This window comes from Callospermophilus lateralis, chromosome 9, assembly GCF_048772815.1.
Source record: "Callospermophilus lateralis isolate mCalLat2 chromosome 9, mCalLat2.hap1, whole genome shotgun sequence".
NCBI lineage: Eukaryota > Metazoa > Chordata > Mammalia > Rodentia > Sciuridae > Callospermophilus > Callospermophilus lateralis.
Genome location: NC_135313.1, coordinates 51,067,029 through 51,211,207, shown reverse-complemented (window position 1 = coordinate 51,211,207; position 144,179 = coordinate 51,067,029). Strand labels below are relative to the sequence as shown.

Sequence of the window (144,179 nt, the reverse complement as noted above, 5' to 3'; positions counted from 1 at the left end):
GACTCAAGAATTCTGCAGTTGCTTAACTAGGTGACTGGGTAGGTTTAGCCCCAAATGTTTCATGAGATTTCTGTCAAGCTGAAAGCTAAGGCTGCAGTCATCTGAACACTCAATTCGATGGGAATACACTTCAAGTTCACTCTCACAAGATTGACAAGCCTCTGTACCTTGCTGGTTTTGGCTAGAAACCTCAATTACCCCACACGTGGGCTTCCCCATAGGTGACCTAACTATTCTTATAACATGGCAGCTGGCTTCCAACACAATGAGTGATGTAAGTGAAAGAGATAAAGATAGAAACCAAGACAGACACTGTAATGTCTAGCTTTCTAGCTAAATCTCAGAAATTATGTGCAACGTTTTCTGTTGTATCCTATTGATCATTCAGCTCAATCTCTATTCAACATGGGGACATAGAACATGAAGATGGTAATACTAGTAATGGTAAATATACAAACTAATATAATGTTAAGGAGTAGAAAAAAAGTTATATTTTTCAGAAGAAGAAATATTTTGGTTCCAATATTTTGCATTCAATGGTATAAATTACAGAGAGGTACATTTGCTTCAGTATAAGCAACATAATATTTTAATGACTTGAGTTAGTAAAATGGGATGTCTTGTCAAGTTATGAATCCTGTAGTACTGGAAGAATTCAAGCAGAGATTGGATGGCAAACATCAGAGTTTTGCACAGCAAAGAAAGGCAGACCAAGTGATGATTCAGATAGCCTAGATGGGTAACTAGTTTGGGAATCTTGATCTTTGTTTTGCCTTTTTATTTCTAAAATGATAAATTAGTTCTTACACAACATACTTTGTAACATAATTCAATAATCAAATCCAAAAGAGGATATTTGGGGAAAACTTTACTTATAATTTTCAAGTAGCAAAAATAATTAGATTCTGATCTTTTGGTGACTCAGAACAATTATAGTCAATGCATTAAATAAAAACAACCTACCAGGACACACAGTTCCCTTTTCAAAAACAGAACTACTCTGAATTATACAGAGAAGAGAAATTTTCCTTGAATAAAATTTAAAACATACAATAGCAAGGAAAGAAAAACATCATATTTTTATCAGCATGCTACTCTAGATGGGTTTTTAAGCAAACATGAGCATGACAAAGAAAAAAACAAAACAAAAAAATGGTGATGGATCTCTAAACCATCAGAATTGAGCTACTAATGGAGTAAAATCCTAGGTTCTCATGAGATAAATTTTATACGTAAGTGTTTATTCTGTTAAACAATAAAAGTTTTGTTTTGATAGAAAGCTTTTTCCAAATGTATAGACACATTTGCCACTTTCTTGCCTTTTTAGAGACTACAAAAAATATGTTAAAATGCCTTGATTACTCATATAATTATAGTATGCTCAACTAAAAGCCTTGAGGACTTACACAATTACCACTATATACTCAATTTGTATCGATGTCCTCAGAGTCTGCTGAAGCATTTATCTATATATCCAATCCTACTTTAGCATGCCATTGATGTATGTTTTGACTAGTATGTCTCCTTTTTAATTTTTTTTTTTTTGGTTTTCTTTCTTACTATCAGATTCTAATCTGTCATTCTTCAATGCTGTTCATAACACTATCTCCAGAAGCCTTTTTCCTGATACTAAATTTGCTGGGTTTTATCTGCTGCTGTTTTCATCCCAGCTTTATTGAGATGTAATTGACAAACAAAAATCTCATGTCTCTAAGGTGTCCAATGTAATGTTTTAATATGCATATGCATTGTGAAATGATTAACATCAAACTAAGTAACATGTCCATCACTTCACATGGTTATCTGTGTTTGTAATAAAAACACTAAAGATCTACTCTCAGCAAATTTCAAGTATACTCTATTATTCAGTCTCTATACAGAAGAAAATCCTGCCATTTGAACATAATGCTAAGTGACATAAGCCAGACACAGACTTGCAAGTACTGGCTGATGTCACTTAGCTGTGGAGCCTAAAGAAACTAAACTCATAGAACCAGAGAGCAGAATGGTTGTTGCCCACGGTTGGTGGGGGTGAGCAGAAAATCTGGAGGAATTTGTGTCAAAAGACACAAGTTTTCAGGTAGAAGATGGATATGTTCTGAACATCTAAGATACAGCACAGTGAGTAGTCACCATTGTTTTTTAAAATGCATATCTTAATCAGAATAAGACTATATAATAACAAACAGATCAGAAGAGTGGACTGAGTTCACACCTGTGCCTCCTCTTTCTACCCCAAATCCTTAAAAATGAAAGAAATGCACTTGATTTAAGTGCAATGCAAGAATGTATGGTATTTTTATAATGAATTCATCTGAAGTTTAAAATATCTAGAAGAGGAAAAAAACTGGAATATCTTCATTCCTAATGCCCTCTCCCACCCCACAAGGACTGGAGTGGACACTAAGCATTTGTGATTTTGAAACCATCAAAACCCTGTGGATTGTGGGAGGGTGAGCTCCTAAAAGAAAGGGAAGATTGACAGAACAACAACAAAGCATGTTCAGTATGCTAGAACTTACTGTAGGAAGATCTTCTCTACCGCCATTCTTGTCATTATTTTAAGGAACTTGAATATCAAAAAAAAAGAAAAAAGAAAGAAAGAAAGAAATTGTCCCCTTTGAATTTAACTTGTACATATTTTCAAGCCAAATGTGAAGAGCTTATATGAATAGTAAAGTTTTATTTATATATAAATTATATTATTAAATCTGTAATATGCCCTTTATTAGTTTTGGAGCTAAAGTTATTAAAGACTTTTCTTCAGTTCCAGAAAATTCCAAATTATCATTGCTTCAAATATTACATCTCCACCATTTCCTCTACTATTCTCCTTCAGAACACCTGCTTGATGCATATTAGAATCTACACTCTTATCTTCTATGTATCTTAATTGCTTTTCCATATTATTTATTTATTTATTTATTATTCTATTTTTTATATATGACAGCAGAATGCATTACAATTCATATTACGCATATAGAGCATAATTTTTCATATCTCTAGTTGTAAACAAAGTATACTCACAATATTTGTGCCTTCATTCATGTACTTAGGGGTAATGATGTCCATCTCATTCCACTCTCTATTCTACCCTCATGCCCCCTCCCTTCCCCTCCTACCCCTTTGCCCTATCTAGAGTTTGTTTAATTCTCCCATGCTCCCCTCCCAACCCCACTATGAATCAGCCTCCTTATATCAGAGAATACATTCAGCATTTGGCTTTTGGGGATTGGCTAACTTCTCTTAGCATTATATTCTCTAACTCCATCCATTTACCTGTAAATGCCATGATTTTATTCTCTTTTATTGCTGAGTAATATTCCATTGTGTATATATACCACGTTTTTTTATCCATTCATCTACTGAAGGGCATCTAGTTTGGTTCCACAGTTTATCTATTGTGATTTGTGCTGCTATGAACATTGATGTGGCTGTGTCCCTGTAGAATGCTGTTTTTAAGTCCTTTGGGTATAGACCAAGGAGTGGGATAGCTGGGTAAAAAGGTCGTTCCATTCCCAATTTTCGAAGGAATCTCCATACTGCTTTCCATATTGGATGCACCAATTTGCAGTCCCACCAGTAATGTATGAGGATGACTTTTTTCCCCCACATCCTCACCAACACTGTCTGTTGTTTATATTCTTGATAGCTGACATTCTTACTGGAATGAGATGAAATCTTAGAGAAGTTTTGATTTACATTTCTCTAATTGCTAGAGATGTTGAACATTTTTTCAAATATTTGTTGATTGATTGTATATAATCTTCTGAGAAGCATCTGATCAGTTCCTTGGCCCATTTATTGATTGGGTTTGGGTTTTTTTTTATGTTTAACTTTTTGAGTTCTTTATATACCCTAGAGATTAGTGCTCTATCTGATGTGCAAGTGGTAAAAATTTTGCTCCCAAGATGTAGGCTCTCTTTTCACCTCATTGATTGTGTCTTTTTCAGAGAAGAAGCTTTTAGTTTGAAACCATCCCATGTATTCATTCCTCATTTTAATTCTTGTGCTATAGAAGTCTTATTAAGGAAATCAGAACCTAATCCAACATGATGGAGATTTGGACCTACTTTTTCTTCTATTAGATGCAGGACCTCTGGTTTAATTCCTAGGTCCTTAATCCACCTTGAGTTGAGTTTTATGCATGGTGAGAAATAGGTGTTTAATTTCATTTTGTTGCATATGGATTTCCAGTTTTCCCAGCACCATTTGTTGAAGAGGTTATCTTTTCCCCAATGCATGTTTTTGGCTCCTTTGTCTAATATAAGATAACTGTAATTATGTGAGTTAGTTTCTGTGTCCTCTATTCTGTACCATTGGTCTACCAGTCTATTTTGGTGCCAATACCATGTTGTTTTTGTTACTATTGCTCTGTAGTATAGTTTAAGTTCTTGTATAGTGATGACACCTGCTTCGCTTTTCTTACTAAAGATTGCTTTAGCTATTCTGGGTCTCTTATTTTTTCAGATAAGTTTCATGACCGCTTTTTCATTTCTATAAGGAATGTCATTGGGAGTTTGATTGGAAATACACTAAATCTGTGGTGCTTTTGGTAGTATGGTCATTTTGATAATATTAATTTTGCCTATTCAAGAACAAGGGAGATCTTTCCATCTTCTAAGGTGTTCTTTAATTTATTTCTTTAACATTCTGTAGTTTTCATTGTAGAGGCCTTTCACCTCTTTTGTTAGGTGATTCCTAAGTTTTTTGTTTGTTTGTTTGTTTTGTTTTGAGGCTATTGTAAATGGGATAGTTTTCCTCATTTCCCTTTCAGAGGATTTGTCACTGATATACAGAAATGCTTTTGATTTATGGGTATTGGTTTCATATCTTGATACTTTGCTGAATTCATTTACTAGTTCTAGAAATTTTCTGGTGGAATTTTTTGGGTCTTCTTGGTATAGAAACTTTTTGGGTCTTCTATGTATAGAATCATATTATTGGCAAATAGTGCTAATTTGAGTTCTTCTTTTCCTATCTGTATCCCTTTACTTTCTTTTGTCTGTCTAATTGCTCTGGTCAGTGTTTCAAGAATTATGTTAAATAGAAGTGGTGAAAGAGGGCATCCCTGTCTTGTTCCAGTTTTTAGAGGGAATGCTTTCAATTTTTCTCCATTTAAAATGAGAAATGGGGCTTAACATAGATAGCTTTTATGATGTTGAGATATGTTTCTGTTACCCCTAGTTTTTTCAGTGTTTTGAACTGCTCTTTTATATTTTAATCTCTTTTACTCTCTGCAGTATTTTGGATATATTCCTCAGACTATCTTCTCATTCATCAATTCTTTTACTGTGTCAGTGTATCAATTAATTAGTTGCTCCCTAACAAACCCTTCAAAATGTAGTTTAAAATAAGAGCAACTTAGGTTTTAGTCAGCTTTTCTGCTTTTCTGATCAAAGGACTGGACAAGAACAAATTGAGAAGAGGAAAAGCTTATTTTAAGGCTCATGGCTTCAAAGGTCTCAGTCTATAGATGGTCTAAACCATTCTTTGGGGTTCAAGATGAGGCAGAATCTCAGAGTATAGCAGAGGAAAGCACAGGAAGCAAAGAGCAAGCAACCTTCATTCAACAAGAACAAAATAGATACCCCAAAGGCGTATTCCCAGGGTCTACTTCCTCCAGCCATACCCAACCTGCCTATACTTACTTAATCCCTATCAAGGATAAACTCACTGATATCGTTTCACATCTAAACTTTTTTACATTGTCTCACACATGAGCTTTTGGGAGATACCTCACATGTAATCCATAACAATTTATTTCATATGATTATGGGGGGATGTCTAGGTGGTTTTCCTGCTAGCTGTGCCTGCACTTGCTCATGAAACTACATTCACCTGCCAGGTCAGCCAAGGTCTGTGCTTCTCTGGGTTGTGGATATGGCTAAAGTGCCTAAAATTCTCACCCACAGCTCCCTCCCCACACAAGAGAATAGACCAGCCTTCTCCTTCTCTCTCTCTCTCTCTCTCTCTCTCTCTCTCTCTCTCTCTCTCCCTCCCTCCCTCCCTCTCTCTCTCATGATAGTTTCAGTTCCCAGAATTAGAATCAAGAAAGATCAAGAAAGCACCACCTTTTTGTATACTTCACCAAGTTATAAGTGCAAGGGAAAATTGTGAAAGAATAATACCTGTGGTGTGTCTTGGCTAGTTCATAAATCTAGTGATCCGTATTTGTCTTTGAATAGGCTATTTTACTGTTTAGAGATAGAAATTAACTTGTGAGAAACTGATAAAAATCCAGGTAATTCTTATGTATACAAATGCTCATTGTGTCTGGTGGAATGCAACTGATTATTTCCCTGTGAACAATGACTTGTCAGTCTTCCACCCATTTATCTATTCATTTTGACATTCTTCATCTGACTGTAAGTTGTCCCTTAAAATGGGTGTAATATCTACTAGTTTCCTCATTAATTTAGTTAAAATGTTTGCATGTCTTTATTTGATGTCTGTATGAGAATCATCGTTTTATTTTTTTAAAAAAATATATCCTTTAATACATATATGTTAAATAACTTTGGTATATGTTATCTAAGAAAGAAATTCACTAAATTTAATAAACTCTTTCTAGCCCTGTCCAACAATGAAATTTCCATGTTTGTATATTCAATGATGGTGAGAACTTTAGTTCTAATATAAGGCAATGGTGAGCCCCTCTTTTTTGCACCTTAATAGGAAAATTAAGGTTTAGGAGAGCAAAGAGAATAGAGATAATATAGAAGTAGAGAAGTAAAACAGGATTTGTTTGTTCGTTTGTTGCTTTCCAATAAGGCTACTGAAATTTAAAAAGAACATGAAGAAAGGTGAATGCAGGTTTTAAAGCTGCTTTTGTGTCACCTGCAAGGAAAAAAAAGGAAAGAAGCCAAATACATGATCCTTGGCTTGAAATTTTCATGGAAAGAGCTGAGACCTCATAAAATGGAGCATTTGGAAAGAGAAAAAGAAATACTTGCTTTATGATGATGAGTGCATTAAATACAGATGACTCAAGGCTTTTCCAGTTCAAGGATCCAAGTTCTCTCTCCCTTAGTTAAGACAATGGGGAGACAAACCAGAAAGAGGAGGACACCTGACTAAGATGCAGGTCATCAGAGAATGGTATTAAATAACCTTGGACACAAAATCAGAAAAGCATTGATGGACCCACTACTGAAACAAAGACCCTGGGTTCTTTAAGACTGTATGACATAAAGGAAAATAACTTCATGAGTATCTGGTGAACTCTCAGAGGGAAATTCTAAAAGTTTTCTATTAAAAAAAAAGAATGAATAGGCATTAAATATACAGTATGTATCACAATGTGTAAGTTATATAAAATATTATTATTGGTGTCCTTTTGAATAAGTGTTTTATCTAATGTGCAACCACCTTAAGACATGAGCAAGATCTATGTGGAAGGATGCAGGGCCCAACTGGAATAAAGTCACCCCATGTTAGATTGTGTGAGACCAGCGCTCCTCAGGGGAGTAATTGGGACCACAAGGGCAAGGGTGTGGCACTTGGAAGGCTAGGGGCAGTGGCTATTTACAAATCTTATGAAAATATTTTACTATTTTAAATAAAGCACTCTCTTATAAATACTTAACACTATTCACCTACACAAAAAAGGATAAAGAGTTGATAAGAGAATTGATCACTGTATGCATTAGTAATGTGTATATCTGTAAATACTAGAAAATTATATAGTGGCTTAAATAGAACTGTTTTTCATGTCAGGAAAAAGGACACTAGATGTGAGCATTTCAGAGCTGGGACATGAACTTCATCAGGGACCCAGACTCCTCCATCTCTCTCTTCTTTCCACCATCCTAGCCATCTCCATCAAATTTTATTCTGTTTTTGTTGGTTGGTTTGCTGGTTGGCTGCTGGCTGGTTGGTTGGTTGGTTGGTTTTTGTCACACTGGGTATTGAACTCAGTGCCTCACTCATGCTAGACAAGCACTTTCCCCCTGAGCTATATTCCCAGTCACTCATGATGTTTCTTGAATCATGTTTACACTATAATTTCTGCATCCCTATGTTTCAGCAAAGAATAAGATTGAAGAGTGAAGGAGTGGTATCTGCATTAGGAAAGCTAAAAGTTTTGACTTATCCACAGCAAACTTCCAGTTGCCCCTTTTACAGCACTATGTCACATCACCCAGGTAGGTAGCATCAAGAGGTTAGTATTTTTAGTAATATACTTTTTAACTTTGAGTAAACTGAGAATTTGTTAGTAAGGATGAAGAAAAAAAATATTGATGTGTAAAAAGCAGTGATACCTGTTAGGATGGAATGTTTGTGTCTCTCTAAAATTCTTATGTTGTAACTTAATCCCAATGTGATATTATTGGAAATAGGACCTTTGGGAAATAATTAGGTCCTGTCAGATAATGAGGGTGGGTCTTTCATGAATGGAATTAATGACCTTATAAAAAGAGACCAGAGAACTAGTTTGCTATGTTTTCACCAGGTGAGGATACAGCAGAGCAGTCTGTACCTCAGAAGAGAGCCATTTCCAGAACTGTGCTGGCACCCTTATCTTGGATTTCCAGCTTCCACAATGGTGAAAAACAAATGTCTGTTGCTTACAAGCCACTCAGTCTAGGGCATTTTGTTATAGCAGCCCTAATAGACTAAGACAATACCATACTCATCTAAAACTCCTTCAAAAATTAGCATCCGCTTAGCACATGTGAGGCATTGGGTTCAATCCTCAGCACCACATAAAAATAGAAAAATAAAATAAAATAAAAATATTGTGTCCATCTAAAAAGAAATTAGAATTGGCTCTACCAATGAATTCTAATCTTTGTGAAAAAGTCTTAAAATAACAAAACACTGTTTACTCTGCAATGGGTTTTAACATAATATATTGTGTCACTCAGTAAATTTTTTATTCAAATTTTACATTTGAAAAGATGTATATAACACAATCTCGTGTTTAGTGGAATCTAATGTATTACTTAGAAGCCATTACCAAAGATGTATAAATAATCCAATTTCTAAGCAAAATTTCTTCATCCATGTTAAAAACAAAAATGAAACATTCCTCACTGGTAATCACATAAAAGCTTTTATGAATGACTGTCAGATTCATTTTAGTGGCATTTGAGAAGAGAGAAAGGGCATATTTGAAATTTTTAAAACTATCTAAGATGAAGTAATCAAATATAAGGGAATTTTTAACTTATTTTTTTTTAATTTCAGAGATAGCTTCCACTTTGAGGTAGTGACTTTTTGCTCTTCCTGACTTTTGTCTTTTCTAAAGTGATCTTTGTTTCCCTTCTGTCTCTATTTTTCTCCCATTTAATTTTTCCTCCTATTCAAAACATAATTTTTACAAGAGCTGTAGAGTGATTTTCTTCAAATTCCCCAACATTCTGTATCTCTATTCTAGAAAACAAGATATTCTTCTCTCTGCAGAGGGGCTATTCATAGGTTCTCATGCAGCAAATGCAATGCTCCCAGTTTAGAAACATCTGTGATGAAATAACATGTAAGCATTCATCGGAGAATAACCTTTGCACATAGTGTTTGAGCACTGGCTTATTTAATCTGAATTCCAGTTTTGGAACAGAAATGTTCTTAGAATACTTTCATTCAGACCACTGTTGATACTGCTGAATTTTCTCCTCCTGGAGCAGCAGAGAAAATCAAGTAGAAACAGAGATGTATAGAGGTGAAGTCTCAACAAAACACACAGAGTGCTCTAATGCCTCAATCAAAAACTAAACAATTCTTTAAAAAAAAAAAAAAAGTGAAGGATAACAAGACAATTCTAGAGTAGATGTTAGCTCTTCAAATGTGCAATTCAAATTAACTCAGTGTAAATAGACCGAAGCACTTATTACATAGGTTTATGTCCTTTTACCCTACAATTTATGTCACTAATGACAGGTGTGTGGTCATGACCTCTTTTTCTTCTTCTTTTCTCAAAGCCCAGACAAATGACTATTTGGCATTGATTGGACCCAGTGAGTCACATACATCTAATTAGGGATAGCTTTAAACCTGGCCAGAATTTGGTGACACTATAAAATGTCATATTCTGCTAATGAGAATATAAATTGGTTTAACTTTTTGGAAGATCATTTGGTAACATCTGAAGAATTTTAAAAAGGCAAAGCCATTTTACTTCATGCCCACATATGATTACCTCCTCTGGAGAAACTAACTATGAAGAGGGAAAGAGATGTTTTATCCCAGCAAATTTATATGAGAAAAAGATGGAAATATCCTGATTATTAGATTATTGGGATATAACCTAATGCCTGATTATAGTCAAAATGAAAAGAAGGAGTTTAAAATAATATATATAGTATGACCTGAAGTTTTAAGTTATTCATAAAATAAAACTCGATATAGAAAAAAAATTACTGAAAGGAAATTCAACCACATAGTTGTCATATCTACATAAAAAAATTTCATTCCTCTAAGCAAACTTTGTGCACATATATGATCAATTCCTTTGAATACATTCCAGACACAAAAGTGATCCTAAATGAGAGATACTTGGGTTTTTTTTTAAGTGTTTCATGTCACATTTTCCAAATGGCCTTCCAGCTGGGTGTGGTGATGCATACCCATAGTCCCAGTTACTTAGAAGTCTGAAGCAAAAGGAATGCTTCAGCCCATGAATTCAAGACCATTCTGGGAATCATAGCAAGACCCTATATTGAAAAAAAAAGTGTGTGTGTGTGTGTGTGTGTGTGTGTGTGTATACATACGTGCCCTTTCCTGAGGCTGGTAAGATAGGGTAAATAGATGGGTAGTCCTCTGTGGATCATGTCTTAGAGTATAGCCCTCAAACAGGAAAAATTGAAAATACTAATAGTAGTAGTTAAATAGAGTAGGCAATATTTTAAGCAAATTATTGGCTTTTTTATACACACACACAAAAACACACACACACTTTTTTCAATATATGTATTTTATATATATAAACAAATATAAATATACCATTGTAGGCAAACACACACTTTTTTCATATATATATATGTACTAAGTTATATAAATTCATTGTAGGCAAACTAATTTCTGGCTTGTCAGATTTAAAAAATTTTTTTATTGTCCAAATCATTAAATATGAATGTTGTAACAATTAAAAATATACACATATCAAAAATGGCAATATACAGTATCAGAAATAAAGACCTCATAAAGTAGAATGTCCCCTTCCTCAATAGCAAATGTTGGTAGTTCCTGGAAACAAGCCTGAGATATACACATAAACCAAAGATTTATCTTTCTTTCTTTGACAGAGTGGCAGAGGTTCCTGCTTAAGAATCTCATCATTCATCTATCTCACATTAAAAGTGCCAAAAATGGGACACCAAATCTAGTTATTCTAGTTTCCTCATTTCTATCAGGGATACTCTTTCTCCACACTTAAAACCACACTTGAAAACTTGTTCCATCTTTGATTTCTCCTTCTTTGCCCATCATATTGCATTAATGAATCCATAACATTTCTGAACCTCTCTTTTGTCTTGCCCCCCATTCCCATATCTCCCACTCTAGCACAGATTTTTTTTTACCTCCTTTATACAATAAATATGCACTGAGCACCTACTGTACACAAGGCATTATGTTGTGGTAATGAAATTAGACATGCTGTCTCCCCAACAGGAATTCAGAATCTAACAAAACAGAGAATAAATAACAGATTGTACAATTAATCATGTAACTATGACTATGGGGATGTTTCACAGAATAAGGACTAAGAGTTATAAGAGCAAATAACTTGAGAGACATTTAGTCTGGAGAGCTCAAGTGAAGATTTTTTGAAGAAGTGCCATTTACCTTGAGATCTGAAGCAGTGGCATTAACTTAAGTGAGGCAGGGAAAGAAGAATCTAGTCATAAAGAACAATGTGTTCAAAGAAACTGAGGATGAAAAGATTTGGGGCACTTAGGACACTGGGGCAAAGCCAGTTTGGACAGAGTGCAGAGGGAAGGAACGTGACCTTTCCTGAAGCTGGTAAGGTAGGGTAAACAGATGGGTAGTCTTCTGTGGATCATGTCTTAGAGTATAGCCCCCAAACAGCTGGAAATTAGCCTCTCTGCCTCTGAGGTACAGCCCTTCGATCATTATTACCCCCCGCAACCAGACAGAGTGTTGTAAAAGGCCTGTTATAACACATCAGCTAAAGATAACAAAACATAAGACAACAGCAACAAAAACTGAAAATCATCACTTCATGATTCATCACTATGAACCCAAGTAGACTCCTTCAGCCTTTAGTAGAGATTGAACTGTACTTGCCCAAAACTCAAATATTGAAGTAGTAATATCCCTAATACCTCAGAATATGACCATATTTCAAAATAGGGCTATTGTATATATAATTAGTTAAGGTGAGGTCACACTGGCGGAGGGCAGGCAGTTGATTCAGTATGATTCTTGTCCTTAAAAATGGAAAAATTTGGACAGGTGCACACAGAAAACATGCTATGTAATGATGGAAGTTTGCTGCTATAAGGTAAGAAACTACCAGAAGCTAGGAGAGAGCCCTGGAACAGATCCTTCCCGTTCAACATTCCTCTCTGTTCATCATAAAAACACTCCCTTCCCAAGAAGCTCAATCAAGGCTTTGGAAAACCAAAGATAGACCTCCATAAAAAAGGATTAGAAAACATAAGTCTGAGATGACCCAAGTCATTCATTTTTTAAATATATATATATATATATATATGTGTGTGTGTGTGTGTGTGTGTGTGTGTGTGTGTGTGTATTTTTCAATTTAGAAAGCCATCATTTCATTGTCTTAGTTCATTTAATTGTCTTAGTCTATTTTGTGTTGCTGTAGCCAAATACTTGAGTCTGAGTACTTTGTAAAGAGGGTTACAAATGACTCAGGTGACTGGGAAGTCCAAATGGAGGGTTCTGGCATCTAGGGAGGGTCCTCCTGGTCATGTTACAACATGGAGGTGAAGCAGAAAGGGAAATGGCCTAGTATACAAGGGAAAAAGCACTTGGTATGGGCTTGCTTTGCAACAACCCTCTCTTACGAAAACAAATATAGTCATACAAAACTTGCCTACTACCATGAAATGGGCAATAATCCCTTCCAAATCATGGTGGCTCCCCATAATGTAATCATCTCCCACTAGACCCTCATCTATTAAGCTTTCTAACTGCTTCAATACCATTGCATTGAGAACTGTAGTTCTAAGGTATAAACCTTTGGGGGACAAACCACATCCAAACCATAACATTAAAGAAAGGATACAACAAGCCATGCATGGTGTTGCATGACTGTAATCCCAATAACTCAGGAGGCTTGATCAGGAGGATTATAAGAGTGAGGTCAGCCTCAGTAACTTAGGGAGACCCTGTCTCAAAATAAAAACTTTTAAAAATGAATGAGGATGTAGCTCAGTAGTAGAGCACCCTTGGGTTCCATCCTCATTACCAAAAAATAAAAATAAAAAAGGAGAGGGATTACAACAAATAATAGATATGTGCCTATACAGGTCTAGTTTTACTATAAAATATGCTGACGAAGCTGGAGATAATAACATAAAATTGCTTTATACAAGTTGAGAAATTTCTTCCATCATTCAGATGCGAATATTAATCTATTTTTTGCTGGCTTTTCAAGCTATAAGATAGATTCAAAATCTTGTCTTTCTAACTAGATTAATATTTATTCATTACAGCACAATAGAATTAGAAGGTTAAATTTGCATGGTGATATTACTTAACCCACTGATTCACCTGAACCCATGTTAGTGTGTAAGTAAAATATGGTTAACACAATAATTAAAAGTAAAATTTTCTCCTTTAGTTAAGAGAAAAAATTGAAAATACTACTAGTAATAGTTAGTAATAGTTAAATAGAGTAGGCAATATTTTTAACAAATGATTGGCTTTTATTATAATTTGATGAGGCAGAATTCTCAGAATTATGTTAGAACTGGAGAATTAACCCAATGCCAATTCCAAAATAAGCATAAACCATAACAATTTTAACAACTATTAGATGAACTGTGCCCTGAATATGCAGTCTAAAATGCCACTTCTACATAACATGGATTCATTTCAAACATGAAGTCTAAACATTAGATTAGACTTTCTTCTTTGTTATCTTCTTTCATCCTCTACATGTCAGTGCAATTTTACCTACAATATGCTACTATCTTTATTTTAAATAGAGAGAATTTCTTTTGGAGTGGGGGATACCAGGGATTAAATTCAGGGGCACTTGACAACTGAGCCACATCCCCAGTCCTATTTTGCATTTATTTAGAGACAGGGTCTCACTGAGTTGCTTAGTGCCTCATTTTTGCTGAGGCTGGCTTTGTGATCCTCCTGCCTTAGGCTCCCCAGCTGCTGAGATGGCAGACACATGCTACCATGTCTGGCTGAGAGAGTATGTTTTTGATAGGCAGCTTATAAGGTATCCACCAAAGGTCCTTCCGTTTATATTCAAACCTTGTGCATCACCACCCTTTGAGTGTATGTAGACCTTGGTTACTCACTTCTATGTAATATGATAGAAGTAGTGTTTTTTCACTTTGAATATTACGTTATAAAAAGACTACTACTTTTTTCCTGATACTCTTGTTTACTCTCTCGTTCTTTCTCAAATCTCCAATTATTCTGAAGGAAGCTCACCATATTGTGAGACAGCCTTGTAAAAATGCACATGTGAACTATCCTGAAAGTGGATTTCCAGAGGCTTGCTAACAACCACACTACTAAGCTCAAAAATGAATACTTCAGGACTGGGGATATAGCTCAGTTGGTAGAGTGCTTGCCTTACATGCACAAGGCCCTGGGTTCAATCCCCAGCACCACAAAAAAAAGCGGGGGGACTTCTTCAGATGAGATTACATCCCCACATGACAGCCAGACTGCAATGTAGTGAGTGACCTTAAGTCAGAACTATCCAGCCAAGTCACCCCCAGATTCTTGATCCAAAGAAGCTGTGATAAAATAAATATCTGTTGTTTTCAATACTAAGTTTTTTAAATTAATTTTTTATTTATATATGACAGCAGAATGCATTACAATTCTTATTACACATATAAGACACAATTTTATATATATATGGTTGTATGCAAAGTATATTCACACCAATTCAAGTCTTCATACATGTACTTTGGATAATAATGTCCATCACCTTCCACCATCATTTTTAATCCCTACCCACCCCTCTGCCCTATCTAGAGTTCGTCATTTCTCCCATGCTCCGTTTACCCACCGTACTATGAATCAGCCTCCTTATATCAAAGAAAACATTTGGCATTTGGCTTTTTGGGATTGGCTAACTTCACTTGGCATTATCTTCTCTAACTCCATCCATTTACCTGCAAATGCCATGATTTTATTCTCTTTTATTGCTGAGTAATATTCCACTATGTATATATGCACATTTTTTTTAATCCATTAATCTACTGAAGGGCATCTAGGTTGGTTCTACAGTTTAGCTATTGTGTGTCGTGCTGCTATAAATATTAATGTGGCTGTGTCCCTGTAGTATGCTGTTTTAAGTCCTTTGGGTAAAGACCAAGGAGAGGGATAGCTGGGGTCAAATGGTGGTTCCATTCCCAGGTTTCCAAGGGATCTCCATACTGCTTTCTATATTGGCTGCACCAATTTGCAGTCCCACCAGCAGTGTATGAGTGTACCTTTTTCCCCACATCCTCACCAACACTTATTGTTGTTTGTCTCCATAATAGCTGCCATTCTGACTGGAGTGAGATGAAATCTTAGAGTAGTTTTGATTTGCGTTTCTCTAATTGCTATTGATGATGAACATTTTTTCATATATTTGTTAATTGATTGTATATCACCATCTGAAAAGTGTTCAGGTTCTTAGCCCATTTATTGATTGATTTATTTGTTTTATTGGTGCTTAGCTTTTTGAGTTCTTTATATATCCTATATATTAGTGCTCTATCTGATGTGTGATGGGTAAAAATTTGCTCCCAAGATGTAGGCTCTCTATTTACTTCACAGTTTGTTTCTTTTGTTGAAAAGAAAACTTTTAGTTTGAGTCCATCCCATTTATTGATTCTTAATTTTACTTCTTATGCCACAGGAGTCATAGTAAGGAAGTAGGGGCCTAATCCTTCATGATGGAGATTAGGGCTTACTTTTTCTTCTATTAGATTCAGGGTCTCTGGTTTTATTCCTAGGTCTTCAATCCACTTTGAGTTAAGTTTTGTGCATAGTTAGAGATAGGGGTTTAATTTCATTTTGTTGCATATGGATTTCCAGATTTCCCAGCATCATTTGTTGAAGAGACTATATTTTCTCCAATGCATGTTTTTGGCAACTTTATCTAATATAAGATAATTTTAATTTTGTGGGTTAGTCTCTGTGTCCTCTATTCTGTACCATTGATCTATCAGTCTATTTTGGTACCGATACCATGCTGTTTTTGTTACTATTGCTCTGTAGTATAGTTTAAGGTCTGTTATAGTGATGCCACCTGCTTTACTCTTCCTGCTAAGGATTGCTTTAGCTATTCTGGATCTCTTAATTTTCCAGATGAATTTCATGACTGCTTTTCTATTTCTATGAGGAATGTCATTGGGATTCTGATCTGAATGCATTAAATCTGTATAGTGCTTTTGGTAGTATGGTCATTTTGATAATATTAATTCTGTCTATCCAAGAGCAAGGTAGATCTTTCCATTTTCTAAGGTTTTCTTTGATTTCTTTCTTTAGGCCAACATCATTCTAAATGGAGAAAAATTGAAAGCATTCCCTCTAAAAACCGGAACAAGACAAGGATGCCTTCTTTCACCACTACTATTTAACATAGTTCTTGAAACACTGGCAAGAGCAATCAGAAAGATGAAAGAAATTAAAGGGATACACATAGGAAAAGAAGAACTCAAATTGGTACTATTTGCTGATGATATGATTCTATATCTAGGAGACCCTAAAACTTCCACCAAAAAACTTCTAGAACTAGTAAATTAATTCAACAAAGTAGAGAATATAAAATCAACACCCATAAATCAAATGCATTTCTGTATATCAGTGACAAATCCTCTGAAAGGAAAATGAGGAAAACTATCCCATTTACAATAGCCCCCCAAAAAATAAAATAAAATACTTGGGAATCAATTTAATGAAAGAGGTAAAAGATCTATATAATGAAAATCAATACTAAGATTTGGGGTAATTTGTTAGATGCAATCAATACATATTACAAATTTATATGCATCATTTTTCTTTCTGTCTTAAAGTTTGATCAATCATATTTTAGGGATAAAGAGTGGTGTTGTTAATTAAGTTAAATTTGGCCTCCTGTGGATAAATAGATAGTTTGATTTTCAGGAGAGATTTTCATAATCAACCACAATAGATTACAACAGCCCCATTGTTTTCTGTATGATGTGTGTAAATTTATTTCAGAGGTCTCAGTGAAATTCCCAACAATGTAAATAAAATAAGTAAGAAAAAGTGAAGTTTTTATTATTTACTAGGTATAATGGCCAGGCAACTTTTCTTAGATGCATATAACTTAAAATATCAAGAACTTCCAAATGTTTGGAATACATTATGTGGTTCATTCATTCCTTCACTCAATTTTTCATAAATTCATTTAGAGACTATCTTTTGAACCCCTATTATGACCAGGTATTATACTAAGAAATGGAGGTGCCAAGTGGACTATTGCTAATCCTGTCTTCCAAAATTTAAGATCTAATAGGGTAGATGAACCAGTTGCAATTAGAATACAGAATGCTAATTTACAGAAACAGCAATTGACTCTGGGTATTGTTAGAACACAGGAGGGGCAAAGGAGGATAAGAGAATGTTTCTTTTAGGAAATCATGCCTGATTTCAGAGGAAAAAATCAAATTTAGTCAAATAAAAGAAAGCATGAAGAAAGTATTTCAAGAAGAGAACTGTGCATCAAGGCACAGAGTAGAAAGAGGGTTTAGAACTTTGGAGCACTTCAAGTTGTTTATTGTGGCTGTATGGTGGTGTGGCAGTAAGAATTAACGTGGGGGGACTTGCAGGGGGGAACCTTCAAAGGATTTGTGAACAAACTTAAGAATTCAGATGTACCAATTTCTTCCCAGCAGACTAGTTACATTAGAATCACTTGGCAAATGAAAATTATAGATTGCCGTGCCCCAGTAGGGACCCATGAAATCTGAATCTGGGGACTGGAAAGCAAGCATTCCAAAAAGCTTTATCTTAGTCAGTGTTTGTAAACTTTGTATTTAAAAAAAAAAATGGGAAAAACCAATTGTAACAGACCATCACTGGTATTTCCAAACAAAATACAGACAAAAAAATGTGAAATCATTGAAATTTAAATCTAATAACATTATTTTAAAATTAGGACTGATGCTTGCTGAACTAAGTTACTGTTTCCATATTGAGTATGACTGCCAGCTGGTGCAGTGCTAGATCTTCAGAATTTAGCATGTTGATGCAACTGTGTATCATGTGGTGACTCAGCTCATCCACTAGTTTTTCTCCTTGAACTGCTACAAATTCTTATTTATATAGCCCACTTTGATGTCATTTGATCTTTACTTAAGATTTTTGGGGTATTAAGTCCATGTACTCACTGGGATTAATTTCATTTATGCATGACTAAAAATACAAACAACTACTTTGAAAGGATATATATTTATTACCCTCTCATAAAAGTCTGTGAAGGTGACACTAGTTTGGTATAGAGTCTAAACAGTGTGAGTACCTCAGATTTACTGTACAATATCTGTTTGTTCTGCCTAAATGGACCTAAATTACCCCAGTAGGAAGGCTACTTCGGCACCAGGAAGGAAGCTATCTATATTCTACAATAGAGAAAAGGGAAGAGAGAAATCATACTTTATCTTTTTAAAGACACACCCCAGAAGTTGCACATGCTCCCTTTAGTTATATCCCATGTTCACATCTAGCTGCAAGGGATGCTGGATAATGTAGCTTTCATTAGAGACAATTTACAGTTTATTACTGAGGAAAAGGGGGCAATATATTATTGACAAATTATTTCATTCTTTTCTTTTACACAGTATAAAATGTAATAATGTTTTTCATGCATGTTGTCATAAACATGAAAATAAACAAGGACTATGAAAGAAGATGGTGAGTGAGATTATTTATGATATACCTGCTGTAATTGTCTTAGATAATCAGAAAAGTGAAAATAAAAATGGGGGCTGGGGATGTGGCTCAAGCGGTAGCGTGCCCCTCTGGCATGTGCACAGCTGGGGTTCGATCCTCAGCACCACATACAAATAAAGATGTTGTGTCTGCCGAAAACTAAGAAACAAAATATTAAAATTCTCTCTCTCTCTCTCTCTCTCTCTCTCTCTCTCTCTCTCTCTCTCTCTCCTCTCACTCTCTCTTTAAAAAAAAAAAGAAAAGAAAAATGGGAAAAATTTTATTTAATCAAGGGACCTTGGCATGAGTAAAAGTGCTAAAATGAGTCTAAAATACAGCATATTTAAAAATCAATGCTTAATAATGTAGTACCTTTGAAGAATTTTAAATCAAGTTTATGCTAAGAGTATATTAATTCTCAAAGTGAGAGGAATTTATTTGGAAGTTTCACTTTTTTGTTCTACAGTATAAATCTTATTTTTGAAATATAAACAGGAGAAAGTAAACTTTGATAAGATCTTTGTGGAACTGAGCAGAACGTAAAGAAGAAAACATTTTAGAAGACATGGGTTAAAGAGTCTGACAATTAATCCTTTAGAAAGACCATACAGGACTATAAAAAGGTGTCTTAAGATGAAACCAGTAGTGTAGAGTTCAATAAAGATGCTATTGCAGATATGTAAAGGAAGAAGTAAATTTAGGAACTAAGCTAGGTTGCTAAAGTGTAACTTTAGTGAAAGAGTGAATCTGCTATATTTATATTTTAAGGATTAGACCATGTGGATATGGATGGCCTTGTTATTTATCAAGTCTTTGAATATAGGAGGAGCTACAGGTATCATTTGCTCTTTTATTCATTCATTTGCCAACTTACCAAGTGTTTGTTTTATTCTGTTTTTTAATTTAAGCTATAAGTCACACATTGTTCCATATATTGAGAATATTGTGTAAGCAAAATAAATCTGATCCCTGCCCTCCTGGTTCTAACACTTTAGTGATAGAGAAAAATGCATGAGCAAATAAATATTAGGTTATAAATTGTGGCAAACTGGATTATCAATTGTGTCAAAAGAATAAAGAAAGAAACCAGAGTGCTAAGTAAGAAACTATAAGGAGATTTATATGTAACAGTTTGTTGGAGGAAATTATTTTCATTTTAGACTTTTTAAAAATAATTATGAGATATTTCCTTTCAAAAGCCATAATACATTCTACATACACAATGGAACTTGGAGAAGTTGGCATCATAGTTAAGATTTGGGAGTCATCAGCATATTTGGGCTAGTTACACTCATGGCTCCCCTTTACAGTATCAAGAGAAAATGTGAACAGCCATCGAATTGTCATTTGTTTCAATCAGAGTGCCTATTGAGGTAGATTTTCAAAACATCTACAATGCTTAATTTTATCCTGATAATCTGTTAAATTTTTATATCACTATAGGATTTTAAAATAATTTCAAATAATTATCATTAAATCATAATATTAATAAGCATAAAAATTGTCACTAATGGGGTATAATGTGCTTTCAGAAGTTCCATTTGGTAAGTGTGTGAGACTGAGAGGCTTAATGCTTAAAGGGAACCGTGTATTATCATGGCTGCCTGGTTTCAAAGTAGGCTGTAGTGCTTATTACTGTGGAACCTCAGGTTGGTTACTTCAAATCTTCATAGTTTGTTTTTCTGTGAAATTGTAATCAAACTTGTACATGTGAAATGAGGGGGGGAATGAGAAAATGCAGGCAAAGCCCATGACACAGTAAGTGCTCAAGGAAAAAAAAAATGGCAGCTCTTCTGAATGGTGTTCTTATTCTTCTTGCTATGAGAATCAGTAGTGGTGGCAGTTAGTACTTGCTCTGTGAGAACTTTCTGATAAACAATGTTTCATGGTTAGGATAGGAGGTATCCCTCAAAAGCTCCTGTGTACACGCAAGAATATTCAGATGTGAAATGATTGTATTCTGAGAACTGGAACCTAATCAGTCCATTTTAGTTGAATGAACTGGGAGATAATTGTAGGCAAGTGGGGCATGGTGCAGGAGGTGGGTCACTGGGTGCATGCCCTGGAAGGGTTCATCTTCCTTGCAGCCTCTTCCCTTCCTGCTCTCTGTGCCTTGCTGCCAAGAAAGGAGCAGTGCTCTTCCACCATTCCCATCTGCCATGAGGTTCTGCTTCACTTGGGCCCAGAGCAATGGACTTTGACAATAAGGACTGAACCTCTGGAACCATGAGCCAAAATGAACTTTTCCTCTCCTAAATTGTTCTTATCAGGTATTTTGGTCACACTGATGCAAAGCTGACTAACACACTGTGAGACATTTTGAGTTATAAAATTATCAGTATTCTGATATTTTATGATTAATGTTGCTTTGTGTGTTTGTGTGCTAAGGATCAAACCGAGAGCCTCACACATACTAGGCAAGTGCTCTACCACTGAGCTACGTCTCCAGCCCAATATTGCTATTTTTCACATGACCACAAAAGAGAGATTTGTTTCTTTTCTGTGTTTGAGATGGGAACATAAGAAAAAGAAAAGAGAAATGTGGAGCTGGGTGGCACATACCTGTCAGGATCTCAAGTTTGAGGTCAGCCTCAGCAACATAGCCAAACCCTGTCTCAAAATAAAATAAAAAGGGTTTGGAATATAGTACAGTACTAGAGCACATGTCTTTCATGAGCAAAATTCCTGGGTCCATACTCCAGCACTACTGGGAAAAAAAAAAGAATGTGGAAACACCAACAAATATGTCAAGCAATTGAATATATACAGGATGAAAACTTAAAATTTTAGGATTCTTCAAGATCCCCATTTTCTCCTGGGACCTCCAATGTTTGTTATCACTAAGACATATCATTTTCTACTTTAAATAAATAAAATTATTTTTTATTGAAATATCACTTTATTTTAAATATAAAACGTATTATTAATTTATCTTAATTATTTGAGCTCAGGGTGGGTAAGCTGAAGAGGTACCAGGCAACTTTAATTTATATTTATCTTTACCTCTTTATTCTGTTTAAACATTTTTAACCTGAGTGGGTAGAACTTTCATCATTTAAAAATAGTTCATTAAAATTTTAACAAAGATATTTTAAGCTACACCAGAAAGTTGTGAAGCAAAAAAAAAAAAAAAAAAAAAATTAGATTGCACTAGCTAATTTATAACTTTAGTAGAATGCTGGAAATGTTCTCTGATAAAAAATACAGGAGCATGCTCCTCCCTCATTTTTATCTGGCCTATTGTTAATAATATTTGGATATGCTCACACAGCTAAGTCTGTAGACCAATTCATTTAAAAGTAGGTTGGCCTCTTCCCTCACATTCTCACCAACACTGATTGTTATTTGTATTCTTCATAACTGCCATCCTGATTGGTGTGAGATAAAATCTTAGAGTAGTTTTTATTTGCATTTCTCTAGTTACTAGAGATGTTGAACATTTTTTCAAAGGTTTGTTTATCAATTGTATTTCTTCTTCTAAGAATTGTCTGTTCAGCTTCTTAGCCCATTTATTGATTGGGTTGTTTGTTTGTTTTGGGGGAGGAGTGTTAAGTTTTTTGATTTCTTTATATATCCTGGAGATTAGTGCTCTGACATGTGTGGCAAAAATTTTCTCCCAAAATGTAGGCTCTCATATGGATGGAGTTGGAGAATATCATGCAAAGCAAAGTAAGCCAATCCCAAAACAATCAAAGGCCAAATGTTCTCTCTGATAAGTGGATGCTGATCCATTTTGAGGGTGGGGAAGATGGGGAAAATGGAGGAACTGTGATTGGGCAAAGGGGAGAGGGTGAAGGGGAGGGGGCATGGGGGCATGGGGGCAGCAAAGATGGTGGGATGAAATGGACATCATTACCCTAGGTACATGTGTGACTGCATATATGGTGTGACACTACATTGTGTACAACCAGATAAATGAAAAGTTGTGCTGCAATTGTGTACAATGAATCAAAATGCATTCTGCTATCATATATACCTAATATAATAAATAAATAAATAAATAAATAAATAAAAATTTAAAAGTAGGCTGGTGTCATGAACAGTAATTAGGGCTGGGTGACTTATCAGAACCACAGTCTTTCAATGTCTTACTTGAATAGCTCTTTTGTCTCTTCTGGAACCTCTTGCCATCCATAAGCACAGGAATGTCTGAATTTACTATAAGATACACTCACTTAAGACTGGGGCCAAGCATTAATTTAACTTTTGTTATGATATAGATGATAAATGATTTATATAGTACTTTAAAGTTTTACAATATTTTAAAATCTATTATCTTATTCTTCTAAATCACTTTGTGCAATAGGCAAAGATAGGTAAGATTGCATCTCTAAGTCCAATTTCTAACAGTGTGTTCTGTCTTTTTATAAAATGTGTTGTGTTAGTTATACAAGCCCAGGCTTCAGAGTTAATAATCTACTTTCCAGCTACATAACAAGGACATGATTATTAGTAAGATTAAAATATTTTATTGATTTCAGTGCCATCTAAATAGTATAGATATTAATCATTTTTACAGGTGTTACCAATATCTCCTATCTGTAAGTGGGTTACCTATTCCATTTTTGTGGGATTGTTTTGTTTTGGTTTGGTTTGATTTGGTTTGTTTTTGGTAGTGCTGGGGGTTGAGCTACATGCCCAGTACTTTTGATTTTATTTTGATAATAGGGTCTTGCTAACCTGCTGAGGGTCATGATAAGTTGCAGAGTCAGTTCTCAAACTTGGAATCCTCCTGCCTCTGGCATGAGCCACTGCACACAGCTTGGTAGTATCTTTTAATCAAAGAAGCTTCTCATGTTAACTGATTTTCAAAAAATTTTCATCAAATATTTAAGGTTTTTTTCACACTATGTCTTTAATCCACTCAATGATTAATTTTGTGCATTAGTTGAAGGGCCATCAAACTTTTTTTTTCCCATATGAAATATCAAAGTTGCCACTGCTACAGTGTAGCACAGGCATCTGTTTAGCTGTTGTCCTTAGGGTCTATACCTATTTACTGAGTGGAATCTGGATCTACTTACTACTACTTACTTTTTCCCCCATCTGAACAGGTAGTTTGTTCATCTTTGTTTATATCAAATAGTATTTGTTTATCCCTATGCTTCATTTGGCTTTAATATAGCTCTTAGTCTTGATATTTGATAGAGTATGTTTTCCTCAACTTGTTCATCTTCAAAATTGTCTTGGCTACTTACAGACTTTTGCTTTTTCAGACATATTTTAGAATCGGTTTCTCAAGTTTCACACCAGGATTAAAGTCAGGATTTTAATTGGAATTGCAAAGAATTTATAAGATCATTTGAAGTGAACTGCTATTTCACACTGTTGAATCTATAATCCATAAATATGGTAATCCATTCCATTTATTTAGATCTTAGTTGTTATTTCTTTTAATATCTTCCATAATCTTGCACATATTTTGTTAAATTTATATGTAATGTATTGCAACTGTAAGTAAATTATTTTTAATAATTTTTTAAATTATTTCCTACTGACCCATAGAAGTCCAACCCATTTTGTTGAGTTTTCTCACTAACTCTAATAATTTGGTTAAATGCTAATAATGTGAACCAATACTTACATGATGTTCATGCATTTGCACATATAAATTCAATCTCCATAACAATCCAATGATGATGATGTGAGTACTATTATCATTCTTAATTTACACATGTGAAAACTGAGGCATATGGAGTTTTAAAAACTTTCCCAAATCCAACAGAAAGTAAGTGGCAGAGTCAATATTTGAAGCTGTGCTAATTGGCTCCACAGTCTGTGCTGTCAATCATTAGGTTATCATATATTGAGTAGTTTTGCCATTTTATGTTGATAATTATCTGTAAATAATGACAATGTTATTTGTCCTTTTCTTATCCTTACACCTTGTATTCATTTTTCTTATGCTGCTATAATTTCCAACTCAATACTGAAAACAAGCTATAATACTATGTCACCATGTCCTATTCCTGATTTTAAAGGGATCAAGTTTTTACTGGCAATTACTATTTTCACCATTGTACAGATACAGGAAGCAGTCTGTACCTAAGAGTTGAAATAAACAGGCTCAATATCACACAACTCAAGTTTTAGAGCTGCAGTTTTCCTCCAGGTCTATTGATTCTAACCACTCTATTTCCAGCATGCCTTTGCTGCAGGCATAAGTGTGTCTGTCTACAAAACCAAAAACTAAAATAATTCATATTTCTTTAGAATTGCTTTTTATACTTTCAAAAAAAGTAGTTGATTCACTCCTAAAATTAAAAATTCACACAGACCCCAATAAGTAGACTAGATAAAAGTAATTGCTCTGGTTGAATATGGGATGGGTGACCCAGGGCTGGGTCTCTTCTATCCTTTTCACCTGTCCTGGTACCTACCTTGAGGTACCTAGGAATCCCACAGTACCTGGAACTGAATCATAAACCATTAATTTTGTCTTTCTTTCCTTTTCTAGACACACAAGAAGGTGTTTGTTTCATTTACTAGAAACTAACACAAACACACCCTTTACCCAAGTTCTTCTTTAGCATTTTGTTGTGCATTAGGTCAGAGTCACTCAGATCCTGTTTACTGCACCTCAGTGGCAATGGCCTAGACAGGACACCAGGGTCAGCCCCACAGTTGGGTTTTCCTATTTGTTTTGTATTGTTTTTTTCCCTACAGTACACCTGATCCTCCAGTTGTCTGATAGCAATTCAGTGGAAGGGAAGAAGAGGCCCTCAAAGCTCTCTTAAATTACATTTTTATATGCCTCAGCGACAGCTGATCTCAGAAATAAGCTGCTAGTTGGGGGGGGGGGTGCCTGAGCATCTGTTGAGAGATTCTCAGTTGGCTGTTCTGCACCAGCAGTCTGAGTGTCACTTCTGTACCAGAATTTTCAGAGAATGTTTCAAAATGAATGTAGAATGTTCACACATAGTTTATACTTTTCTGCCTAGGAGAAGGCTTTCTGTAAGACACTGTTATATAGTAACATATAGGTTAGTATATTCATCAAAACCATTTAATTGTGTTATAACCCTCCTTTCTTGATATTCTAAGCATGACCTTCTAAAATCTAGACATCAAAGAACATATCACCACTTTAATGGGAAACTCAGGTTTCTTACAAAGAAATCTTCCTACTTAAACTTAAAATAAATATAACAGCTATATAATGTGTATATAAAGTAAATATATGTGGTAATGGCCCCTAAACATATCTAGGTCCTAAATACTGGAATGCACAAATATTACTTATGTGTCAAAATAGATCTTGGAAGATGTGATTGAATTATGTATCTTGGAATGAGAGCATTGTTCTAAATTATCTTTGGTGGGCCCTAAATATTATTATAAATATCTTTATAAGTGGAAGATTTGACGCAGTAGAGAGAAGCCCATGAGACCATGTCAGCAGAGAGAGAGATTTGAAGATGCTGTGGTGTTGGCTTTGAAGGCAAAGCAGAAGCCACAGGCCAAGGAGCACCAGGACTGCAGCTCTGGAAGCTAGAAAAGGCAAAGGAACAGGTCTTGCCCAGGGCTCTGGAGAGGGGATCGCTCTGCCACACCTTGATTTCATCTCTGAGAATCAATTTCAGACCTTTGACCAGCACAACTGTGAGAAAATAAATTATTGTTGTTTTAAGATACAAATTTTGTGGTGATTTGTTATAGCAATTACACGAAAGTAATACCACATGTTTCAGGAACATGGCAAAAAAAAAAAAAAAATAAGAGGAATTTAAAAGTCACAGGAAAAGCAATTATAAAATAAATTATCAGCATGTAAATTTACAAAACTCTGAAAATTCTGGACTAAGGGTTTATAATCTGAAGATTTTTTTTTTTTATTGTTGTACCAATTTTCCTCTTTTTTTGGAGACTCTAAAATCAATACTCTGAAAGCAACAAAGTATGCCCAGTGTAGGGGTTCCCAAATGCTTGATCCAGGGCATGGTACTGGTATCGGATTTTTTAAAAAGTCAGTTCTTGGATGAAGTGAGAAAAAATAAAAACAATGTAATGAGTTTTCTCAAAATTAAATTTATGTAATTATTTCCTTTTGTATGTTATATATTACTGTTCCCTTATAAAATCATATTATACTATGCAGTTTAAAAAAATAATTTCAAGCAGTGAATTTGGAATAAGGCAGCAAAATTAAAAACTAATGATTGGCCCCAATTTTTTTTTTTTGTAAATTCTACTATTCTATTAAATTCTTATGCTTAGTAACCATTCACTTAAAGCAATCACAAAAATTGTTCTACCTTATTAACTATGTTAGGTTCTTATTATTGATGTATCAAATTACTATAAGTTTAGGGAAACAATTTATTATTTTCTTATTCAGTAGATTGAAGTCTGAGGTGGGTCTCCTGGAAGGAGAAGGCTCCCTTCTGGAGGATCAGGGAGAAATTTTTTCCTTGCTTTTTTCAGCTTCTGGAGGACTCTGCATTCTTTGGTTTGTAGCCCCTTCCTTCCATCTTCAAAGCCAGCCACAGCAAACTGAGTCCTTCTGATTCCTCATCTCCTTCTCTGCCCCCACTCTTCAGCCTCACTCTTTCACTTTTAATGATCCCTATGATTAACTGAGTCCACCTTGATAATCTAGGATAATCTCCCTGTTTCAAGATCAGCTGATTGATTAGCTGCCTTAATTCCCTCTGCAACCTTGATTTCTTTTCACCATTTTTTCCTAAATTTCAGGGATTAGAACAGACATCTATCTATTTATGGGAAAAGGTACATTATTCTATGTACTACTACATTAACAAACCTAGCTTTAATAGCAACTGGGACAAAAGTATTAGAGTTAATGTGCCTTAGTTTTTATTATTTCCTTAGTATGAGGGGGCTGGGGTTGTAGCTCAGTGGTAGAGCACTGGCCTAGCATGTGTGAGGCACTGGGTTCGATCCTCAGCACTATATATATTTCCTTAGGATGAATTATGGGCATTGGAATTGCGGAGCCAACATGTTTGCTTACTATAAAGGTTTTGAAATATATTGTTAAATTTACAAAAACCATGTAGCATATTTATTAAGTGTTTATTCAAATATTACTCCTCTTTAGCCTTCCTTATTCCCCGAGGCAAAATGAAAACATTTAAGTACTATGCACTCTGTTAAGAGCTGATCATACAATGAGGGGCCAACAAAATTCCTGCCTTTTGATGAACTTATAGACTGGTTAACAAGACAGACATTAATTAGAAAACTATACACAAATATGTTGTGACAAACTAACTTACATGATCCTTCTCCTTCATATCCCTTGAACTTTATATATAATTCCATTGTGACAATACCCTTGAATTTAATTGCGTGTTGTATTTTTTCTTCTTGTTAGTTACTTAAGGTCAGGGACAAACATTTGTGACTATAGTGTCTAAGTGGGATCATGGTTTCTGTAATCAGACAATCTTTACTTACATCCTGGCTCCATACTTATTATGTATCTTTTGATAATTTTTGACCTCTTGTGTCTCAATTTCTTGATCTATAAAATGAATGGGAATAGTTATAATATTTACCCTGTAGGGCTGCATGAGGATTAAATCTTAGGACATGTACAGAACTGAGAATAGTGCTTGATATATGGTAAGTACTCAAGAACTACTAGCTATAATTATCTTTCCAAATCTAGTATAGTCTAAAACATTTGTAATGTCTAACACCTAGTTTAATAGATAAATGAGTTTAACTATATTAATAATTCTGAGTTCTTAACAATCAATAACTTGAAAAATGTCTAGTCTTAAAAATTATTATGTGCTTTTTCCATATGACATGAAGTTGAAAATTTGATTCTAAAATACATCATTATTTTGCCTCTAAGAAAAATTGTCGTCAGCTAAACAGTGGCATAAACTATAATATCAAGTTAAAGAGTTAATTCAAAGATGCAACATTAGTTCATGTGACACTATCAAAGAAAAATCACTACCAATTAAACTATGATCATATTCTTTGTTATTTAGAATTTCTATTTTATATTTATTGAAATAACTTTCTTAAACTTATTTGGGCTTGGATTTTAGTCATACATCACAATATAAAGAGCAATGGACAAGTTCATGCAGTTTCAGTCAATGACAACTGCACCACGAATGCTGCCTGGCTAAGAGTGATTGTAAACGTCATTTGTTGGTTGGTACATTTTGATTTTAGAGATGATAATGTACATGTTAGAATTAATAAAATCACACATATATTTACATATTACATATAATAGGGATACACTTAGAATATGAAGATTCCTGACCCCCACACTTCCTCAGTAGCTGGGGTAGTCTGTGATGGGAGATGATTTCAGCTTTACTGAGATACGTATTGTACATGTTGTCTGACTGGAGCACAGGACATGGTTCTGCAGTGAGTGGATGAACCCGATGGGTTAAGCACTCAATTCACATAGCTATGAGTGTATCCATGCAGAAACTCACATTCTTCTTGCCACTTTATGCCTAAATATAAGAATATGCAAGATTTCCTGTAACCTTTCTAAATGACAAAAGTCTATTGTTGGGTAGCTATACACAAACAAGTAAAACTACTCAATTAAAGATAGAAAACATTTACTCAAGGCTCACTAGGTGACAGATGCTATCATAAGGGCTTTATCAACATTTCATCATTTAATTTCCCACAATTAATAACTTTACATAAAAGATATAACTATATCTGTGCCCCTTTTAGAGATGACAAATGCGAGTCCCTGGACTATGTAGGTGATGTGCTTTAGGAAACGTGGATACAAAGGGCTGTGCTAGGTTTCGAGCCCTCATTTGTTTGAGTCTAATTACTACACTACAGTGTTTATTATTAATTGCATACATTATATCTAAGCAAATAAATACTGATTTCAACTTACTAACATTAAGTTAGAGGGAATTTTTCTCTTTGTTCTATAATTCATCTTTCTCACTGGATAATTCTTATAAGACACCTCAGGAAAACATACTTTATGAAATTAACATAATTTAAGGAGTAATAATACAAAATGTAGATTTAATTTTTCCCCAAACTTAATTGCCTAAAATCAACTTCCCAAGGACACTTGCCATCTCCAACTACCATTTAAAAATTAGGTATTTTATATCATGACTAAACAGCAATGTGAATTGTATATATACAGATATAGATAAAAATATTGCACGTGTGTGAATATAAATATATGAATATCATTGAAAAAGAACACCATGAACTAAAAATAGTTATTGAAAGAACTCCACAAGTAAATTAGTTATTGTAGATTAAAACATTGGGCAACTTACTCACTAATGTATGTAAATCTTAATAAATACATAGCTCTATCATCTAAAAACATACTCTCATAGATGTAACTAAAGTCATGTTTTTTCAAATCAACAAGAAAAAATAGCTTAATAATCTCTTTCCACATACCATTGATTTGAACAATCACTAACATTCATTTTTTAATTTAGCAAATAGACATTTTCTTACCATGATTGATTCTTAGCATCCCTACCACTGAGATGAAGAAATGGATCTCAAAGTTGACCATCTATTGGAATCACTGAGAAGCTTTCAAAAAATACACTAATGGCTGGGTCTCACCTCAGAGTTTGATTTAATTGATCTCGAGTATGGCCTATGCATCAGGATTTTTAAAAGTTCCCCAACCATTCCAAGATGATGATCATGTGCAGCCAAAGTTGACAATCACTAATATAAAGAGTTAGATAATAGAAAACACATCTGTGAGTTTGAGAAAGAAGGCTGACTCAAATAGCTTTTGAATTAGCTACAGATTTTAATGTATATGTTATATCTGTTCTTCTAACACCATAGATAATGGAGACTTAGTTATGCTGCCAAATATATTAGGCATTTCATGGACCAAAAAAATAAAGCCAAATCATTATCTCATTATAACTCTGCTCCTAAATTATCTTATTTGTTTATGAAATTCTGTAACGAATTTATGTTTGGATCATTGCACCAGAAAATCCCATAGTACTACTGACTTAGAGGGGGTGATTGGGAGTGTGCAGCAATAAGGTTTGAAATTTATAACTTGCTATCTTAGGCAGTAATTCTAGCCAAGTTTCTTAAAAGACAATTTGACACACTAATAAAACTTCTGCCAAAATAAACTTTTGCAGAGCCAAAATAAGTTTAGGTATGATAAAATAGTCTCAATACATGAACTTATGAAACAAACAGGCTATCTGTAGTTCTGATGTTGCTGTTTGCTTGAAAAGTATACATGGGAGAAAGCAATATTTTTTATAGCAAGAGGTAGAAATGCAGACAGGCTTCCAAATGATGAACATTTCTATTCATATAGAATTTTATAACTTTTAAAAATTCTTCACAATAAAATTCTTTAATTGGTTTCTACAGTGATTTTAAAAAGTCACTTTACTTTTTGGTAGTGTTATTTATTTTTCTTTTTTTCTTTTTTTTTTTTTTTTTGTTTTGTTATTTTTTTGCAATGCTGGGGAATCAATCCCAGGGCCTCATGCATGCTAGGCTCTACCACAGAGCCACATCACCAGCCTGATAATACTTTCTTAAATAAATGTTTTTATAGCTCAAGCAGTGTGCGAATAAGGTAATTTGAGAGAGAATTCATGATTGGTTGATGAGAAGTGATCATCATGCTGTCAGGAAATATAAGGTAAGTCACTATGATGTTTATATCTGGCATTATTGCTGTTTCTAATTAGCATATTTACCTCTGCTTCAGATTCTACATCATTATCCTTCAATACTCCACTTTACATATCTCCTTAATGTTATGTCCTCTAAATAGACAATTGGCAACCACAATAGTAAACACTGCATAAGAGGAAAATATGACCTCTTAAGAGGAAAGAGTCATCTACTGGGACTAGATGTGAGCAAATGAATATTCATTCAAATAAACATCTGTTACTTCCACAAGCCACTGCAGTAAATCAGTTTTAAGAAGCTGTACAGAGATGAATATCATATCACCTTCCCTCACCCCAAATCAATCTCTTATAATGGGATCCTTTTGTTTGGATTTTATATAACACATACTACATTAAAATACACTGTAGTTACTTAGCTCAGGCAACACAGAGCCTGCGCATCTGTTCCTGATATCAGTCCCTGGTGACTGTTTTTAGTTATTTGATATTTGCAACACACAACTGAGGTGAGTTTATCAAGTTTTGTGGTTGTTAAAGCTGCAATGGTGATCTTCATTTGCAGTGTCTTTAGTAAGCAGGTGCATGTTCTTGAGGCAAATCCACTATCTGTGCACACATATATACATGTATGTATATGCAAACATATATGCAAACCTTACACAGATTGACATATTAATTCAAACATTATTTATACCAGACTAGGCACAGATTTCCAGGTGATGCTTAGAATTTTCCCCGGACAACAACCTTAAATGACTATTATTTTTATATATTCACATAGTTAATGCACAAATACAATTTATTAGTATTTTTTAATATTTTATATTCTTTACAGAAACTAAGAAATTTCATAATTCTATAAAATATTCTTCAACCTACATTAGGCACATATAAACTTTTTGTTCCCATTATAAAGTGAAGAGTCTAATCAATGTTAAAATGTTCCTAAATTCTAATTTGAGGATTTTTAAAATATAAACCAATGTGTTAAATTTCAATAAGAAACACTTGTTACTTAATATTTAACCATTTCTTCTAATCCTGAAATGCCAGGGTACCACAATGTACTTTTCATCATCTTTCACTTTTTAAGAGTGATTCCCCTTTGGAAGACTTTTTATTCTGTTAAGAGCTACTGACTTGTTCCACACCAAAAAGGAACAATTTTGAAATAACTTCAGCTGTTTTCTTTTAATGGAAGTGGAAAGATAGAGAGTAGGATGTTATATACATTTGATTTAACAAATACAATACTTTAAAATTTAGGTCAACATTGTAACAGGCTAAAAGGGATAGTAGAGAGAAGGGAAAAGAAATGGCATAAAGGCAGAATGAACTAGACAGAGATTGGTAGAAGAATAAATGCCCAAAAGGATCATAGTCATTTGTAATTTTTACTGGAGGTTCTTACTTTTCTCTTCTTATTGGACAGTCTCTGTTAACCCCCAAATCCAAAGACTATCCAAAAGCAACACCCTGGTCTCTAGAAACCACAGCACTTATTCATTCTTCACTGGCTGTCAACATCTCCAGCCTCTCCCAGAGGTCCCAATCTTTTCCTTGCCAACTATGCAGACAATGCTGCTATTAGCTCCTTCTCCTCCTTCCTGTCCCCTCACTTGGAATGCCACTTCTTTCTTCAGAGGTGGCACAGCATAACCGCCAAGAGCACGGGTTCCAAGGAGAAAGTCCATTATTTACTAGTCCAGCAACCTTAGGCATGTTGCTTTCTCTCTGTCTCAGTTTCCTCCTCTATAACATGAATATATAACAACATTATAATTTGAGAGCATTTCGTGAGTCAATGTATATAAAATAGAGAATAAAAGTGTTACAGAAGTGTTTGGTAAATTTATTCAACAAATATTTATTGAATTCCAGCAGAGTGTGAGGCACTGGTGATGGGATTGTGATGGCAGGGAGTGGGTGAGAGAGCCCAACATCTGAGGTAGCTCAGCTGGAAGGTTGATTTCTGAATTCTAATCTCCTTTTAAAAAAAAAAGGATAGCTTACCACAATGCGAAAAATAATTCAACTGCTGCTTTTTAACCATATAATTATCCTAAGATAGAACTGTTTTCCGTCTACTCAACCAGTGCTTACTTCTTCAGAGCCTGCTGTGTGTGTGTGCGCGCGCGCGCGCGCATACGCGTGTGTACACATATATGTGTGTTTGAGAGGACATGTCACCTATGTTCAAAAATAGTTTTTTCACTTTTGGATACTCAATTTGTTTATTGAATAAACATGTAAATCTACCTTTTACATCTTCTGGCCTTCCCCCTAATGTATTTAAGATCAGAAAAAAACAATTCTAAGGGACTGCTTATTATATAAAGAATGGGTAAATGAAATTCTGCCTTTCTTTTTTTTTTTTAAGGTGGGAAGCCTATGTTTTGGGACAGGGCCTCCCTCTTTGGCTATTCTCCCTCTTTAGCTGTTCAGAGCAGAGATGATGTATATCTTGTTGGGCATGTATCCCTTTAGCCACATGTATTGCTCCTTAAAAGACATTTGTTAGGTTTTTTAAATGAACAAATAAAGTGTGAGATATGTGAATAATTACATTTCTTAAATCAATTGTGTGTATGTGCATGTGCGTGTAAGCAAGCAACAGCCATAATGTAAGTCACAGATTTTTTAAAAATATTTTTTAAGGACAAGAAAAAAGTCAAGTTTAGAATTAATCAGATTAGGAAGTAGAAATCTTGCCTGATATAAACAACCTTATTAAAAATGAATAATGATATCAATTATTTTCTTTACAAAATTCTAAACAACTAGAATTACCGGTATTCATTTTCCCATTTAAATTGATAGCTAGTTTGGACACAGATATGTTCAATAACCAAAATAACAGAGGGAAAAGGGATGGCTGATTATGGTATCACTTACAGAAGAAAGACATTCAAAAATGTAAAGCCAAGCTGAATTTTAATAGTTAGGCGACTCGTGTGGACACATATGATCTTATATCATTGCTGGCATAAGTCTGGCCTTTAAGCACTATTAGTGTTAAAAAAAAAAGTTAAAAAAAAAAAAGCCTACCAACCATGTTACTAAATTTAGTTTCTTCATTACTGTACATTTAAACAAGAACATAAATTGTTTATGTTCAATAAAATAAACATAAAATCCCAATTTTAGAATTGGAAAGCCCTCCTACTCATTCATTTTCTGATGAAACAAGACTGAAGCATCATAACCAGAACTAGAAGCCAAGATGACAGTGGAGAAAGTTGGTTCAAATAAGTAATGGTTTTATTCTCCATCAATACTTTTAAATTCTTCTTCTGATGTGTCTGAGATAGATTGGAGTTAACTGATTTTAATCTTAACTGCCAGCATTTAGCTTATAGATCATATAACTTGGTCTCATCTGTGCAGACATTTTATTAAGTAGGTTAAGAAACTTTTGTTGCCTCATTGTAGTTTTAGAAAAGAGCATAAGCTTGTGGTCCAATATTCCTTCTCTGAGCATGGTGTATTAGAAGTGTGGAGAGAAAATGTGGTCATTGTTCTCCTGACATTTATTTCAGAGATTAGGTTAATATACCAAACACCCTTAATTTATTCAAGTGTACAAACCTATTGTTCTTTAATTTCGATAGATACTTTCAATTCCTGTATGCTTAGCCTTTAGTACCTTTCATGAAAATTGGTTCCATAAATATATTAGGCTGTAAGAAAAGACCATTTTTTTTTCTTCTTGTTGTTATTCTGAAACCTTTCCTTCTGTTAGTTTTCAATGTGAAGTAACTCAGTTATCATCAGGAATTATTTACTAAATATTTTATGCCAAGTACTGTCCTGAGTACAAAAATAAGATATGGACCCTTTCTTCATTCTGGTTAAAGGAGAAAAATATTAAAGAAATAATCACTCAAGTATTTACTTACAAATGGTGATAAATATTATCAAAAATAAATAAGGTATTATAAATAATTATGAAAGTATTACCAGATTTTACCACCATATCAGAAATGATCTGTCCACACTTTGGACAAGAGAGAGAAAAAACTGTAAAGAATTCCAAGAATTTTCTGACGTCATTCAAATTTGACAATCTTTCCAAAAAATGATGACTTGGGAGCCTGGACTGTATACCACAGTGGAGTTGACAGTATGGTGGAATGGCTTCCAAAATTCTGTCCAAAGTTCTGCTGGAGCTACTGTTAGAACTTCAGGGCAGTCTTTCAGTGTCTCAGATCCTCAGTTTCCTTGGTTAAAATAGTTTAGTTCTTCAATATTCTTTTTTGGCTTACAAGTTTCAGAACTAAATAATCATTAGATGGTGAGCCCAAGTTGGATTTTTTCCTTACCTGCAACTCACACACACTGAGTATATTCTTACTGAGAATTATTTATCACTTTTGTTTTAACCAACCTTGTGATGTTCACTTTCTCTGAGTTATTTTTGGATTATACAATTCAGGCAAATTAAGATCATATTCAAGTTGGCATTTTACTAGACAACCCTTTGAGAGCTTTTATAAATTATGATGCATCTCTAGAATGAACCTGAAAAAAAAAGTAATCCTCTTGACAAAGACACATCACCATTTTAAAAGTATTTAGGTTTTTGTTGTTGTTGTTGTTCTTAGTTATAAAGACATTCACTGAAATATAAATTTGTTTATTTTGTCAAATTTAACTACTTTATTTGCAGCCCCAAATAAAACCACATTGCTCCTTATCGAGTATTTTCCAATGAGATAACCATTTGAGCAGTATAGAAGAGGTAGCCAAGGTCACAAGTAAATGATTATTAGCATATTTATTCCAAATCTCTTTTATATTTTTTTCCAGAAAATCATTGTATTTACAATTTTGCTTTCAGAAGCAGAAGTGTACGTTAACCCAATTTTACAAATGAGTCCTTAAAGAAACTCGGAAAAATTTAAGTGACACTAAGTTAAAATATCATTTTAAAATGATGCATAACACCATTTGTTAGTCTCATTAACCAAGTAGGACATGAGCTGATCTTACAGAAAAGAATTTACCAACAAAGAGGAATTGATGAAAAATGATAGTTATGGTACTCATCATTTTATATTCATGTGTCATATTCTATCAAGTGAATGAATCATAATTTACTAAAGCACAGCCTTTATGTTGGACAGTTTGAGCGGCTTACATTTTTATACAGTATAAATGATACTGAGATAAATATTGTCAGGCATATGGCATTTTAAAATATTTTGGATTATTTCCTTAGGATAGATTCCCAGAAGTAGAATTACTAGGTTAAAGGGTATAAACATTTTTATGACATTTGAAACCCAGTGCCAAATTGCTTTCCAAAAAGGTTATATCAATTTACAGTGCCACCAGCAATATAGGAAAGTGCCCTTCTCATAATAGTCTCACAGGTATTTGGCATTTGTAAATTTTTCAATTTGTAAATTTTATGAGCAAAAATATTCTACCTCATTTTAATATATACTAATTAAAATTTAAGGCAAAGGTGAGTATTTTATATACAGTTTAATAACCTCAAATTCTAACATGTCCTTTAAGTATCTATGACGTTTTGATATTACCATAAGCCTATTTAGAACTACATGTGATATGTACTAATTATTTTTCATAGTATAAAACCTTTTCTCAAGTCTATCATTTCAACTTGGTGCATTTATGTGTATAGGAAGGTATACTGAGGATTCATTTTTTGTACCTGATCAGATACATGTTTGTTTCTTTGATAATTTTTCTATTGCTTTATAGCATAACATACCATAACTCTTTTCTATTTACATTAAGCCCTCAAATTATTCCAATTTTCCTATGAACTGATGTTTTAAAAACTTAACTCATCTGTAATTTATGTCCATATATGATAAAAGGTATAATTCTAAGTGATCTTTTTCCCACACTGGTAACTAGTTACCTCAATATCACTGATTGTATAACTTTATTTTTTCTGTGTTTTAGAGTAAATATTACTTGTCATATATTAAATTATCTTATTCTTGGTTACTTATTTTCCAGAGCTTATTATTTTAGTTAATGTGGAATATCCTCAACATTTTTTTTCAGGATTTAAAGAATGATCTTCCCTATTTTTTTTTCTTGCATCAACTTTAACATTTTGACAACTTCAAAATAGTTTGCTTGAAATTTCATCTTTTCTTTTAATTCATAAAAGAACTTAATTTTTAAAAATCCTGTTAGAACAAAACAGCATTTATTTTCACTAAATCTATACCTCTGCATTTATTCTTATTCCCCCACCCCCACTCTTTGTAAAAGTAGTACTTGTTCATTAAAGAAAACTAGAAAAATATTGAGATAGAAGAAAATAGGTTATTCATAGTCACTTTAAAATTGAAGTATATTCAATCTTTTGGAGGTTTTTTTTTTTTTTTTTTTTTTTTTTGCTTTTTGGTTTTTGTTTGTTAGTTTGTATTAAGGATTGAACCAAGAGGTACTTAACCACTGAGACACATCCCCAACCCCTTTTATTATATTCTTTTGAGACTCCTGCCTCAGCCTTCTGAGTCACTAGGATTATAGGCATGAGCCACTGTGCCTGGTTTGGTGTATTTTCAGATACTTTTCCTTTGTTGGTGCAAAAATATAATGCATATTCATTGGGCAAGATTTGTTGAATACTCACTTTGTGCTTCAGCCTTATTAGGTTCCAATTTCACAGCAACAGAAAATAGACAAAATTCTGCCCTCATTAACATTTTATCATAGTCTGCTCTTTTAAATATTTATTTTTTAGTTATAGATGGATACAATACCTTTATTTTATTTTTATGTGGTGCCGAGGATCGAACCCAGTGCCTCATGCAGGTTAAGAGAGCACTCTACCTCTGAGCCACAACCCCAGAAATTATCACTGAGTTAGTTGAAGTCAGAGAAAGGCTTTTGAATCTTTCCACCACCAAAATATAGCCTCTGATTTGACATCCAGTGGGTTTTTCACCCAGGACACATGCAGGATCACTGAGATGTTAAGCAGTGCATTGGACTTAGGGGGTACAAAGACACTGGAACTAACAATGGCAGATTTGGCTCTGTAAACTAAAGCTGGAACGAGAAATGCTTTCCTACTAAACTAGCCCAGTTTTTAGGGGTAGAAAGAGAAACTTTATAGTCAGAGGATAGAAGGATACAAGCAATTTGAGAGCATCAGCAACAGCCAGAAAAAGAAGTAAGGGGTAAAATTAAGGGGCACCGAGTAAAGTTATTGCATCGCAGGAAACAAACAAAAACCCTAGAATTAATAAAGTAATGTTTTTATTGTTCATCTATTATGTGCAAAGTATATTGCTGGCCATGGTGGGTGAGTTTTGATCTGTAAGCCTTATCCCAGCTTATACAATCACTCAATGGAGAAAATTCCTTAGCAGCTTATCATATATGATGATGTATATGATAATATATATTCATATGTGTATGTGTATATATACACACACTCATATATGCATGTATTTACACACACACACCACTATATATGTACATATATATATGTGTGTGTGTGTGTGTATTTATACACACCCTCTACCACCGCCCCCAACTATGAGCCTTTCCACAGAAATACTCTGAAAGAAGTATTTCCCAAACTAGATAGGTGTAAAATGTTCTGGGATCCACCTTGTCTATTCTTGTACTAAGGGAAGGTCTCTTTTGGTCACAACATTTGATGGAAAAAAAGAGGAGATACTTAAGGTACTATTGGTTGCAATTAGGTCCAGGGTCCTCTCAGGGTTGTAAATCAGAGGCAGACAGTATCCCATACCAACAAGGGGAAAAAATAAATAGAGAAGAAACAATTTTCTTGTGGTATCTAGGGTCCGCTTTGTGGTACTATTTTGAGGAGCCTTCTGGGACAATATTTTATTATATATTTTTATGGAATAATTTGCATTAGGTTAAATTTATATGGCCCCAGGAGTGACATAAGGACATAATCCTTGATTTCCAGGATAAACAGCAAAAATAAGAGATAAAATAAGTACAAAGCAAGGTGTCCTGTGAGGAAGAACTTCACATTAGACACAATTTATAACTTATAAGTTGCTTCTGATCAAGGTAGTATATTACTTTAAAGGAGAGCTGTGCATTAGAAAGAATTTTTTGAACAACCCCTATAGTCGGCTGAATGCAAGTAGCTGAGCAACTAATATTGTGGGGTGCAACACTATTTTCCCTAACCTTACGGGTCTATTCTTTCTCTTTATGGTAACTTTAGCAATATGGAAAATATTACTTATTGAACAAGTTCCACATATTTTGCCAAAAACATTATCTACATTATCACTGGGCCTCTTGATTCCTCCAGGTCCAGTCCAGTGTTAACTTCTTTTGATCCATAACCCTATGACAAAAGCTCCAAGCTATATTAATATTTCTATTACTAGTTATTAAATGATAGTTAATAATGCTCCACTCATTCTGTTTAGTCTTTTAATGCAGTACACATCATTCTGCAGTCTGTTTTCTGGCTGCCCCACTACAGATTGAACTTGGTAAGAGCATGGGCCATATTTCACTCCAACTTCCTAAACATTCGTAGTTTCTAAATGTCTGTTGAAGTGGAGTTTGTAACTCCAAACTCACTAGAGAATCATTCATGGAATTCTTGAGCAAGAGAAGACTTGCAACCTTTGATATGCTTTCCTTTTGCATATAAGAAAAATTAAGCTAGAACATCTAACTTTTATGAGGTCACATAAATTTGTCAGAATGAGGATTAGAATCCAGTTCCCTTACTTTTCTTCAATACTGTTTCTTCTATAAAAGATGCTACTAAAACACAACTAAATATTTTTATTTCCCAGTCTCCTGGCCCCCCTCAAATTCTACCAGCAATTGGCATTCGGGTCTTCAGGCTAAATCTGTGACAGTAAATTTCCTAAAATAACTCACCTGTTATGGTTTAGATGTGGTGTCCCCTAAAATCTCACTGGTGAGGCAATGTGAGGAGGTTTGGAGGAGAAATGATTGGGTTATAGCCTTAACCTAATCAGTGAATTAATCCCTGATGGGATTAATTGAGTGGTAACTGGAGGCATGTGGCTGGAGGAACTGTCTTACTGGGAGCATAGCTATGGGATATATATTTTGCATCTGGCAGTGGAGCTCTCTCTCTGCTTTCTGATCACCTTGTAAGCTGTTTCCCTCTACCACACACTGGGCCATGATGTTGAGCCTCATCTCCAATTCTGAGGCATGGAGCCTGCTCTCTGTGGACTGAGACTTCTGAAACCAAGAGCGCCCAAATAAACTTTTCCTCCCCTAAAATTGTTCTGGTCAGATCTTTTAGTCACAGCAGAGAAAAAGCTGACTAAAACATCACTTTTACCATAAAGAACAGTTTCCCATGCCAAACAAAGCAATGCCCAAACTCTAGATTAGCTGGCTGTTGCTGTGGTATCACATAGTGTAAAGTTGGGGGAATCCTCTACTTAGTTTTTACCACTGAAGTGGTCCCACAAAGTACTCTTTAATTCATCCAAATCAAAATGTTTGGCCACACACAGACCATATTCTTTCTTGAGACAGGAGAGGCTTTCTTCCTATTCATTCTGAGTGGAATATCCTTCCTTCTTATCAACCTGGTGAACTTTAATAATCTGTTCTAATCAGAAGTAGAGAGATCTGGCTTTAGATCATAGTAACTGAATGAACGAAGTTGGTGTGCCTACCACTTAGCAGCCTATACCCTCAGTAATTTTCACTGAATGACTTTCCCTCTGGAAAGTTACAGAAATATAACTTATTATTTAGAGTTGTGAGCAACCCTTTACCAAAACTTTTCTATTTGGAGGAAAAATAGTATGTCGGCTCACTCAGTCTTTTCTTCTTTCCCTTAACTCTGGTTCATCTATCATGACTGCCATTCTCACTTCCTCTATGTGTACTTCTCATTTTTCCAGCACCCCTGCCCCTGGATACTTGTGGGAGAGGAATCCACACATTCCTTTGAGGCTCTATCACTAGAACTAGTTCTCAGTAGCTGGAGATCAGGGAGGCAAACAGGAAGTTTTTGTACTTCCACCTACTTTGTGCCTGGGGCCAAAACTTTGGAGCCCACCTGAAGAGTCTGCAAAAAGCATGATAGAACGAAACTAACCTTCCCTCTCCACATTAAAGCTTTTCTCTGTGGACTGTGGACGTAGTGACCCAGGGTCACGCCTACCCCGATGTTGCGCGTGCAGGGCAGAACTGTCCCGTTGAAAAGTGTCAGGTTATAGCCCCCCAAACTCTCCTCCTCCACTTCTTAAAATCTTGGGCGGGACATTTTAAAAAGTGTTGTTCTGGATTCTTTAAGTTTCAAAGCATCCGAAGGGCAGTCCCCTTTGCAGTGACAGTTGCAGTCTGTGAGGTAAAGATAAGCAGAGGCCAGTCCCCAAGTCTCAAAATCCTTTTTACTTTCCTTCAAGCCCACGACCCATCCTGCCCCTTCCTCTAGCTCACACGAAGGGTCAAGGGTAGCTTTCCTCAGCTTGCGTGCCTGGCTTCGTCAACAACACCCATTAGTCCTCAGTCTCCCAGGACAGTCAGGGACTCCCAACCACACGCCCAGGGCCCTTGCCAGCTGTGCGGGCCCAGAGGTGCACGGCGCCCCACCGCAGGCAGAGGGAATGCGGCCAGCCCTCGGGGGCGGGTAGTCCAATGGGCAGCCTCGCCCCGGAGGCGGGCCCAGGCCGGAAGCCACCCCGCGGCACAGCGGCCCCGCGAGACGGCGCCCGCGCCCCCGCCTTCTTCTGCACGGGCTCCGCGGCCAAGGGCGCAGGGGCCAGCCCGCCGGGTCCCCGCCGCGCTCTTTGTCCTGGCCGCGCGCGGGCGGACGCGTGCGCCCCCCGGGTGAAAGGAGGCGCGGAGAGAGCGCGCGGGAGCGCGCGAGAGCAGCTCGCGCCCGCCGGGCGCCGGCGGCGCGCGTCCCTCCGCCAGGCAAGCAGCGAGCACGCGCGCCGCCGCCGCGCCCGCCCCTCCCCCCGCGCTCGCCTCGGAACTTGCTGACTGCGCGGCCGGGAGGAGCCGAGCCGGGCGGCGGCGGCGGGAGGCCACAGCGCGCGGGGGTCTCCCGCGTCCCCTCCGCCTCGCCGGGAGCTCGCGCCCTCGCCCAGCCGAGCTCCCACCCCCCCTTTTTTTCCGAAGGCGCTGGGCGGCGCCACCCTCCGGCCGGAGCCCGGCACTGCACAACCCCCTCCGACTTTCAATGTTCCACACTCCCCGGCCAGAGCCTCCTCGGCTTCTTTTTTTCCCTCCCCCCCCTTTCCCCCCCCCAGCTGCCTCCATTTCCTTAAGGAAGGGTTTTTTTCTCTCTCCCTCCCCCACACCGTAGCGGCGCGCGAGCGGGCCGGGCGGGCGGCCGAGGTAAGGCGGCGGGGCCGGGGGGCCGCGTGGGGGGCGGCCGGGGCGGCGGCGGCTGTGGGGGAGGGGGCGGGGGCGGCAGCTTTGTTCGCGCCGGGCGCCCGCGCCGCCGGTGTCCGCGAGCCGCGGCGGGGCCGGCCGGCTGCTCGCATCACTTGGCGGCCGGCGCGGCGAGCGCTGCCCGCGGCCCCCGCGCGGCCCTCCCCACAAAGGGCCGCGGAGCTGCGTGGCCGCCGCCGCCGGCCGCAGCTCGCCTACGCGGGCGCGGAAATTTGTTGCACTTCTTGGGGCTTTGTTTGTTTGTTTGTTTTTCCTCGGGCTTTTCCCCCCTTTTTCGTTATTTTGGACAAAATGTCGGTCCGTGATGTAAAAATTGAGCGAGGAACCTTGGTGGCATGGGGAGCTTTGCAGAAGGTGCAGTTTGGATTCTGCTTTTCCCAGGGTGGCAGCTCGGTCTTGGCCGGATGAATCTTCGCTGCTGGCCGTGGAAACGGCTAGGGCAGCTTGTTAGTTGATTTTTAAATTTCCGAGTGTTGTGTTTAAAGGTTTTACGTGCATAGAGGAGGAATCTCCACCTTAAATAAGCATATGGGCGATTAACAGGGTATGTTTTCCTCTGGGAAAGGGAATTTGGTAGCTCTGACCAATGTCAGTCTGTAAATATCGAGACGTTATTAGTGACTTTTTAACATTTTTCAGCAAGATCTGTTATTTACAGTGTGTCATATGTTATTAATGCTGGTTGCCTAAGTTCCCTGGCAAATCTGTTTCATGCCTTCTGAGAAAGTAGACAATTGATAGATTGTCCAAGGAATGGAAAAAAAATGTGAGTGGGTTTTCTAACTTGAGTTCGGTAAATCCCTGAACGCTGGCGTTGTAAGATTCATCCTCTCCCCAGTAACCTTGCCTTATGATAAGTGTGAACACTTTTGAAGTCTTTTTGTTAAGATACAATTTTAGGTTACTATTAAGACAAGAAAATGCTGTTGACTGATTTCTTACATTAACATTTCTCTCCTCTTCCCTTTTCTCTTTAAAAGTTTTCCAAGCGATAACTTCATCAAGATGTCCAGTGATAGGCAAAGGTCCGATGATGAGAGCCCCAGCACCAGCAGTGGCAGTTCAGATGCGGACCAGCGAGACCCGGCCGCTCCAGAGCCTGAAGAACAAGAAGAAAGAAAACCTTCTGCCACCCAGCAGAAGAAGAACACCAAACTCTCTAGCAAAACCACTGCTAAGTTATCCACTAGTGCTAAAAGGTAACATAGTCAGGTTGTCTTCCAAGCAGTTGGAGGCTTGTGTTTTTACATCAAGAGCAATACTGCAGAAATACTTGATGATCAGTTTCATTTGTACTTGAATGAATTGTCATCCTTTAGGGAGCATATAAACGTCCTCACTAAAATTATACTTCTAAGCAAACTTATTCTGTACTTTGGTAACTTCAGGAAGAGTCCTAGAGTAGAGATTGAACTCTCATTCTGACAGTTTAAGGAGTTGGCAAGGAAAATTTGGGGGAAACTGAATTAGATGGTACATTGAGGATACTTCCTTTCGTGAGTTATACTCTTGAGTAAAATTGACGCTTTTAGAGATCACTAGTGTCACTTTTCATGAAAGGAAATGATCAAAAAAGTTTATATTTGCTAAAAAAATTTTAAATGTCAGGCCCTGGTTGTTTTTGAAAGCGTATTTTAAATTTGCTTAGTTTCCCAAACAAGGCTTTAAATCCTACATAACACGTATAACTTTTTGTAGTTAAATTATAGTTATCCCTCCTTGTTCTTGGGAGGGCAAATAAAATTGAAAAGTAGCCATTAACAATCTCAGGTGTCACTTTGCCATTGAAAACTTTCATTGTCTTTGCACCTCTTTACTCTAAAACTTGAGGATGTTCTTGACATAGTAATAATACTCAGCAGCAGGAAAAACATTTTGTTGGGTGTAAGTGAAAGATTATTTCTTTCCTGCTGACTTTTATTTTCTATGATGAAAAAAAAAAGGATTCCATCAATGGGACTTCATCAGTGATAGTGGTTGTATTGAGCAGAATTCTTGTAATCATACATAAAATATATCTTTAGCGTTACGTAGTGTTGATATTTTGTTGATTTTCATTCATCTCAACTAAAGAAAAAAATATAAACTGATCAACTTATGCATTTTATAGTGACATATGTTCTTATTTTTCTATAGATTTTCACCATCCTATCATTAATCAAACACTAATAAACTTGAGAATATTATATTGAATAGCAGCAGTCTTTGCAATAATTTAAAATTCTTCTCAGTTTGTTGTAATGTTGTGGAGAGTAACATTAAACAAGTTTTGAAAACATTTTAAATTTCAAGAAAATCAGAGAAATGCTCTTTTTCTCCTTACCTCACGGCTATACATCTGATCCTCTTTCCTCTGAGATTATTAAATTTATGTGCTGTACCTAAGATCAGAGAAAACAAATGGTTAAATAAGATTGCCAAAATAGTCCTTGGAAGTTTTTCATTGGTAAAGATATTTGTAAATTTTAAACTTTTTTTAAACAGACAAAATATTGGCAAAACTGTTAATGTGCTCTTGTGGTAGCTTGCTAATTTTTACCACAGTAAAAGTGGCTTGAAGTCATTGTCAAATATTCTAGTGCTTTCCCTCCTCCCTTTTTGTCTCATTTGCATATAAGCTTGAAAAGAGAATTTCTTTGGTAAAAAGTGTTTTAAAATAGATTTTATATCCTTTGCTGAGTAGTAGTGGAGGACTTTCTCAAATCAGGTGTAAATGACTTACCTATTTGCAGTAGCAAGTGAGAAAAAAAGCTGCAAAGTTTCTGTTAAGGGATTTGGGTTATGCCTCTGAGAACAAAGAGGAAGCAGCCATGTTAGCATTACTGAAGGCAAAGCCAGCCTTGCATTTAACTGCATGGTGGTAGAGGGCAGTGTAATTCCCCGGTTATTCTGTAGACTATCTCAAATCCTTTTTGTCTGTTCTCATTTCACTAACAGAATTCAGAAGGAGCTAGCTGAAATAACCCTTGATCCTCCTCCTAACTGCAGGTAAGAAATAAATTTTGTTGTTTTGATTTCTAAATTGTGGAAAGATATCAGGAGATGAATGTATTGTCCTTGTATATATGTGCAGCAGAAGAGGCTAGCTAGCTATGCTTCCTTACAGCTTTGCAAGTGCATTAAACAAAAATTGCCTAGGTGAATTAAATAAAATTGGGAGAAAAATACTCTTTAGCATGTATCATACATTCTGGACTTATGAATATACTGTTTTTGTTCTTCTTGCTGAGATTAATTTGAATGGTGCTGATTTCTCTGTTTTATTTCTGTGGGATGTATTTATTCACAAGTATTTTGTAGAAACTTGTAAAATTTCAAGCTTTAAAGTTATTGCTTGTGTGCAATCTGAACTGACCTTCCAAATTTAGAAATTGCTGAATGTGATGTTACAAAATGTAAATGCAGTAAACAGGAGTATAGTTGTTTGTGTTTGATTTATTCAGTAACTTGCCTTAAGGACAAATTTTATGTGTTAAGCTAATGGTTTTAGTTGTTATTTTCTAGAAAACACATTGTTGGAATTATTTACGTTTTAAGCAAATGTCCTAATGACTTGGGAAAATTCTTAATAAGCAGTAAATGAATTGGAATTGTGGGAAGAATTACTTTCAGTGGAACTCAGAATAATTTAAGATTGATTGGCATAAGTTGTATTAAAAGTTGCTGGTTGATGATTTTTCTCATTTTTTTCATTTGCGTCTTACATAGTATTCTGTTTATGGTTTGAATGGTGACTGTATGGTTGACAGAATTCATCAGATTTAGAAAGTAGTATTATAAATAATTTGCATAGAAGTATGTGCTCAAAAATGAGAGGGGAAGGGATGCTAGAATTAAGGCAGTGTTGTGGTTTGATATAAAAATATTTTGGTGTCTAAGCTGTGTTTTTGCTACAAATTGTGATTTGCTCCTGTTGATCAGAACCATCTCCAAAGTCTGCTTGAGACAAAATAAGGCATAATCCATTTGTTTCTTATTGTGTGTGTTAACCAGATCCTCAGATAAGGTGATCTGATCCTGATTTATCCAGTGACTTAACAGTTTTGCTTATATTTGTAGTCAGAACCATTTCAGTTCAAAAAGGAGACGTGAGTGTGAACTAATTATAAACAGAATGATATGTCAGATCTCAAAATATTACTTAAGAGGTATATGACATTTAATAAATGCTTTTAAAATTGTGTTTTTCACCATTTTAGCATAGTTATTAGAAAATTCAAAGTTACTTGCATTATATTTTTGCTGAACACTATTGCTTTAGAGAAGAAGTAAATCAGTATTTCCTTCTAGCCTTCTAAATGGTGTGTCAAATCTGTAGCCATTTAAGGAGGTCAAGTTAAATTTGCTCTGTGGAAGAATCACTTAACTTGCAGAGTGTATTCTGATAATTCCCATTATGAAAGATGTAGAGATCTATCAATTTAAAACTCACATGTCTTAAAATTGCATGTAAGGTCAAACATTTTTAAAGGTTTCTGTTGATTTTCTGCAAATGGCTTAAACCAGTATATGAGCATACATCTAGAGAGCACAGTAGACATATTGAATGCCCTCAGAGCAATAATGTACTGGTGCATTTGCTGAAGAAATCTGCTTTACGAGTTTAACCCAGGACTGTTTTCACAAGGTCACAGAATTATTTTAGAAGGAATAGAATCTTTCTGTGCAATAGAAAGTTAATTTTCACTTATTGTATATTTTTCTCTTTATATACCAGATTTCATTTAAGTTCATGAAATAATGCTTAACATTTAGTGATTTAACTAGTGAAGCAGTGAAACTTGGGCTTTTTTGTGCACAATAACATAGATTACTTATCTCTATTTTCCTCTGTCACAGTCTTTGGTGACTGTTGGCTATTGCAAATGACATATATTAAGTTCTCTAGTTCTTTAATATCTGAGTTTCTTTGTGGATGTGTAAGTGATTCAGGAAAAAACAAATGTAAAATACAAGTTTCTCAGGAAATTAGAAGTTGTTTCTTACTACTTTGGGGAGAGACTTTTTTCCATATACCTCATGTGTAAAATAATCTAGATGCTTTTGTGTGTATTTGGATTCTTTTGGGTAGAAGGTTTAGTTCTTGTAATTTTGATAGAAAAGCCTAAATTTATACTGTGTTTTTCCTTTTGTGTCAGATAATCCAATAGATTGTAGTATTAGTATTACATAGCAGTGTAAATGAGAGTTTTAGCTCTATGGTAGTTGTATTATTTAGATTTGTTAATTTATGCTATAATTAAAAATGGGTTTCCACAATCATAAATACGTTTAAGATTTGTGGGTTAATATTACCTGAGACCTTTGAAACTTAATACTTTCTACTTTCATATGTAGTTATTTAATCAGATTCCCTTATGGTTTTGGGTATGTTTGTGTGTGTGTGTGTGTGTGTGTGTGTGTGTGTGTATAAACTTGTCAAAGTATGTGACGGTGTTAATTCTTCCTCAGGGAAGAAATGTAAAGTATATCTGGGTACATTCAGGAAAATGTTGAATGAAATACAGGAAAACCAAAATTATTTGTACTAGGGTTATTTTTCTTAAATCCCTTCCTTTGTTTTAATCAATAAAGTATTCTTTAGTTACATAATTAGGTCTAATATACACATCCAGGGTGGTCTTTGGGTAGATGTCATTGTCAGATTAAATGTATGACTTTAAAGATGTTTGATTATATGTCAATAGGAGTATTTCTTTTCATAAAAAAAAAGGTTGATAAAGATGTCATTTCTAATGATTTGATGGTATTTTATGTTTTAAATATCAGAGGGCTGTGTGCCAATGCATCTTAAACACAGGGATATAATATATTTTTTTTGGTTTAAATTTATACTCTACATCCTTTATTTTAGATTAAGGTATAAAAAAAAATCAATTCACCTGTGAGTGTAAAGGAAAATTGTTATGAACATTTTCCTATCTTTATTTTAGAGAAAGTTATAGACAAGAATTGTTTAGTAATGTGTTGACATTTATGTTCTATTTCTCAAAGGGTATCCTTCCTTGTCCACTTATAGTCAGCACTTGTGTAAATAGCAAAAGTTTAGAAAGGTGCTGGATTTCTAACTTAACCCTGAATTTCTTTTCCTGTATGAGAGGGTACAAATATGTACTCCTAAATATTAATGGGTTTGGACTGAATCTATTTTTAAAAAGATATTCAGGGATATTTGTAAATCATTTTTGGATGAGGGAAAGGCCTTATTGGGGGGGTGGATATTACAGTTTCAAGTATATATGAATAATATGTAGACTAGCAAAATATGAAATCAGTTACTATAATACTTGCTAATTTTGTTAACTTGATTTAAAAAAAAAAGACAAAGAAGAAGCATAAGTTCTAAAACAGAAGTTGGCAACCCTTAACTTGCACATAAGACTAATTTTCTGAGGATGAACTGTACGTGTTTCTGAGGTTGCCATGTCTCACCATTGTCCAGTTTAGATTAGAACTTTGCTACTTAAAGGGTGATCTGCAGACCAGCAGCATCTGCATCACAGGTGTGATTGTTAAAACTTAGAATGTTGCTTTCCTCTAACCTGAAGTACTGAGTCAGAAACTGAATTTAATAGGATTGCCAACTGCATTGTGTGTGTATTAAAGTTTGAAAAATCCTGCCTCTGAAGCAAGACTGTTCAGAGCCATACTGTGCCACTTCTGGCATGTCATTTTATATAAGTTATGGAATATTTTTGTCCTTCAGTTCCCCCAGTTGTAAAATGAAGATTAAAATGATCTCCCCATTGTAGAGTTGTTGTGAGGATGAAATGAATATGTTGAAAGTTTTGTTAACCGCATAAATTGGATCCCTAAAGTAGACACAGCATGATAAAAGTAGGCGAGGCAGTTTAGCAGCATGCCCTCACTCTTGCTGGTATTTGCTCCAGTGCATCAACATCCTACTGTAGGAATAATTTCATCTTAATTCATCATCTAATTATTGAGTACATATCAAGCAGTTTGTTTTTAATGTAAGCAGGTTTTTTTAAACTTGAGTTAAACCAGAAAATTGGCCTAAAAGTGTTGGTCATAGATGAACAAATACTATTTCTCTTCCAAAAAATATGCGTAAGCCCTTGATACTTAAAAAAGGGGGCTGGGGCTGTAGCTCAGTGATAGAGCGCTTGCCTAAATGCATGAGGCACTGGGTTTGATCTTAAGCATCACATAAAAATAAAACAACAAATAAAATAAATACATTCTGTCCATCTACAACTACAAAAAAATTTTTTTCAGAATACTGTGACTATGACTACCCAGTAAAGTATAATAAAAATTTTTAGATAGTGGTTTTAGTTAATGTCTCCCCCCCTTTAAATGTCCCAATTTAAGAGTTTGTGATTTTATTGAGAATGCAGTAATATCAGTATTTGTAAAATTTAAACTCATAATGGTATAGTTTGCCAGTTACTTCAACATAATGTGTAATTCCAGGCAAAACAGTGAGTTTGAATCAGAAAAATTATCAAATAACTCATATTCTTTATTTTTTTCATAATTGTGGTAGTTAATATTGTTCATTCAGAGATTATTTAGCTATCGTTTCTATTTGCTTATAAGAAATAATTGATAATTACAGGAATCCTAATTATTTCTCCCATATATACCAGTGCAGCGGTAGGACTCAGTACCGTTGAATGGCTAAAAACATTTTTCCAAAGGGGGGAGTGATTGAAAATAATATCTCCCCCACCCAAAGGTCACATTTTTATTAGATGTCTATTGTGTTCAGTGCAGATAATGTAAGGAGAAAGTGGGTGAAAACCTTGGGTTCTTTTTAAAAAGCTAAATGGCTATTTCACAGTTACATGTAGCAAATTGTTATTTTCCTTTCTGCAAGTAAATGATTGGTACCTTATTCTCTCCCTGAATGTGTTGCTGTAATAGCAAATAGATGATGTTTAGTTATAAGGAAAATCAACAAGTCTTGCTTAGAGTACAAGGGCATTCAGATTGAAATGGGAAAACTTTTTCTTTTCTCCTCTTTTCCACAAATATGATATAACAAAACTACTTGTAGAACTGCAGGCATATAAAGTGATGATTTCTTTCTTTCCATATTTCTTTCCACAAGAATCATGGTCGGGCATTTCATTAGAATTTAAACGATGAATGTCTTTAAACTTTTAATCTTTCTTTTGCATCTGGATGTTTTTTGCCTCTTCCCCAACATTCATAGTCTAGGAGATAGTTGACAATACCTGGAGACATTTTGCTTTTTAAAACTTGAGGAAAGGGATCTAGTCCATAAAGTCAGGGATGCTGTTGCATACCCTAGTACACAACAAAGAATTGTCTAAAGGAACAGCAGTAGTGCTGAGGTTGAAAAACCCTGCTTTGGAAATTTGTTCCTATACTTTGCCCTCTGAATTTTTGAATAGTTTGATTTTGACTTTTTTCCTGTTTTATTAATGTTGTCTGCTTAATACTTTAACCAATATCTTCATTTGAGCTGGTATCCCATGTTATATTTTACGTATATCATTATTGTCTGGTATGTGTTATTTTTTATGTAGAACCACAAGAATGGCTAACATGAATCCCTGCTACATTTATGGCTTTTTAAGGCCATAAATTATTATAACAACATTTTAATTGTTTTCGGGTCTTCTACCAGTTTAATAATACCTCTGGGTGATCTAGCTGTAGGCTGATTGTTTCTATTATGTTCTACTAGGAATACTGAAGTAACATCAAAGGGAAATACCATTGGAAAAATCAAAATTCAAGTCTTACATTGAATTATACACTAGTTAGAAAGCCATGCTCTTCATTTGGTTTTTATTTTCATCACTACTAGGACAATACAGAGGTTACTTGCATTCTGTATTCAAAAGTCCACAATCTTTATTTCAAACTCTTCGGGGGCCAGATGTGTTTCAGAATTGTTCTGTTGCAGAAATTTTCAGGTTTTAGAAAGGTCTTATAATGTGATTGTTTTATTTTATGTAAGATCTTCTCCTGAAGCACTTCATAATCAAACTTTAATATTTCTTCATCAAAAATTTATGAATATTCATACCAAGTGTGATAAATAGAAACTATAGATAGTTTCAGGTTAGTTTGTACTGGTGTTGCTATCAAGTTATTTTGTGCTAGCCTTAATTAAAAAAAAAAAAAAAACCTGATTTTCAGAGCTTTTGGGATTTCAACATTGTATGGATAAGTATTATAGCCCCTTCCCATTTCTGTACAGCAATCATTGATTGCAACTATGACTCATGGTGAGAGGATATTTTAGAGTCTTGCTTTGCTTCCTTTTCACCTGTTTCCTAATAGCTGATTCCAGTTTCTCAGTTGTTATTTTTAGATCATTGCTTTTTGTTTTGCTTTTTTTTTTTTTTTTTTTTATAACTTGTATGCTTAATTAAAGCAAATTTTAGACTTGGGGTTTTAGAGTTCTTTCCTGTTAAGGTGAAACTATCAGTTTTTCTATAAGTTCTGTGTATGTTGAATTACTTTTCTACTTGGCTTTTGAAATATTTGTCTTTTTTGTTCTGTTCATTCTAGATACACAAAATTAAACAGAAAGGAAGATATCCTTTAACACTTAAACATAAAACATGTCATTTTTATGTGTGTATTTTGTCAGATAGCATTTAAGTACAATTAGACTGTAAAAGGAGATGTTAAATTTTGCTAGTGTTATGATTATAAATAACCCTAGAAGGGCTAGTGGCTCAACATGTAAAGGTTCATTTCTAATTCATATGAAATCTACTGTGCATCCAGGGAGTCCTCTGGGTAACTCTACCACAAGGTAACTCAGATCCATGCTGCTTAATTTCTCTAAGCTCTGCCACTTGGAGCATGTTTCCAGGCAAGAGAGTTGGAGGGTCATATGCCAAATTCAGTGCTTTGGTCTGGAAATAGGCATGAATTAGTCACACGGCCAAGATAACTAAAAGGTGGCTAAAAATTTGTGGGAGAATATGGGTATTCAGTGAGAGATCAATTTCTGTGCCACAAAGGATATATAGTTTCATGAATAGGTGACTTTTACTCTCACTTTAAGAGTAAAAGGAAATGTTGGGACATGGTGGTGTATACCTGTAATCCCAGTGGTTCTGGAGGCTTAGGCAGGAGGATCACAAGTTCAAAGCCAACCTCAGCAATTCAGCGAGGACCTAAAAGCAACTTAGTGAGACCCTGTCTCAAAATTTAAAAAGGCTGGGAAATTGGTTCAGTGGTTAAGCACCCCTGGGTTCAATCTCTGGTACCAAAAAAAAAAAAAAAAGGGAGGGGGGTAATAGAGTACTAGTCTGGTGCTGTACTAGGTGCCACAGTACACCAACCTGTTAATATGATATTTTGTTTAATTCTGAAAGCAAATGTATGAAGTAAATATCTTTAGTTTTGTTTAGATTTCAAAACTGAATCTGAGAGTTGTTCAAAACCTTGCAAAATGTCATTATATAGTACATACATATGAGAGATGCAGGACATAAATTTAGGTTTACTTTAGATATAAAAGTAATCATTTTTGCTTTAATACAGTACTATTTAAAAAGCCTGGTAAAAGCATTCAGAATTAATTATAGGCCTGTGGTTACATGCTTAGTTTAAGTATATCCCATTGTTTGCTTATCTTGAAGCATCCAAAATACAGTTCCATGGCTTTAGCATCTGGCATGGCCCAGTGGTGAGTTGAGGAAAGAAGAAAGCATACTTATCTGGTTTTGGGGTGGTATCCCTTCTTACTTTTTTCCCCTATTCAGAAGCATTTTTTTTTTTTTTCCGGGGGCATTCCCCAAGTTGTTAGCTATTTTGTTCTCTTTCCTTATAAGGACAGAGGAAAGGGATTGAACATGATTATAGTGGAAAAAGTAAATCTTTGTTTTCTGACTTGAAGTTATTTGTGTATAGCTGTCTTGTGGGCAACAAAAGCCCACAAGAAAATTAACCTCCGTTTTTTTTTTTTTTTTCTGGGTAATTGTGAAACCTTCCATATCTATCAGTTTTGAAGATGGAAAAACTTTGCAGATAATAAATTCTGTGCTTTATGAGGGAAAGCATAAAATCACAGAATTTTAGGAGAATTTTAAAAGTTGGAATCTCAGAAACTTTGTGCATGTGTTAAATCTTTTAATACTGACCTGACTTTTTGCAGAAATTTAGTCCCTTTTAACTTTATCTTGTTTTATATAGTTTTATAGTCTAAATATTGGTGTTTGCTAATCTTGTGATTTTATAAACAGGTTATACTCAGATATTGGGATTTTTTTTTTTTTTTTCTAACAAGTCTCTTTGTGAGAGGAGCTGGATTTCTTACCAAAAGTTACCCAATGTTCTCAGGGTGATCTGTCATGTTTAGATAGCTCATTTTAGATTGTTAAAACTCATGACTTTTATGAATCAATTCTGTGCCTTGGATAGTGTTTAAATGCCGTATTAAAATTAAATTCTAAGGCCTTGAGACTTTTGTCTCTTTTTATATTTTATCAGTTTTATAAGGGTGTATGTAAACAGTATAAACTTATTTTTACCACTTCTTTTGGATTTGATAGCAAGTAGCAATTAACCTTAAGAGTAATATCATTAACTCAGGTTAGATTTCTAGGGTTATTAAAGTTTTTAAAATCCTATTCCCTTCTTTTTGGTTCTTGGCATAGATAATAACTGTTTTAATTTTATGGTTATTTGCAACAACTGAGACTTTGAAAGGAATCAGGATATTGAAGTGCTTATTTATCGTCTGAGGTTTAGTCTGCTTCTTCTGGAGGGATTCTGACCAATGTCATGTCATTCAAAGTTTCTTTGCTGTTTCAGTGTCCCAGAGCAAATATACTTTGTCATTCTGTTTAACTTCCAGCTTGTCTGGGGAAAAATAAAGACATCTCTAGTCCGAAATTGCTTTTGGGAGTATAGCTCCACATCTTTTGCTCTGAATGAAAGACCTAGGGAAACATGAATTTTGTTCCTTTTTCTTTTCTTTTCTTTTCCTTATAAATCATCATGATGATCCTCCCTTTATGTCCATGTGTCTCACTTTTTATAAACACTGTTCATTCCCTTTCTGAAGGTGATTATTTGTAGTTTCTCCATTTAAAATCTTATAGGTCCTTTACAAATGGATCATTTTTTACATCAAATTTTAGTAAGTCAAGAATCCATTTATTCAGAGTCCCCAAGAGAAGGAATCTCAGAATATTGTGGCTACATATTTTTTATGGCTTCCTATTGCTTTCTGTGGTCTTCTCAATTTAAACAATAGCAACAACAAATACAGAGGGCACCAAAAGGCATTGACTTTATTATTTTATTTTTGCTTCACACTAGTTTCTAAGGGTATTGGGTTATTTATTGTATTTTATATATATATATATACACACACACACATAACATACACACACACACACACACACACACACACACACACACACATATATGCTTGTACTTAATTTAATTTACCTGGAATCATGGTGCGGTAAACTCTGGAATTTTTTTTTTTGAGAGAGAGAGAGAGAGAGAGAGAGAGAGAATTTTTTAATATTTATTTTTCGGCGGACACAACATCTTTGTTTGTATGTGGTGCTGAGGATCCAACCCGGGCTGCGTGCATGCCAGGTGAGCGTGCTACCGCTTGAGCTACATCCCCAACCCCGAATTTGAATACTTTGAATACAAAATTAAAGGCATATGATATATGTGGAATTCGATGGCAGTTTTAACTAGTATACCTTTAGTTTTTGGGCTGGGATTGTGGCTCAGCGTAGAGCGCTTACCTAGCACATTGGAGACCCTGGGTTTGATCCTCAGCACCTAATAAAAATAAACAAAATACTTTTAGTTTTCTTCATTTTATTTACACCAGCATCTTCAAAAATTTTTTAAAGATATTTTGTTTTATCTTTCTAAATGCTTAATCTCCCTCTTTCAGTTAGAGGACTTTGCCAAGAATATTCATTTTGTTCTTTTTTAAACCCTAAAATAAACTTGTTACAAAATGATCACTTTTCCTTCCTGCTGAAATTTATTAAATTTTTCAGTTATCTTTTTATTATGGAGAAATTGGAATATATAAGAAGAAAAAAGACTAGTATGAGGAATTCCCATGTAGCCTTCACCCTGTGGTAGTTACCATTCTTTTTTTTTTTTTTTAATTAATTTTTATTGTAGGTTGTTCAAAACATTACATAGTTCTTGATATATCATATTTCACACTTTGATTCAAGTTGGATATGAGCTCCCATTTTTACCCCATATACAGATTGCAGAATCACATCAGTTGCACAACCATTGATTTACATATTGCCATTCTGGTGTCTGTTGTATTCTGCTGCCTTTCCTATCCTCTACTATCCTCCCTCCCCCCTCCCCTCCCCTCTTCTCTCTCTACCCCCTCTACTGTAATTCATTTCTCCCCCTTATATTTTTCCTCCTTTCCCCTCACTTCCTCTTGTATGTAATTTTGTATACCCCTGAGGGTCTCCTTCCATTTACATGCAATTTCCCTTCTCTTTCCCTTTCCCTCCCACCCCTCATCCCTGTTTAATGTTAATCTTCTTCTCATGCTCTTCATCCCTACTCTGTTCTTAGTTACTCTCCTTATATCAAAGAAGACATTTGGCATTTGTTTTTAAGGGATTGGCTAGCTTCACTTAGCATAATCTGCTTTAATGCCATCCATTTCCCTCCAAAATCAAGAAATGACAAAATCATAGTTACCATTCTTTGACTAATATCATTTCATTTATATCCCTATGCATTTCATCCTTCCCTATTACATTGAAGCACTTCTCATTATTTCATCTGTATTTTTAAAGATGTAGATATTTCAGTGTACATTTTCAAAAGGTAAAAAACTGCTTTTAACTTAACTACATTGTCATTAACATACTTGGAAATTTTACTGTAGTTTGTCATTGTTGAAATTTGCAGATGTCTAAGGAGTGTCTTTTCTCCTCCTAAACTTATTTGAATCAGGATCCAAATAAAGTAGATATGTTGTGATAGGTTCCTATTACTTTCATATCGTCTAATTTGTAAGCTCCTCTCAATTTCTTTTTCTTTTTTTTTTTTTTAAACTTGTATTTTGAAGAAATTGGGCTGATTCCTACAGTCTTTATTTTGCTTTTTGGATTCCTGTGGTATAATATCTTTTTTTGTCCTCAGTATTTCTTGTAAATTTGAGACCTCAAATGACTTGATCAAATTCAGGCTGAATTTTCTACTTTTTCTTTCGTATTTTGACAGAACTTCTTCATAGGTGGTACTGTGCTTTTTTGTCAGGAGACATCTAGAACTTGGCCATGTTTTAATGTTAGCAGTCATTGGATATATCTCTAAAGAGAAACTTACATTCATCTTCTCTTCAGTTACTCAAGGCTATAAGTTATACAGTAAAAGGCAGAATAAGTGTATAATTCTTTTTCTTAACACTTTTTTCTTTTTCAAAATAATTTGTTGATTTTTTTTATCCCTTTTCAGAATTAACTCATATTTGTTGTATTTCAGTCTGTTGTAGTATTTGAGCTCATTACCATTATTTCTCTTATATATTGAATACATTTTAAGTTAAATTACTTTGCTTTGGGAACCCTTAGATATAAAGAAATTGCCTGGATACATTTAGTGGTAGAATAATGCAAATGAATGCGTTCAACTTAACTATTCCCCTAAGTATTATTTTAAAAACTAAATATTTATTAAAGCTATTGTTAACATTTGACATACTCCTAACCACTTCTTTGTCATTTGTAGGGAAATAATTAAGTTCTTAGCATTAGGATACCTAAAATATTTTCACTGAACCTAGAGTTTGAATTAAACTGAAGCAGTGGGTTAAAGTAGAGGGCAAACTTTAGTAGAATCAAATTATCACAAGAATTGAATTAAAAAGTTCACCCTCTTGTTATCTATAAGGAAAGCACCTTTCTTTGTATGCTCAGTGTAGTGGGGTACCTTAGGCTTTGTAGGCTAGATTTTACTTTGCTTTGGGAGATACTGAATATCCTTGGACCTTTCTGCCTCTATGTGTTGTGGCTACCAATCCCTGTCACCCCACCAATTTCTCAATATCTGGGATGGGGAAATTTACACTTGAAAATTACATTTGAAAATTACTGATCTAGATTCCACATTGTTGTGATAAACTAAATTTGTATAGCATTGTTTTGAGAAAGCTAAGATAACTTGTAGTAGATTTTTAATGTGAAGTCTATCATGGCCAAATTTTCCTTATTTTTTTTTTTCACTATTAATGCAAAAGTACATTTCCTTCCCTCCAGCATTTTTGCCTAACTCCCTTTACTCTGAAATCTCAAAGTAGGATTGAACTTTGTGCATGAGCTTAACATGTATGTATGAATACATTCTCAAGAAAAAAAAATGTGACTTTGTGTATTCCTTTGGTCTTCTTATTATTAGTGAATATTATTTTATTTTTTATAGGAAAGTATGGGTTCTTGATAGGATTTTTCTGTTATCTCATTACCTCAACTGTGTTTTCCTTTTCTTTTATTTCTAATCTCTGATTCTTAACCTCTTCTGTGTTCTAAGAGGTATTTTTAAAGCCTGCTTAATTTTTGTCCTATCTTCTCCCCTTGTTATCCCCTATTTGGCTTTCCATTTACTTTTAGTCTGTTTAGATGTTTGCATGTATGTATCTCATCAGTTCTCCACTTTTTTGTCTTCTGTTTCTCTCATCTTTTTATAATCTGGCTTTTCTTCATCTGTTTATTCTGAAAGGTCATTTGGCAATCTTTGTTGTCAATATTTCGTTCATATGACATATCTTAATTTCTTTTGGGAACCCACCTTCTTATTTCTCTTTGGCTTCAACTTCTTTTTTGATGTTCCAGAAATGTCTTTTTTCTTCTCTTCACTTTTTAGTATTTAGTGTTTCCTCCTATAATAGGTACTACTATATATATGGTATCTGTTCCCCCCTCCCCCTCCATCCTTGTGTCTTTTATCTCTTTTTATTGCTTGGTACGCATCACCTTGCATCACAGCTGCCTTTTGATTATAGAATTTTCTCAGAATCTCAGTGGTTATCTATCAAAATATTCTGCATTTTGCTCTTAACAACCCTTATTTTTTATCTTCCATTATGTATAAAAGGACTGTGCTCTATTGAAAGTTTCCCACCCTCTGGGTATAGCTTAGGTTTTCTGGGCTGTGCATCTTTGTTTCTCTTCTCTCATTGCTTATAATAGCTTTTATCTTTCAAACCAGAGTGATCCTTTAAGGCTTATTTTATCCTATATCTGGTTGCAAAGACTTTCCTTCATATTCCTTTTGAGAGACTTGTGCATTTAATTCATGTCCTTAGGACTTCTGGTCATCTTTCCTTTTTACCCAACTGAACAAGGTGCTAGAACTGGGTAGATCTCATATTCTTTATATTTTCAGTTCTTAGTATAATGTCCTTGAATTAAATTTGAAAATACTTTAAGTCAAAACTTAGTTGAGGCTGGCACCAAGAACCCTGCTTTTATATCTGTTATCTTCATGTAAATATTAAAAGTATGTATTTCCACTTTCAAATATACCTCAGTTTGTATAATAATTATTGGATCACCTTTCTCTGATGCCAAAATGGTGGTTTTCTTATTGGTCTTGGTGAATCAAGAGATCTTTTCAATCCTCAATTATCCAAACCAGAGATTATGATTTAGTAGGCCAAGTATGGCCTGAGAATGTGCCTTAAGAAGGATATCTTAAGATTTAAGTACAAGTGCTTCTCTTATTCTTTGAAAAATAGTACTCTGAGACTTATTGTCTTGGTTGACATGGGGAGAGTGAAGAAGGTGCATGGGCAAATGAATTTACTGTTTATCCTTTAAAGCTAGATTAAGATTGTGTTTCTTTCCTGATTTTAATGGCTGTTTCTTAACCAAAGCACCCTCCTGTACTTGCTTGGATCATAACACAGAAAGCTATTGGTGGTAGTGGAGGCAGTAGTAGTAGTAGTGTGTGTAGCCTGTGCTAAACATTAAAGTTGTATAACCTTGTATGTGTGTTTAATGATTTAATGAGACCATGAAATTTTAGTGTGAACAACTGAAAATAGAAGTAAATTGAAACCTAGTATAATGCAACTTTAGAGGAAGATGAGTGAACTCAGCACCGTTTACCTCTAAATCTCACTAACATGTTTTTGACCACAAATCTCTTAACAGCTAAATAATCTGGAGATGATATATTTGAAAACATGAATCAGATTATTTGTAAAAAACACTTTTTTTTCATTTTATAGTTGATATGTTAAATAGTTTTCCTCATAGATTTAGGATGTCTTAAACTTCAAAGTGTTAGATATTTCCTATGTTTTATTTGAGAACATTAAAAAAATGGAAAATTACAAGTATCTAATCTCACTGAACAAGACTACTGAAATGGTAAAACAAATAGAATTCATTTATTCTACAAAGGGAAGTTTCGTTGTAACACTGCTAAGAATGACAGTTTATAGTATTCTGAGATAACAATATGCTGAAGAAGAGAAATTGTTGAGCATTTTAACAAATATCACAATACCATAAAGAACCATCAAATGGATATTTTATCCATTCATCATTTGTTGTCATTTGGGTTATTTTTATACTTGGGTTACTGTGAATAGTAGTGTTATGAACATTTGTTTGAGTATTCCTTTGGGGTAACCAGCATTACTGTTCCTAGCAGTGGTACTGCCATGTCAGACAGCAAATACTCAGTTTAACTTTATGAACACTGAACTTCTTTTCACAAAGGCTATATCATTTTAATTTACTGCCAACAGTGTAGGAGGGTTCCATTTTGTCTCCATCCTTAACATGTCTTTTTTGTTTTCCATGTTTTTCATTATAGTCATCCTTATGTGTGAAGTTGCATCTCATTGTGGTTTTAATTTTGCATTCCAGTATTAACTAGAGATGTTTGGCATCATTTGATATATTTTAACTGACAGTTCAAACATAGAAGGGAATTTTTTTCCTAATTATGCTTCCCTTTAACAACAACAGAAGCAACAACAAAAGCCAATGTTCTTTGTATTAAAAGTACATGTGAATAGTTCTTTTAAATTCTTGGGGGGAAAGGTGGGTATGCCCCATTATGGTTACACAATGACTGATTATAATGCAGAGTTTGAAAAAGGAAAGATAAAGACAGGTGAAGGTAGCCCCTCACCCCCTAAAATCATAATAAAAATTTCTAGAACATAAAACTGTTCTAAAATCCAGGACATCTAAATGACTCAGATAAAGGGCTTTGGAGTTGGATAAATTTGAGTTGAAGTCCAGCTTCACAATTGAATAACTGAAAACTTGAGCAAGTAATATATCTTTTCTGACACTCAGGAATGTGGGTAATAATCCTATTTCATCTTTTCTGAAGTGTATTAGATAGTACATGCCTGGTAAATGCAACACATAATGTTAAATAGTAGTTATGATATGGGAAAATAAATAGGAATGTTTATGAAAGAACATGAAAAATGAAGTATTAAAACCGAATTACAGGGTTGGGGTTGTGGCTCTGTGGCAGAGTGCTTGCCTCAAAAATGTAAGGCACTGGGTTAGATCCTCAGCACCACATAAAAATAAACAAAATAAACATTATTGTGTCCATGTATAACTAAAAAATGTTTAAAAAATAGATAAAATCAATTATAATACAAAGCTTTATTTTAAAAAGTGGTTCTGGCCCACAAATAGCAGTAATCAGTAGGACAGAATAAAAAATATCACATGATACTATAACTGTTTCTCTGGTAAAACTTAAAACCTTTGTGTTTAGTAGCTGTCTTTTGCATTTTTTATTTTCAGCATCTAGTCTAGTTTCTAGCACCTAGTGAATACATGTTAAACACCCATTAAAGTAGATTTTTAAAACATAGGGTTAAGATTATTTATTAAATAAAATTGAGATAAATGAGTAGTGATTTAAAACATTGTTTTTTTCTTTTTAATTATTTTTTAGTTGTAGTTGGACACAAGACCTTTATTTTATATTTTTTGTGGTGCTCAGGATCGAACCCAGGGCCTCACCTATACTAGGGAGTGCTCTACCACTGAGCCACAACCCCAGCCAAGACATTGTTAATTAGAACTTTTATAATGTAAACTCAGGTGGATGAAAATCTTTTGTATTATAAAAATTCAAGCTATTGGACAATGTAGAAAAAGGGAAATATCAGATACTATGCATTATTGGTTGGTTTCAAAACATTCATGTTGTACAACTCCAGGGGGTGCCATTCACCTTGCTCTGTGCTGTGTTGAGCAGAGTGCAGTGGGAATGGTGCTTGCTGGAGTTGTGCATTTTGGTAGTTGTGATTAAACCCTGAAGAATAACTGTATTTCAGAATCCCAAAGCACATTATGAAGGATATGATTGAAATTCTGTTATGTAAAGTAAGAACTTTTGTGCTTTGTAAAGAACAACATTTTAAACACAGAAAAAATGTTTACATGAACATTACAAAGAATATGTAGTATGCATAAAGAATTTAACTTATCTGTAATAAAAACATCAGGATTTACTGATTGGATGAAGGGTAATAAAGTCACAGGAACTGTTACAAAAATTATAAACAACTTTGGAAGGATTTTACTCCTTGGACTACTTAAAAAACCTTATTGAAAGCTTTGAACCAACTCTTTAGAAAAATACTTAAAAGTTGGCTACAACTTTCAAGTTGTAGAGTTTTCTAAGTATGAATTATTACATTTAACATAAATTAGTGTGAGAAAATGAAGCAAGGTAAAATATATCACTTATGTAAGAAAGGTAGGAGAGAAATGCCAGCAAAGCCTCCATGAACTTGAGAGTTTTGATTTTGAAAGTAGAATTTTAAGAATCCATATGGCTGGGGAAAATAAATATTATGGTTTGTTTTGAGTCAGAGAAGTCATCCCTCTCCCTCAATGTGAATGTGTAGGGTGGGAGAACAAATAATAGAAATCCAATGGAAGAGACAGTTTAGAGAAAGCACAAAGGGAGGAATAGGCAGAAAAGTGGAGGGGAAAATAAATAAAGAAGATTAGAAATCTGAAGTGACCTACTAAAGAGGTCTCTTAAAACTAACAGTAAGGATCCTGTCAGGAAGGGCCATAGGAAATCTTTACAAGGTATTGAAAAGAAGAATTAATTTAGAAGGTAACAAGTTATCTTATAACTTGACTTGTGGTGGTTAGAGAGACTTGGGTAACTGAAAAATGGGTGATTGAGGAAGGATGACAATCTGGATGCAGATCACCTTTCAAATCTGTTAATATAGTATTTTCAAATCTGGTTGAGGCAATTTAAAATTTTTTTCCCCTCTAATAAGAGTGCTATCCTATTAAATATTTAGTGACTATAAAAAAAAGTGTATGTCTCTTTATGTTTTAATAATGGAAATTTACTAAGCTGTACCTTTCTAGCTATTGCACATGGATCCAAAGTCTTAAATATCACAAGTGTCAGACATTATAGTATCATAGATGCTCTGTTGGGATTAGCTGGAAATGCATGTAACCTTTCATATCTAGCATGTATTTACTGGTTAGTAAAGAAAGTTTTAGGGATTAGGTTGACTTTATGCTTGGTGTCTACCAGTCACCCCTTTACTTAAAAATGAGTTTTTGTTTTAATGCAAATGCATATCATTTGTTGGTCTTCTGACCTATATTCAAGTATTACTTATATTTATAAATGTTTATATTGCCTACTGCTGTTAGCAAAACATTTTAAGAAGTTGTATGAAAATATATGAAAAGGTTAATAAATACAGAGTTTTAAAAAGGCAGGCATCTATCAATTCACAGAACTTCTTTTTTAAGACTAATTTAGGAATGATTTCAAATGATGGACATGCTCTAAGGTTGTAGATTTATATGCCATGATTTAGAAAAGTGCAAATATAATGCAAGCCACATAGGTAAATTTCAATTTTCTTTCAATTTTAATTTCCATTAAAAATTAAATAAATGTGAAATAAATTTTGATATTTTAAAGTCAGATATTCAGAATGACTGCTTTCAACAAATAATATAAAAATTAGTGACATTTTTATTTTTTGGTACAAAATATCTTTGAAATCTAATGTATATTTATAGTCAGCAACACGTTTCAGTTCAGAATAGCCAGTTTTTAAGGCTTAAAATAGAAGTAAAACAGTGGCTACTCTATTAGAATGTTTGCCCTGTGTTCTTCCACCTATCATGGTTTATTATTTCCTCTTACCTCTTTTATTGTGTAGATTTCAAGAACTGGGACACCTCAGTTTGTATAAGGAAAATTAACAATCCTTGGCTAGAGGTAAAGTTAACAGTCTAAAGATATGATTAGTTTCTGTTTTTTTTTTTTTTTGGATTGCATTTAATTTAGCATCCTAATGTCATAAATATTTTTGCTGTTTTTGAACACTAAATTTGAATATTAAAATTTTTGTAAGTTTTTTTGTTTTGTACATAATATATAACCAAACGAGACTGATTTTCAAGGCCTCAAGTGTTGTACATTTTAATTACCATATGCTTTTTTTTTTTTTTTTTTTTTGAGAGAATCTTTTTTGTAGATGGACACAACACAATGCCTTTATTTTTATGTGGTGCTGAGAATCGAACCCGGGTCTCGAGCGCACTAGGCGAGCGCTCTACCGCTGAGCCACAATCCCAGCCCAACCATATGCTTTTTTAAATGTGATTTTGACAAGTATGTTAATTGTTATCTGTTGGTATCCATTTGAATATAAATTTTAAGTACATTATTGTTGAGCATGCTAGGTACTCTTATAGGTAATTTATATTATCAGTTCTCCCAGGAAGATATTATTATCATAATTTTAGAAAGAACAATAAGTCTTTGAGAAATTATATATCTAGTCTAAAGCCACTGATAAGTGATGGAAGTAGGATTCTTGCTCAGGTCTGTCTGATTGGAAGATGGGGCTCTTCATCAAATTGCCTGAAATGTTGTGATAGAATCAGATGTAAATGTGTATGTGGAGAACTGTGTTTATGAGGTTAGGATGGAGAGTTAAGGAAAATTTAATAACTGTGAAGTTAATTATTTTAGCACAATACTTTGCTTTTCTCTGCACTTTCCTTTGTATTATACAAGAGTTTGAAATTAATTGGCTTAAAACATCTTTTAAGAACTTAAAATAATCACTTTTGAAGTTAGAGTTGAAGCCAGTAGTACTGTGTAGTAGTTGGAAAACTCAATAATATGCTAATATTTTAAATCTCTTATTTGTATACAAAAACTTTACATAATTAGCTGTAACTTAAACAATACGATTATGTTAACCCATTGAGTTGTAAGCTTTAAGCTCTGTAGATATTGCAGTGAAATGGATACAGGTGCATTAAGATAGGCTGGAATTCATAATCTAGAGTTTATATATCCGTTATTATCATTAATAATGAAAATCCAGATTGTCCTATAAATAGAGCAATTGGATAATATATGTCTCTTTTGCAAATATAAACTATATTATAAATGGGAAATTGGGAAAATTCATTATCTTTTTATACATTACACAAAAAAGTGAGTTTTGTGACTTTCAGCAATTAATTTTGGTAGCAGAGAGCAAAACACTTATAACAAAGGGTTATTTATTGTATTTTTGATGATGTGTTATTGGTTTTGTATAACATGGCTTGCTTTGACATCATTGTTCTTGCTGTTTGAGAATAATATGGCTTTTTAATGTCAAGTCTGATATAAATTTTGGACAGTAGTAGGTCCAGGAGCATTACACTTATTCCTTTGATGGGTTCTCATTCATCATTTTAGGATGCTAAACAGAGGTCTCCTTTAAAATCCAACAAATTTATGAGATCTTTCTTGTTTGTATTAACAGATTTTTAAAGTAGCCCATGCATTTACAATACACACACCAATTATTTGCGTGAATAAAGGCTAATACCATTTTTTACTTCTACTAGAAATAGAATATTTTGAAACTAACCAATTGTATTTATCCACCCCATCACTGAAGCTGCCATAGGTATCCATTATTTATGATTGAGACACATTGGCTCTACTCTATCTTTTTTCTATGGATGAACTTTGCCAAGTGGTTCCACTGTATTGTAGTTTGTTCCAAAAATGACATATTTGTTGTCTAACTATTTTACACTTAGAATCTCATTATTTGTATAGAATCTGTAATTATGGTCCTCTTGCTTGTATTTTCATCAGTGTTGTCAGTTTCAGAGTACACTTGTTTTTATCTACTAGCTCTCCTCCCTCTTAATTGACTCCATTTTTAGACATACTTTCTTCTGTGGTTAAAACTGCTATTACCTCCCAACTATATCCTTCATTTTGAGATGTAGTGTTAAACAGAGTGAGTTTTGTCCCTATTTTTTTCATCATGTCTAATTTCATCAACACTCATTGAGTTTATCCACTGAACCAATGACAGGAGGGTGAGAGCGGTGAAAGTAAAATATTATGGGCATTTGGTTCAGCTCATTGGTTTGTCCTGACATTGAGTTGACATTAACTTCACTGTAAGCATATAGGCTATAAAAAGGGGTGCACATGAGAAACGCTTTACTATACTTAAGTGTGAATGTAGCTGAGTAGCAAAATCAACATGCATTCTGTTTGACTATAGTCCTTATCTCTCCCTGTTAGAATGACTTACTTAGCTGATTTACATTACCTGCTTCATACCTTGGAGACATTGGTTTGATTACCTGGTTTATAGCTTCCTGATATTCAGAACTGTTGAAGAGTTTGTTATGGTTATATTTTTCTGTTCCATTTAACAGATATATTTTTATAGTTTTAATAATTTGGATATGTATGTCTTAAGTATTTTTATGAATTAGTTTTTTGAGTGTGTAATGGCAAAGATATTTGTGAAAGGTTTGATTAGATTTTTTCAGATGATATTACCAATAATGAGTTTACTTATTGGTTAAATTTCAGTTAGTCTTCAACTGCTTTGGAAGGGCCTGAGGCTAAGACTTGGGCTCATGTATATAGTTACAACTAAACCAAGAGAGGACCAACCTAAACATTAGTGGTTGGGCCGAGGACAAGGAGGCTGCCATAGCTGGAACAGAGAGAGAGCTGAATTTGAACACTAGTGTAGGAAAAATTACTCTGACAAGATTCTCTTTCTCTGGCATTAGATTCAAAGGCATTAGATTCTCGTAGTCATGCCCTCACTTGTTTTATAGGTGTATCTCTCTAGCCAGTGTACATTTAATCTGTCCATATTGTTTTGTGATTTCAGATTTTGTTGCCTTCCCGGTATTCCACAAGGGCTAATACTTCAAGGTGTGGGGTGGTAATATGATAAAATATAGGATTTCTAGTTAACATTGAGTAATTTGTGTGAATATGTCTTAAGTATATATGGGGGCATATTTATACACACTAAATATTAGGGGCATACTGAATATTCTCTGCTTATCTGAAGTTCAAGTTTAACTGGGTATATAGTGTTTTTTTTAATTTTTTAATGGAATTATAGATTAACATGTAGTTGTAAGAAATTTAGAGAGATTTTCCTGTGTTTTTATTTGGTAATCTTCTCTGAGTCTTTTCTTATAAGCCCACTCCCTAGACATTTGTGTTTTGCAAATAGGAAATAGTTAGAAACCTTCTGGGGTCGTCTTGATACTTCAGAGCCAATTTTTAAAACAATAATCTGAGGTAAAGTACTACTAAAATTCTTCCAATTTTTAAAAATTTAAAAATAAAATTACTTTAAAAGCCAGGTAGAATTTGTAGCATCTAACAATCTAATCTTCTTTCTAGCACAGTACTGTACTGGAAATGTTAGGAAACCATGGTCTAATTTAGCTTGAGGCATCTCTAAGTAAGTAATATTTTGAGCCAGGTTTTCTCAATCTCTTTTATCCCCTAGTCCTTCAGAGTTCTTTACAACTCCTTTAACCCAGATTTAGCAAGAGAGTTATATTTCTCTTTTCTAGTAGTTTGTGGTGATTTCATAACTGTGGAATCACAATTTGTGTATGTCAGATCCTGTATGCATACCACCCTTTTGAATAAGATGAGAAAAAGAAAAGAAGTGACCCTACATATTTTCAGAGTTTTTGAGTCAAATTAGAATAGCTTGCTTCCTTCTCCTTTTCCTCATCCAGACAGCTTGGGGGGAAGCATGACCCACTGATTTCGCACACACTTAATCAACCCTACCTAGCTCTTGCTTTCCATTGTTAATCAAACTTGTTAGTACTTTTTGTTGTTTAATAGAGTAGACAGGACTGGGGAAAAGAGGAAGTTTGGAACTAAGTAAAATTCAACTAAGTAAAAAATTCAAAATTCAATTAAAAAATTCAACTAAGTAAGCTTCAGTCTTTTTTTTTTTTTTTTTAATACTACTGCTGGAGGAGCACTGTATCAGCATATTCCTTTTGCCACCACTCAGTAGGAGTTAGGACAGTGAAGAGAGGTCAGTAGAGCAGAGAAGATACTGCTACAGGATTCTGTCTAAATCAGTGCTGTCCAAAAGAACTTTCTGCAGTATGTATTTGGCACCTGACATGTGTGGGAACTGAGCACTTCAGGTGTGGCTAGTATGAAAAAGGAACTGTCTTTATACTTTAATTTTAATTATTGTAAGTTTAAATAGCCATATGTGGCTAGTGGCTAGCATATCATATAGTCTTTAACCTTCACCAAAGTTTTTACAACAGTGAAGTAGTCAATTTATCCTTGTTCTTCAAGTATTCACTAAAACTAAGATACAGCATTTTGTATTCTGAATTATCTGTTCAGTCTGGCTTTTTAAAATATGACTTGAATGGTATTGAGATTTATTCAAATTAAACTTTGGCCCTTATGGTAAGATTATCAGTTGTGACATGGGGTTTCTGCAGTTTAGACATATGATAGGGATACTTACCAGGCAGATACTTTGCACATGTTTTTTTTTTTTTTTTTTTTTTGTGTGTGTGTGTGTGTGTCTTCTACATGTGGTGTAAAGCTTTGCAGATAATTTTGCTAATGTTAACTGAGCAGTTATGTACCAGGCATTATTGTAAGTCTCAGAGCAGCCATATGAATGTTTATCCTCACTTTTGAAAAAACTACTGAGGTACAGAAATGAACACATGAATCATGAACTTGATAAAAGTTAGAACCAAGGTTTGAAACCAGGCAGCCTGGCTCCAAAGTTCATATTCTTAACTGCTACACTGCACTGGTCTTTTTAGTTGTTCTTAAAATTATCATAGACATTTCATTTGTAGTGTAGAAGTTGACCTTTGGGAAATATGTGTTCTTATTCCAGATGAGGTCTAGCTGGATCTGTAGTGAATCCCTGATTATGTTGTAAAGGAAGGTTTCTTCTTCAAGCCATAGTAGGCAGCTTCAGGTAATAGCAGAAATGAGGGATTGGGACTGCTTATGGTGGAATATCTAGTGGTGATGAGGATGGAGGAATTCCCTCTTGGCTTTGGGTTGGGAACAAAGACTATCCAAGAACATTGGACATGCTAAAGTCAGGTCGGCTTTCTACAGGTGAACATTATTCAACAGTTATTGGATGCTCAGTTTGAAATACTTTGATAGATTCTGATCATGATTCTCCCTTGCCGTCATTGGAAAAGTCATTCAGTCTCAAAACTTTTTCTTTAAGTTTTCTTTTCAAATGGTAATGTAAAACTAGTTGAATGAAAGATGTTGGATCTTGATGTTACAATTAAATATTTGTAACAGTGCTAAAGATAATTATTCTAAAACAGCATCAATAGATGCTGTATGTATTTCTTTTCGTCAGCTACTTTTTTTTCTTGTGTCCTACTCCTTCAGACTCTTCTGCCTAGCCCCTGATTTCCCTCCACAGTTATTGTAAATGTAATGCCAGTGTAGTGTTTTTCATAAGCATATAATATTTTTGATATTAAGAGATTGAGCACATCATAAAACAAATAACTGAAAACTAAGGACTTTTTTCTCTATTTGTTTATATAACCAATTTTGAATTATTAAATTGTCTTATTGCTTTTGTTTAATGTATACAACTAGTTGGAGTCTGAACAAGTACAAGTTTATTTTCAGAATTCCTTTATCTTCTAAATTGTTGTGAACATTTCTTTTAACTACTGCACTCCAAAGCAAAGATTAATTTCTTTAGGAAATGTAAAGAGTATGGATTTAAGGTTTATTAGCATCTAGAATTATAAAGAGGTGATAAAAAGCACACTGGCACTTACTTTATAAATGCTTTTCTTGAAATTTTTATTTTTTATAATAGTAATTGCACATATTTATGAGGTACAGTAATTTCAGTATATGTGTACAGTATATAATGATCAGATCAGGTAATTCGCACATCTGTCCCCTCAGATATATATTATTTCTTTGTGGTGGGAACATTTAAAATCTTCTACTTAGCTATTTTGAAAATTTCAATTAATAATTGTCAGCCATAATTATCCTCTGTGTTATAGAACAGTGGAAGTTATTTCTCCTGTCTAGTTGCATTCCTCTTAACATCCCTCTTACCATCCTCTCTCCAACCATCCCTCTCCTACACCATTCATAGGCTCTGATAACCATTTTTCTATTCTGTGCTTCCTTGAGTTCAATTTTTTAGCTTCCACATATAAGTGAGAAAATGTAATATTTATCTTTTTGTGACTAACATATTTCATTTAACATAGTGTCTTCTGGTTCTATCCATGTTACTGCAAGTGGCAGAATTTTATTCTTTTTTATGGTTGCATAATATTCCATTGTGTATATACAGCACATTTTCCTTATCCTTTCATCATCGATCAGTGGGCACCTGAGTTGATGCCACATTTTGGACAATAAACATATTAGTGCATGTATCTCTGGACATACTAATTTCAGTTTCTTTGGATATATATTCTTTACTGGGATTGCCGGTTCATATGGTAGTTCGCTTTGTAGTCTTTTTTTTTTTTTTTTAAATGGAACCTTCATACTGTTTTCCATGTGGCTATATTAATTATATTCCCATCAATGGCATATGAGAATTCTTCTTTTTCTGCATTTTCACTAGCATTTATTGTTTTTTGTCCTATTAATAATAGTCATTCTTACTGTGTGAAATGGTATATTATTGTGATTTTGATTTGTATTTCCCTCACGATAAGTAATGTCAAGCATTTTCTCATACCCTTTTTTTGCCAGCTTTTTTAGAGAAAAGTGTATTCAGATCATTCACTCATTTTTTAATTGACTTAATTGAAAGAGTTTCTTTTTGTCTTGGTGTTGAGTTGTTTCAGTTCATTATTTGTTCTGGATATTAACCCTTGGTGGATGAATAATTTGCAGGTGTTTTGTCTCATTTTGTAGGTTGTTTCTTGTTGATTTGACTTTCTCCTTTCCTTTCATGCAGAGATGTTGAATTTTATTGAATACTATTTGAATTTTATTGAATACTATTTCTGAGAGTATATTTAAGATCATCTGATTTTTATTCTTTATTCTGTTGATGTGATGTGTTATGCTTATCAATTTGTATGTATTGAGCCATTCTCATCCCTAGGATAAATTTCACATAACATAGTATATAATTCTTTTTATGTTATTGAATTCAGTTTGTTGGTATTTTGTCTTCATCATTGATATTGGTCTGCAGTTTCCTTTTTTTGTTTTGCCCTTCTCTGGTTCTGGTATTAGGGCAATTCTGGCCTCATGGAATGGTTGGAAACTCCCTTTCAATACTGGAGAATAGTTTGAGATGAATTGGCACTAGTTCTTCTTTAAGAATGAGTTGGGAGACTTTTTAAAACTAACTCAATCTCAGTACTTGGCGTTTGGTGTATATAGATTTTCAGGGTCCACATATTGATTTTGGAAGAGTATATATGTCTAGAGATTTATTCATTTCTTCCTTTTCCAATTTCTTGACTTATAGTTCTTCATAATAGTCCCTAATGATCCTTTGTATATCTTGTATCCATTGTAATATACTTTTTTCACCTCTGATTTTTATTTGGTCTCCCCTGCCCCCATCTGTTTCTCTCTCTCTCTCTCTGTTTCTCTCTCTCTGTCTCTCTCTCTCTCTCTCTTCCTTCTTAGTTTATCTAGTGGAAGATTTGTCAGTTTTGTGTCTTTAAAAAAACCAACTCTTCATTTATTTGATTTTTGTGTTTTTTAAAGTCTCTGTTTTACTTATTTCTAATCTGATCTTTGTTTTTTTTTTTTTTTTTTTTTTTTTCCCCTCTACTAATTTTGGGTTTGGTTTGCTCTTGTTCTTCTGGTTCTGAATTGCATCATCAGGTTATTTGAAATTTTTATTTTTTGATGTAGGCGATTATTGGTGTAAGCTTCACTCGTATGGTTTCCCTGTATTCTGTATGTCTTGGTATGTTGTATTTTCATTTGTTCCAAGAAAATTTTTTTTATTTCTCTTTTAGTTTCTAACAGTGAATATTTGTTCAATAACATGTTGTTTAGTTGCCATATATTTATATAACTTTTAAATTTTCTTTTGTTGATTTCTAGTTTTATTCCGTGGTAGACAGAGAAGATACATGCTATAATTTCAAAAAAATTTTAAAATTTGTTGGGACTTTCTGGCTTAACATACAGTCTATTATGGATAGTATTTCATGTGCTGAGAAGAAAAATAATATATTCTGCAGTTCTATAAATGTCTATTAGGTTCCTTTTGTCTACAGTGTTGTTTAGTGCTATTGTTTCTTTGCTGACTTTTTTGTTTAGACATTATGTGTGAACATAGGGTATTGGAGTCCCCAACTATTACTATATTAGAGTCTGTATCTTCCTTTTATATCTAAATAATATCTACTTTGTATAATTGAGTGCTATAATATTGGATGTATATGTGTTACTTAATAACTATTTCCTCTTGTTGAATTGATTCCTTTATCATTATTGCATAGTGAGCTTCTTAACCTCCTTTTAAAAGTTTTGACTTCAGATCTTTTATTTTCTTATTTAAGTATAGCAACTTCTGCACACCGTTAGCTCTTGTTTGTTTGGTATATCTCTTTCCATCCATTCATTTTCAGTATGTTCCTCTTTACTGATAAAATGACGTTGTTTTTGAAGGTAGCATAGTGTTCAGTTTAGTTTTTAAATCCAGTCTGTATCTTTTAGTAAGGGAATTTTATCTCTTTATATTCAGGATTGTTAATGATAAGTAAAAGCATACTCCTGTTATTCTGTTGGTTTTTTTTTTTTTCTGACTGTTTTGTATATTCTTCTTCTCTTCCTATTCGTCTTTATGGTTTGGTGGTTTTCTGTAATGAATAGGGTTGATTTTCTTCTTTTTCTCTTTTATGTATTTGCTCTTCTGTTTTGTACTTTTGTTTTTTCATCCCTTTGCTTCTAATGTAAGTCTCCTTTAAGCGTGTCTTGTAGATCCAGCCTGGCAATGGTCAATTTCCTCAGTTTTTGTCTTAAAATATGTTTATTTCTTCTTCATTTCTGAAAAAAATGGCTTTTCTGGGTATATTATTCTGGGCAATTTTTTCTTTCAGGACATTGACTATATAATTCCATTCTTTCCTGGCCTATATCTGCTGACTAAGAGCTACTTTTTAAAATCATAAATGTGCATCCTCATTTTTCTTGGTAAACTGACTTCTGAAGCACATTTTTGTTTTCATAGTGTAAATACTGTTTATACTTTTTCTTTTTTTTTTTTTTAACGTGGGATTGATCTCAAGGGCACTTGACCACTGAACCACATCCTTAGCCCTATATTGTGTTTTACTTAGAGACAGGGTCTCACTGAGTTGCTTAGCACCTCACTGTCACTGAGACTGACTTTGAACTCTTAATCTTCCTGCCTCAGCCTCCAGAGCTGCTGGTATTACAGGCATGCACCACCTTACCAGGCCTGTTTATGCTTTTATTTAAAACTGTTCTATACAAATTATGGGGGCAAGTGTAATCAGGTTCCAGTTTCATCTATTTTTTTTTACCCATTCTGGATTGAAGTTTTGTTTTACCATCTAGAAACAGAGTAAGATAAATGTCTGTCTGACATCTTCAATATTGGTTGTGTTAGCTTTCTGTTGCTGTGACAGAATACCTGGTATTAATCAGCTTATAAGGAAGAAAGACTTTTCTTTTGATGCCAGGGACTGAACCTAGGGGCTCTTAACCCCTGAGCCATGTCCCCAGCCCTTTTTTAAATTTTAGTTAGACGCAGAATCTCTCCTGAGCTGCTGGGATTACAGGCCTGCATCACCATGTGCAGCTGAGTTACTGAGGATCTCGCTAAATTGCTGAGGCTGGCTTTGAACTTGCTATCTTCCTGCCTCAGCCTCCTAGCTGCTTAGATTATAGGCATTCTCCACCACACCTGACTGGAAAGACTTATTTTTGCCGACAGTTTAAAGTTTCAGTCCATGGTTGCTTGCCTCCATTGTGTTTTGACCTGTGGTATGGCAGAATAACTTGGTGGGGAGTATTTGGTAGAGACTAGGAAAGAGAGAAAGCAAGGGGCTGGATTCTCCATAATACCTTCAGTGGTACACTATCAAGTTATAGCATGGTATGCCCATGCTATAACTTCCTTCCCCTTTCTCCTCCTCAAAAGTTCTATCAATTCCCAGTAGCGTCTTGGACTACTAATGACCAAACTTTTAACACACAGCAATGTATATTTTGTGTTCTCTTTCATTATTAATTGTGCTTTTCTGTATAGCTCTCATTTCTTTATACAGTTCTGATTTTCATTCAAGAGAAATAAATTTGATGAGTGACAGAGTTGATTATAAGGCTAATAACATGTTACTATAATACTATTTCTTTTGGGGGGGGATTATAGGGAGAGTGAACAAATCCAGGAGTGTTTCATCACTGCGCTGCCTCCTCAGTCATTTTTACTTTTCATTTTGAGATAGGGTCTTGCTAAATTGCTAGAGGGTCTTTCTGTTGCTGAGGATAGCCTTGAACTAGTGATCTTCCTATTGCTGGGGAATTTGTGACCTGGTTATGATACTATTTCATATTTGTTTCATCCTGTATTGAAGATTATTTTTCGACATGTTTACTTTTAGTTTCCTTTTCCTTTCTGTTCCATTCAGTTCTTTCTCTTATAGTGGTTGGTATTCTGAGCTTTAGAAGTACAAGGGATATTATTATATTTCTGGGTTATGCCTATCTGCCCTAATCTGCTTGTGTGCTCTCCAGTAAGGAACAAGATCTGCAGAAAATATGCAGAGTGTGTGTTTTGTTTTGTTTTTTGGTTCCAGAGATTGAATCCAGGAGCCCTTAACCACTGAGTCACGTCCGCAACCCTTTTGATATTTTGAGATAGGGTCTTGCTAAATTGCTAAGTCTTACTTTGAACTCATGATACTCTGAGCCTCCTGAGCTACTGGGATCACAGGCCTGCACCACCATGCCTGGCTGCAGGATTTTAATACTTCTACCAGGCTGAAAATTTTCCTTGCTATAATGTAATATTTCTAGTAGAATTTAAGATTTTGGTGATTGTTTTGTAGCTGACAAAAATGGATTTAGAAGTTGCATGTGAACTTGTTTTTATAGTTAAACTTAAAAGGAAATAAGTAGCTGGTTTATTTTCATCTTATACTTTTCCTTTTTTTTGACATTTGCATAACAGTTTTCTAGTGAGTTTTCTAGTGAGATTTCAAAGTAACTGAGACTGTGACTGCTAAAACCAGTTTTGGGGGATTTTTTTTTTTTAATTAAAAAGAGGTCTAATGCTATAGAATATTAAATAATTTACTTCCTGCTGGTTGTTTTTACTATATTCTCTTCCTTTTCTTCCTTTTTACACTTATGTGGATGTGCTTATTGGCAGCATTCAAATCTACCTTGGATTTGTTTATATGTACTTTGAGTATCTCTTTGCAAAACAGAACCTACTGATTTCTTTATTGATGAGTGCCTGTAGTTAAAACTTCATACTGATGACTTTTTAGCTTCAACTTTATTTACATCATACCACTGACATGATCTTTACAGATTTACAAACCTATTTTTTTTTTGTAGGCTCCAATTCTGTATTACTCCTTTTGTTGATATTTATTGAATGCTTGAAATTGTGTAATTTACAATGAACAGAATTTTTTGGGTCACAGTTATAGAAACTGGAAAGCCCAGTATCAAGGTGCTGGCACCTGGTAAGTGCCTTCTTGCAGGGTCATCTCTTGGAGTGGAGATTGAATGGAAGGAGGAGGGAGAGGAAGAAAGATAGCACCTATAGAGCAGAAGGGTAGAACTCATTCTTTTAAAATCACCCATGTCTATGATAAGGGCTATCCATTCATGAGGTGGAGTCCTCACAGTCCAGTCACTTCTCAAAGGTCCCACCTCTGTCATGAGGGCATTCAAATTTCAGCCTGAGTTTTGGAGGGGACAAATATTCAAACAATAGCCATGCCCACTGCTCTTTCTAGGACACCTTAGTCAAAAATAAGGAAGATTTTCTTTCAGAATGATAACCCAGTGATTTCATAGGAACCATGGTTTAGAAGTGTCATTTCTATTAGTTGCTAGGTATTGGTTTTCCATTCTTCAGCTTTCTTCCAAATGCCAGCCTTCAGTAAACTATAACAAAATATAATCACTGAGTTCCTCTGGCAAGTAGTATTATAAAAATTGGATTACTGTTTTTATTTTGTTTTTTAAAATGAGTGAACCATGAGTCCTAGAGGGAGTTTAGAAGGAGCAAATGCTAAGGATTGACTGTAACTTTTTCAGTAGTTTCACATTATAAACAATGATTTTTATTTATTTGATTTTAAATTACCTGAATGAGTGTTATTGGCAAAAGGATTCCATAGAATATGTCATATTTTCCTATCACTTTAGTGTTAAAATTTTATGTGGAAAGGCATCTTTACTTTGCTCAGCTATGGAGAATACTTGGTTACTATGTTGGAAGGGAAAAATTTTTCTTGTTGGAGGGAAAGCAAAGATAGATCACTAGCTCCATATTTTTGTCCTTCACAAAGAATGTTGTTTTTAAATAGTATTCATGTTTCTTGCAACAGCACTAAGTAGATTATCAACACTGATTACATTAGATATAATAAGCCTATTAAAAGCAATAGTGTCTATTGTAAATTTTCATATATAACTCAAACAGTTTTTGTATTCTTTTGACAGTCAAGGTATTTGTGAGTTATTTGTCATTTGATTCAGTAATGTTTTATTGGCAATATTTCTCAGGTAGTTTTGCTGGGTACTTATATCTCTTTAAGTAAAAGACAGACATAGTCAGGATGGGTGGGTGTACACATGTACGTGTGTGGGTGTACACGTGCACATATGTGAGTGTACTTGTGGAATCAAGTTTGTGAGTGTAATTGATTTTTAATCTGTCAACCGCACCTTGTCAATAAGGATAAGGTCACAAAATGTTTAACATGTAATAATCACAAAGTAATCTCTTTATGTTTCAAGCCAGTTTGGAAGGTCTGACTAGTAAAATGAGGGCACTGTACTCTGCGTATGCCAATAGTTTGAGAAATGGACACACATATGCTAGTATGTGTTTGTTTTTCTCTCTCTCTGTTTGGACTGAGCATGGTGGTGCAGGCCTGTAATCCCAGAAATTTTCAGTGACAGAAGCAGGAGGATCAAAAGGTTGGTTAGTTTGGCATCTACAGAGACACTGTCTCAAAGTGGAGCTGGGGATATTGTTTAGTGCATAGAGTATCCCTAGGTTAAGTTCCTTGTACTGCTAACTACAAATACATACATACATTCCCAAATAAATAAATAAATAAAATCTAGGTTTTGAATTCAGGTATTAAACCATTTGATGGCATTATACATTAGACTAAATTTTATTATCTAACACATTTATAATAATGAATTTAAAGATACTAACAATTGTTTTTTTCTCATTCATGTTTTAGACAGGGCTAGGGCTGTAACTCAGTGGTAGAATGCTTAGAGTAGTATAAACACACACACACACACAAAAAAAAAAAAAAAAAAAAAAAAAACAACCGTAAACAAGTGATGCTTTTGTCCTTCCTTGAAAGGAATCAGGAAGACATATACATTAATTTTTAAAAATTGCAAATATGTTAAGTGCAACAACAGAATAGTATTGGTTGTTATGATAGGGGACCATAGAAATTGTGTTAATTATCTGTTGCTACTTAATATATTACTCTTGTTTAGAAGCTTAAATTAGAAAACTTTATTATTCTCTATTTTCTGTGAGTCAGAAATTTGGGAGAGGATTATTACCTGGGTAGTTCTGTTTGAGGTTCTTTGTGAAATTACTCAAGGTATCAGCAAGTTGTAGTTATCCGAAGACTTAATTAGATTGTCTTCAAGATTGCTCACACACAGTTGTTGGCAGGGGGTCTTAGATTCTCACCATGTAAACTTTAAATGAGTGCATTGTATTCTGTCCATGCCAATAGTTGTAGATATGCACATTTACTGTATCTTTTGATGTATTATTACATATTAACATAATATTAATGTTGTATTTATTATTTATTATATAATTGTTATACATAATAACATATATTTGTAACTATAATCTGGGTTTCAAATTGAGGTACTAAAGATCATTTATTGACATCATACATTAGACTAAAATTTAACTTCCCCCACAATAAGTGATCTGAAGGAGGTTAGGAGGGAGGGAGTTTTCTCTGTGTGGCCTGATCTTCCGTAAACTTGATGTCTGATTTCAAGAGCAAGCATCTGGTGAGGAGAGAGGGAGAGGTGGAAGCTGCATTTTGCCTTTTTTAACCTAGTTTTGGAAGTCATACAGCATTATGCTGCTGCATTTTGTTTGTCAAATGAGTCCAAAGTCCTACACAAATTCAAATGGAGGAAAAACTAGATCAGGCCTCTTAGTGGGGATTGGCAAGGTTCTGAAAGAGCCTTTGGACTAGAGTTACTGATATGTTCGTTTTTGGAAAAATTCAGTCTCTGTAGAAGGTAGAACCGAAGGGGATGCTAAGAGATCAGTTAACATGCATCTAGTACTCTGGGAACATGATGGTGGTGGAAGTGAGGATGGAAAGATATGGATAAATACAAAAGATATACTGAAAGATGGACAGAGTCTATTGATTAAAAGATATGGGTGGTGAAAAAGATGCAACTATGGGGGATGACTCTTAGGATTTTGATATGGGTAATGAAGTGAATGTGTATCATACTCTAGAATAGGAAATCCTAGGGGATATTGAAATGGAAGTTTTTGTTTCTAATGTTTAGGCTGGGTGGGAGATTAACATTCATTTCTGGACAATATAATGAGTTTGAATTACTTGAGGGGGCATACAGTGAAATGGAAGGTTGCTAGTCTAGCTCAGAGGAGTTGTCTGCATCAGAAATAATTCATAATTTCAATGTAAAGATGGCAATAAGTACGAATAAAGCTCAGTTTGGTGAATGTAAACTGAGAAGATGAATAAAAAGGAAAAAAAAGCTTTGAGGAGTGTAAACTTTTAATTGTTTGGCTAGAATTATCCACACTGGCAACAAGACTGAGAATGGCTGACCTAAGTTTGGAATAAAACAAGGAAGTTATATGTTATAGAAATCTATTATTTTAAGGGTATATCAAGGTCAAGCAGAGGACTAAACATTTACCGTGTTTGGCCTCTTTGAGGTGACTTCACCAAAGTTTTTTTCCCCCCATTCTTTAGAACATTTATTGTGACCTTATGAATTTACATTGACTTTTTTTTTTTTTTGTAGAGCATTATAATTATATTCCTAGTTGTTTGGTTAAAGCTGACAAACTCATACATGCATGGAATTCAATTATAGTTCATGACTTCCCCCTTTTCTCTCCCATCTTCTTCCTTTACTCTACTAGACCTCCTTTTGCTCATCTATTAATTTATATTTGATTGGTTCTTTCTACCTTTTTATAAAGGTGGATTTCCCTGCCATACATTTACGTATGTACAAAACATGATCATTTAAGAATTTATTACTCATCCGTCCAGTCTGTGTCTTGATCTCCTTCTACATTATTGATCTTTCCTTTATTTTATCCTGTCCTTCCCTCTCCCTTTCCTTTTATTTTACTCTAGCTTCCGCATATGAAAGAAAACATGGGATCTTTGAGTTTTTCAGTTCAGCTTATTTCATTTAATATGTTATTCTCCATTTACATCCATTTACTAGCAAATGCCAAAATTTCACTCTTTTTTTTATGGCTCAGTGGACCACGTTGTGTATACACACCACAATTTCATAATCTCTTCATCTATTGACAGGTATCTGGTTTGATTCCATAATTCAGGTATTGTGAATTGTGCTAATATAAGCGTTGAGGTGGCTATATTGCTGTAGAATGACAATTTTAGGTATTTTGGGGAAATACCAAGGAGTGGGTAGCTGGGTCACATGGTGGTTCTATTCCTAGTTTTAGAGTGAATCTCCATGCTGCTTTCGAGAGTGGGTATACTAGTCTGCAGTCCCACCGAGAGTGTGTAAGTGTTCCTTTCTCCCCTCAACTTCACCAGTATTTATTGTTTATATTCTTGATTATTGCCATTCTGACTGAAATGAGATGAAATCTTAGTGTAGTTTTGATTTGCATTTTGATGACTAGAGATGTCAAACATTTTTTCATGTATTTGTTGGCCATTTGTGTTTCTTCTTTTGAGAAGTTTGGTTCATTTGCCCATTTATTGATTGGTTTACTTGTTTTTTGGTGTTAAGTTTTTTGAGTTCCTTATATATTCTAGTTCCTTATATAACTCCTCCCTCTACTGGAGGAGTTAGCTGGCAAACCAATTGGCAAACCCAAAGCTAATGTCATACTAAACGGAGAAAAACTGAAAAGCATTTCCTCCAAAATCATTTCTCCCATTCTTTAGGCTCTCTCTTCATGCTTTTAAGCATTTCCTTTGCTATCCAGAAGCTGTTTAGTTTGATGGCATCCCGCTTGTTTGGTTTTATTTCTTGTACTTTGGAGATCTTGTTAAGGAAGTTGGTGCCAGTACCTTTATGGTGGCATTTGGACCATATGATTTCTTCTAGTAGTTGTAAAGTTTCTACTCTGATTCTTAATTCTATGATTCATTTCAATTTGATTGGGCAGGGTGAAAGATAAGGGTCTAGTTTCAATTTTCTACATATAACTATCCAGTGTTCCTGGCACCATTTGTTAAAATGGCTATCTTTTCTCCAAAATATATTTTGGCAACTTTGTCAAATACCAGATAACTGTAGGTATATGACTTTGTCACTGTGTCTTCTTTTCCATTGATCTTCCTATCTATTTTGATGCCAATAACCTGCTGCTTTGTTACTACAGCTCTGTAGTATCGCTTTAGATCACGTATTGTGATGTCTCCTGCTTTTGCTTTCCTTGCTTGATGTTGCTTTGGCTTCTTGGTCTCTTATTCTTCCAGATAAATTTAAGAATTGTTTTTCCTAATTCTGTGAAGCATGTCATTGGTATAGCCACTTTGACAATATGAATTTTGTTTCTCCAAGTACATGGGATATCTTTCTTGTCTCCTAAGGTCTTCTTCAATTTGTTTCTTTAGTGTTCTATACTATTCATTGTAGAGCTCATTTAACTCCTTGGTCACATTAATCCTTTGTCTGTATTCCTTTTGTTTCCTTTTCTTACATGATTGCTCTGGCTAATGTTTCGAAGACTACATTGAAAAGGAGTAATGAGAATGGAGTTTACTAATATTTTATTAAGGAATTTTACATATAAGTTCACCAGGTATATTGATTTGTGGTTTTGTTTCCTTGATGCATCTTTGTCTAGTTTTGGTATGGGGCTATACTGCTTTCAGTGTCATCGAATAATTTGAGAAAGACTGGTGGTGTGGTGTGGTAGAACTCAGCTGAGAATCTTCCTGGTCCTGGGCTTTTTTTTTTTTTTTGGTGAGGTTTTTAATTGCTGTTTTAATTTTACTACTTTATTTTGTTCTCATAAGGTTTTCTATATCTTCCTGAATCAGTTTGGACAGGTCATATGTGTCTAGAAATTTGTCCCTGACTTTCAGATTTTCCAGTTCATTGGAGTATACATTTTCTTTCTTTCTTCCTCCCTCCCTTTCTCCCTCTCCCTCCCCCCTCTCTCTCCCTCCCCCCTCTTTCTTTCTTTTTATATTTTAATACTTTTTTAGTTGTTAATAGACCTTTATTTTATTTATATATTTGTGGTGCTGAGAATTGAACCCAGTGCCTCACACATGCTAGGCAATCCTACCACTGAGCTACAACCCCAGCCCTGGAGTATATACATTTTCAAAATAGATTCTGATGATCCTCTGGATTTCAGAAGGGTCTGTGGTTATATCTCTCTCTCTCTCTCTCTCTCTCTCTCTCTCTTTTTTCTATTTCTGATCTTGTTTATTTGGCTCTTCACTTTTTTTTTTTTTTTTTTTTTTTAGTTTCGCTAAGCATTTGACAATCTTATTTATCTTTTCAAAGAGTTAACTTTTTTTTGCATTGATTCTGTGTATTGTTTTCTTTTTTTTCAATTTCTTTGACTTTGGCTCTGATCATAATTATTTTCTGTCTTTTACTGGTTTTGGAGTTTGGTCTTCTTTTTTTCTAAGGACTTGAAAAAGAAGGTGGAGCAAAAGCTTGTTTTCGGGATCTCTGTGATTTTTTTTTTTTTTTTAATGTAGGCTTTCAGTGCTATCAGTTTTCTCTTAGAATTGCTTTCACACTGTCCCAGACATTTAGATATATTTTTTAAATCTCTGTTCTCATTCATTTCTAAGAATTTGATTTCTATTCTTATTTCTTCTTTGATCCATTCTTCATTTAGGAGAGTGGTATTCAATGTGCATGTGTTTATGTGGTTTTTCTGATTTTTCTTGCTGATTTTCTTGCTGATGATTCTTGTAGTTTCATTCCATTATGATCTGGTGACAGATATGTGATTATAATAATTTTTCTTAGTTTTTTGTATTTGCTGAGATTTGCTTTGTGGCCTAGAGTATGATCTGTTTTTGAAAATGTTCCATGCACAGGTGAGAGAGAAGAAAGTAAATTTAGCTGTTTTGGGGTGAAATATTCTGTAGATACTCGTTAAGACCATTTCATTTACGGTGTGATTTATATTGAGATATCTTTATTGATTTTATGTTTTGATAACCTATCTGTTGGTGATAAGGGTATATCAGAATCACCCAGTATTGTGTTTGGGTCTTTGTGGAATTTAATGTCCTAGATTTTTTTGTTTGTTTGTTTGTTCGGTTGGTTTTTGTTTTTCATGTAGTGAGGTGCATTGACATTTGGGGCATAAACGTTTATTATTGTTATATCTTCTTGTTTGATTGTTCCCTTTGCCAGGATGTAGTGGCCTTCTTTGTCTCTTCCGATTAAATTTTGCTTGAAAACTGGTTTGGCAGATGTGAGAATAGCTACTTCTGCTTATTTTCATGGAATAATTTTTTTCCATCCCTTTACCTTCAGCCTGTGGATATCTTTCCCTATAAAATGAACCTCTGGTACATTTTACACAGCTTATCTAATTAGCATAAAATAGATACAGCAGTCAACCAGTAAGGAATCTCCACACTTAATGGCTCACTTTTGTTACTTCACAAACCACTCCCTCTGGCATTTTGCCAGGCACCATGCAGACTTGTTTACAGACTTTAACATTTCTCTGTCAAAATAACAGGTGCCAATCTGACTTGTTTACAGACCTTAACAGAGGAGGACTTCCCTACCTCTTTTTTATGTATGTCCTTTGTGTGTAATTATCTTATTTTTTTTCTGGAATTTCCCTCTGTTTTTGATGTAAGAGTAGATGCTAGCGGGTGAGACCCAGGACTCCTCTTAGATTGTTCCTCCTTATGTCCTTATTGTTCGTTTGGTGCTTTTGTCGCCTTACTTCTTTGAGTTAGAGTAATTTTAGGGCCCAGGTGTAGAAGATTGTGTGTTAATTAAGATTCACTGTTGTTTGGTTGAGATGTAAGTATTTCATGATTGCACAATCTGTACTCTGTAATCTTGAAGTGTCCTGATCTCTTTCTGACCCCTCTTGGAGGGTGAGCCAGAACTGGCACTAATGTCAGCAACAGATGTGTACAATATGTTAAATGTCTGGTGTCTTCTTTGATGTTTGTGATGTTATTTGTCACCTCTATAGGAATGGTGGAGCCAGCATTTAAGAACATTACCAACAATTTAAAAATTGTGAATTAGATCACTAATTTGACAGTAGGTGTTTACTGTACTGTTTATGTATTTATGATCACTCTAACATGGATGGGGTGGGGATTACATAGTCTAATCCTTAGTTTTGATTTTTGACTCTTCTATTTTTTGTATTAAAGTATGGCTGAAGATGGAGTGTCACTAATTTATGTGAAGAGCAAGGTGTGCTTTCTTGTTGTTGAGTTTGGTTCAGCAGCAGAGTCTCTGACCTGAATTTTCACTGTCCTTGTAGGTTCCCAGCACATCATAGAATAGGATGAAATAAACAATTGTAACAACAGTTGCAAGCAGTACACAGCATTAAAGTTAAATACCCAGTTCCTGCTATGACATCTTTAACATTAATTACCACCAAAAACCAGAAACAGTTCAGCAATTATCTACAGTAAAAACAATAACCATGAATTAGATTTGGCTTCAAAGCAAACAGAGGGTGCCAACTATATCATCCACAGCAGTAATGATTGCATCAACATTAATGGTGGGAACAGGAGTTATATGTAAGCCATTTAGTTCTGGAAAATGGTACAAATACAGTTACTAGGGGAAAAGAAAATATGTTAAGAAGATAGAAAAGTGTTTACAGTTTTAAAAAGTGAGAAGAGAGAATGCAGAAGAGATGTAGCAGGTGCTTTTATAGTAGGAGGGGAAAAATAGAAGCATCAAAGATTTGGGAACTAGAACAGTAGAATTTCTGAGTAGGAGAAGAGAAGAAAGAGAAAATAAATAAACAAAATAATAAAAACCAACAATGTAACAGTCAAAAACGGGAACACTAAAGATAGGCAAGGAAAAATTAGCTAAATTTAAAAAGTGTTAAAAATGAGAGAAAAAGAAACAAGTGTTTGTATATGTTATTGAACCAATTAGCACAGCAAGAATTCACACAGATGTGCATGGAGGAAAAGAAAAAAAAAATTCTTAATGAAGGAACCATTACTACCATCACTACTGTGGTGGTCTAAACAATCTTTCTTTTCAATTCTATAGAGCTAGGGATAGGGTTTATTAACCCCTTTCTGTTTTTGTGTTGCTTTCTGAGCTGCCAGTTGGATGGCCCAAGATTGAAGCTGTTTATTATAAGACTCAGCTTCCCTTTTCACCAACGTGAGGTAAGGATGGGTTAGGAAGTACTTTGAATGGGTGTTTTGTTCATTCAAATCTTTTACTTGCACTCCAAGGGTGAAGCTTATACAAGATCTGTGGGGGGAGTTCTTGCAGGTTGAACTTAGGTCTAATCAGGCCTGAGGGCTTTCATTGAGTGGCTATGCTTTGGAGAGATTAGATTGACCTTCCCTAGGGCCTGATAGTAGCTGATCTCAGTTGTGGGTCTGAGTCTCAAATCCTCCCAAGAATTCCAGTAGAGGAGCCAGAATCTGATCCTCCACTCATTGCTGGCCACAGCACATTTCTTGGGCTTTGTCCTTGAGTGAATTCTCCTTGCCTGCTCAGGCTCCTGGTTGACTTCAGCCAGTCTCAAGGGTGAAGAGAGTTGGACTTACCTTTACCTTTCCAACTTGAATCTCCTTGGGTACAGTCTTCTTCGCACCTGTTTCACTCACATTTCTGCCAGGCACATCCTAGGGCACCCATCATTTCTGCCAGAATACTGTGACAGAGTTCCCTCTAATCTCCTGTCTCCCAGATCTGCTGTAGCGGATAGCCCCAAGATGGGTCTTTCCTCAGCTCTCTGCTGCTAGTTGAGATACAAAGCAGGCTTTTCAAGCACCAGTGTGTAGTGCAGCCTCTAGATCAGTTACATTTAGGCAGCTTTGTTGATCTAAGATTTTTCTTTACTAATTCGGTGTTTTCCTTTCTTGTTTGATGACTCTATGCCACTACCACTTGTTTTTCAGCACTGGTGGGCAGCTAGGTCAGCCCCAATATATTCTCTCTTTATCGTACCAAAATTTCTGACTTTTATTGTACCCAAATTTCTGATTCCCTAAGTCACTTTGAAAGATTTTGGTGAAATTACTCTTTCACTACCTCTCTTGAGAAGCTATACACCCACTGCTTTGGTACCCAGCCACTTTGTGACTTGGAATACAGCTTTACTCTTATCTGTTTTCTGATTTCCTGCATTTACTCTTCAAGCAGAGCTGTTCTTTAAGAGAAGTGGAAGTAAAGACAAGGTGGAGTGAGTGGGAAGGAAAGAGTAGAGATGCTTAGTAAAGAACTTAATCAAGATGTTTGGTTAAGGAGAGGGGAAGAGAGAGATTGAAGCCAATAGCTGCAAATAAATTTGAAGTAAAGAATTGTTGGGGCATGGTGACACATGGGTGTGGCCTCAGCCACTGGGGAGACTGAGGTAGGAGAATGACTTGAGCCAAGGGGTTTAAGGCCAACCTGGGTGTAAAGCAGAAACGGCGCACAAGATCAAGAATCACAGAACAAGAATGAGGCATCAAAAGAAGGTTGATTGGGGGGTGCTCTGGGCGAGGTCTGGAAAGGATGGGGGTGCAGGGGAAGTTGTGGACGGGGAAACGCAAGAACAATGCTAATAAGGGAAACTGGAGGTGGGAGGGCCTAGGCCATCTAAATTGCAGCTCCCCACAACAGTTGGTCTAGCCGAGTTTAGGGGGCTCATGTCTGCCCCTGGTTGGTCAGGACTGATGTGAGTTGATAGGGCGATTGTGTCACCAGTGGATCTGTGGTGGTTGGGGGTCTGTTGCCATGTCAGCTTCTGATTGGCCATTTCTGCCAGGTGGAAATTGCCTGCCCACCTAACACTGGCAACGTAATGAGACCCCAGCTTAAAAAGTCATCGTTTTAATTAAAAAATTTTTGCCTTTCATACTGTAAAGGACTCAGAATATTTAAATATTTATTTAAAGATCAGGAAATATTAATAAGGGCAGAACCCTGGGTGCAAACTCAGGACACGGAAAAGCATGTTTATTTAAAAGTCACAACGACATTTATAGCCCAATATATTAATCTACTTCTACATGTAACAAATGAGGCCATTTTAAAATGCAAATATTTGCTGGATATGGTGGTGCATGCCTATAATCCCTGCAGTTCTGGAGACTGAGACAAGAGGATCACAAGTTCTAGGCCATCCTTGGCAACTTAGGAAAACCCATCTCAAAATAAGAAATCAATTTTTAATTAATTTTTTAAATTAAAAAGTGATTATGTAGATTGTATTCTTTGTGAACTGAGTTAGTGACTTGAATTTTTTTCATTTTAATAAAACTAGAACATTTGTCACAACAGGATTCATTGCGACAAAGCAGGGATAGATGATGGTATGTGATGAATTTTCCCTGTAAAGATGAACAAAAATGAAGGATTGTGCTTTAAAAAGAGACTGTGTTGTAAAATAAATGATAGATTATAATCTCAAGGAAACAATTCAATGTCTAAGTAAACTAGTGCCAGTATTAAAAGACAGTTTCAGAATTCTGGGGAAAATTTTCATTATATGATATAGGTAAGACAATTCTTTTTTTACTTTGAATTATATCAACAGATAAAAATTAAAGAAAACTAATATTGGTTTAGGAAGTCCTCAAGAAATAATAGGCATATTAAAAAGAGATGCTACAATTCCCATCAAAGCTGAATGATAACAGAAAGATGAGATATACTTAAAGGAATTTACAGACATCTGGAATAGAGTATAATTGCTTAAAAGATCACATGGTTCTGTTCTCAGATACTAAAGATGAGTTTCACACAGGTTCAATCACTAGCCCAAGTAATTTACTGGTGTATGTAAGAACCTAAACTAGAAATTGTCCTCTTCTCACCAGCCAGTATTGTTTTTGTAATATACTATGATGTTAGAGCTATGAGAATAAGACCAGAGTACTTACTAATGAAGATTAAAATTTATCTTAGCTTTATAAAGTTATAGGAATTTTAGAAAGGTAAATAACCACATTCAACCTGTGGCATTTATAAGGCAGATTTTGAAATAAGTGGTAGTGGACTCTCTTGGGAGATGGAGTTTTAAGCTTAAATCTGCCATTGATTTAGCTTTGAGAGCCAGGACAAGACACATAAAACATTTATTTCCTTTGTAATGTTTTGTCTTCATCAATAAAATGGTGGAATTGGAGTTAGAGCTATGATCAAACTCACCTTTTTTGAACACTAACTATGTAAATGTGTTATTTTCTTAATTTTTGACACTTAAATTGTAATCACCTTATGAACTGCCATAGTTTATGTAATTAAACCAGATTACCTGAATTGAAGGATGCAAAATTCCATCTGAAGCCTCATGACCCCAAAATGATGTTTTTTTTTTTTTTTATAGTATTCAGTTGTTTGTTCCATAGTTTGTTCATTTTTATGCCATTTCAGCAACTGTTGCCCTGTCAAGGTATCACTACTACTGTTATTTTCTTGATCTTTTTCTTTAAATCTGTGTTCTTGTACTCTTCAGCAACTGTTGCCCTGTCAAGGTATCACTACTACTGTTATTTTCTTGATCTTTTTCTTTAAATCTGTGTTCTTGTACTCGTATTTAAGAAGGAAAGTGTTTGACAATTAAAAGCAAAACTAAATAAAAAACTGGTATGAAAACCTGAAAAGAAAAGAAATCACGCCCCCCCCCCACACACACACACACACTGGGGGTGATGGGGTTTAAAGGAAAACTTAGGTGTGGTACATGTGAGGGTGGACCAGTAGATGATGAATTGGGGGTGTGGGATCGGAAGTCAAGCATGACTCCATAGTGTATTAAGCCTACAGTTTTTCTTCTAAGACTGGACTACAAATACAGTAATTCTTGGCAGTTTTCTCCAAGGGATGAAAAGTTTGTGTGTGTGTGTGTGTGTGTGTGTGTGTGTGTGTGTGTATATATATATATATATATATATATATATATATATATATTGTCTAAAATCATATCATGTACATGCAGTAGTATACATACCATCCTTTCAGGAAATGGGGTACTTTCTATACTTGCTTTCTTTTTGCCTTTCAGTTCTGGGAGTCTCCCTTGATCTATTTTGTGTAGAAGTGTTATATGTTGTTTATTTATTCTTGTGTCCTACATTAACAATGTGAAAGTTCTTTTAAAAAATAATAATTGTGTCTAGAGTTCTCTTCTGGCTTGCCTTATCTTTTAGGTCCCAACTAAAACAAGGCACTTGGATAACTACTGGACAGAAACTTCAGGCTGATTTGTGTGTATGGGGTGGGAGGGTTGAACGGGTTGAACCCAGGGGCACTTAACCACCACAGAGCCACATCCCCAGCCCATTTTTATTTTGGGATAGGGTCTCACCAAGTTGCTTAGGGCCTTGCTAAATTGCTGAAGTTGGCTTTGAACTTGTGATTCTTCCTGCCTCAGCCTCTCAAGTTGGTAAGATTACAGGGTTATGCCTCTGCAGCTCAGGCTGCTTTTTTAATGAGTGTAATTCATTTGGAATACTGCTACTCTAGGTTTTCTAGTTAAAGGAATCCTATCTTCATGACAGCCATCATTTTCCTGCTTTGACTTCTGAGCTTGGTTTACTTTTCCTTCCTTTTCACATTGCCTTTACTTCCCACTTTCTTTTTTCTACTCAGAAGATCAGCTAGTTAATTTGACATTTTAGTTTGTACTTACTTTTACATTGTGAGACCTACACAATTAATTGTACCTTTATTTTATTTATGACTGTTGAGTGTTCATTTGTTTGCTCTTGCTACTTTGTTGGCCATTTCTTCTAAAATGTTCAAAGTAAAAAAAAAAATTGTACTACCACAACAATTTATGCTAATAAAATCTACAGATCATTATATTTGGAGAGTCTGTCCCATTTGAGATAATCTATTCTGGTGATGTGTATGTGAACATATAATAAACATACATGCACCTTTGTTTACACGTGACTAATGTTTTCATCTATACACATATTTGACGTAGGAAAACGTAGTGTATATACTGTGCAGTATATCTGTAGGAGTGTTGTTTATGTATATCGATATATGCACAGAAATGCATTTCAGAGCAGATGGTCCATTCCTAATTAGCTTTTGTGCCAAAGGACTCAGGAGTAGAGGTAAAGCTATGTGCCCTTGTTTGCTGACACCTGGATATTGTTTAATTTCTTATTTAATTTAATTGTTTAATGCTTGTTCTTTTACTTGATCTTTTAATGAGCTAATTTTGAAGAACTTAAAGCAGAAAAGTCATTTTAGTTGTACGGATGAGTTCAGGCTTCTTCATTATGTGTTTTTTTTTTTTTTTAAGTTGATTTTATTTTTTAAATACATGACAGTGGAATGCATTATAATTCTTATTACAGTTTTTCATATCTTTGTATATAGAGTATGTTCACACCAATTCATGCCTTTATATACATGTACTTTTTTATTACAATTCTTATTACACATATATACCACAATTTTTCATATCTCTGTATATGCATTGTGGTTTGATACAGTTGGTAACATCTGGGTTAATGGCCATAGAGTATAATAGTTACCATGTACTTGTTTTCTTTAGTGTCTGGTGTGTCTAGAAAGGCTCATGCTTTTTGTATAAGAGAAAATTATTTTCTGATAAGCAATTATCTGGGCTGGGAGTAAGGAGAGATCTAGGTTCTCGGTCTCAGATATTTCATTGTAAAAATAAGCAAGTTGGAAATAATAAAACTTTTAACTTCCTTTCCAGCTTTAAAATTTATGAGAATGTGCGTCCATGAAGTTCTCAGTTGGCAGATATTATATCATTGGAATATACTCAGCTGTTGCTCAAAATTTGCTGCCCATAAATGTCATTCAGAGTTGTATTAACTTTGCATTAATCTCTTTCCCCCGTAATATAAACTTTCAAACTTTAAAAATGTCAGTGGCATTTTTAACTTATTGTTGTTTCAGGTTGTTACTTGGAAAGCACTGAATTAATTTTTTTTTCATTTTGAAGAAATAATAGAAACTATGGAAATGTCAGGAGTTGTGAACTTCATCTGTAATTGTATCAAAGATGTGTTTTCATTGAATGGCACAATGTCCCAGTGATTTCTTTTCTTTCTTCTTTTTTAGTTTGTATACTGTTAGTTTATGTGGGAAAGCTGATATGTTTATTCATTTCTTAGTGCTGCCATAACAGTACCACAAACTGGATGACTTTGAACATTAATTTTTTGTTTTACAAGTCTATGGGCAAAAAAAGTTCTCCATTGTAAGGTGTTGCAGGGCACGCTTCCTCTAAAACATGTAGAGATTTTCTTCCTTGCTTCTTCTACCTTGTGGTGTTTGCTGGTAGACCTTGGCATTCTTGAACATGTGGATGCATCATTCCAATCCCTTGCATGTGATCTCTAGAGTTCTAGAAATGAAATAAGGTTGTTTATTTTTTTTTGCTTAGGTAATATTGCTTGAATTGTAGTGATTAAAATGTAGTAATTTCAAAAGTAGGCTTTTCTTTGCATTATTATATTCCTATCATAGCAGTTCTATTAATAAAAGTAGAACAATAGCAAAATAATTTTCATGATCTTATTTGGTAGGATAGCCATATGTCTGTTGTTAGTCATAAGTGGGTAAATTCTGGGACCAAAGTTCAAAATACAGGTTGAGCATCCCTAATCTAAATATCCAAAATGTTTCCAAATCTTTGAGTGTTTGTATGATGCTATAAGAGGAAAATTTTATACCTAACATGATGGGTTACAGTCAAAACATAGGTGAATTAGAATATTGCATAAATTACCTTCAGGATATGTGTATAAGGTATATATAAACTATAAATGAATTTTGTTTTCATACCTGGGTCTAATCCCCGATATATTTCATTATATCTATGTATTCAGATATTCCAAAATCTCAAATCCAAAACAGTTATTTCCAAACCATCCTATAAAACGGATATTCAACCTCTATTCTCAGAAAATTAAAAATATCAAATAACTTCTACACTCTCCCTGACCAGTGTATTTGAATTTCTAAATGTGTTCACTAACCTAGACAATCTCTTAAGTCCACCAAAAACTCTGCTGTTAATAATACGTAAGGTAGTGAAATGGGCTTGCTTTTTTAAAAATGCGTTCATTTTATTACCAATATTTTATTTGTAATTAAAAGTAGTTTTCACTGTGTTATAATATTGATGTTGTCATTGAACACATTATTTCCCTGATTGGTGATTTGCCCTCTGAAATTATTGCGAAAGCAGCTATAATTGCCTAGGATAAGTCATTTAAGGATATTATTTTTTAGAAAAGTTGTTTGAGGTACATTTAATCATAGTTGCTAAATTTCACATATCACTTCTGTTTTTAAGTGAGCACCATGCTGTTACTGAAGTTTTCTTCAGAACAGGGAAATATGTGGCTATTATGTTAACACTGGATTTGAATTGTTACTGGCTATTAATAATCTCCCAGATCACATCTTTATATATTAGGAGTGAAGAAACATTTAGTGGCAATTTAATAGACTTTAAAGACAAAGAAAAATTTGAGTTTATACTTAGGCCTGTATAAGAACAATTCTAACGTTAATGATTTTTTTTTGTTTTTAAAACTACCTAAGATGGTTCAAATTTATATGTAAATAATTTTCTGAAGAGCAGGAAATTGATTTATGGAAATGTGTATATAAACGTAACTGTTTTACTTAAAAATGTGTAAAACATTTTCTAATTTTGTTTCAAAAATCTGCTAAATTTTGAATAAAACTAAGAAGCAATTTGACTTCATGTAAACTTTAGGATCAACAGAGTAGTTAATAAAATGATGGAACTGATGAAGCTTTTGGTATAGGATCAGATGTATTAGGTTAATATTTAGTTTTAATTTAAAAAGCAGGAAATTTTGAGAACACACATGGTAACTTTTCAGAAGATTTAGTCACAATTTGAAAATAATGATGGGGGCTTATACTTTAGGTATTCTTATAGAAACAGGATTTTTTAAAAACTAGAATATAAATTTCATGTTCTGTAGATTGTTGTGTCATTTTCTTGTAATCTGAGATTTTTTAAAATTTTAATTTAAGAAAATAATGAATAAGCCCCAGGCAACAACTAAACTTCAGCTTACTTCCCATAAAACAGAAGAATGCTCTCATGGAACATTGTGAATCCTCCTGATTTATATTTCCTGACTAATAATAAGTTTGAATATTTTTTTGTGTGTCTCTTGTTATCATCTGTGAGATTTCTGTCTTAGCTTTGTGTATACCCGCCATAACCTCACTGTTTTGTTGGCTTTTTCTTATTCTTAAGTGTTCTCTTGTATATTATGGACACAGGTATTGTATGTGTTGTAAATAGTTTCTTTTTTTTTTAATGACATCTTGGTGAAGAGAATTGAATTTTCATATAGCTAAATTTATTCATTAGCACTTTTCATGTTATGGTTAGTACATCTTTCCCATAGTCCGAGGTCTTGAAGGTGATGTTTATATTTTGTTTCTAAAGGTTTGCCCTTCATATTTATTTTAAATCTATTTGGAATTGATTCTGTAAGGTCTGGCTGCCTTTTTTCTCCTTATAGATAACTGTTTTATTACTGTTCATTGAGTTTACCTTCCAGTGGTTGGAGAATGCCACTTCTATGATTTTGGCTATGGTAGACCCTTCTGGTATTTTAAGTTGCTTATCCCTACACAGAGTATATGAGGTGGTTTTAATTATGATAATTCTAATGAGTCTTGATATCTGGTAGAGGAAGTAATATGTGTATTTCATCAGTAGCTGCTTAACTGATTCATATAAATTGAGAATCAATCAAGTAACTTGGAAACTCTTCTTGTGGTTTTAATTGAAATTTGTAAAATTGTTTAAAATGGTTATTATCCTTGTCCATGAACATAGCCTTTCAACCCTTTTTTAAAAATAACTTTCTCTATGTAAGTATTATACATCTTTTGTTAGGTTTATCTCTAGGTATTTAGTATTTTTTGATGCTGTTGTAAATCATGTCATGTAACAATTGTTTATTTCTGCTCTATGGAGATTAATTTTTAATTGATGTCCTGGATCTAAAACATGGCCTAAATACTGTTAGTAATTCTAATAATTTGCTTAGACATTTTTTAACATACAATTTAGAGATGATAATCTCTAACAGTCTTCAGAAGGATGTCAAAAAAAAAATTTCTTTTATTTTTGTTTCATATTGGGTTCTACTGTCCAGCAAAACCATGTCATAAGTGGACTTCCTGTCTTTTGTTCTGAATATTAAATGGTGTGGTAGAACCTTTCCATCTTTAATAATGATATTTTGTGTAGATGTTAGAAAGATGACTGTTTACAATTAAATAAATCCCTTTCTTTTTCTAGTTTTCCAAGGTGTTTTGGTTGTTTTTGTTGGTGGTGGTCATATGTAAAATCTTCATTAAGTGTGTTAAAGTTTAACAAATACTTTGTTTACTAAAGAAAAATAGTCATGTTGCTTTGATCTGCTAATATAATGATTTGCATTTGTATTATTTTTATAATGTTAAGCTAATTTTGCATATTTAACTTGGTCATGATATATTCTTTTTAATATAAACTCTTGGATGTGTTTTGTTATCAATAAGACTTTACATCTGTGAGATTGGCCTTTAACTTTTTCGTAGCTTTTTAAAATTATTAAGGTTATATTTTATATTGGTCTCAGAGAAGAAATCTTTTGGCTCAGAAAAGAAATCTTTTACTTCAGAGAAAAGTTTGAGTTCAGATAATCTTCAACTTGAAATCTGATGAATCTCTTCTGTAAGTTATGTTTTTGTATTTAGGGTGAGGTGGAGAGGAAGAAATCAACCAATTCATTTTATTTTTTATTAATTATAGATTAATCAAAAATTAGATTTACACACATTCAAAAATCATGCTATATGTCCAACTTCTAGAAAAATATAAATTAGCCAAAGGTACAGACTAAGTTAAACTCTGTTGATACTGATTTTCAAAAAATTAGATCAGACTTGCTTTTTTAAATAGTTTATTGTTAGGTTTTTAAATATTTTCAGTGTGCTTGAGAAAACTGTCTTTTAATTGTTCTGTACAGGTTTTCTCTGTCACATCAAATTTAATAATTATGTAGTTCAGATATTTTATATCTTAAATTTTTCCAGCTTTATTTGTTTAAAAAGTAAAACAAGATGATTAAAAATATGTGTGGGCACTTGCCTAATTTCTACTGTAGTAATATGTCTTGAAACTGTTACATGAAGCATGACTCACATCATTTTTCAAAAATTGAAACAAGTACCTTTGTAACTTTTGTCTTTTAAAAATACTATTATTAATATATATGTTTTTATTCAGCTTTACAGTCTGAAGATAGTAAAATAGGGACTCATTTTTACTATCTATTTAGTACTTTCTTTTTCCGTTTTTCTTTTTTCCTGTTCCCTTTTCTCCCCATTTTGATGGATGAAAGTTTTTGCTTTATTAGTTTTGGTCTATGCTGCTTTTTCAATTTCATTCATCCTCTAGCTCCAGTTTTGGAAAATGTGTACTTAACTCCCTCTAATGTAACACCAAGCACTGTATAACAGTTCAACTTAATCAGCTACTTTACTGATTTAAATTTTTCCAAGTTAGTAACTTTTAAAATGCCATTGTTTCTGTCTAACTCAGAAGTTTGCAAGATCTCACAAATGCCATTGTGGAAATGGAATGTAACCTGTTCTTACCCTCCAAGAATTATTTTCTGAAATGGGAAGCAGCTTCAGGAAGGTACTGTATTAGCAAAATCTGGAAACCAAAAACTGCTGCTGATCATTCTTCTGAAGATTTAGTTCCCTGAAGAAACTGCTTCTAGAAATGCCTCTTTGAGCAGGTTCTATATCCAGCTTTACTTGGAAAAAGTCTAACATCTGACAAAGTGCACTTTTTGTTGATAAGCAAATATCATTATTTCAAAGGAAAAGAAAAACAGAATATTTTTTATTCATCTGGTAGCAACAGTATGAAATAACACATTTAACATTAATTCTTAATTGTGAAGTTTATTTCTTTGCAAGTTGGCTTCTACTAACTGATAAAAATGTATGCTGTCCTTTTATATACATAGACTACAGAATATCATTTGAGTAAGCTATTCATTCATCTAAGTCCTGTTGAAGAAAATCTGGTAGATAATGTAGATAAGATAATAAAGTTTAAAAGAAACGGTATGAGTCATTTAGTGATATTGTATTTGTTTATTTTTTTGAAACTTAGGTCTTTCTCATTTTCCATTTCTTTATTATCAACTCTTTATATTCTTTTAATAAGTGTGTGTGTGTGTGTGTGTGTGTGTGTGTGTATTTTTTTTCTTGTGGTACAGGGGATGAAGCCAGGGATGAATTACCAATGAGGAGCTACATCTCTTATCCTTTCTTATCCAAATTTTTTATCTTGAGACAGGGTGTTTTAGTCAGTCTTTTTTGCTACTAAAAGACCCAACCAGCACAATTGTAAAGGAGGAGAAGTTTATTTGAGGGTTCATGGTTTCAGAGGTCTCAATCCATAGACAACAGATTGTATTGTATTCCTTGAGGCTCAAGGTGAGGCAGAACATCATTGCCGAAGAGTGTAATGGAAAGAAGAGACTCACCTGATAATCAGACAGGAGAGAGAGACAGAGACAGAGACACACACACACACACTCTACTTGCCAGATAAAACTATATACCACAAAGCCATGTCCCTAATGCCCTCCCACCCCTAGCCATACCCTACCTGCCTTCAGCTACCACCCAGTTAATCCCATCAGGTGATTAATTCACTGATTGGGGTTAAGGCTTTCATAACTTAGTCATTTCTTCTCTGTACCTTTCATTGGTGAAAGTTACATTTTTTCCTCTCAGTACCTTTTTGAAACTTCTTGGGGGACATGTCACATCCAAACCATAACACAGGGTCTCACTAAATTACAGAGGTTGGCCTTGAATTTGTCAATCCTCCTGCCCCAGTCTTTTGAGTTGCTAGGATTACAGGAATGTGCCTTTATGCTCAGTTAACTGATAATTTTTTTTCTAAGAAAAATTTAGTGTCTTCAAAAGCAGAAAGGAGATTTTTTTTTTTTTAACTCACCATAATTTTGACAGGAAGAGAAAATAGAGATGAACAGAATATAAATTTTAAATGTATCCTCCTTTCTCCAACTGATTCAGAACCATTGAAATTTATGGGCAAGCACTTGATAAGATTTTGGGGTAATACACTATTCTAAAATTTCTTGAAATGATAATGTTGCAATAAATACTATTTCATGCCCAACTCAAAGTTCAGTATGTATGTTTACTTGTTTCATTACTGTTTATATTAAAGTTTCAAAAAGTATTGAGAGGACAAAATGTGACTTTTACCAATGAAACGGTCTGAGTAATAGAAAAAAATTAAAATTTGACAATTTGTGCTAGTCACCTTTTCATCACTGTAACCAAAATACCCAACAAACCAACCTGGTGCTCTGTTTCCTCCAAGGAGGATCATCTTCATTACTCTGAGCTCAAGGCAAGGCAGAGTATCCTGGTGAAAGGATATGGTAGAGGAGCACTGCTCAATTGTGCATGGTGGCCAGGAGAAGAGGCCACAGGGAAGATGAACCCTTCCCAGGTACACCCCCACCCACTTACAATTACCCCACCCTGTTAGTTTATTCAAACTAGGATAGACTGATTAGGTTATAGCTCTCAGAAGTCCAGTCATTTCACCACTGAACTTTCCTGCATTAACACAGAAACTTATGGGGGAACACCTTATATCCAAACCATAACACAGTTTTTATAATTTTCATGGGAATATCTTTTAAGTTTACATATCTTACATATTTAAAAGGTGTAATAGTAACATCTTCTGAGGAAGAATTGGTTTGTAATGTAAGTTAGGAAAGGTTAGAGAGGGGAAAAGTAAGAGAACTGATATTTTGCGTAAATCTATCTAAATAAATGACAAAATCCCCTTTGGAAAGGTTCCTTATATATGATAATACAAATCATAAGTCATTCAAACTATGTAGTTGCTTTATGGTATTTAAAATTTTTGATTCACATACATTATAAGTTTCAGTATTTGTATACTGTGTTCAAGCACCAGCAATATTTTCAATGGTGAAGAGTGAAACTCACAAGTAAAAGGTTTCTGAAGTACCTGTTGTCCTCCAACTTGTATAATGCCAGGCTATACATATATATTCCTTTTCCCAAATATTCTTTTGGAGGTTATAGTGTTTCTTCCAACTGTTAATTTTTCTTTTGTTTTCATGGAAATAATCATCATTTTGTTGATTAAAGAAACTATCTTCCCTATTCCAGAGACAGGCAAGAGGACTGCAAGTTCAATGCCAGCCTTGGCAATTAAAGCAAGACCATCTCTCAAAATGATTAAAAAATAAAAAGGTCTGGGGATGTATGTAGCTCAGTGGTAAAATACCCCTGGGTTCAGTCTCCAGTACTGGGGGGGAAATGTTCCAAACAATGAGTTACTTTTTAAATAATTATAAGTGCTAATAATATTACTCTTACTAGTAATAGTGTATTACTCATATTAGCTAAATATGTTAAAATATATTGTAGTAATATGTTAATATTTTATTAGTATAATCCATGGTTTTATTATATATGTTCCTAGGATTTTTACCATGGGGATGGGAAGAAGGTTATGTAATGAATACATAATCTCTTAATACTTTTTATCCTTCAGTAGCTAAAAGCTAGATATACTTTATGTGATGTTGGACTCTATATATTAAAGTAATACTCCAATGTGGTAGCTAATGTTCACTCAGTACATTCTTCAAACAATAAAAGTACTGATTTTCTTGAATGTTATCTTTGAAATACCAAATTTCTGATTGAAAGAAGATGAAGGAATTGGATCACAGCAGGAAACATCTTAAACTTTCTAATTTGGGAGAGGTGAATTTGGAGAACTTACTACCTGATTCTGAGGTGGACTATCTCGAACAATAGTAATCATCATGGTGTGTTATTGGTCTATGGATGAATATAATGATCAGGGGAAACAGAACAGAGAGCCCAGAGAAAGATCCACACACAAATGGTTAGTTGGTATTCAGGAAAGTACCAGGCTAATTCAGAAGGGAGAAGATTTCAACAAATGGTACTAGAATAACTGAGTATTCATATGAAAAATACTGGACCTTGATTGTTATATCATATTCACAATTTGTCATAGATCTAAATGTAGGAGCTAAAGCTGTAAAACTTATAGAATAAAGCAAAAGCAAGTTTTTATATCCTTGAATTAAGCAAAAATATTTTAAGCATAAAGTAAAAGAAAGTAATTGGTAAATTGGACTTCATCACAATAAACTGTTGATAAAATGAAAAGGTAAACCACAGAAAGGGAGAAAATGTTTGTAAAACCTGTATCTGATGAAATAATTTATATCCAGAACATATATTAACTTTTATATCTTAATTGTGAGAAAAATCAGTTCAAATGGGGGAACAGGAAATTAGTACAACCAATATGGAAAGCATTATGGAGATTCCTTGGAAAAATTGGAATGGAACCACCATTTGACCCAGCTATCTTTCCTACTCCTTGGTTTATACCTAAAGGACTTAAAAACAGCATACTATTGTGAATTGTTCTGCTATAAACAGTTTATAGTAGAACAATTCACAATAGCTAAATAGTGGAACCATCCTAGATGCCCTTCAGTAGATGAATGAATAAAGAAACTGCGATTGATAAACACACACACACACACACACACACACACACATACATGTATACATTTACACACACAATGGAATATTACTCAGCATTAAAAGAGAATATAATCATGGCATTTGCAAGTAAATGGATGGAGTTGGAGAATATTATGCTAAGTGAAGTAAGGCAATCCCCAAAAACCAAGTGCTGAATGCTTTCTCTGATATGAGGATGCTGATCTGTAATGGGAATGGGGATGGGGGCTTTGGGAAAAATGGAGGAACTTTAGATAGGGCAAAGGGGAAGGGAGGGGTCAAAGGGGTAGGAAAGACAGTGGAATGAGATGGACATCATTAACCCGAGTACATGTATGAAGACACGAATGGTGTGACTCTACTTTGTGTACAGAGACATGAAAAATTGTGCTCTGTGTATGTACCATGAATTGAAATGCATTCTGCTGTCATATATAAAAATTAGAATAAATAAATTTTTAAAAAGGTGGGGCAAAAAGTTTGAATAGACGTGGCATCGGTGAAGGAGTCATAACATCATTATTCATTTAGAAGATGCAGTTTAAAACCACAGTGAGATATAATTGACTATAATGGTTAAAATTCAAAAGAGAAATAAACACACACACACACAAAAACCCAAACCATACTCAGTGTTGGGGAAGAGTGGTAAAATACCCCCGGGTTCAGTTGAAACTGTCATATATATGTATTAAAAAGGCAAAAATGGTATAGCCGCTTTATTGTAGCGTTTTGGCAGTTTTTTTTGTAAACAAACACCATGTGACTTAGTGTTATGGTTTGAACTTTGTCCCCCAAAATGGTATGTTTGGGTCCTAAATCCTAGTACCTCAGAATGTGATCTGATTTGGAAATAGGATATGTTAGCTTTTTGTCACTGTGACAAAATACCCCAGAAAAACTCCTTAAAGGAAGAAAGATGGGCTGAAGATGTGGCTCAAGCGGTAGCGCGCTCTCCTGGCATGCGTGCGGCCCAGGTTCGATTCTCAGCACCACATACAAACAAAGATGTTGTGTCCGCCAAAAAACTAAAAAGAAATAAATATTTACAAAAAAAAAAAAAAGGAAGAAAGATTTATTTTGTCTCACCTTTTTAGAGGTTTCAGTCTGCATTGACTTGGCCCCATTCTCTTTGGGCCTTTGCTTAGGCAGAACATCATGGTGGAGAGCTGGTGGTCAAGCAGAGCAGTTCACCTCATGGACCCCAGGAAGCAGAGGGAGGAAGGGGCAAAAGACAAGATACATCCTTAAGGACATACCTCCAGTGACCAACTTCCTCTAAGCTTCACCTCTTAAAAGCTTTTACTACCTCCTGGTAGTGCCACAGCTGGGGGCAAACCTTCAACACAGGAAGGGGCTTTTGAGAGAGATTCCAGAAGTAAACTGTAATATATATTTCAGATGGAGCTGTAGTCATAAAAGTCTACACACTGTATATTTTTATAAATTGGACAGTCCAGAAAAGGTAGACTTATAGTGTTAGAAAGTAGATGATTGCTTTCCAAGAGTAAGGGGTAGAGAGAGGGAGATTGACTGTATTGGAACAGAAGGAAACTTTGTTAAGGTCATAGAAATGTTCTGTATCATGATTGTGGTAATGTTACAGAACTGTGTGCATTTGTCAAAACTTATCAAATTGTTTACTTCATAGTGGCAAATTTTATTATAAATTAACCACAATGAAGCTGATTTAAACGAGTTCAGTAAATGGTTACATTCAAAATATAAGATAAACTTTTAGGTCAAATGAAACATTTGTTTAAAGGTTGTACAAATTATAATTTGGACTGATAAAAGTTCTGATAACAATGTCAGTTGCAAAAAGAAAGATGCTGTATCTCACTAAGTAATAATGAAAAACTGATTTCAAAGAATGAAATGTAATTTTGGTGAAACGGGAATGTGGAAAAATCATTAGTTACAAATTGATTTATTGTTTTACTGGGTGATATTAAATAATCTGCCGCTAAACTAATAAATATTTTTTGTGATCAGGTCGATATCCTTTCCCCATACCCCTCCCGCTGATCTGCTTTCTGGCCCTGTGGTTTTGCCTTTTCCAGGATGTCCTATCAGTTGAAGCATGTATTGTGTAGACTTGTGAGTGTTTCTTTATTTAGCATAATGGTTTTAGACTCATCCATGTAGTTCATGTTGTTTCCCTGACATTTAATGTGTGGGAGAGTGCTTTTTTTTTTTCTTTTTTTTTGAAATCTTGTTATTGGGAAAATTGAGGACTGCATTACATTCATAGAGTTTTCTGGTGTATTCAGTGGAGCATCAATGATGCATACATAGTTCTTCATTCTTTCATGGGACATTGAAATCTCTAGTTCTGTATATGTTACACTATAATGCATCTAGCCTTTTTTTCCATATCTGTAAATTTAATCAGCTTACATCTTATTCTTTTTATTCATACCACAGCTACAATGCCCAGCTTATGTGCTTACAGTAAACATTAGTGGATAGGAAATACTTTTTATACAAGAATCAATTTTGTGTCATAATACATTTTCAATATGCTTGACATTTATTTAGCAAACATTTATTGAATACCTTGTTTTGTGGTAAGCAACATACTAGTTGCTTTGGAATATATAAAAATAATAGAATATCTAAACTTTTGGGTTAGAATAAAATGGTTATTTCTTTTTAATGTAAATACAAAGGATGAGAGTGGGTAATCACCAGAGCTTTCAGACAGATCATAGATTAAAAATATTTGAAAAACTGTTCAGTTTGATGACAGAGTCACTTTAATAGCTATGATATTTAAAATAATTATAGTTTAAAATGTCACTTAAAAAACAGGTCTTGGGATTTTTAAAACATTACTCCCTTACTCGTTTATTGTTGGTCAAAAGAGTTTGTGTAGTAAATGAAATAATTCTTTACCTTAGAAGAGCAAAGGATTTGAATTTTCTTAAGGAGGCTCTTAGAAGTTTCTTCTGATGCTTCAGCACATTTCTCTAAAAACATGTAGTGAAAAGTACTGCTTCAAAGAATGACTGGCTTTTTTTCTTTTTAAAGTAGATATGAAGTGTCAAATAGCACTTGAACCAAAGCCCCTTATATCTTCTCATAGAGGCATTGAACATTAATAAAAGCTTTGGCTATAATTTTTTTATATAGGTTGTCAGTGTAGCTTTATACTAATTGTTAGAGTAGATGTTAGTTGCTTTTTCTTTTTTTCCTTTTGAGTGCTGTGTGACACAGGATTTTTAATACCACAAATTGCAGTAAAGTTTCGTCAAGAATTACATTGATGTGATGTTTGTAAGAAATTTTAAAAAAAGATTGGTTGGGAAAAAGACAAATTAGTTATCTGTAAGTAAAGAATATACTCAGGATTTGAATTTAATTAAATAAATTCTACAAATATGTTTATTGCATAATAAGAAAAAAAAAGAATTACATTAATGGTCAATGCTTTCACTTGGTGACTTGAATGACAACCAGGTTGATAAAAGGTCATGTGGTTTTGAAGAGCATTTGAATTTAGCCAGAAGACCTTATCCCCACCAACACAAAGTGGAGGGTCATCTGGGCAAACCTTAGTTTCTCAGATTTATTGACTGTAAAAATCATAGTGGCACCCATCCCTTAGATGACAGAAAGCATCTAAATATTTGTGAAACTTTTAGCTACATTTATCAAAACCAGGAAATCAGTGTTGGCAAATTACTCCTAAATTCTTGGGTTTATTCGAATTTTAAGTTTTTTTTTTTAAAACTAATGTCTTTTTTATAGGATACCATATTGTATTTAATTGTCATGTCTACTTGGTCTAACCCCAAATTTTCAGTCATATTCTAAGCTTTCTAATACCTGAAATTGAATCTGTTTGCATATTTTAGGGAGCAGAATACATCCTGAATAATATCACTCAGTCTTTTCTTGTTAACTGAAGGCTGTTGAGAAACTGAATATTATTCTGACCTACCAAAAAGCTAAACATCAGAATGTACTAAGTAACTTAAAAAAAAAAAAAAAAGTCATGTTTGGCATTGGGGAGGCCCTTCTATTTATTACTTAAATTCAGTCAAGAATATTGAAAGAGGACAGCAATGATCAGGGAGGTAGAAAGAAATGCAGTTACCAAGAATCAAGGTATTTTCCAAGCACTCTGTTAATACAGTTTTGAACTTGGCGTCAAGAAACAAGTTAGAATTCAGGTTTTGCCACATACCATCTCAGTGACTTTGAGAAAGTCCCAGTCTCAGTTTCCATGTTTATAAAACAAGAGAATTGGTGCTAAATAATTTTTAAATTTCCTTTCAATTCTGAACATCCATAATTCAGTCCCAGGTCAAATACCTGAGTACTTGGGAAATGGAAGTGAAGTTGCCATTTTCACTACATCCATAAAGCTAGGTGCCAGCACACACAGAAAGGGGGTCAGTTATGTAATTTACCTGTCATAAATCGTAAATGTAACCAGGTTTTAGGTCTTGTGTGATGTCCAAGCTTTTCCAATACAGTTATTGCTTCTCTTCTGTGTCATAAGAAAGATTATTCTAAAGAACTTGCAAAATGATTGGGTGGTATGCAGAAGGACTTAAAACTCATTTTTATGGCTATATAAATGAAACAAGTCAAAGAACCATTTAAAAAATTTTTGATGAATATGTAATAATTGTAGAATGTTTGACAAGACATAAAAGCAAAATTAAATGAAAAATAAAAATCAACTATATCACTGTAGAGATAACCACTGTTAATATTTCTCCCCATCTTTAAATAAGTTACATATTTACACAATTAAATAACTAGTATTTACAGTTGTGTGAGTTCTTTTTCCTCCTTAATCTGTTATGAGTATTTCCTCATATCATTAGTCTTCAAATCTTGGTTTTTAGTAGCTATGTCAATGTTGATTCATAAACCAAAAATTATTTAACAGTTAACCATTTTGTTGAAATTTTAAGTTTTTTTTAAAATTTTACTCTTGCTGTTTTGCTTTGAACCCCCTTGTACAAAACTCTTTATTCACCTGTTTATTCTTTTAGGACTGCTTCTTGGAAATAGGATTAATTTATCAAATAGTTCTTGATTTATGTGATTAGGAATCTTTAAGAAGTTGCATTGTTTTCACCAGTAGTGTTTGAGGATTCCTGTACCTCTACACTTTTGTCATCCTTAAGTACTACAATTGTTGGTCTTTGATAGGACCAGGTTTTATTTAAATAATTATTTTGATTTTGTTGAGTTTGGGTTACAGTTGGATGGACAAGTATAATGTCAAGCAAGTGCTTGAATCAGACTGACTAAGGCAAAATATACAATGTACAACTGATGACTTAGAAACTGACATTATGTACTTTATATGAAACAGGATGAAATCTCAAAGTGATATCTATATATAGTGTATGTGATAATGTTTATGACATCATATATAGCAGGAGGTAAGGTGCTAAAAACTGACCTTAAAGACAAAGCGACGACATAAGAAATAAAAATGAAGGTGGTTGGGAGAGACCTGTAGTGGTGCTAGAGAATACTGGAGTTAATAGAGGACATGGATTTACATTAATAGGACATGTGCATTTTTTTATAAGACTTCATCCTGAGGAATAGGCAATTTAGCTTAAGTTGTAAACCACCTTTATAATTTCAAAATTTCTGACATAATTCCACAATTATGCCAATAGAAGTGTTTTATGTTACATAGATTAATGTATTTCTGATCTCAGTAACTTTCTGCGTTTTATTTGTTTGTATATGACAGCATATTAAGAAATCCTTCAGTGATCTTTATCTGAACCACTATGCTAAAATTCTTCAGTGTCCACTGTTTTCTGTTTTTTGTTTTTTTTTTTAACAGGACTTTCAGAGTTACAGGTCTCAAACTGTTAAGTTTTACTTTGAAAAGTATTTTATAGAACAACACTCATAATGTCTAGTACTGTGTACTGGTTAATGTTTTAGAATTAAATATAATTTATTATATCTTCCCATTACATAGAATTTTCTTAACATTAGAATTTAAAGGCAGACGTTCCAGTAAGATTCTAAATTTAAGATTTTGCCTGTCTCTAATTGTTACATCTGTTGTTTATGCTTCTGCTATATAAGCAGAGAGGGAAAGAAAACACAAGAAGGCATAAAGCGGGAAGAGCAAGGACCTTAAACTGTCGTGCTATTCTACTTTTCAGTGACAAATATATAAGCAAAATTATTTGTGAACTATGAGTAAAAATGTTGTCAAGCTTTTTTTTTTTAATTTTTTATTTGATCAATTAGTTTAAAAAGATTTTAGGCTAGTAATCATTGGAGCTTTCTGAGGTGGTGATAGGGAAGTTTTCCAAGGAGGCTGGCATGCCCCTGACTAAGACCAACAGAGTAGCATTACCTTAATAAATTCACTACAATCCAAAGATGATAATGAGTTTTGGCAAAACAGTATAACTTGTTACATCTATCTGCCCAGGAGGAGTAACAGTTTCAGAGACTAGGTAATTATGTTGTATCTGAGGAGAAGAAATACTTTGTTTTCATTCTTTTATTTCCCATTCTTTCCCTATGTTAGCTCTCCTCTTTCCCTAAGTAAGTTTTGAATCATGGCTGTACATTTATCATCTGATGAGCTTTTAAACTTCTATGAAAGCTCAGACACACCTCAGACTTTATTAAGAAACTTGGGGCAGGGGTGGACCAGGGATCAGTAATTCTTAAAAATCCATATGTGAGCCGGGCTTGGTGGCACATGCCTGTTATCTCAGTGGCTCTGGAGGCTGAGGCAAGACAGTCTTGAGTTCAAAGCCAGCCTCAGCAAGGCACTAAGCAACTCAGACCCTGTCTCTAAATAAAATGCAAAATAGGGCTGGGGATATGGCTCAGTGGTCCAGTGTCACTGAGTTCCATCCCACCATCCCCAGTACCCCTCCCCCCAAAAAAGAAAGAAAAACAAAACAACAACAACAAAACCACATAGATGATTCTACTTGGGAGTCAATTGGGGTCCATGGTTTCAAATGGTGTTACATTCACTTTCTTAATAGTAATAAAGGAAGTTGCTTATTAGTATCACTTGGGGATTGACCCCACAGTGTTCCTTCTCTTATTCTCTTCTTATTTGAGTGAACCAATGTTAATTGATGTGAGTATAGCCTTGCCTTGGATACATTGGAGAAAAAAAATACATAGGAACCAATGTTAAAGGAGTATTTTTCCTTCATTATTCTCTTGGAGGTATCCTATTTATGTAAGTGGCTTTGCATTTATCTAGTATTACTTTATATCAATAATTTTGTGTTATTAGTATTTGTATAATCTTTGTGAGGGCAGAGACTATGTCTGTTCTGTTTATCACTGTGTTTTCAGTATCCAGCAATGCCCAGTACATGTTAGGTACTCAGTAGCTATCACAAGAATGAATCATTAACACTATATTTAATGGAATACCTTAGGTATTATCTGTGTACACTATCTATATTATGAAGTTTTATAATTTTATTACCCACAAAGGAAAAAAGATCTTTCATAAAACAGATGATTAAGCAGGAAAATATTTATTGAATTTTGAATATCTTTTGTATTGAATGAGTTCTGTTTAGGCATTATTAAATTTGGAACAGAAATATAGCACTGCAATAGAATCTGGTATGTGTTACATGTCCATATCTGCTCCTCGTGTATCAAGCTCTAAAACAACATAAAGAAAAGGCTAATGTACAAACAGGTGCTTTTAGAATTCATGTTTTGTTTAGGCTTTGTTACAAACTGAACTTTGAAGTTAACATGTTTATCAATTGTATTTTACTAGAGTTTGTCTTACTTGAAAGGTAGATCTGTTTGAGACCCTGTCAAATAGAGTTACAGGATATTGGCAAAATGATTTAAATTTTGTATAAGCCAATTTAAACCTTTCTGTGTAAAGAATGAGAAGGAAGTTACCTAAGATGGTGTAAATAATTCTAGGTAAGATATCTTTTAAAAAACTCTTTTATTAATATGTGTTATTTTTAGAGGGACTCTATTGTTGGAGTTCCAGTTTTAGGATTTAGGCTATAAAAGCATGTAATAGAAATTCACTCTGTTTAATATTTTTCAGATTTTCTCCTTCAATTCCTCCATAACACTCTTGAGTGTTTTTTTATCCTCATTTTTTTTAAATTGAAAAATATTTCTCTCTTTTTATTTAAACATAGAAAACAATTCAGAGTAGAAAGAGTTGACATTGGAAAGACTTTCTTTCCACTGGAGAATGCCAGACTCTTGAGATAACCCCTATTAGCATTTCCTTTTATATTCCCTCCCCCCAAAAAAAGTTCATATTGCCAGCTTACACATACAGATAGCTTTTATAGTTTATACTTATAATAACAGGAACACTTATATCTACTGATCTATATGATCCTTTTTTCTCATCCTACTTATTTTGTGTCTTGAAAGTTTTTCCAAAAGACTTTTTTTTTCCTGTCATGTGAGTTGGCATCACTGTTGAAGTCTTCCTTAGTCTGTTACACCCTTATCAAACCCAGCTCTTCCCATAGCTCCCCTGCTTTACTCAAATTACTCTAATTTCCTTTTTCTTTTTTTTTTTTGGGGGGGGGGGAGGTCCTTCTATTATATATCAGTCACAGGTCTGCCATATATATTGTCTTACGTAAAGTTTTCTTGTTCCAGACATCATCTCCTCACTTTGCATTATTTCCCTAGCCTGATTCATCTCATATATAGTAGGTCAATTACCACCCATGTACCAAGGTCTCATAGGTTTATATTTACAGCCCAGGTCCCACAGATACATAATACCTATTTATGTAAGTGTGTATGTTTCTCTGACATTTTGATTTCTTGGATATCTCAAAGACTTCTGAATCCCACCACGTTCAAAACCGTCTTCTTCCACATCCATATGTTAGTGAATGATATATCATTGCAGTTGTATAGTCCACAGAACTACAAGCTATTTTGTGTGTGTGTGTGTGTGTGTGCGCGCGCGCGTGCGGTGATGCTAGGGATTGAACCCGGGGCCTTGTGTATGTAAGGCAAACACTCTACCAACTGAGCTATATCCCAGCCCATAAGCTATTCTTTAAAATACACACACACACACACACACACACACACACACACACACTTATTTATTTTTTTAGTTGTAGTTGGACACAATATCTTTATTTATTTTAATGTGGTGCTGAGGATCGAACCCAGGGCCTCACATGTGCTAGGTGAGCGCTCTACTGCTGAGACACAACCCCAGCTGCCCCCCCCCCCCCCAGCTCGTCTTGATACCCTCTTCTCTCTGACCTTCCATATTCCAAACATGTAAGTTTGGTTGATTTTTTTTTTTTCCAGTCTTCTAGATATCTTTCAACTCCATATTCCATTTTTCTTATCATTATAGTACAGCCTATCATCATCTCTCACTTTGATTATTGCAATAATTGCTAGCATGTAGAACAAATTCTGCATAGCAACCTGAGGAAGCTTTCCAAAATGTTAATAATAGCCTGAGCACTCCCTCTGCTTTAAAACCTTTTGAGAACTTTCTCCTATGGTTTGTGTAAATGTAATCCCAAGGTCCACGTGTTGAAATCTTGGCCCAGGGTGGATCCATTGCGAGGTGTGGGGACTTATGGAAGGTTCTTAGGTCATTGGATGTATGCCCTCAAAGAGGATTTGTGGGGATTCTAATCTCTTCTTTTTCTGGCTTTTTCTCCATGGCTCATGGTTTGAGCAGTTTAACCTGCCACATGCTCCCTGACATTGTCATCTGACACCTCTACCTGAGACCTAAAGCAATTGGCCTTCCCTGTCTTGTACTGGAAACTTCAAAACTCCCAAAATAAACCTTTTCTCTTTATAAGTTTATTATCTCAGGTATTTCATTATAACATGACTACATAGGACTTCCCATATGGTGTTATAACTAGTAATCTTGTTGTTTTTATATTAAAGACAAATATTTTTATACAATCTTGACAAGGTCCCATAGGGACATTTGTCACTACTTTCCTTATAACTTCCATTTCCCTGTGCATTACTTCCTAATATTCTCTTTGCTTCTGCCACATTGTCCTTATTTCTAGGCACTGCTATTCACCTTGCTCCCTATTGCCTAAGGGCATTTGCATATGTTCAGTCTTTCACAGTTTTTTTTTCCTCTCAGTCTGCTAATTAACTCCCACTGGGTGTTTCAAATATATTATCAAGCATTGCTTCCTCTGAATCTTCCCTGATCTCCCTAACTAGGTCACATTTCCTGGACAAGGCATATCTTTCCTTTGTGACATTTGTCTCATTTTTCTATTTTATGTATTTTTATGTAGATTTATTTAATTAACATCTATATCCTCAAATAGGCTATAATCTTCTCAAAGGCAATGACCATTGCATCATTTGTAGAGCAGGTGCCCATCACAAAATACATTGAACAAATCTTTGATGAATAAATTTGTTTTCTCCTTTGAATCTAACAAGTACTGCAAATTGCAGAAGTTCAGATACCCCTTTTAATGCAAGGTGAATTCATGTTCACTAGGCCCAGTATGGAATAATAAGCAATACCATTTCATGATTGGTTGTAGTATTCATCAGAATTCACAGGTTTATAAGAGAGATCATTCTGGGGGAGAGGAATAGAAATATCAAATAATTGGGAACTACCAGCAGATGATTAGGTATACCTTTTTTTAGTTATTAGTTATTTCCTTTTATTATTTCCCTTGCTATCTCCCTGCCACCAGTTGCTTGTCTGAATGAAGAACTTCTAATTTACTTTCAACCTAGAGAAATAGGACTTTTTCCAAGATATTTCACGAATCATAACTGTTCACATGTAAAATAATTGTTAGAAATTTAGGAGAGAACTATAGAAATAGAGGGGTTTCCCTTAGAAAAATGTTATAAAGACTGCTTAGGTTTCCAGCCTTACTCACTGAACATGTCTATGTAGTACTTAATATACTTAATGTAATTAAATTGTTCTGTATGCTAGAGATGTTTTAGAATCCCAACCACTGTTGATACTGTTGTTAAGTGAACAGCTCATTGGTAACTAAATTTCCTGTTTCTCTCTTCTTGTGTCCCATAAAGGTAGAACTCCATAGGTAGTCAGCTGAGAAAAGTTGAGTACACTAGGAGAAGAAAGGTATTTTTGATGCTTTCATTAGTAGAAATTAGGGGGGCTGGGGATGTGACTCAAGCGGTAGTGCGGTAGTGTGCTTGCCTGGCATGCGTGGGGCGCTGGGTTCAATCCTCAGCATCACATAAAAATAAAATAAAGATGTTGTGTCCACCGAAAACTAAAAAATAAATATTAAAAAATTTTCTCTCTTTCTCTCTCTCTCTCTCTCTCTCTCTCAAAAAGAAAAAAGAAATTAGGGATCTGCTGGACAGTGCAGCTTTCTGAGTGAATTTTAGTGAAGTCTAATAGTACATTCCACAGTAAATGTGAATATAAAAAATGAGGAACTTAAGTGTAAGATTGTGATCAGGGTATTAGCTGAAGATGTTGTATTTATTGATATTTATTTAATTTCACGAGGCTCACAGTGTGTATTTAATTCACTATAACTGGTTCCTGCTAAATATTCAAAATAATGTTGAACTAACTGAGTTTGGTTGTTAAAAAAATTATTTCATCTTGTGTCTGTAGTTTTAGCAATGTTTTCACCTGTATTTATACAAGTGTACTTCACAATAAATATTGTCTGGACTAGCATTCTTAATTCACTTGAAAAGTCTTTCCCATGATTAACACAATAAACCTGACTGCATTTGAATCACGAATGTCATAATAGAACTTAATATAGACAGGGCACAAACTTTATAGTAATAGTTTTAAAGAAGACTATTTAGTAATTACTGAATCAAGAAAGCCTTGTATTAGATATCTTTAGCCATTTAGATATTACTTTTTGAGTTCATCAGTCTTTTTATATATACATCTGTTTCTAACTGCTAGAAAAATGTTCTTTAATTCTTCTATAAAAACATGGTTTTGTGAGCTGTGAAGTTGTTTATGTGTATATATGATATACACACACTGCCTTTTTAGGGGTATGTTCAGTATAATCCAATTTTAATTCAGTCTAAATTAAAAGACCATGAAAGCAAATATTGTTTCTATCTTTGTAAAACCATGAAGTAACTTCATCAGGGATGGACAGAAAGAGGAAATCTTTTTATTTGCTACTCTTTCAATATATGAAAAGAAGACTAGGTCTCAAAAATCATACTTTCACAGATTGTCACTGTAATTTACAAAAGGGCTAGTAAGTTACAGAAGTATTTTGCAGTCATTTATTTAAAAGTTGTTAATCTGATAAGGGATAGTTTTAAAACTTTCTTTTAAAGGAGTTAGAATCTGATTAACAAAAATGTTAAGAAAACAATTCGCTTTTTTACCAGTACAGTATGCTGATCATAGTTCAGTGAAAATTATTAATGATGTTTCAGAGGAGAGTTACATACCACTATAGATTTTTAATGCAGATGACTTATATTTGTTTTAAAGGTGATGCCTTATGGATTTTTTCCCTTATTTTTTTAAAAATGGAATTTATTGTCAATTTTATTATTTCTCCTTCCTTCTCCATATTCTAGTTGGTAAATATAAAAAACACTAGAATTCATCTTGTTACTACCCGCTTTGTTCAATAGGGGTCTTTCAGGGTCATAACCCCTAAAATAGGGGAGGGATTACTATAGTAGACATTTAAAACAGAGATGGAACAGAAAGGTTAATAATGTGAATTATATGAAGGATTAATATGTTATATTTAAATGTTGATCATCAGATACTTTTATTTCTGACTCTGTTAACTTTTGTGGGGACTGGAGCTGAATAATTAGAATATTTGGATTTATTGTTTTAAAATTTATGATGAAGACATTGATTGATTGATTGTAGTACTGGGTATTGAACCCAAGGGTGCTCCACTACTGAGCTACACTCTAACCCCCTTAAATTTTTTTTTTTTTCCCCAAGACAGGGTCTTTCTAAATTGCCCAGGTTGGCCTCGTACTTAAAGATCCTCCTGCCTCAGTCTCCTGAGTTACTGGGATTACAGTTGTGCACCACTGCACCCAGTTTGAAGACATTTTAAAAGAGAATTTTAGCTACATATATCCATGGGAAAGTCAATTAACCTTCCTGGCTCTTCATTTTTTCAACTACAAAATTCTGCACAGACAAATAGGCATGGCCCTAGCACTCGATAAAATGTTTCTTCTTAATGTACTTATGTTTATAATAAAAAAGAGCTCTGATGCACTTTGAAGCTTTTTTGTTTTAATGTAAGTACAGAAAGAAATATGTGACTAATAATCTCATAATCCTAACATATTTGAAGGCTCAAATACATTTTTTAAAGGAAATTAAACTATGTAGTTGAAGCTTCTTTATGTTTCCTTCCCAGTCTTTTTCCTTCTTCCCCACAGGTAGAGACAGTCCTGTGTTTTTTGTACATAATTTTTGTTTAAGTTTATATATTTTTACTGCTTATGTATGGATGTAGTGGTAAAGAATATGCATTATCTGTTTACATTTTAAAAACTTGATAAATATTATCCTATAAATGGTATCTGATAAACTGTATATTTATCTGATAAAACTGATAAACATACAGTTTCCAAATAAAATATTTTGCATATAATATCCTTAATCCCACAGTTTATCTTTTTCACTCATCCTTTTTGGAATTCTTGCAGAAAAATTTGAGTATTTTTTTAATTGCTAAAAAATACATTTATTTCTCATTAATAGACATTATTGTAGTTTTGCACTACCATGAATTATGCTAGGTTGAGTATCTTTATGTTTTTAATATAGTCTTAGAGCTTAGGAGAATGTATTTACTAAACCTTACCCCGAAATGTACGCTACTGGCCTGAAAAGGTTTATAATGAAATTTTTCAGTTGCCTAACTCATTCCAATCTAAGATTGATTTTAATTTATGGGTTTTTCTTTCTTCTTCAGTCTCTCATCCCCTCTTTCCATAATATGCATTCTAAAATGATAGATTCATTATAGGAACAGGTATATCATTGTTAGAAGTATTGCTTATTTTAGTGATATTAACAATGATTGATTTTGATTTCCACTATTATTCATTTTTAAATGTCATGAACCAATTCTGAAGTGTCTTTTACAACAGATGATGTGTACAACTCTGAAAACTTATCATAGTGGTTGTCCAGTCTAATGGAGTTAATAACATTTTATATGTAGGAATTTCCTTTTGAATGTGTATTTACAGTGAAGAGATGAGTTAGCTTTATAAAATGCTGTTGTTTTCTCTGCTACTCTTTCAAAGTATTGATAATCTAAAATGTTCATTTATCTGTTTCCAAGTTAACATACAGTTTCCAAATAAAATATTTTGCATATAATCTATAGATAGATATATTTTTTAATCAGTCATCTCCATATAGTTTGGCTCATTGTAAAAATTATGTTACTTTACTTAATTGTGACTGATTGATAGTGAATTGTCTTCTTTCTTGAGCTGTGATAAAGATAGCTGACACAACCACATCTTACAAGAAAATGAATGTAATTCCCAAATTGCAAAACAATTATTAAGGTAAACATTTGATTTTCACATATTATTTGAATGCTAGCATTAACACTGACTGGTCCTTTTTATGTGTCTCCTGATGGCTGCAGAAATTCCCTTGTTTACCTCCCAGATCTTTGCTTGTAGTCATTAAGTCCTAGTCTTCATTATTGCTGCTGAAGGGAATACCCACTGTTGGTATCCATTCATCTGTTGGGCCAGGGGACATCCCTTTCTTTATTTTCTTTACCCTGTCTCTGGCCCAGGAGATCCCCCTTTCTTCATTTTTATGCTTACAATTCACTTTTCTGCCTTGCTTTCCTTTTCATCTTGACTTTCTTCCTGTCTTGAACTGATTGATAGGCTGTTCATTTACTTCTGTGTTTTTGAGCACACCTATTTATCACTTTTAAAATTCTGTTCCCTCTATTTTTCATATTTCAATCATTTTCACATTCTAATTCTCCAAGAATAATTATCTTTCGCCTCTCTCTTTGTTACCGGAATCTTACTTTTTGTCCTTCTTTTCTCCTCCTTTTCCCCTTGCTTATAAAGCTGTGTTTGAAAGAATAGGCCAAAAAAAAAAAGCCTGCAAACTAAATGAATTTGAGGCCATGCAGGTCCAGCTGAGGGTAATGTTGATTATGTATTTTTTAAATGTTCAGTCTGATACCATGATAAATAAACATTGGTTTTTTAGTATTTTTTTTTTCCTGAAATTTGAAGTGTTGTATGCATTAACTCAATGTTATGGGGAAATAGTTTAAATAAACTTTTTTGGGCCAGGATGAAACCACTATTTATATTATTGTGATAAGAATGTATCCCAAGTCCAAAATACCTGGTTTTAAGACAAATATTAGGAACACACCCCTTGGTGAATTAGAAACTGCTTTTTTATAAGCCCACACTTAAGAGGAACATTTGCTGCTTCTTGTTTTAATATATGTATATTTACTTGTTCTAAATATTTGCTTGTTTTCTTTAGAATAAGATTTATTTACTTATTTTAAGCAACTTTAAATTCACATCAAAATTGAGTGCAAAATATAGAATTTCTACTACTCTTTTCTGGTCCCACACATGTACAACCTCTCCTGCTATCATCCCACATCACAGTGGTAGATTTGTTATAATCCACGAACCTACTTAGACACATATTCTTATCACCAAAATTCCCTAGTTTACATTAGGATTCACTCTTAGTGTTGTACAATTTTTGGATTTTGACAAATGTACAGTGATATATAAATCTACCACTGTTGCATCATACCGAATAGGTTCACTGCCATAACAGTGCTCTGTCCTGGTCCTGTTTATCCCTTCCTCCCCCCTAATTTCTGGCAACCACTAATCTTTTTACCATTTCCATAGCTTTGTCTCATCTGGGTGTTATGTACTTGTACAGTATGTTCTTTCATTTGGTGATATTGCATTTAAAGTCCCACCAGTTTTTTTCATGGCTTGATATCCCTTTTATTTTAACACTGAATAATATCTCATCATCCGGTTGTATCACAGTTTCTTCATCTACTGAAGAACATTGTTGTAGTTGGCTTTTTCAAAACTGACCAAAACACCTGACAAGTGCAACTTAGAGGAAGAAAAGTTTATTTAGGGTTCCTGGTTCAGAGATCTCAGTCAATAGGTAGATGACTCCATATCTCTGGGCAGAACATCACTGGGGAAGTGTGTGACAGAGAGAAGCTGCTCCACTCATGGAGGCAAGGAAGAAGAGAGAGGGGGAGAAAGAGAAAAGGGGTGCAGGACTGCAGGGGCCTTCCAGGGCATACCTTTATAGGGCATGCTCTGTGCTTCTCCTCCTATAGCCACTTTTCACCTACCTATAGTTACTGCCTAATCTGTCCAAAGTAGGATGGAATTATTGAGTTATAGCTCTCAATCTAATCATTTTACCTCTGAATATTCCTGCATTAATAAGAGCTTTTGGGGGTTACCTCATATCCAAACTGTAACAGACATCTCAGTTCCTTTCAAGTTTTTCCATTTTATGATTAAAGCATCCATGTACAGGTCTTTGTGTGTGGACATAGAAAGATCATGGAAAGATCCCCCATGTTCTTGGATAGGCAAAATTAATACTATCAAAATGGCTCTACTACCAAAAGCACTATATACATTTAAGGCAATTCCTATTAAAATTTAAATGATGTTTTTCACAGAAATTAAAAAACAAAAGCAGGCATGAAGTTCATTTGAAAAAATTAACAGAACCAGAATAGCCAAAGCAATCCTTAGTGAGAAAAAGAAAGCAGGAGGCATCACAATATCAGACCTTAAATTTTATTGTACAGTTATAGTAAGAAAACCAGCATGGTATTGGTACCAAAAGACATGAAGACCAATGGAACAGAAGATACAGAAACGACCCACATAAATACAGTTACCTCATCTAGACAAAGGTGTCATAGACATATTGGAGAAAAGATAGCCTCTTCAACAAATGGGGCTGGGAAAACATGTAGTTCATATGTAGGAGAACACATATGAAGTCCATGTGTAGGAGAATGAAATTTAAACCCCGTCTCTCACCCTGCACAAAACTCAAAGTGGGTCAAAGATCTAGGCATTAGACCAGAAAACCTACACCTACAAGAAGAAAATGTAGGCCCAACATTCCATCATGTTGGCTTAGGAACCACCTTCCTCAACAAGACTCCTAAAGCACAAGAAGTCAAATAAATAATGGGACAGTATCAAACTAAAAAGCTTCACAGCAAAGAAAATAGTAAAGAACATGAACAGAGCCTGCAGAATGGGAGAAAATCTTTGCCACCTGTAACTCAGATCGAGCATAAATCTCCAGGATATATAAAGAATAACACCCCAAAACCATTTCACCCAATCAACAAATGGACAAAGGAACTGAATAGACACTTCATAGAAGAAGAAATATGAATAATGGTTCCATTCCAAGTTTTCTAAGGAATCTTCATACTGCTTTCCAGGGTGGTTGCACCAATTTGCAGTCCCACCTGCAGTGTATGAATATACCCTTTTCCCCCACATCCTTGCCAACCTTTATTATTGCTTGTATTCTTGATAACTGCCATTCAGTGTAGTTTTAATTTGCATTTCTCTAATTGTTAGATCTGTTGAACATTTTTCCATATATTCATTGACCATTTGACTAGATTATCCCACTCCTTGGCATATTCCCAAAGAACTTTAAATCAGCATACTACAGGGACACGGCCACATCAGTATTTATAGCAGCTCAATTTACAATATCCAAGCTCTGGAACCTTCAACAGATGAATGGATAAAGGGAATGTGGTATATATTCACAATGAAATGTTACTCTGCCATAGAAAAGAATGACTTTTGCCAGAAAACGGATGGATCTGTGGACTATTTGCTTAGAGAAATAAACAAATCCCTCTAAAATCAGAGACCAAATATTTTCTCTGATGTGTGGATGCTAAAACACAACAAGGGGTGGGAGGGGAAGAATAGTTTAGTTTAGTGGATTAGACAAAATGGATGAAGGGAAGAAGAGGGACCAAAATAGGAAAGACAGTGAAATGAATCTGACATAACTTTCCTATGTACATGTATTTATACACCATAGTGAATCTACATATCACATACAACCACAAGACTTGGATCCTAATTAGAATAAGATGTACTCCATGTGTGTATAACTATGTCAAAATGTACTGTCATGTATAACTAAAAAAGAATATTTTTTTTTTAAATTGGGCTTTAAAAAAAAAATCCAGTTCATAGATAAATACCAGCAATTGCTGGATCATCTGGTAAGATAGGTTTAACTTTTTAAGAAACTGCCAAACTGTCTTACAAAATGCATAAAAATGAATTTAGACATTTTGCATTCCTACCAGCAGTGGGTGAGGGTTCCTCTTCCTCTATATCCTCATAGCATTCAGTGTTGTCAGGGTTTTGGATTTTGGCCATTCTAATGGGTATGCATTAGTATGTTATTGTTGTTTTAATTTGTAATTCTGTATTAATGATGCTACATTGAAAATCTTTCATGTGCTTATGTGGCATTTGTATATCTTCTTGGTGAGGTGTACAAGTCTTTGTTTATTTTTTTAATTGAATTATTCATTTTCTTGTTGAGTTGTAAGAGTTCATTGTATATTTTGGATAACAGTTCTTTATCAAATTATTTTTGTATACATTTTCTCTTCTGCATGTAGCTTCTCTTAGTCTATGCTTTGTCTTATTCTTTTGACATTTATCTTGTCAGATCAATATTTTTTTGTTTCAATGAAGTCCAGTAATTTTTCCATAGATTGTGTGCTTTTGGTCATTACCATGCCCAAGATCATCTAGATTTTTTGCTTATGTTATTTTCTAGGAGTTTTATAGTTTTGCATTCTCACTTAGATTTGTGGCCCATGTTGAGTCAACTTTTGTGAAGGGTGTAAGTTTAGTGTCTAGATTCATTTCTTTGTAGGAAAATGTTTGGTCATTCCTGCCCCATTTATTGGAAAAGCTGTCTTTCCCCTATTGTACTGTCTTTGCTCCCTGGTCAAAGATTAGTTAATTGAAACCAGATATGGTGATGATGCCTATAATCCCAGCTATTTGTGAGGCTGAGGTAGAAGGATTGCAAATTCAAGACTAGCCCGGAAAACTTAAGCTGTCTCAAAAAAGCTCAGAAGCAAAGTATTTGCCTAGCATGTGCAAGGTCCTAGGTTCAGTCCCCATCATGGCAAAGACAAACATACAAACAAAAAGCAAGTAAATTTTACTTATGTGTGTGTATTTTCATACTTTCTATTCTGTTATCTTGGTCTTTATTTTCACCAGTACCATACTGACTTTTGTAGATTTATATTAAGTTGAGTACTATCATTTCTCTTTTATTCTCTTCTTCCTGAGTTAGCTATTCTGAAGCTTTCTTGTGCAAATAAACATTACAATCAGTTTGTTTGATATCCACAAAATAACTTGGTGGGGTTTTTTTTTTGTTGTTGTTGTTGGAATTGTATTGAATCTATAGATGAAGTTGGAAGAATTGTCACCTTGAAAATATTTATTGAGTTCTTATGCATAAATGTATTTAATAGCTATTTACTACTTTTATTTTTATTTTCAGAAGACTTAAGTTTCTTAAAATTTAATCTAGATTGATAAAGCCTATTAAAGTTACACCAACATATCATCTTAGTTCTCTTTGCATTTGGTTCAACTCATCTTAGACTCTTTGCCTTAGGGATAAAAATTCAACCATATGGTATTTAGGATATGCCTCTGTATTTGGTTTAGTACAGGATTAAAAACTTGGACTTGTAAAAAGCATTGTGTTAGGGGAAAAAGTATATTTGTAAAAATGAACACATTTTTAAGTATTTCAAAGTTCTTGCAAGAAATCACTGCTATGCTGTAGAATAATAGTGTTTATGACTCCTTTTGGAAAAGTAATTGCCAAATTAGCATTCAAACAGTGGAAAACTGAATTTTGTAAGGTATTGGACCTAATGATGGTAATGTTTGAAATATCATTTGTTAACAGTAAGAGTCACTGGTAACAGAATAGTCCCAGGTGTCAGTTTGTCATTGTCTATACTTTCTACCTACTTCTAAATTTTGTTTTGATATAATAATTTATGTAAACATCATGTTTGAAAGGGGAATGAAGTAGAATGAAGATATTTCTCATTGGCTGAATCATATTTAGACAAAAAAAAATGAGTTATGCAGGTTAGTAATTGACCGTTCTTACCTTGTGTGTGTGTGTGTGTGTGTGTGTGTGTGTGTGTGTGTGTGTTGCTGGGGATTGAACCCAGGGCCTTCAAGATGAGCTTGGAAAACTTTAGCTGTCTCAAAATAAAAATGCAAGGCAAGCACTCTATCAACTGAGCTATATCCCCAGCTCTTTCTTAGCTTATAGTGAGGTTTCAGTAAACTATGTTGTTATTTCATCATCTTTTTCACAGTTTGATCCAAAGCTAGGATGAAATTTACTTTTTCAATGCCAGTGAATTAAATTACTAAACAAATTGACCCTTTCTTATGAAACTAAGAAAGTTTTACCTATATAACAGTTTATCTATATATTTATTTTTGTTACCACTGCTAGTGGACTCTGTGACATCTTCCTTTCCTGTCTCATTAGGCAGATCCTACCACCCTTTTCACTTCTTGTTACCAAGAAATAATGTATCACTTTCAGGGCATAAAAAGTTCAGGCTGCTGTAAGATAAAGAGCCCCATTTATGTCTTATATCCTCCTGGGACTTGTGACTTACTGAGAAAGACAGTAAGAAAGATAGAAATATGTTAGAGAATGATAAATGCTTCTGGGGGAAAGGGGGACAAGTGTGTGTGAAGGTATGTGTGACATTTTGGACAGAATGACCAGGCAAGGACTGCTGAAACTGTGACTTTTGAGTTGAAATCTGAAGATGATGAGGAATTAAACCTTGGGGAAGAGCCTTCCAGGCAGGGAGACACTGGTGATATGGAGGTCATGAGGTGGAAGTGTGTATTGTGTATTGGAGAAAACAGCATTGCTTCAGCCAGTTGAACAAGGAAGAGATGAAAAAGATGGTGGCTGCAATGGTAAATTATAACTAGCTGAAGCAGTGTTTCCTTTGTTTTACAAGTGAACATGCCATTAGATGAAATAGGAAAGATTATAGTTGGAATGTTAGGAATTTCATTTGAGATGTGGTAAGTGTGAGGTACTTTAAATATGCAATTTCAAAATAGAGACTTAGTATTTAGATGCATAATTGGAGATTCAGAATAAAAATCTAGTTGGTACATACAGATTTGGGAGTTAAGAGGATACTAGCATGTTTAAACGGAATAAAATTGTGTGGGATTACCAAAAGAGTACATGTAGATAGAAAATAGAAGGGTCTAAGGATTGAGCCTTGAAGAACTAGCAATATCCAGATGTTGGGGAAATAATGAATGGCAGTACAGAATGAGAAGAGTCCAGAAAGGTTAGGTAGAAAACTAATTTATGTTATTCTAACAACAAAACAGAAATTTTCAAGCAAGAAATGATTGATTTTATCAAATGTTGCTGGGCCAAGTAAGATGTGGATTCAGAAATGATCTTTGGAGTGATGAGATTAATGACCTTGGATTAGAGCTCTTTTGTGATGGAGGAACAGGGAGGGAAAGCCCATTTAGATTGGTTTCAAGTAAAAACAGGAGGAAGGAAGTTGGAGACAGCAAGTAGATAATACTTGCAGGGAGTTTTTCTATAAAGGACTATAATTGAGATTAAAGCTGGAAGGGGTAGTGAAATAGAGGGGCTTTTTTGAATAGTTATTAAATGTTAGAGAAAGACATTGTTGGACTCTTGTGGACATTTATTCCATAGAGAGGGAAAAGTGGTTGGTCAGAGACAAAAGGAATGCTGCTCTTGTGGAAGAGAGAGACTTGGGAAGAGAGAGAGAGATGGGAAGTAGTAAAAGGTATGAATAGTGCTTGTCTTGAAACTGTTCAGCATTTTTATCACTCATTTTCTACTTCTCTTGAGATCTCAGTAGCAAGTCAGCTGTTAGCCTATAAAATGCTTTGTTTGGATTAGAATGAAGTCAGACCTGCAGCTGCTCTTATCCCATATTGCTTCCTACTCATCTCCACCCTCCCCGGGCCTTGAGTAGCAGATAGTACCTTTTCGAGAATGAAGAGGCCCCTTACTCCAGACAAGGTAGCCAACACAAGGCTCATTCCCCTGAGGCTAGGCATTTTTGGATACTACTTTGTAGTAGCATAGCTATATCCTACTCATTTTACTCCAGAACAACAGGAAAAGTCACATTGAATATCTTGCTGTAATTTTAATGTACCCCTTGTCCTGTGGAGTATCCCTTAAGTGGGAAGAAAACAAGTTGAAGAACTGAGTTTGGTGTGAGGATCCCAGCTCTTCCACCAGCTAGCAGAGGGGATTTAACATGGATCCTATACTCTCTGTGTTAGATTCAAGTCTAAAGGGAGGATTTTGTCCTCAACTGCATGCTTTTCAGTCAAGTCCAGCCATCTGAAGGATAATACAGAAAAATATCTCTGAGACAGTCTGTGGTGTTTGTTTTTTTTTTTTTTTTTTTTTGAGAACAGCTCCCTTTGGATAGGTACTTCTGGGAAATATATTAAAACCTTAGAGGAAAATATAGACTAGTCCATATAGTTTGTTTAAATTCTGTGTCATTTTATAACTCCGAGCTATATGGAAAGTTATTTAGCTCTATGCCTTGTTTCCCATTTCAAATTCTGTGGTTTTTTCCCATTTCAAAGGTTGGTAAAAGAATTAAATAAATTATGTGCTATGGTGCTTTTAAACAATACCTGACTTATAGTAAAGATGGGGTAAACTGTTGCTGACATTGTTAATACTATTCCTAGTATGTAAAAGGTGTCATTTAGAAACATTTTACTAGAGCAGCTGGTGGTGGTAAAAGCTCTGATGCTATAATTTAATTTTATTATGATTACCTTGAATCACCAAGTGGAAAGTTAATATGGAAAAGAAATGCTGTTGATGAAGTTAAACTTCTTTCTTTCATAAAATTGGTTCTCAGTTTTATGTTTTTTGTTATAGTGAGTATTCACTTGTAGGAAGTATACATGATTCTCAAACGACAGAATAGTGAGCCATTATTATGGTTAGTTGTAGTTGCTGTATATATTTAAAACATATAAAAATGTTATTTTCAAATAAATATTTAGGCCACAATAGTCAGGTTTTATTGTTCATATATATCTGCCTTAAATATAGATTATTGAAACAACCTGTAACTTTTATTATATTGTCAAGCTTTGTGTATTTTTTGGTATGAATCATTTCTCAGAGCATACATTCGGTAACTGAAGTTTCACAATTTATAAAAGTATGTTTTACAGAATTAATACGTAATTCAATCATTTTAACTAATGTTCTGTTAATTCATATGGTTGATTTATCAATGTAGTTTGTGCTTGTTTTATGTAGAACTTGGATTTCTAAAATGATAAGTACTTCAAAATAAGAAAAGCTTTATATACACATATGTTCAGGAAGCCAAGATAATTTGTTATGTAATGATTAGAGAAAAACAGAGGTCTATAAGACTTGAAGAGAATTTAAGGAGTATTAGAGCTGCCTTTCCACAAGTAATTCTGAGTTTAGATTTTGTTTGAACTCTTTGTATTTTCTAAATGAAATTACAGTGGTGAGCACATTGTATCAAAATATAACTATGACTTAGTAGCACCTAGAACTTTCCTAACAACTTTTGCCTAAAAAGAACCAGGTCTTCCTGAAAAAATAGCTGATTCTAGTGCTGGGAGCCAGAAAGGAGAAAAGTGTTTTAAAAACTAATGGTGGCATGTTAGATGGAGTCAGTGAAGGGTTCCCACTGGCCAAATATGAGCATAAAAAAAAAATAATAATAATAAGCAGTAGTGAATAATAATAAAACATTGGAAGAAAATAGAAATCCATGAGACCACACCAGTAATGCATCATTAAGTGTGGAGAAAGTACTAAAATTGAAAAATCATGATTGTGCCACCATTTTAGTAAAGTTCAAAGAGTCCACAAGTGGGTGTGAATCATAGGGAAGAAATTTTGATAAGGGGCAGGATATTTGCATGATCTTCAACTATCTGACCAAAGATTACTTACTGGTTGTGGGGTAAAGTAGTAAATTAAATAGTAGCTAAATTGGACAGCACTTTGTCTTCATGATGAAACATTACCCATGAGGAACAGGTGGATATCATGTGCCTCTGGATATGATACACTGAGAAGGACACACTTTTGTGCTGCTCTACCAGGAAAGCATTACTTGCATCTAATCATGAAGAAATACCAGACAAGCTCAAAGTGATGAGTTTTGTTTGTTTTTATAAGAATATATTCTGCAAAAAAATGTTAGTTACAAAAGTGAAAGGCCAAGAGAACCCATGTTAGAGGAGACTGAAGACAGGATATAATTGGCACTAAGATTGGTTTTTGTGTCTGGAAGGGAAAAAGATTTTAAAGGATTATTGAGATAGTTGACAACTCATAATGCAAATTGTAGATTACAGTATTGTGTTGAGGTTTGTAGGAGAGTGTTTTTAGAAAATGAACACTGAAGATTTATATGAAAAGGGCTATTTTGAAATAGCTTAGAAACAAATGATATCCCTCATTTTTCTCGATTGCTAATTTAACTTAAACTTTGTTGGTTTTAAGGTGTTAATATGCATTGATTGTTTACAGATGAACATATTGATAAATTTTAATTTCTTTTACGTAGTGCTGGGCCTAAAGGAGATAACATTTATGAGTGGAGATCAACCATACTTGGTCCACCAGGTTCTGTATATGAAGGTGGTGTGTTTTTTCTGGATATCACGTTTTCATCAGATTATCCATTTAAGCCACCAAAGGTAAGAACCTAGAAATACATTCTTTAATATTTATCTTTCTTCAAAACTGGTTATCATAGAATTCAAATGCATATTAATATAATAATTTTATTATTTAGGAATTGATATGGAAACTCACAGAACTAAGGATTTTAAAACTCAATTGACTTCTTTCACAAGTAACTTCTTATTCAACAGAGGATTTGTTAATTATAAATAAAGCTATACCTTTTTTCAGTTGGTTATGTAGTTTTATTACTACTAATAGAACTATACCTTGTACAAATTTAAAAGTGATAAATTTTAAATTTATGATATGAGCAAGAAAAAATAACATATGACCCTTCCTTAAGAAAATGTTAGGATAAAGTGCGGCAGCGACACATTACTGTAATCACAGTGTAGCAGGAGTCTTGAGGCAGGAGGATCCCAAGTTTTAGGCCATCTGGGCAGCTCAGCAAGTCCTTGTCTCAAAATAAAATAAAAAGAGGTGGGAATGTAGCTCAGTGGTACAGCATCTCTGGGTTTAATTCCCAGGATTGTAGAAAAAAAGAAAAGAAAAAAAGCCTGTATAACAGTTTCCAGAAGTAATGATTTAATAATGTGAATTTTGTCTATATAGGTAAGCAAAAACTAGAAAGCCTAACAAGGGAAAGGAAAACTAATAATATTTAATAAACTCATTTTTGGGCCCTCTGTGGGTATGGCTGGTAATAGAATCTGAACTTATCTGGCAGGATAAGTTCCTTCTTTTTGTTGGCTATTAGTTAATTTCAAATATAAATTGGATGAATAACAGAGAAGGACTGGGTTCTAACCTGGTAATGACTGTCAATTATTTCGCAAAGCTTAAGACATATAACAGTTACTTGAATGGGTTCTTCCTGATTGCTCATTTAGAATGATCAAGCCAAAGGATAAAAATCACCAGAATTAAACCTGAACATAATTTTGCCCTTGTTACAGAGATGTCCAACATGCTAGGAGAAAGTTATCAAGTCTGTGATGAAATGTTTTTCTTTTCAACATAATTCCTTATGTTTCCTATACTCTTTGTCATTTATGTAGTGAATTAATACTTCTATGTGTAAAAATGTTTGTTTAAAATAAGCATTATTTTACAATGTAATAATAGTTCTACCTAGTGGTGTTTACCCCAAATTGCAGATACTAAGGCCCTTTAACTCCCAGTTAAGACTGTGTTTTGAGTGCTGTACTATGTGTGATCCTGTCAGAATCTACCAATATTGAAATTGTTGTCTTTTTTAATGCACCCAAGTCTGTAGAGTCCATCTTGCTGAATCAGTCAAATAAAAAGTGAAAACCCTCATATTGATAATACCACAAACTATACAAATTAGTTGACCTATTTAATATCAGTATATCTACTAGATGCTCAATTTGCATTCAGTGATTCAACTTGGCAAACCTCATGACTGTATTTATAAATAGTTGATACTTCCACGTGTCTAATTTTTTATATTGGAAATTGGTTTAAAACGTTAGCAAAATTAGTAGGGAAAGTTATTAGCAAGGTGTGTTTTATACAACTTTTATTATGTAGACAAAATTAACTGAATTAAAATAATGTTTACATTTTTTAGCATCTTTTAATGGAAAATAAGAATTGTTCATAAGAATTTCAAAATGTAGTTTTATACATAAGTTGTCATAATTGTTTTGGCTAATGGTTATTTATAAAATTTAGTATGCTAATAATATTTGTTGGAATTGCAATATTTTAATTTTCTAATTTTTTAATATATATATTTTTTGCTGTGATACATAGTATTAAGCATTCTTGAGGTCTTTAGGGAAGTGAAACAAATAAGGGTTGTAGTATTATCTTAGTGTTAGGAACAATTATTTTTCTACTATACTTGTTCTTTTTGAAGTTTACATAAGGTGTTGAACTTCATGAAAAATAAAAATTTAATTATCTTTTTCATGAATATTACTCTGTTAATTCATTATTAATAACAGAAAGGAATTAAAATATTAATTGTATTTGTAAACTACTTTCATATCTATTTAGTAGTCAGCTGTTAATGACCTGAATGAATATAATTCCCATTTCTTAGAGCAACACTAATAAAAATATTATGCAGAGCTGTATGTGTAATTTTCATTTTTTGTAGCCATATTGAAAAAAATAAAAAGAAATAAACAGTAAATTTTAATAATAATTTTATTTAACCTGGTAAATAAAAAATATTGACATTGTAGCATGTAACCAATATAAAAATATTAATAAGATCTTTTACATTCTGTTGTTGGTACCAAGTCTTTGAAATATGCTATGTGTTTTACACTTTTAGCTCATCTTAATTTGACTAGCTACAATTTAGATCTCTAGATGCACATATAACTTCTATGTATTGTGTTAGAGCGGTTATCTAGGAGCTGGTCTCCTTCCTACTCTTCTTCCACTAGACAGTTGGTCTTTTGAGATTGTGTTTGTGTCTTGTCTCTTTTTCTCCCCTCATTTTTTTTAAAATATTTTTTTAAAGTTGCACACAATACCTTTATCTTATTCATTTATTTTTATGTGGTGCTGAGGATCAAACCTAGCACATCTCACGTCTGTGCTATGCAAGTGCTCTACTGCTGAGCCACAACAGCCCTTTTTCTCATTTTTTCAACAGCTTTTCTTCCCAGATTCTATTTTGAAGCTCACAGTACTCCTGGTTCTATGAGAAAATTTTTTTCTTTCTACAACTACAGATTATGAACTAACCACCTAATTATCTTTTGGGTTGTTTTGAAACTTGCCAGTAATTTGTTCTGTGATTTATATTCTTTTCTCACACATGTTGGGAAGTATTAGTTTCTTTTATCCATTAGCTAAAAACTGTGCTTATTTTATCTTAACTAGACTATAAACCATTGTGAAAATCAAAGGCTGAAAAATAGAATGTCCAGTAATATAGATGGTTTTATCAACCTTCCCCTCAGTTCTTCTCCATTATTTTCTGATGTGTGGGATAGTGATTATTTCTACTAAGAGATTAATGTAATTTTTATGCTAAGGAAAAGTCTTCTTCAGATTCTCACAGTTTGGCACCCAAACATGTTCTTCCTTACTTTCTATATATGCATACATTCATAGAATTCCCATATCATTCATTTAGATTTAATTGATCAATTACTTTATTTTAGAATCAATGTAGTTGTTTTTATATCAGGTGAAAACAAAGATATTCAAATGAATCAAAACTATTTAACTTTGTTATTGTTTTAATCCAAGATTACCTATAGTTAAATTATTTGCTGTTTAGTATCATTCATGGTGTGTTACTGGTGAGAATTTTAGTTGACAATGAAGCATGGAATATTAGTTGATAATGGTGCATTCATTTTCTTTGTTTTTAATGTTACTCTATTTAGGTTACTTTCCGCACGAGAATCTATCACTGCAACATCAACAGTCAGGGAGTCATCTGTTTGGACATCCTTAAAGACAACTGGAGTCCTGCTTTGACTATTTCAAAGGTTTTGCTGTCTATTTGTTCGCTTTTGACAGACTGCAACCCTGGTAAGCAATCTTTATAAGCATAAACAAAAACTAGTGCATTTTCTTGGTTAGCTTAAGTGTTCATAAAGAAATAAATGCTGTGTGTAGAAAAATGAGTATAAAACATTTTGTGAGGAAATTATGAATGCCACTCTACAATTATATTTTTCACTATCATTGATAGAATCTCTTCTTTCTAAAACATGTAGCTATAGAATGCATTTCTGCCGGGAAGGAAGCAGTGTCTTTGACTCTGGGGCGTTCTTTTCTCTGCTGCCTGCTTCTATGAGTTTTAACTACTCAGTAATGAAGGGCTTCTCTCTCCCTTTTTGGATTAAAGTTAGTTATAGTAAATATAGTAGTAATGGACATTAAAATGATAGCTGATATGAGAGCTGTACTAGATTTTGATTATTTAAACTCTGGCATCATTAGTATGTAATTTGTAACTTTTTCAGAAATATCTAACTGGGTGACTGACTTGTTTACCAAGGTAAACAGATCTGGATTTTCACATGTTATCTTACTATTTAGTCATTTTTAAAGAAATTGCTAATTCTTTCTAAATATTTTACAATTCACTAACAGCTATTATTGTTACCTTAGGCTCAACAGTTAGATATATATGATGGATAAATAGAAGGAAGTTTTTATATCATTATTAAAGCAAAAGATAGAAATAAGCTGAGTGTCCATTAAAAAAGAATGCAGCTATTAAAAATAATCAAGCGCCTCTATGTAAACTAATAACAGGGGAAGGTCTTTAAGATGCTTGTTGAATACATATAAAATCTCTGCAAAGAAGTATTTTAAATAAGTAACAATTGTTTGCCAGAGAGAGAGAAGTTGGAGTAGTTGGAGTCAGGAAGGCAGTTTTTAAAACCTTCTTTACTATCATTTGGATCACTTCAAATATTATGTATACTTTAAAAAGTAATTCAAACCATCAGTTAAAAGTTTACATAGTAGATACAACTATTTCAAAATTCTAAGAAGTTTACATCGTAGATACAACTATTTCAAAATTCTATTTAAAATAAAATGGCAAGCATGTTTTTAAATGGAGACATACATAGTGATTAGAGTCATATTGTATAGAATGAAGGAAAATTTCATTCTGAATAACATTATATTCTTAGATCAGGGTTCCATGTAAGAGTAATTTTTTAGTATCTATAATAAACCAGAAATACACCACCTACTGCATTTTTATTGTTCAATAAAATGCGAAGACTACAAAATAATTTTTGCATACTAAAGGCATGTCTTTTATAGAAATCCTATCCATTAACTCAACATTTATTTTTTAGTGAATACTTAATTTGAATATTAATATATTCAGATGGACATATTACCTTAAGCATTTTTCTTTCAAAAATCAATCTATTATATATAAAGATATGTAAAGATACTGCTGAAATGTTTTACTTTAAAATAATGTTAGACTTGTACAATTAAGACCCCACATAATATCTTAATGTTGTTTCTACTTTTCTAGCGGATCCTCTGGTTGGAAGCATAGCCACTCAGTATTTGACCAACAGAGCAGAACATGACAGGATAGCCAGACAGTGGACCAAGAGATACGCAACATAATTCACATAATTTGTATGCAGTGTGAAGGAGCAGAAGGCATCTTCTCACTGTGCTGCAAATCTTTATAGCCTTTACAATACGGACTTCTGTGTATATGTTATACTGATTCTACTCTCTGCTTTTATCCTTTGGAGACTGGGAGACTCCCCAAAAAGGTAAATGCTATCAAGAGTAGAACTTTGTAGCTGTAGATTAGTTATGTTTAAAACGCCTACTTGCAAGTCTTGCTTCTTTGGGATATCAAAATGTATTTTGTGATGTACTAAGGATACTGGTCCTGAAGTCTACCAAATATTATAGTGCATTTTAGCCTAATTCATTATCTGTATGAAGTTATAAAGGTAGCCGTAGATGACTAGGAATTATGTCATTTGTATTAAACCCAGATCTATTTCTGAGTATGTGGTTCATGCTGTTGTGAAAATGTTTTACCTTTTACCTTTGTCAGTTTGTAATGAGAGGATTTCCTTTTACCCTTTGTAGCTCAGAGAGCACTGATGTATCATCTCAAACACAATAAACATGCTCCTGAAGGCATAGTTTCCTGTCGTAATGTTTGAAGTCAGTCTTGTCAGAAGGTGTGTCTGAGATGATTGTTGATGAAATAAAGATGTGAATATGAAGATGGGCTACTAAAGACTAGTGCAAATGAATGAATTATTCAATTGAAAGCATTTAAAATCTTAAAGTAAAGGATTTTTCCTTTAAATCTTAATGAGAAAATAAAAAATGAAATTAAATATACAAAACTGAATTTTAAACCATGAAGTTTTACTTTGATAATAAGGTATTTGAGCTAAAGAAAATAAAACCATGACTCACTTAGGTGTTTGGAAATATCTTATTTAGAACATTTTGCTTCTAAATTGGTGATTTCTTTCCAGCATTGGGCAATATTGTCAAATAATAACTTTGATCTGATAGCTATTGTGTGGCATCTTTTCTTTTTAATCCTGGTCTTGAATTTTTATGATTCATTTACCCTTCTTACTGTGACACTTGGCCAGCCAATATAGCCAGAGACAGAGTTGAACACAAAACCCTTGTCTGCCCTGAAGGTAGAAAAGAACTGTGTTACTGTGCAGACATAGTATTATTTCTCAGTTTTAACTTAATTTCTTTCTAGCCGTAATTATTAATTATAATAATTATCAAGCTTTTCTTATTGGAGTATGTAAACAGATTAATGTGCTCCTCCCATTCCCCATGATGGTATAATTATCTTTGGTCATGTAATCAAGGTTGTGGTATATGGAGCAAGTATCTTCTTTAGTCCTTAATATGATAATAGAGTACCATCTTAAAATTTTAGAGTTGAATCATTAGCTTAAAAAATACATTGCTATAAGATAATAAAGCAAAACATGATTATAGTTGCATTTTCATCACTATGAATAGTGGACTCCTACTTGAGTATTTGTCATAGAAGTCTTAGAGTAAAATGAAACTTATGTATCTGTTTTTCCGTTAAGTACCCCATACCCCCAAAATTATCCTATTACAAAGAAACAACAAACAAAATGGTACTATTTTGAGGCTATGTCTGTGAAAACCTCTGAGCTTTGACTATTTTAAGCAAAATCTAATACATCTAATAGAGTCCAAGTCAATACAGTGAGAATGGAGACCTTTTATGTAAACAAAAATATTTTTTATCAGACTGGGGGAGTTTTAGAAAGTAGTTTTTCCGTATTACCAAAATTGTTCATTCTGTGTCCTACAGTAGTAAATATTTTCTTGATGCTAGAAAATCTTTCATTATGCCAAATAATAGGATATTTGGAGATAGACGCTATGATTGGATTTTCTGGTCTTACTATATATCTAATGAATACCACCAACCTATTTTGCTTTGTGGGCCTGGGACAAACTTGAGGGAATTGGTTACTTAAAATATTTGCATCTCTCCCACAAACTACCTTTGTTGCCTTGAATAGGATACTTCTTTGAGTTTTAATTTATTCATACATGAAATATAAGAGTTGAATTAATTTCCGTTTTCTATTATCCCTCAAACTCAGTAATTCTAATCTCATAAATTTTTGTTCTGCTTGTTCTGCTTTCTCTTTTCAGGGAACTGTCAACATTTTTAAATGGGTGCTAATAGTATCTAGGTGTTATAATGAGTCAGCCTACCTATAAAATGAGAGTACATTCTAAGTTTGAGAGAAGATAATCAAAAGGATATATTTTCAAGAAATAATAAACTTCATTTGGTTTCCTATCATAGGTCACCTCAAAGTTTCGATTTTTTCCTCATTCTCTATTTCTAAAAAAACTGTAGATCTCCTTCGTAATTACATAGGTTATCATAGGAATTATTTTCTTCATGAAATTTGCTCTAGATGTAAATTGTGATATTTCAAACAAAACTCAGACTTTTTCTTACCCATTAAAATCAAAATTTGTAATTTACAAGACCAAATACAATTTTATAAGTGCTTGAGAAAGACAGTGACACCAGGCATCCTGTTGAACTTGGAGTGTTCCCACTATGACCACGTGCCCTTGGAGTAGTTTGGTAGTAATGTACTACTGCATGCAAATTATAGGCTGTAGAGGCTGATGTGCTATATCTTGTTTAATACTCTTAAAGAGCTTTAGGAGAGTAGACACTGATGGTTCTCATTCAACAGAGTTGGAACTGATATACAGACATGTTAAATAACTTGCTTAACATTATGTAGCCAATCCAATTAAGAGATGCAGTTCCCATGTTCTACCACTAGGTTAAGAGTCTTTTATAACATTATAGCTTACTGTTGAATACACATACACAAGTTATCACTTTCCTGCAAAAGTGGACATTCATAGATTAATTAATTATAACTTCTGAAGTTTACAAAGTGAAGTACAGTTTACATTTTACTATATCCTTATTTTAATCTCAGATGGAAGCTTAACAAACTTGTTTCCTGTGAACATGAGGTAGGATTGTTAATATTTTCCCTTAGACATTTGTCATAGATATAATATCACTAATTTCTCCTCCCTTTTTTTTTGAATTTGAAAACGAGGCAAATTAACCACATATCACGTGTAATCACATCAGGAAACTTATTGGTAAATATATCAAGCATTTTTCAAAGCCACAAGGTGTTTTAGTTATCTAGATTTTGGCTTTTTAAGAACAAGGTAATGTTAACTAAAAAAGGTAAAATTCAGTACATATTACAGTTTCACCTGTGTGCTACCTTTTCTAACAAGAACTCTGAGGTGTTGTTTTCTGATGCTTATTTAAAGAAATTGGAATAAACCCACTATCTTATAAGAATACTAATAAGTATATTCTTAAAACAGTACAAGAATATGTAGTAAAATTTTAAATCAATTTCAGCCCCATGATTTCAGATCCTAACCTGTTATAGTCTCGTTAGTGCAGTACATGTACACAGTTTTAGTCACCATTTATATTTTGTTATTTGGGCAAAGTTATATCATGACCTGAGACATCTATTATTTTTCTCAAACCATTAAACATTTTTTTAAAAGACTTAAGTGATTTACAGTATCTCCATTATTGGATTATATTTTAGTTAATTTTTCTTATTTTAGGTAAATATACAAATTCCTTTTTTTATACCTAAACAAGTAAATAAGCTTTTATAATTACATTTTAGTAGATACACATTTTTCGAAATGAAATGTAGATTTTTTTCCCTAATAGCTACTTTATCAGCTTTTTCTTATAAGGTTCTTCAGTGATTTAAATGTGTATCCATCCAGTGTGTAATGGACTGTTTCTACACAGTTGACTGATAGTCATAAAATGAATTGCTGAGAGTGGTTTATATAACTGTATTGTCAACAATAATGAATCATGTTAAAGCCTTGATTACTGTCAGACAGCATCAACCTAGTTAAAATGAGAATTGAGGGATGGTGCTCTAAGTCTGTCTATTCATATCTAACTAAGGCGAATGGATACCACCTTCACTTTGCTCTTTTCTGTTTCTCTCTTCTGAATTCTGGAATTCTAGCATTCTCTTCTATGTCCAACATATTGGGGAAAGAGGCAGGGTGGGGGCGTTGACAGACACCAAGCTTTGGAGGAGAAAGTTTTTAAGTAGTTGGTGACCCATATTCAGGCCCAAAGACAGTTTAAAGCATTCTTTATTAGTTTTTGTCGCTGATGTAAATACACATAAATAATTACTTATGATTAGGAAGAAGAAACTGGGGACAGCGTGCTAGTTCAGATTTATTCTGAAAGAAACAACTATGACATAATAAAAGGGATTGACAAGTCTAGTTATTCTAGTCAGTAATTTGTATTTAGATAAATTTAAATTCACTTTAGATTTTCTAATTCTATAGGTTATCTTATTGAATCTGGTAAAGCTAAAGCCATTATGCAAATCTACGTAACATGTCTCTAAAAGCTGTGTTTTTGCCACAGATCCCTAAGATTTATCTCAAGGTTGCTTCCAAAATGATACCTTCCTTCCTCTTGTTCTGCTCTCATTTACGTTTTAGTTTGTCAGTCTTTTCTAAGATGCCACCTACATAAACATCAGAAATAATAAAAATAAATCAAGCAAGTATGTGCATATTTCCCAGTACCAGCAACAAGCCAGTTGCCCTCCTTGATAATGTTTGCTCTAAAGCCAAGAATCAATCCATCTTCCTTCCCTCCCTCTCCCTCCTTCCTTCCATCTCTTTCCCTCCCTCCCTCTTTTTCAGGGAAGTAGTAGGAGAATAGAAGGGGGGTTCTACTGCATTTATTCTGCATAATCCCTTAACTGATCTTTATTGTGAGTTTATTCTACAAATTTTAAGTGCTAATTGAAAGATTTTTTTCAAGCAGTATGGTTTGTACAAATATGAGTACATTTTCACACTTTTAGTTCATCATTTTTCTGTCCTGATAGATTTTTCCCTCTTCCTAGCAGAAGAGAATACATCTTTGCTAATGTGTATCCATTACAATGAATGTTGAATAATAAATTGAACATATGCCTTTGCTGATTTAGCAATGAAAATATTAGTATGTTTGGTAAGTTTACCCAATCATTATAGTACTAAACATGCTTAACACTAGTTGACGCTTTTGAAATAATTACTCTGTCTTTCAAATTACTTTTAGTACCCAATGTCTCTAGCTTGCATTTTAACATACTATTATATTCATTTTAGCACCTTTTCACTATTTCTGGATAATGAGCTTTGGTAAGGTAATACCTATACTTTTCATTTCTGTATTTCAGTACCTACCCCAGTGTCTAGTATGTTGTGTATTTGCTAAATGTTTATTAAATCATGGGAATAAGCCTTTTTAAGGCTATCCAGACACTATGTGAAGCTTATCAGACATGCCTTTTTAATTCCCCGTCATCCTGATTGAGTGCTCTGTATGTGGTCAGTGTTGCTTATATTCCTGCTAAACTGAAGTATGGAAAATTAGCAATAGTTTATTCATATAACCTACTTAATGTCTGCTTATTTAAAATGGAAAATGAATCTTATAATTTATTTAAAAGTCTGTAAATACACCAGAATGCTCCTGTTCTACAAAGTTGACATAATTTCCCATTATTGTTAGTATCCTCTTAATTGATCCATGTCTCCTATTCCCATTTGTTGGTAAAAAGAAAATATATGTATGTTCACACACTGCGTAATGACATTTTGATCAGTGGACCACATAGATCACTATGTTCCCATCAGATTACATTGCCTAGTGTGGCCGTCTTTGTGCAAGTACACTCTGATGTTTTCATCACAATGAAATTGATGAGCAACTCTTTTCTTAGAATGTATCCCGATTGTTAAGCAGCACATGACTCTATCTGCTTATGGTACACTTCTAGGGAAACAGGAAAAATGAAAATTGAGGAAATTCTAAGAAATTCTTTAGGGGAAGAGAAAACTAGCATATTATATGATAGATGGAGAGGGCTGTCCTTAAGTGTTAAGTCATTTATTAAACTATCATCCGAGTCCCCCACTCTATTACTAGCTTCTGAAATGAAACGGAAATGGAATAAGACAAAAAATTAAAGGGTCACTTTTGTGTTACCTAGTGTCTTCCTTGTGCCAGTAGATATAATTGAAAGGTGACTGGGTAAGAGCTCTCTGGAACCAAAAGTATAATTCTAACTAGTCTCTTTGCTCACTCATGTTAAAACCAGCTAAGCAAACTCAAGTCCATTGGAATGTGAAGGTCATTTTACATATGTATGTGAGGCACTTTTTCTTCTCTTAGTTTTTAAAAATGACAGATGACACATTTTTTAAAAGTATTTTTTATGTGTATAATCTCCTTAATTTATCATGAGTCCTAGGAAAAAAGGATCAGTTCATTTCATTCAACAAGTTACTAGTTGTATACGCTGGCAAATATCAATTTACAGGATTAGCAATGAATAGAGCTCACAAAAATCCCTGCTCTTGTAGAGTTTACTTTCAAGTACAGACAGACTCCCCCAAAAAAGTTGTTAAATTTTGTGTATGTGTGTGTTAGATGGTATGGAGAAAACTAATGCAGGGAAGGGAAATAGAAACATGGAATATGTGCTGGGTGAGAGAAAAGGGAGGTTGCTATTCACTTATAAAAAAGGGTAGTCAAGAACTAATTAAGGGTAAAGGATATACCATATAGGGGAAGAGTATTCCAGGCAGAGGAAATAGCAAGGGAAAAGGCTGCATTCCATGGGAAGAACAAGCTTAACACATTCCAAAAAGAAAAAGGTAAGCAACAAGGACAGGAGTAGAAAGCTAGGGCAGGATGGCTGTAGATGCACAGATCATGTAGGGTCTTACATTGCAAGGCATATGGCTGATATTTAAAATAAGATGGGAAACCACCAGAAAGTGTTTTTAGCCAAAAAGTGACAGGATATGACTTAGGTGTACTTGAAATTAGATTACTGTTAGGGAAGAGACTTGTGTTGGTGTTAAGGTAGGGAATTAGGAATAAGACAATCACGGGACTAATGCAGTAATCCTGGGAAGAGAGCATGATGACTTCAACCTGGGTGGCAGTGATATAGGTAATACGAAATGATAAAGTTACAGTTGAAGATAGAGCTAACAAGATTTTGTGATAGTTTGACTTTGGGGTGGGGGTGGGGGGTGGGCATGAAAAAGGAATGAAGCATGTAGGACTTGAGCAAATTGAAGGGTATAGTTTTCATAAGCTGAGAATAGGATTGGGAGAAGTTAGGTTTGGTTTTTTATGCCTATTAGACCTGGAAATGGAGGTGTCGGGACAATGAACATACAAATCTGTAATTCAGGAATAAGTTCTGTAAATTTGGGACTCAAGTAAATAGATGTATAGCTTTGGGAGTATATAGGCTCATCAGGGGAATGAATGCCGCTAGAAAAGAAAGAGGTCTTAGCACTGCCATACTGAGGAGAGGAGGAAATCAGCAAAGAACCCCAGGAAAGAACAGTGAAAAAGTAAAAGAAAACCCAGGAGTGTGAGGACCTGGGATGGAAGTGAAAAGTTTCAGGGAAGTAGGAATGATCTGCATCTAGTGCTACTGGTAAATAAGATGAGGGCCTGAATAACCATGTTACTTAGCAGTTTAGGAGTGATAGTTGGTGACTTGTATGAGCACACTTTTGGGGGGAGTGATGAGATCCAAGCTTGATTGGAGATGGCACTGAAGGAAAGAAATTTGAGACAGTATTTTTCTGTGATTATTGCACATGTAAGCCCAAGTAGACTCTAAACTTTTTTCCCTCAACTTACTGAATATAGCTCTTCTTTCCTAAGTTAAATTGATTATTACAGTATTTTTCAGAATATTTCACACAGTGACAGGTGGTAGTTGCTTTAATTTTGCCTTATTTGTAAAGGGCATCCGGGTCTTGATTTTGTTTTCTTCCAGTCCTGCTATTTTATCCAGGTGCTTGTATATCCCTTTTCTACAGGAACTGTTTAAAACCCATTCTTCACACTACTATCACATTCATCTTCCCAGAGTAAGCTCTGTCAGGACTGTCTGCTCACAGACGTCAGTGGTTGCCCATTCTTTACCCAATTCAAGTCCTGATTTCTTAAAAACCTGGCTTTCTTTCACTACATCACTGTAGTGTGCTGCATGACGAAGCAGCATCTATGAAAATCGCAATTTCAGATACACTTGTTTTGTAGTGACATACTAGAGTCACTCTGCCAGCGGCAGCAGTTGCATCTATCACTTAAAAATATTTCCTCAGAAAAATAGCAGTAGTGACTCAAACACTCCTTAAACCACTGACTTCTTTAAGGCTTTGTGCTCATAGGACTACAAGTCTCTGATGTACCAGCATTTTTATAATTTATTTTACTACCAATAGTTCAAAATATTGGTTTATGTAATCTTATTGCTGGCCATGTAGTCAAGCATCAGAAAATGGATTGCTTAAGATACTTTGCTAGGCACACCAGTATTTTAAATGTGAACCAAGGCTCTTGTGCTTCAAGACAGATGGTGCATTGCTTCTATGCCTAAAAGCATTTGGCAGTGCTGAAATTGAGCCTTCTGTTCAGTCCAAAATAATTCAGTGATGAGTGGGCAACTTTATACTTCGATTTTTTTTTCCTGGATTTGAGTATTTGGAGATGTTTTTTAGCTTAACTTTAACTATACCAAAGCACCTTCATAAAATGGTACTACAGGCATATAGACATGTATGTTTCAGTAAATGGTACTATAGGTACATAGACATGTATGTTTCAGTGAGCTTGTTAGAACCCTCAGTGATTAACTAGAAATGTATTTTTTCTCTTCATTTATTTTCCAAGTAGGCTTTTATAATTCTGGTTATCATTTTGGGAACACTGAGTATTAAATATAGGATGCCAAAAGCCACAAGAAGACAAGACACTCCAGTGAGAACTCCTGAAGAGAAACAGCCAAAGTTCTTCCTATTCTGTACTCTTGAGTTGTGGTTGTTAAAGTGATGGAGGAGGAGGAGGGTTGATTCATGGGAGAAGATTATACTGTATGTAAAAAGATTTACTCCTTTGAACCTGCATTAAAAATATTGTCTTGCTTGCTCTCGTAATGTTGAAAGGATAAAGAGATCAATAAAGTTTACCCAGATTCTGTAAGTTGATCTTGTTTTTATTTTCTTAACATTCCAGGGAAGCCAAGAGCATAGGAAGCAGTGGGTTCTGGTTGTAGAAATTTTGGTATTGATTCTGTGGTGTTATTGTAAATTCTCTTTTTGAGATTAAACATTGTACACAAGCACTCTGACCACATCTCTGGATTCATTTTATATAGTGTATCATGGTTGATCTTTTAAGAGGCACCTCTTATTTAGCATCCGCAGTTATGAACATGCCTGGGAAATTCATTTCCTGTCTAAAACATAGCTGCACATCCTCGGAGAATGAAACTAGAAGACTGATTTAGTACAACATGTTACCCGTACACACACTCTCCAAAATGACTGACGACTGCTCTGAAAAAAATTTGCTTATTTTTCACAGTAGGGATAGGAGCTTTAGTGCCAAAATTGAGGACCTTCCCATGAATCCCTAGGTTTTATTTATTTTATAACTTATTTTCAATAAGATATATATGATATATATGTGAAAACTGATTACCAAGGGTTGCCTTGTCATTTTTTTGATACTTCCTGTTAAAACAAACAGAGAGGGGATAAGTTTTAAATTTCATTTTTTTTTTTTAGAATATTTAGGGATCATTGATTTACTTATAAATAAACTATATGCAACTGATATTTCAATTGTGGCTTTTTGATCTTTAGTATGCTAAACTCTAAATTATTTAATCAGCATCGTATAATAGAGTAAGCTTTCAAATCTCTCTTATTTGCTTTTTTTGCAACTAGGAATTATTTTTCTACTTCTAGGCTTGAATTTTCTCAATTATATCATTGAACTAAAAGCAGTGAACAACACTGTTGAAATTTAGTGAGGGAATTATTTAGTGGCAAAGCAGGCAGCATAAAATATTTGGAAAGGCTTTTTAAGCAGTAAAATACAATAAATATAGATAATAATACATATGAGTGAGTGCAGCGTGAAACTTCACTGTTAGAACATTGTTTTTGCTTTTGCTAATAGGTTGTGTCCCATCTTTTTGTTGTTTTGTTTGTCCGTTTTTGTCTCTGAGCTCTGAAGATTGAAATTTACTATTAATTCCCAAGAAGAACAAAGTGAGTATATTTCTCTTTTAAAGTTTAACAGCACCAACAATGTATACATATTTATTTAAGGCTGTATTAAGCATGGTTTGTTTGTAACTAAGCAATGTGGCTGTCTTTTAAGATTCCTCTAGGACTTTGAGCTTGTGAGTTGGTCTGGCCCAATCATTTCTAGGTGATTCTTCTGATACCCAGATATCAATGAAAGAGTGAAGGAGTTAAAAATTTCTACAACCATGTGCTGGGAACAAACTCATACATTCTTAATGAGAAAAATCACACATTCCTAATCTTTGAGGATTTCTTTTTTGTTCTATGTTTCTTGGAGACAACAGTAAGGTGTTTTCACTTCTCTTTTTTTTTCTTTCTTCCTTTTTTTTTTTTTTTTTTTTTTTGCCCCCTCAGAAGAGAGGTGGTGGAAAAGGGTCTGCCAGAACCAGAGACTAACGCACACAGCTGTATGTACATATTTAAAAAAAAAAAAAAAATCTTTATTCCAACTCCAGAACTTCTCCTCCTCACCCTTTCCTGTTCAATGGGATAATGAAGCTATTACACAGTGGTGTAAAGAAGCTCCCTCCACCCAGAATTTGAAGCTCAGTAGAAAATAGGAAGTGGGCTGGTGTACATCAAATAGATCATCTCACTTTGAGTTCTTGTCAGGTTCACTACAGGGGGAGGAGGGAGCATGGTTTAATTTGAACTGTAGCAGATATCATGATTGTAACAGTCTTAATAAATATTTGGTATATAAGTGTTAAGTTGCCTTCTTCCTGGGGCCAGTTAGTATTTATTTCTTGTAACCTTTGGGTAGGATAGAAAGAAGTCATGTTTTCACTGATGGTGCTAGACATTTTGGAAGCTCAGGGTAGAGGGTAGTGGAAACATACTATTTACAGAGGAACATACTTATTCCAGAGGAAGTGCTGTGTATTAAATAAGTAGGTTTAGATAAATGCTTAGTGACATGCCAAAAAGCTTATACAGTCATTGCTTAAAGGAACTTTTCTTCCGGAATTAACAAAATTCTAACCTCAAAGAGATAAAGAAATGAATTCAAGGGATGTAGTGGGAACGCTGTAAGACTTGCTTCCCACTGCCCCTTCTCAGTATTCCTCCTTTCCTTCTCCCTAACCCCCACCTTTGTTTGCATTCACTGTTGAAGTACAAGAACAGGTAAGCACATAGTTATATATTGGTCCCTTAAAATTCTGAGTTTGGGGGAAGTTTCGGGGACCACTTTAATCATAACACTAAGTAATGGTTCACCTTTTCCACCTTTACCACCCCATTTTGATTATGTCTGGTGAATTGTCCAGTGTTTCTAATTAAACAAGAAAAACTTAAGCTTCTTCATTTGTTTTTTGTTGTTGTTGTTGTGTTTGTTTGTTTGTTTGTTTTGTATCTTGTTCTTTATGCTTTGCATAAAGACCAAAAGGTGCTTTTATTTTATTTTTTCTGCCCGCATCAGAACTGTGGTTGGTTTGGGGTGTAAGGTAATCCATAGCACACTATAAATCTCCACTAGATGTCAGTGTGTTACTAAATGAAACCAGTTCAGTATGCTGTCCAGAACTGTTCTTCAAACCTGTTGAAAAGGTAAATTCATTATCAATTTCTAACCAGTGGTGCTGGTTAGTAACAAGTGCTATTTATCCTAATGGATATTGGAAATGAATATTTTTTAAAAATATAGTACTATTCATCTGAAGATTTCAAAATTATTACATATAATCTAGTTTTTTTTTGTTATGATATCCCCCAAAGAGAGAATATAAATATGGTATTTATATTATAGTAGCCAGAATTGCAGAGACACTGTGACTGGCCCAAGCTTACTGTAGTAGCATGAAGATTGATATTTCTACAAGTACAAGATATTCTACCCTCATCCTTTGGTAGCTGTAGTATATTTAGGTGCATTTTCCCTTTTGGAGAAGTCTGTCATTTGAACTATCTACCTTTCCTACGAAACAAGTTCAATAAGAGTAGATATAATTAAGAACCTTTGAGATAATTGCTTGTTGATATGAGGGTGGGAACTTTAATTTTACAATGATTGCACAGAATCTGCCAAAACAACCAAGACAATTACAATTTTCTGTGTGTATTGCTTTGTAGATGGTGAAATCAGATTCACATGAGCCCCATCTTTGTTTATTTAGTCAAGGGGAGAAGGAAAGGAAATTGTGATTTGGTATGGAAGTTTGAAATTCTTAGATATTTGGGGATTATGGTATATATCACATGTTGCAGATTTTACACTATAGCCTCAGAAGTTTATATATAATTCTGTATATTAGGATTTAAGTAGTGATTTTGCCCTAAATTGTATGCAAATGTTATAACAATGTAAAAAGTATATGTTGATAAATTTTTTTTAAAAATACCGACAAGAAATTAAGGTATGGAATTATGGGTAAATTTATTTACTCCTTGATACAGCAATATTGTAAAAGAAACAATATTTTCTTTTTTACTGTCCCAATTGTGAAAATTTGCCACAAATCTCAGTTTTAGAAGGGATTATTTTTATTCCGTATGTGGAAAACAACTAACTCAAGAAGATGAATTTAATGGTTGTTTTGTTTACCAGTGTTTCAGTTAAATCATAAAGATCAAGGCTAATCTAGCAGAAGCACAGGGTCAGAATCAGATTTTCAAACTTTTAAGTTTTAAATGAAATAAATTATTGTCTTAATCCAAGAAGGATATTTGCTATATAGCATTTGGTACATTGTTGGTGTGAAGTTAATGTTGAAGTGTTTAAAATGTAGCTGTCCTCATTTTATGTTATTTTAAATGGTGTTAAGTTTGAATTACCAGCAAAGTTAAAGGGATTATCAAAATTATAGTAACTTGACTTTTGGATGCTTAGATCTATGTTTTAATTTGAAATGTGTATGGCAAATCATGCATGAATTGAATTGAGTTGTAAAATCATAACGTTTTCTGTGTATAAAACAAAACTTGTACTTTTATGATATTTTTCATTCAAATAATGACAATATAGCCACTGTTGGATTTTATGTGTGCAAATTTAATAAGCAATAAAACTTGTTCACCTGATTAGTGATTACCAGCTGGGGAAGTCAGGCGTATGTGTTAAAATTGTATCGATATTTTTTTTTAAATCGTGTGTGTTCCCTGCCACTGTCTCCATCATGTGATCATATTTAAGAGTCTGGACTTCCAGACTCATGAGGGGTGGATGGAGGAGATTAATAAGAGTTCTATAATTCCAGGAGTTTTCAGGGTGCTCTAAAGTAGATATAGGACTGACTGGTGCATATATAATCCTCCAAATCAACCAACCACCACCAGGCAAAGACTCAAAAGTTAATCCTTAGATACCCAGAGCCACTAAAATGTTACTTGGCTAAAACCCCTAAAATACTGAGCTCACACTAGTCTGGAGTTAAATCATTGAAGCAAATCTAAATGGTAGGTCAGTGGCTTTGAATTCTTTGTTCAATTCTTGTTAAAACTAAGGGAAAGAATTCAGATGAAAAAAACAAGACCAGACCAGCCTAACTCATATATGATTTGTAAAGTCTTCAATACTACAGCCCAACAAAACCTTTGTTTTCTAGATTCTCACTCCCCTTAGAATTTTACCATTAGAGATTCATTCTTTGGCTTAAAATACAGTCATCTCCAGAAATCTTTTTAATGTTGATATTACAAGAATCAATAACACTGAGTTTTATCAGTGACTGTAATTTAGCTCATAAAAAAATACCTATACCCTGTTTGAAGCAAATTGTTGAGTAAGTGGTGATTTTGAAGGAGAGTGAATAGAAATCTCAAATACCCCAGCTACTCTTTGAGAAGTGAGCCAGCATTTTTATTTTGCTAGAAATAATAGGACAACTCATTCAAGCTGCCATGATGTTGTCTTTCTTGTCTTTGTAAGCTTAGCCACATGAAGGAAATCAAGATGTACTGGTGGCTCTCCTATCAGGAGGAGAAAGAAAATATCTTCAGTAGGCTCTGGGCTTCAAAATTATTTAAACCAATTTCCGACTGTGGTGAGTTAAATTGTTTAAAATCCACAACTTGCATAAGGGTTTTCAGTGAAAGATGATAGTGATACTGTTTCAAATGTTGCAGGCTTTTCTTGAAAGACTCTTTTAAAAAGCTTAGAAATATTTTGAGAACCTGGAAGTGTATTGAAAAAGCATCCAAAAGCAACTAGGAGAAATGTCCTAAAAGTTCTTATCTCTTCAGAGCAATGCTTATTTCATTCTTATTAAGTTAAATGATAAAGATGTGGCTAAATATGTAAATATTTTATTGTCAAATAAGTTAGCATGAAAAGAAATTTTCAGTCTTATTTTTATAATAGCTTAAAATACAAAACTTAGAATTTTATC

At 34.2% G+C, this 144,179-nt stretch overlaps 1 protein-coding gene across 3 annotated transcripts; it reads left to right on the top strand.

The window, feature by feature from the left end:
• The first annotated feature begins 42,437 nt into the window (after positions 1 to 42,437).
• Positions 42,438 to 130,232, top strand: Ube2e3 (ubiquitin conjugating enzyme E2 E3). Of its 3 annotated transcripts, none has more exons than XM_076865775.1 (6): positions 42,438 to 42,617; positions 44,081 to 44,299; positions 46,038 to 46,088; positions 124,472 to 124,604; positions 127,971 to 128,118; positions 129,596 to 130,232. In XM_076865775.1, the coding sequence occupies exons 2-6, from the start codon at positions 44,106 to 44,108 to the stop codon at positions 129,691 to 129,693; spliced, it is 624 nt and encodes a 207-aa protein (XP_076721890.1). In that variant the 5' UTR covers positions 42,438 to 42,617; positions 44,081 to 44,105; the 3' UTR covers positions 129,694 to 130,232. The 3 variants fall into 3 exon arrangements, with proteins under 3 accessions (XP_076721890.1, XP_076721889.1, XP_076721892.1); XM_076865774.2 differs by lacking the exon at positions 42,438 to 42,617 and adding an exon at positions 42,665 to 43,043; XM_076865777.1 differs by lacking the exon at positions 42,438 to 42,617 and adding an exon at positions 43,313 to 43,644.
• Positions 130,233 to 144,179: the final 13,947 nt, after the last annotated feature.

What these genes read in the sequence shown, in the direction of transcription:
- Ube2e3 (XM_076865775.1), top strand. Translation starts at nt 44,106, where the DNA reads ATGTCCAGTGATAGGCAAAGGTCCGATGATGAGAGCCCCAGCACCAGC. An exon ending in TTATCCACTAGTGCTAAAAG is followed by an intron (nt 44,300 to 46,037) that starts GTAACATAGTCA and finishes TTTCACTAACAG; the next exon opens with AATTCAGAAGGAGCTAGCTG. An exon ending in TTTGACAGACTGCAACCCTG is followed by an intron (nt 128,119 to 129,595) that starts GTAAGCAATCTT and finishes CTACTTTTCTAG; the next exon opens with CGGATCCTCTGGTTGGAAGC.